The sequence below is a fragment of the Canis lupus genome, chromosome 7 (genome assembly GCF_011100685.1).
Source record: "Canis lupus familiaris isolate Mischka breed German Shepherd chromosome 7, alternate assembly UU_Cfam_GSD_1.0, whole genome shotgun sequence".
NCBI lineage: Eukaryota > Metazoa > Chordata > Mammalia > Carnivora > Canidae > Canis > Canis lupus.
The window spans coordinates 4,134,046-4,278,224 of NC_049228.1; the positions used below are offsets into that span (position 1 = coordinate 4,134,046).

Genomic DNA, 144,179 nt, shown 5'->3' on the forward strand with positions numbered 1-144,179 from the left:
CTAGAAACAAATAAAGAAAAAACACTAAAATCAGAACTGTACGGACAAGGAACAGAGAAATGTCTTGCAGCTTGAAAGAAAAATTTGGTAAACAGGTCAATATTTGCTGGAAGAAGAAGGAACCTAATTTTCCAAAAGGTATCTTACTCATTTTTTATTTATCTCTCTTATTTCATAGCAAAGACTGAAATTGGCTGAAAGGACAAGTTCGTAGCTTCCTCATTTTGACTTAACTTGTTTTTCTGGATTCCGCCCTTGGGCTCTCCTTGGGGCCCAGCTCTCCAGCCCAGTCAGGCCATTTTGAAACAAACACCCATGTTTAGAACTCACCGTTGACACAACAACTGGAATTATGTGGTGATTTCTAAAAGGATAAATAGATCAACCACTTTCCAGATTTCACAGAAGCCACCTAACTCGAAGCAAGCTGCCATGACCAGCCAGTCCCAGGGGATCCACCAGCTTCTTCAGGCAGAAAAAAGGGCCAAGGACAAGCTAGAGGAAGCCAAGAAGAGTAAGTCTCCATGCTGTCTGACCCATGAGGGATTTGTCCCAAAAGGGATGAGGTGGGTGCTGTGAAATGAGCATGGACCTTCGAGGCAGGCCGACTCTGGTTCAAACCCTGGCATTTCCACACTCCCTCAGAAACTTTGGCAAGTTCATTGAAACTATGCAGTTGGGACTTCTGGCGGGGCTCGGTGGTTGAGCCTCTGCCTTCGGCTCAGGTCATGATCCCAGGGTCCTGGGATCGAGTTCCACATTGGGCTCCCCATGGGCAGCCTGCTTCTCCCTCTGCCTGTGTCTCTGACTCTCTCTATCTGTGTCTCTCATGAGTAAATAAATAAAATCTTTTAAAAAGAAAGAAAGAAGCTATGCAGTCATATGTCCCTACGGCCAGAGTAGGCACAAAATTCTCTAACTCAGAGCCTTTGGCGAGGTCATGAGCTAAATGAAATCATAATGGAGATTGAAGTTATAGGGAGATATGACCTTAAACCTTGTCTCTGCAACTTCCTTAATGTTGCCACGCCTCAGTTTCTCAATATTGTGAAATGGTTAAGAGATAGACATCTTTCAGACTGAATCTACTTACTAGTGAGAGAACTTGAGCAAGTTTCTTACCCTCTGTAAACTTTAGTTTCTGTTTCTGTAAAATTGTGATAATTAACAGTTATCGGGCTCATTCCCATCCCTCTCTTCATGGCTTTTAATATCCAATATTTTAATAATGTTTCCACGTTATTCTCATTTTCTAACTTTCTTTGTATTTACTCATGCATCTATATATTAGTACAGAATGTTCTCAATAAATGTCAACCCCTTTCCTACTCCCTTTGATATTCACCACAACCATATGAATGAGATGTTACTATTATTTCCATTTTATGTATGCAGAAACTGAAGTTCATTATTTGTCAAAGGTCATATTTAAAAATAGAAAACACCATGCAGGCACCACATTTAATGCTTATCTTATTTATTCCTCATACCAATTCTTTCTGCAGAGATGAAAAGTGTTGCTTAGATAAATTATGCAATTTGCCCAAGGTCACCCAGAGAGTAAGTGGTATAGACAAGATTTGGACAGAGTCTGACCCTCAAGCAGAGATCTTAACTGTACTGTAAAAAATTTACATAATTTTTGTTATGAATAAACTAACATGTTGTAGATCAACGACTCAAATTCAAGTTCCCTGGGACAAGACCTATGTTTTTTCCACTCTCTCATACCACATCATAACTTAATCTATAATAACTTGTGCCATTTATCTTCCTCCTAATTGTATGTTTTGCATCTGCAATTTATTTATTTATTTATTTTTATTTTATTTTTATAATAAATTTAGTTTTTATTGGTGTTCAATTTGCCAACATACAGAATAACACCCAGTGCTCAACCCGTCAAGTACTCCCCTCAGTGCCCGCCACCCAGTCACCCCCACCCCCCACCCTCCTCCCCTTCCACCACCCCTAGTTCGTTTCCCAGAGTTAGGAGTCTTTATGTTCTGTCTCCCTTTCTGATATTTCCTACCCATTTCTTCTCCCTTCCCTTCTTATTCCCTTTCACTATTATTTATATTCCCCAAATGAATGAGAACATATCTGCAATTTAATTCAAAGTTCAGCAAGATAGCGGCCATGTCTTAAAAACATTGTTTATGTGACTCTTTGGGTGCATATAGTGACAGGAATAGAGTAGGTGGGGACAAAAGCTTGTTCAAATGGATCGGATGAGGTGTGGGAACAGTACATCAGAATGCTCGGGAAGAAGCCAGGAGTGAGGCAGTGCTTAGTCCATGGGGGTTTTTTGACCAGGAGTAAAATCATTTTTCTTTCTTAAGTTGATTTCCCAAGTGGTCAGCAATGTAGGCACCAACAGCAAAAGGAAGACTCCATGTAGAAGGTGCTAGAAGAGAAAAAGGAAGGAGAAAAAAGTTAAGCCAAACTTTACCTACTTCTCCATTTCTTTTTCTATAACAAACCATGCAAATGACTGAAACGGTATGAATGCAGAGTAATTTTATAGAAAAGAAAGCAGTCCGGGACCTGCTGGTTGAAGTAGTGTAGAAAACTTCCTTATCTTTTATTCAAATTTCTTTTACCACATTTAAACCTTCCAGAACAGAAGAGCAACTTATTTGAAGGTGTTTTAATCATATTACCTTTGCTTCCTTGTTATGGAAGAAACACAATGACAATATCGGGCACATTGATCAATACTGTCCTATGATCCATGTGATGTTGACCAACTGTGGGTCTTTTCTCAAAGCCGTTAGAGAAAACAGGCTCTGTGGATCATGCAAGTTGTTTGGAGGAGAAGACCACTCAAAACCATCTAGACACAGATTTCATAGTAAAGAGAAAAGCCAAACTTGTTTTCCTTCTCACAAGCGAAAACACCATCCTTGGACAACCTCTCCTCAGAAGTCAGTATTGGAAAATTTGTATTGTCTTATTTTTATACAAAATGTTCATATTATTTGCCAATGACTTAAAGTCATTGTGGACATTTCCCCTGGTCTTCAGTCATAAATAGTCAAGCAAACATTCGATCAGCAAGCGTAAATACCTAGGCCTTAAAAACATTCCAGAAAATATTTTTCCAAACGTTATTCCCACAACCAACCTCTACTCTCAGTTTTACAGAGCACGTCAGTCTACCTTCTTGGCCTCCCGCAGCACGGGCTTTGAGGACAGTTTTCACCAGATAGAAGCTGTTTCCTTACATAACTATCAGCAGGTAGCAGTTTGGGGTTACAACTTCAACTATTGCACCAATCATATTTACTTCTTAAGCATTCTACAGCGAAACAAAATACTACCTTTGTGCCTGGTATTTTGTAACTTCTCACATTTCGCTAGCTTTGTCCTTTATTAATTTATTTAATTTAGTAAGTATTTACTGAGTGCCTGCTTTTTCCAAGCCACTTCGGTATAGACACCAATGAGTAGACCTAGACTCTTCCTTAAACAGTTCCAGCGTGAGAAATACATAAAGGAGCAGAAAGGGGAGAACAGAATCATGATGTGAGAGGTACATATAGCCATCATTTTTATAGACCCATATATTTCACCTTTTTTTTTCACAAGGTGATTCATTTGAAACTCTGACATACGAAGGCAGAATAATTTCAGATGAGAGCCAATAAATCACAGTACTGAACGCCATCGTGGGAAGTCTGTGTTCACTTTCTCTTTCTTAGATCCATTTACTTGAAAGCACATCAGAAATCTGCACATAAGAGTCCCTGCTAGAGAGGTCTCCTGAATATATATCTAAAAGAAAGGAAGAAAGAGGGAGACGAAGAGAAGGAATGACACGGGGTGGGGGGGGAGGACAGCAATTCACATGGTAATCATTTTAGAAAAATGCAAGATTCATAAGGTGGCATATTTATATATTATGCTGCAAAAATATTAATATATTCCATTAAAGAAGACGGCCTCAGATCTCAGCCAGGTTGTTACATAATACAATATAGGGTATAAATGCTTTGCCTTAAGGGATACAGATAAGGTTTTATAGACCCGACGTATCAGGAATTCTCCTGAAGGCTGCTACGTCTGCAGAAATTAATCATACAAGTCCCTACCCTCACGACACTCAGTCACTCACCTGCTACGAGGGAACATTGTGGCCGGGGTGGGGCGTGGGGAGGTTGTGAACAGACTCAAAAAGTTGGGATGTGAGGCAACAGAGTAGCAGAGCATTGGCTTTTTCTTATATTTCTGTGTGTAAGTCAGTTATCTTCTCTGAGTTTCATACTCTCTTTTTTAAATAAAAATGTAAGATATATATGATATATATAAATATCAGATATATATATATATGTGACCATGATGTTTTAAAGATCAAAAAACTATACCTAAGATAGAATGCAATCAAAATAATAATAAATATTATTATTTAAAAATTTTATTTATACATGAGAGACACAGAGAGAGAGAGAGAGACAGAGAGAGAGAGAGGCAGAGACACAGGCAGAGGGAGAAGCAGGCTCCCTGCAGAGAGCCGGATGCGGGACTTGATCCCAGGACCTGGGATCACACCTTGAGCTGAAGGCAGACACTCAACTGCTGAGCCACCCAGACGTCCCAAAATAATTATTTTTATTTTTAACTCCTTAATATGTATACTTCTATATTACTATAAGCAATACAAATAAAGGAATGGAATAAAAGAACAAGACAAACAAGTTTCATTTCTTTTTACAACAGACTCGAGTTCTGGGTCAGCTTTTCCTGTAAGGAGGAAGACGTGGGCTTCTTCTAGTAGACACCTAGAAAAGCTGGGTTGTCTGCCTCCGTTCACGGATTACAGATTAAATTATGATTATTAATTAAGGCAAAAATGTTTTATGGGCAAAATAGCCTTGCTCTTTGGTTAGATTTAGGTGGAATCACAGTAGCTTGACCCTATTTTAAATTATTTTAGTTGAAGTTAACACTTTTTGCCTTAAAAATTGTTCATTATTCAAAACATAAAAGTGAGTGTGTTGGTCCAAGACAAGTCACATTTTTACAGCAAAACATCAGACCTGCCCTGGAGCTCCAGGTGTGGGGAACTAAACAACTCCCGTCCAAATTAGAATAGAAATTCAAGATTCCATCATCAAGAGGAGGAACGGACACTTGTGTTTCTCTCAAATATATGGTATTTTTACTTGTAGTCATGACCTTTTACGAGATCAGTATTTATTCCACTTAACCCGTTGCAAACTTGGAACACTCAACAGTTCTTTCGAATCAGGGCTCAAATGCGCCTGACTCCACAACACATAAAGAACCCCTTTTCTCCAGTTATTTGCAAAGGTGAACCATAGCCTTTCCCATAAACAGATGCTCCAACTGTCTCCTTTGGCAGCTGCCGAAAATAGTGTTTGTGTTTAACTCAAAATTACAACTTGCATTACAGGATATAGATCAAATGATGGAGTAAACAGTGTAAACATTCAAATCCGAAAATGAGAAAAACTGAACAAGCTGGGATATTTAAATTTTTCTAAAAACAACAATCTTCATAAAAGTGAAGAACACACCCAGAATTTCCTGCTGAGCTAGAAAATGGTCAGGGCTATCTTCCTGGAGCTGCTACGCGTGGTCGCGAATCCAGCTTTTGCCTCCTACTTGGTGGGTGAATTGGCCAGATTACCTTCCAACCTCACTGTGACTCAGTTTCCTCAGCCTCAAAATGGAGATAATAGTATCTACCCGAAGGAGTTGTCATGACTCCTTGAGTTAATACCTCTAAAGGACTTAAAACGCCACTTGGCACATAGCAGGTGCTCGATACATGTGAGCTATGAATACTCTTCCATTACTTACTAAAAAGAATTCTGTTGAAAAGTACAGCAAAATAAGAGTCCTACTGATCTCTTAAGCACAGCCTTCTAGGAGGACCTCATTGAATTATACACAAATGCAAAATAAACGCTTAAGACGCTATTTTGACTACTTCAATAATAGGTCAGCTAATACAGTGGGGCAGATTCGTTTGTGTGGGTCTATAAGATGCCAGCCACCAATATTTTTTAAATCAGCAAGTTGCCTATTTGTTTCCAAATATGCAGATATTCCAAATTGCTTAAACAAGCACCTTGATTTGATTTAATAAATTATCCTCTATGCAAGGGAATGCTTTGGTTCATGAAGACATGACTTTTAATAAACTAATAAAATAAAAGTTGCCATATTAGAATTTCATGGCCCTGTCTTGTGTGTTTTGTAGGCTTGTAAATTTTTTCTCTTTCTTTGCAGTCCGCAGACTAATGGGGTATTTGTAAGTATACTGGACTTTCAATTCTTCAAGTGGGTCGTATTAAAATAATAGCCACAGAACATTTTCATCTCATAATAGCATTTGATTATATCCAATCCAGGACCTACACAAAACTACCTATGTTTTTTTTTGAATAAGGAAAATACAAATACAAAGAATAGCACGGGAAACACCTAGAGAGCAAAGATAGGAAACGAGAGATTAGGGTCAGCAGAGAAGCTCTGTAACAATCACCAAAAGAGAGGTCGCTTTTCTGGTGACATTACTTTTTCCAAGGTTTGTAGTGGGTGAGCAAAACAGTCAATCATTGAACCACATTGGTTTTATCATAGTATTAATAGTTCCCCAAAGCCAAGAAAAGCTATCGTTACTCTTCTGCGTGGTGTAACAGAACAAAAATGAGGGTTAGTCCCAAATAGAAATCTCCAGACACTCCCACAAAGTCTTGTCTTTGTTTTCAAAACCAAGTCAAGGTCTCCTCTGTCCTGGCTATGCCTATTTTTGTCAGGTGGCTCCTGCACTTGGGTCCCCACTCTGCCTCGCACCCTCGGGTATCTGGCTTTGCTTCCAGTGCTCAGGTGACACTGTTGTCAGCCTCAGTCAGCCTCCGTATTGGGTTCAGAAGGCTTCTGTAACAATTATCACAGATACAACAATTATCACAGATTTTAAGATGGCTTAAAATAATGGAAGGGTATTATCTCACAGTTGTGGAGGCCCGAAGTCCCAACCAAGGGGCCGACAGGATTGGTCCCTGGCTGGAGGCACTCAGGGGGAACCTGTCTCATGCCCCTTTCCTGGCTTCCCATGATGGCTAGCAAGCCTTGGCATTCCTTGGTTTGCAGCTGCATCATTGGAATCTTTGTCTCTGTCACTACAGACCTTCTTCCTTACGTGTCTTCTCCATGCCTCTATGTCCAAATCTCCCTCTTGATAAGGACACGAGGCAGCAGATGTAGGCCCCACCTTAATTCAGGGTGACCTCCTCTTAACTGGATTACTCCTCCAAACACCTGATTTCCAAGTAAGGTCACATTCACAGGGACCAGGGGTCAAGACTTAAACAGATCCTTTTGAAGGAGGCAGTTCGACTCACAACATTTTCTACTTGTCAGATCCACGTCACAGTCTTGAAGCTTTACCTTCTCTGTCCCCCTGTATAAGTGAAAACTTCTCACTGAAGTTGCCTGTACTCCCTGTGTTTATGTTTTTTTTATTCCATTTTTCATTGAATTTCTTTTATTTGAGTGTCATTACCACCCAATGTTACATTAGTTTCAGGTGAGAATATAGTGATTCAACTTCTCTATACGTTATGCTGTGCTCACACGTAGAGCTACCGTCTGTCCCCGCACAGTGCTATCACGTATTATTGACTAGATTCTTTACACTGTGCCTTTTATTCTTGGGATATATTCAGTCTGTAACTGGGAACCTGTATGTCTCCTTCCCCTTCACCCATTTTGCCCATCCACCTACCCCACCCACCTCTCTGGCCACCATCATTTTGTTCCTTGTAGGTCTATCTGCTTTTTGTTAATTTATTCATTTATGTGTTTTTTTTTTTAGATTCCATATCTGAGTGAAATCATATGGTTTTTGTCTTTCTCTGTTCGACTGATTTCACTTAGCGTAATACCCTCTTTAATCAGACTTTTGCCCCTATGACTCCACCAAAGCTGCCTTTGCCGAGACCACAAACATTGCTAGTGCTTTTATTAATTGAATATCTCAGTCACAACTGGACCCCTCTTTTATCTTTGAAACTCTTCCTTCATTTGACTTTGGGACACCACTCTCATGGTCGGCTTCCTGTCATCTTTCCAATCTCTACAGTTGAGATCCCAACTCGGACCTGTTTTCTTCTATATCTGGAGATATCTGTGATCACATCTCATCCCACGGCTCAAAACACCAGCTGCATGAATGATGATTCCTAAACATGCTATTTCCAGCCCTCATTGCTTCCTTAATCTCCAGATTCGTGTAAACATCAGCCCCCTCACTGTTGCCACAAGAAGTTCAATAGGCATCTCAGTTAAACTGCATTCTTGACTCTACTCCCAAAATAAGATGTTGGAGTCACCATTTTCTCTGCCTCTCATGTTTATGCATTGATTCTGCCTTCGAAATATATACAAGTTCTCACAAATTCCTCTGCTATTTACTATTTCCAGCAATCATTAACATTTATCTGAACTATTGCAATGGATTTTTTTTTAATTTTTATTTATTTATGATAGTCACACAGGGAGAGAGAGAGGCAGAGACATAGGCAGAGGGAGAAGCAGGCTCCATGCACCGGGAGCCTGACGTGGGATTCGATCCTGGGTCTCCAGGATCGTGCCCTGGGCCAAAGGCAGGCGCCAAACCGCTGCGCCACCCAGGGATCCCTGCAATGGATTTCTAACTGGTGTTCCCTCTCTTTCTCCTTTGCCCTTAACAATCTATTCTCACCATGCCAGTCAAAGAAATCCTTTTCAATCACATAAAGTATCATGCCACAGCTTTGCTAAGACCCTTTCATGAATTTAGCATTTCAAGGAACAAAAGCTTTATCGTGCCCCATGAGCTCTGTTGACCTTGTCCCACTGCTACCCCTCTGATATCATCTCCTAACATTCAATCATCTTGTTCGCTTTGTTCCAGCCACTATAGAGTGTTTCCTGTTTCTTGAGCGTGTCAAAGGTTTTTGCATCTGCTGTTGGCCCTGATTGGAATGTTCCTCCCCTTTAGATACTCGCATGGTTAATTGTCTTATTCCTTCAGGTCTCTGCTCATATATCACTTCATCCAAAAGACATGACTTACCTAGATTAGCACCCACAGTCTATCTCTCCTTCTTTCTTCTTCATAGTACTTGTTATCTATATCATATCATCTACTACTTGTTTCTTATCTCCCTTTAATATGTTCAGAATACAAGCTCCATGAGAAAAGAAAGTTTGCCTGTTTATGGTTTTCACTGATGTATTTATAGATCTAGAAACAGTGTGTGGCACATAGAGGATATTCATAATATTGGTTGTTTAAACGTCTCTTTTTTCCATTCTCTGTAGCATTTGACACTGTTGGCCACATCCTTCTTGAAAACTCTTTTGGTTTCCCCTACTTCTCTGACCACTAACTCTCAGGCTCTTCCTGAGGGTCCTCCTCGACATTCTCATCTCTTGAATGTTGGCATCTCCCCAGATTGAGACCCTAGCTCTTTTTTCCTCTTCCTTCAGTACACTCTCTTTTGGTTTCAGTACAAATCCCACTGATATGACGAGCACATTCACAAACCCAGAGGACTGACATGCAGATCTCTGTCTTGATTTCAGAACTTGCTTCCGAATCCAAACTTGTCTGTCCAGATGCTCTCAATACCTCTATTTAGACGTCCTCAGGGAAGCCTAAAAAGGCTTTTCTAGTGACAGTCTGAGCTCCGTTCCTCCAACTCACGGTGTATTCATTGTCTTTGTCCCTAACAAAGGTCCCTGGAAACTGGGCTTATTTTCCTAATAATGATTAAAAATAATCAAATAGATGTTCCTTGTCAAGCGTTTTATTTACATTTTTTTTCCTAATACGTGTAATGCTTCATTGCAACAGATTATTAAATCTGTTTTATAAATGAGAAAACTCAGGCTCAGAGTTATAAGACTTCTAATGTCTCACTGTAGTTGTGCCTCGTGTATAATTTTGATTCTCTTTTAAAATGAGAGATGAAACTCATCTTTCTTGTCACAAAAAGATTCCAGAACCAGTTGAACAATTCAGTCAACAGAAAAGGGTTCTCTGTGTCTCAAGGGCTCATTTGTATTTGGGACATTCAATTCACTTGGCCTCTCCTAACCAAAAAGCCAAGAAGAGTCCATACTTGTGCATCAACACCTTCTTCCTATTTTCACAGAAAGTTTGGTTTTAACCTGAAATTTTTTCATCCTTTTCCCACAAATCACCTGGAAATCAAACATCTTCCCTTCTCTCTCCTTCCCACAAAGTTTCCTGTAAAATATCTCAATAAGGGTATGCTGAGCATTAGAAATATTTGTATGACAAGATAATGTGTAAAAATGAATGGTGTTATTAAGGTGCAGGTGTTTGCAAAGAGTGTCCAAAATTGTCTTAGAAAGGGTCTCCCTTCCTTGCTTTAATCTCCAAAGTGGACTATTTGTCCTCATTGCTGTCCTGCCTAAAAAGTCCATTCATCTCTATCCTTCCTTCCTTCTTGAGAAGTCTTCCCTGACCTCCCTTGACAGCCTCCTCTGAGCCTCACTCTACATATCTGGTTCCAGTTTGTATTTTTGATTTACCATAAAAACATAAGCCATAACATGACTATTGAGATGAACGGCAAGCACAGGTTGTCTAGAATTTAAGTAATGCAAATTTCCATAAATTTGTGATTTTTAACTGCCATGGAAAAAGTAGAACCAAAATATGTGTTCCATTGTTTTCATACTTGATTAAATGTATTCTTCACAATTTTATGTATTTTATATTTTCCTTTTGGAAAGCCAGAGTATCGTGTACACATTTCCAAATTACACTGTATTTATGCCAACTGGAGGAAAGGACCATATCATATGCATTTCTCTATCCTCTGTTGGTAGCCCCATGCTGAATACAGTAGATGTTCAATAAACATTGAATGAATGATGGATGGACAAATCAAAACTGTCCTTTCCTGCACTGCTCTGGAGCACCTGCTTTAGTAGTATTTAAAATCACGATGCATAAGATAACCGCATTTTCTAAACCAAACATTAGAACATTTGGTCTGATAAACATCTAGGACCTTGTAGGAACTTTGGGACCAAATATTTGATTGTCATATTTAATATCTGGACTGTTCCATATGGTCCCCCCATGTTTGATACAGAAAGTATTGAGAAATAAGAATATAAGCCTAAATGCTTTTTGGGTCACAGCAGCCATATTTTTAATGCTCTTTTAATTTTAAAAGAGGAAAGAGGTATAATATTAAAATTTAGAAATCTTCATACAGAGACAGAGAAGCAAGCTAGAGGTTAATATGAGCCGATTTGATGCATGCATTTTGCTTCACCTCCAGTGAAACAGCAGGCTTTAGGCTCCCGTTTCTTCCACTGGATTAAATCAGGTGTAGCATATGCAGGCTCTCACACAGTGGCAGCTGCTGAGTCTGTCCAGAAAATGGCTGTGCCAGCAGCGATTTCCCTGTGGCTCTCCTATTTAATTGAATGAGAACCAGCAGGTGACTGGTGCCATGACGGGGGAATCACAGACATACTCTGAGCCTGTCACTGTGGGATGGAGCCGATATACAGCCTTTTGAGTGGAGCATGGATTCTGCTCAGGGATGGGGCACACAGAGGTTTTCCTGTTATTATTGTTATTATTTTTAACGTAGTAGAGTTGTGATTTTGAAACCATTATTTTTACATATTATGTAATTAACATGGAGAGTTGTTAAACTAAACTAATTTATAAAGTGATTATGTATCTTACAACCCATTATTACTAGGAAAATGTCAATACATCTTAAGTATATTTTTGTCCGAATGTTAATGACAAGCAGTGGTAAGAGAGAGAGCTGGGGATCAAGGAATAGTTTCCCCTCCTATCATATGATGTATTTGTGTGAATAGAATGTGTTTGGTTGACACAAAATAGTTAGAAATATAGAGCATGAAGGAATCTGTATATATAAAATGCTAATGAGCATTAATTAAGTAGGAAAAAAGTAAGCATTGCTGTTAATGTTCCATTAAGCCTCAAGCACCACAAGAGCACTAATTTTCAGCAGATCTTGGATTTTACGGGGAGTAAATACAAAGCTAAATATCTGTTCTGAATGAGATTTACTCGGTTCTGTTCAAGGACAATAGGTATTAAAAAAGACACATGCCAATTTATAACTCAGTGAATCTATCTTTACTAGATGATAGATGATAGATAATAGATAGATGATAGATGATAGATAGATAGATAGATAGATAGATAGATAGATAGATAGATGATAGATAGATGATAGATACAGCGACTAGCAAAGCAACTCATGCCTAGCAGGAAAAGAAATTTAGGAACCATTTACATTCAAATACTACAAAGATCTATAAAAATAAAGGCATATTAAAACATGTATGTGGAAAACAGAAGTTTATGTTAAGGTTTCCTTTTATGCTACTCAATGAGAACACATTTATTTAGTTCAAAGTCTACACAACATAACAGTTGACCAAAGTTATAAACAAAAGCTTGAGACATTATCAGAGAATGTTAAACAAGCAAAAGAATAAAGGCATTTAACTGAAACTGAAGGACAATAGATTCAGATAAAATTTTTTTTAATACAGTTTAGAGTTTCTTTAAAGTTTTAATGATCACAAAGCATTAGTACCTAACCCCCTGAATGTGGTGGGTGGTGGGGGCATAGCAGCAATTAATATCAGTCTATAAGCCCCCAAATTTATTCTGGTTGTCAGGAAAAAAAAACGTCATGTGCTTAGTTAATGATCCCCTCAGCATTGTATTTGTCTGAAACTTTCATCTGCATTGCTGTCTGCTGGCTTAAGGCTTACACCTTTGCTATTAATAAAAGAAAAGAGAGCTATTTAACTAAATCTCCCAACCATTAAAAACAATTGGTTTTACAGCCACTTTCAAGTCCCCCTCAGAGAAAGCTACTACAAAAAAATGCCTACTTTGATGTGCTGTGGGGCTTAATCAGACATTCTAGAGTCAACAAAATGCTAAGAAAAAAAATCCCAATAAAACGCTTTAAAAAATTGTAAGTCAGTTTGATAGAGTCTGAGTTGCATGTTTGCAGTGCTTTTGGAGATCTGCCAGTGTTAAATAGGATCCAGTTGGTGTGGACTGAAGGATTCCTGGCAGCAAATCAGGACAGAAAATCTGACCAAATAATGTCTTTTCGAATAAGTGACAGCTAAAATCTGTTATCTGGCTGTGACTGCTGTGAGTAAACGCGCAGATATTTTACTTAAACATGCAAGCGCGAAAGAAAGTTGTCAGTTCCACGTTCTAGAAAACCCAATTGACAAACTAAGCTATTTTTCAATATTGTTTTTTAATGAAGTTGGCCATTTTAGAAAAATTTATCAATAATGTACCTCACCTTTTTTTTTTTTTTTTTTTTTTACAAATCAAGTTTGAAATTCGATGTCTATTTTTTAAAAAATACATTCCTTCTATGCCACTGTTAATGTTCAGGAAAAGAGAAGCGACTGAAGCAAGCTAAAGAAGAAGCCATGGCAGAAATCGACCAGTACAGAATGCAGAGAGATAAGGAGTTTAGACTGAAACAATCCAAGGTAAGTAAGAAAGTAAGCACAGCTTTTTTTATGCGGCATAGATTATAATATCAAGGGGGGGGGGGGAATATACTGGATTGAGCAGGTGCAATTCAATGAAGCCTCAACATCAAACTAAATCTAACACATTACAGAATTACTGATTTTACATTTCCATTTTCAAGGCCTTGGGATTTGCATAGAAAGTGTCCATCAACAGTTAATATCTAATATACAACACACATTAAAAATCATATTTTCAAATATCCAAATGGAAGGGCCTACTTAAAGTATTATTCCCGCCACAGATGATTGGCTAACACATTTTATTAAGGAAAACACTTCAGAAAACATATTTTTTGTTGTTGTTTATTAGTGTTTATACTACAATCAATAAAAAGTACTGCTCACCGTTCTAGAATGAGTTCTTCAGGACAGATCTTCGCTGGTGAATCCAAGATTTACACATGACCGAAGTAGTACTGTTGCATGGTGCTGAAAAGTCTTCTGTTATTTTTATTTTATTTTATTTTCAATTGTCTGACTTCTTTCAACAAATCATTCATGAAAATATTTTTAGGGACACCTAAATGGCTCAGTGGCTGAGTGTCTGCCTTCAGCTCAGGGCATGACCCCGGGGTCCTGGGATGGAGTCCCACATCGGGCTTCCTGCATGGAGCCTGCTTCTCCCTCTGCCTGTGTCTCTGCCTCTCTCTCTCTGTGTCTCTCATGAATAAATACATAAAAATCTTTTTTTATTAAAAAAAGAACATATTTTAAAAGGATTTTCCCCCAGTAGCATTTTAAAAATATCTACAGTTTACAGTTAAAAATAATAATAAATGTATGAAATTTTCAGAACCAACATCCTTCTGTGTTGCAACATGCAATGGACTAAAAAAAATTATTAAATTCCATGTGTTACAAACTAAAGGTCATTTGATATGGTTTTTTTTTTTCCCCTCAGTAGAAACATAAATAAAGCCTGACACTGTAAGGTGAACCACGAGCACTTTGGAAATCCCCTTATTTACAACTTTTATTTCAGTGGGAGTGGATCCAGGGCTGGTGGAGGTAAATTGAACCCCACGGCAGGAAAAACTTTTCCTGTGGGCTCTTTCTTAACATAAAAAGTCCTTCCTAGAACAAAGTGGACCACTCAGCTAAAATAAATTCTTCTTATCAGTGTTTTTACAAAGGAATCATAAACTCCTAAGTCTATACATGTGCATTCAGCCCTCCATGATCGGCCCTTGTCACTTCTGGAAATGTCATGCACTTACTTTTTACTATGAACCACAGATATTTTTTAAATGCTAATGTAGGGAAAAGGCATTTCTTTATATTCATATGAAAGATTTATTGAAAGAAGTCAGCCAATTGAAAAGGAAATCATAAGGAAATACAAGAACACTTTTCAGCAATGTGCAACAAGATCTACTTTGGTCATTTGTAACATTTTCTATTACTTTTGTCTCTACCTGCTCTATTCCAGCCATCTCTATCTTCCTTCTTCCTCAAACAGACTGAGCACACCACTGCCAACTGCACCTTTGCACATGTGATATTTGCTCCCTGGAATCATCTTCTTTTAGACATAGTCATCTTTTCATCTCTGTTCCTTTGTTAACTCTCCTTTCTGAACACCTTACTTAAAGCTGTGTCTTTCATTAAGAAAGGAATTCCTCATTATAATCCTATCATGTATCACTACTAGATATATTATATATTTACATTTTTTACTTATTGCCTATCTTTCCTTCTGAACTATAAGCACCAAAATGGCAGGTTCTACGTTTTGTTCTGTTACTTTCCCCAGCTGTGTCTGCTCCATAGTAAATACACAATAAATATTCATTAAGAGTATAGGGTAACTAACATTTCTTCTGTGCCTTTATCTTTCGTATTGAGTCCTGTCATGACCCATGACATATTGGGACCTGAGGAAACAGTCATCCTTAATACCAACCAGCATTTATTTTTCTATGCCAAATATTTCTGATGTACCCATTTCTATTTTTAAGTAATAACAAAACCGATCGTAATTTTAGAAAGTAGCTGGGTCAAATCTCTTGAAATATCATTTCTCCAGAAGGATCTCATAAGATGTAAATCTGGTTCAGGATATTTGTTCTCTGCTTTGGAAAATAATTAAAACTCTTCATTGCTCCCATAATTGGAGCTCTAAGCCAATTTTCCAGCTAGTTGATCAAAAGCTCACATAGAAAGGTCAACATGTTTAGGCCTCTGCTACTTCAAGCATATTGTAAAACCATTAGTACAAGATACTCTTTCCTTGGCATGACCTCCATATGTCAGACATATTGCTGTTCCTGTTAAATCCCATCATCATTAACCCAGGGCAAGGAGGAGGTCTGGGAGGAGACCCAAGAAGCCAGTTTTCTGCCTGCTGTGGGTGAGACACCTCGATGTTACTTTTTTAAGTTGTGTCTTAGCACTTGTTAATGTATGTGTTCTTTCAATTCCCCTGACATATCAACAGAAGCAGGTATCCCAAAGTGGGTTGTATAACAACAAATATTGTTTTAAGGATTTACTTATCACTTGCTTATCATTGCTACCACATATAATTTCTTCTACTAAAGAAGATATTACACTGCTACAAGGAAATCTGGACAACAGTGGAAACACAAAATCTATTGTTAATGTAAGTAGAAGTTAGATGAACCATGAGTCTAAACAGAAGACATGAAAACGGTTGCCTGGGGCATACTGAAGATTTTTGTATCTTTAGTCTTTCTTCCTGAATTCATATCATGAAAACATTTTGTTTCCTCAAAGCAACCATAGACTGAGAATGCAAAACTGTGTTCTGCTTATGATAATTGGACCTGAACCTGAATCTCTGTTTTCTCTTTCTTTAAAAAAAAGGGGGGGTATTTATTTTATTTTAGAGAGAGAAAGAGAATGTATGAGAGAGAGACAGAGAGTGGGGAGAGGGGCAGAGGGAGAGAATCTCTAACCAAACTCCCCACTGAGTGGGAAGCCCAATGTAGGACCCATGAGATCATGACCTGAGCCAAACCAAGGGTCAGAAAGCTTAACCGATTGAGCCACCCAAGTGCCTCTCTCTGTTTTCTCTTGAACAGGAACATTTGAACAATTTGTAAAGTAACATATTGAATGTTGAAAGATTTTGCCAATTCCATAAGTCATTTAGCTTTAAATCTATATGCATCAATCTCAACATTGCAGTTTTGACAATTAACAGGGAGAAGTCCTTAAAGGGTACCCTTTGACAAAATGTACCACCCCGTGTCACACAATTCTCAATTGCTAATTTATTTCATGTCCCAAACATTCAGATAGCAGGCTTCTGCCAACAAGAGCAACAGAACATAGGTAATAAGTTCTCTATGATGCCTAGAGTTTTGATCAGTCTATTCAGTTCTACAAACAAGCATTGAGCATCTATGATGCTTCAGGCAGCATTTGCAACACTTACAACAGTGGACAAGGCGATTGACCCTTTATGCAGGTTATGTTCATTCCTTTACTTTCCTGTATGGCTTAAATCAACGCTATCTACATATATCAAGGTATGGAATTCTTCCTGAGGAACGCCATTTAAAATAGTATATGAAAAAAAATAAATAAAATAAAATAGTATATGGAAAAAAATAAAATAATAAAATAAAATAGTATACGGTACCAGAGGACGGGTGGGTGGATGGATGAGTGAAGTAGTGAAGGGTGTTAAGAGTACAATTATCTTAATGAGCACTGAGTAATATACAGAATTGGAGAATCACTGTAGAGTACACCTGAAATTAATGTTAATTAATATAACACTGTATGTGAACTATACTGGAGCTAAAATTTAAAATTAAAGTAAAAAAATAAAATAAAACTGTATATGGTTGGTCCCTGGTATTGTAATGTCTAGGAAACACTGTAGAAAATCAAATTACTGCGCATCAAATGAACTCAAAAATAATATTATATTTAATTAATCAGGATGAGACATGAACTTTGGGCTACTTTTTCCAGTATTTCTGAAAGTGTAAAATGGATTAAAAATTAAAAAGCAGAAGCAACACAAGCAGTGAAAACTCAAAACAATAATCACTGACATTTACTGATTAGTTGTTCAGTGCCAAGTTCCTCGAAATGTACCATCTTGACTACAATCCTTTCAGAAAATCATCATGTTGTCTTAGAAAAGTAAATGAAGAATACCACTAATAGAAGTAGCTACCATCTTTGCATTAGAGCTATACTGTCAAAAAAGGTGGCCATTTCACATATTGCTGAAGAACTTTCAAAGTGTAGCTAGTCCATGGGGGTGGGATGACTGGGTGATGGGCATCAAGGAGGGCACATGATGTGATGAGAACTGGGTGTCATATATAACTGCTGAATCACTGACCTCTACCCTCTGAAACTAATAATATATGTGAGTTAATTGAATTTAAATTAAATTAAATTTAAAAAAAAGAAATGTAGCTACTCCCCATGAAGATGTTCTGTAAGTGTAAAATCATAACAGATTACAAAAATTTGGAATGAAAAACAATAATGCAATAATTTTATGTTTATTGTACATCAAAATAATAATAGTAAGAATATATCAGGTTAAATAAAATATATTATTAAAATTAATTTACCAACTTCCTTTTACCTTTCTAACGTGGCTGTGTAAAAATTTAAAATTAGTTATATGACCTGTTGGGGCACCTGGGTGACTCAGGAGACTGAGTCTTTGATTTCGACTCAGGTCATGTTCTCAGGATCATGAGGCAGGCTCCTCTATCAGCAGCGCATGCTCTCTTTCTCTCTTTCTCTCTCTCTCTCTCTCTCTCTTTCTCTCAAATAAATAAAATATTTTTTAAAATTACTTCTAGGGCTTGCTTTGTAGGTCATATCACATTTCTAGTGGACAATGCTGAGATAAAGAACCTAAGGCTGAAATGAACTTTTCCAAGGTCCTACAGGATAGTTGCAACAATCTAGCCTAATAATGGCTATTTTTAACACTGCTATAATAACTTCATAATAGCTTGTCTTCTAAATTTTTCAACACTAAAGACATTGGGTTTAAGACTTCTTTTTTTTTTTTTGAGTTTGGTAGAATCTCATTTAAGATAGTGAATTCAGAAGAAAAAAAATAGATTTTGGTAAGATTATTTTGGTAAGTAGTTCTCTTCCATTTTTAAACTTCTTCCTAACGAGGGAAATTCAGTCCATATGTCTCTGCTCCTTGTATTCTCACTTATCAAAATGTTATTTTATAAAAGTTATTTGATGTCTTAGAAGCTCTATTTCCTTAAGTGATTTTCTTTGAACTGGGAAGCCCTTATTGCATGGAGCATAAACAGAAGAGAACTTGAACCTGATGGCCTCAATTGCATTTGATTTCAAGTTTAGGACCCAGAAAGATAATGTGAATTCTAGAATTTAGAATAGTCTAATGACCCTGAAATAGAAGTCAATGTTAGTGGAGTCTCAGGGATTGAACTAAATGCATACCTTCCTTGTGTGTAAACACTCACAGAAGAGAAAAACAAAAACCAGCTGTATCGCCTTAACAATACCATGTTTAAGAAAGGCTGAGTTTACAGAGGAGATAAATTAGGAGCTGATTATTTGCTTTAGCAAAGGATAGCTTTACAAAAGGCTTCACTGCAGAGTCCCTTTAAATTGGTAATCCCCTTTTGAAATTGTATTTTGGGCGAATCTCTTGGAGATAATGGGAAATACTGGGAATCCCTGCTGATGAAAGAGCAACCAGAAAGATATATTAAACTGCACCTAAAAATATAATGTCACCAAATGGACAAGTATATCCTAAGTTGAAAGAAAATCAATTTATATTAAAAATTTCTAAATTATACCTATTGCCCCAAAAGAGATACCTATGCACGTCGAAGTGTCTTCCTGGACATGCTATGACCTTATTTTCCTGAAAGACAATACTCAGTTTAGATGATATATTTTGAAAATTGGCAAACCAGTTATTTGCTCTTTAAAAACCAGCAAAATGGGTTTAATGGTGTCTTTCAACTTTATTTTCCAGACTTTCAATTCAGAAAAATAAGCAATGGGGAACATACAGGAACCAAATTGCAACTATTTCAAATAATGAAAAATGTAATACATGAAAACACTTCCAAGTAGGGTATAATGAATGTGAATGTGCCTTCCATTTGTGCTGTGTGGAGACCAGCCTCAAAGCACAAGGAACTGGGATCCCTGGGTGGCACAGCGGTTTGGTGCCTGCCTTTGGCCCGGGGCGCGATCCTGGAGACCCGGGATCGAATCCCATGTCGGGCTCCCTGCATGGAGCCTGCTTCTCCCTCTGCCTGTGTCTCTGCCTCTCTGTCTCTCTCTGTGTGGCTATCATGAATAAATAAGTAAAATCTTTAAAAAAAAAAAAAAAAAAGCACAAGGAACTGACCATGGTTATCTTTCATTTTTGGGAACGTTTATCCATCCCACTTAGGATATTTGTGACTATATCCATTCTCTAAGAAAGTTCTGGAAAAATAATACACAATGTGTACCCCAAAGAAAAAGCATTAATAAATAAGCCAAAACAAGTTTAGTAAAGCAATTATACTTCAGTACAATGTGTAGTGTGGTGAATTCTGTGTGTTTTATTTTGTTAGATAATGGGCTCTCAAAGTAATGTCTCAGAAGAAATAGAAGAGCAAACACTAGGGAAGATAAAAGAACTGAATGGAAGCTACAACAAATACATGGAAAGTGTGTTGAAACACCTTTTGAACAGTGTTTGTGATGTGAACCCGGAGATCCATGTAAACTACAGAGCCACCAACTAAACATGTGCCCTACTCTTCAATAAAGGGTATATGCATGCCACCTGGTTACTTGTGGTTCCATGTTTATATTAAGAAATTTGAAATGTAAATCTTAAATTTCCATTTACATCTACAGATTTCAGTGTGACATAATTCACACATGAGCACTGAATTTAAAAGCAAACAAACAAAAAGTTGTTATATCTTTCTTGGTAACAGGCATGACTTGTCATTTAACTTGGAGTAAATCAAGCATGCAGAGTAACATATTTTTCTGACACTTGGCAGAAAAACATGAACCTAGCCACTTTTTAGTGAGTATGAGGTTTAAAAAATGCTTCTTTTTAGCAATTTACAGAATGTTTTCTTTGTTGTAGTTGTTAAAAGATCATTTTTAAAAGAAGATTTATATCTCATACAGGTATAAGATGAACAGAGGTCAAAGATTTTATTTAAGTCACTAATCAATAGGAAACCAGCAAGATGCTACCACCAGTTCAAAGAAGAATAGCAAAAATGTCACAGATAAATGATAGATATTAGATAGATGATAGATGATAGATAGATAGATAGATAGATAGATAGATAGATAGATAGATATAGATGATAGAGAAAGATTAATAGGTTGGTTATATAACCATCCTTTCTGCCTACCTTCAATTAATCATATATTCTTCTCTTTCAACTACTATTTTTTAAAAGAAAAAAGTAAATGATAATTAAATGAGCTGCTGGCATAAATGTTTAGGTTTGAAAACAAACAAACAGAAAAAAATTTAAAAACTCCCAGATGGTATGTGTTATGAATAGAACATTTGTGTCTCCCCAAAATTTATATGTTGAAACATAATCCCCAGGGTCACGGTATTTGGAAGTGGGCATTTTGGTAGGTGGTTAAGTCATGAGAGCAGAGCCCTCATGTTTGAAATTAGTGCCTCTATAAGAAGAGGACAGAGAGCTAGTTCACTCACTCTCTATCATGTGAGGATAGGAGAAGCTGGCAGTCTGCAACCTGGAAGAGGGTTCTCACAAGAACCTGACCATTCTCACACCCTGATCTCAGACTTCCAGGCTCTAGAACAAAGAAAAATAATTTTTTTTCTGTTATTTATAAGCTATCCAGTCTGTGTGGTACTTGATTATATCAGCTCCCCAAACTGATGCAGCTGTTTAGATTAGCCTAGCCATCTAAACAGTAATAGCTAAATTCTCATTAAATACCAGGCATTTTAGGTACGATGTCTAATTATCTCGATCCCATTGTGGTGGGTAGTGTTAGCACCCCAGTTTTACAAAATGGGAAATAGAAATTAAGGAACTTGCTTGGATTGCTTGAGTAACAGTGACAGGGGACTTCCTATCAGTCCAATGACTCCAATGTCCCCACCCTTCATTACTTACCATGTTACCTCCCCGAAAAGTTTTACAATATTTACATATTTACATCATTAAGAATCCTGAATACTCTGATCTTCCAATAACATATGCAGATACATTTTATCTCCAGTCTAAATAAAACTTAACTGGCAAATTTTAATTGTTACTAAACTATTCATATATTCAATTCCAAATATAAACTGAAATTATTCTAACTGATCATTGTTTTAGATTTCTCTAAATTGGAGTTAGGTTTCCCTCTCTAGACAAAATTAAAACTTTACTATATAGTTTTGAATCTGAGAAATATTCAATTCCATATTGACATTAGATAAATAGAAGAAAAATTTTATTTCATTGGTTTTTCCCAGCCTTTTGAGCAAGGAAAACCGAACAGGTTAGGTTTTTATTAATTATTATTATTATTATTATTATTATTATTATTTCATGTGATGGATTTCCCTATTTGCCAGAAAGAGAACTGATTCCCCAATAAATGACTAAAAGGTATCAACCTTTCTTAAGAACAATGTCCTTTATTTTGGGGGGGAAAATGGAGGTAAGGCATCAAGTAAAGTTTCCTCCTTAAAATGAGGATAAAAACACTGATTTGAAGAGGTATATGCACCCTGATGTTTATAGCAGCATTATCAACAATAGCCAAATTATGGAACAAACCCAAATGTTTACCAACTGATGAATGGATAAGAAGAGGTGGTGTGTGTGTGTATAAATATATACATATATATACATATAGAGAGAGAGAATATTACTCAGCCATCAAAAGGAATGAAATCTTGCCATTTGCAATGACATGGATGGAGCTAGAGTGTATTATACTAAGTGAAATAAGTCAGAGTTAGACAATGGTTTCACTTACATGTGGAATTTAAGAAACAAAACAGATGAACATTGGGTAAGGGAATAAAAAGAGACAGGGATGCAAACCTTAAGAGACTCTTTACTATAGAGAACAAAGTGAGGGTTGAAGAAGGGAGGCAGGTGGGGCATTGCTAAGTGGGTGATGGGTATTAAGGAGAGCACTTGTGCTGAACACTGGGTATTATATGGAAATGATGAATCACTAAAAGCTACTCTTAAAACCAGTATCACACTATATGTTAACTAAATAGAATTTAAATAAAAAATTGAAAAAGAAGACTAAGGAGGAAATCAAGAGAGCCTCAGATAAAGGAAAACTAGAAGAATTTGCTGCCAATCGATCTACACTAAAAGTCATTTGGTCATTTGGATTTAACTAAGAAATAACTCATTAAACTAAGTTTGTGACAATATCAGGGGAAAATAAATGTTTTCTGGTACACAGGGTGAAAAAAATAAATAATGAAATAAATAAAATAATAAAATAAAATATAAAATAAAAAATAAAGGGCAACCATGAAGGATATCCATTTCAACACAGATTTGGAGAATTTGACTACCCCTACAGAGGTAAGATACATAAAACAATGAGCAAAACTGCACATTTTAGAAATTATCACATGAAAAGATAATTCTAAAACACACAGCCTTGTGATTTGCCTTAAATATCTCATGAAAAATGTCTTAAATATTTTGTCTCATGAAAATAGTCAAGATGTCAATTTTCTGGATAGGAAAAGCTTGAATATACATTTGGAACACATAAGTTAATAATACATTCCTGAGCCTACACAGGAGACAGGATGATAGTTTAGGTATAAATGCAATATAAAAACACTAAAATAGTATAGGATTTCTCTCACCAGTAAAGAGGCTATCACAGCCAGAAGACAGCGATGAAGACTGGGGGGGTCACTATCCTGTATGTCTGGTCCCGGCTGTGTCCCATACTCTCTATTTCCCATTGGCAACTTGCTTCAATCTCTCTTGAGTCTCAGGTTCTTTTTTAATGTTTTAATACACAAAATGGCATTCAACTAAATGATCTGTATTGGGCCTTCAATATTCAATTTTACATACTAAATCAGACCATTTGTAAAAAACAGTATTCATGACTTGTATTTTTCTCATGGACTTCTGTAGTATTTGTTAATTTTTTTCATGACCCCACATCTATTCTGAACACTTGGAGCATTTCAGAACATCTGCCCAAAGTGTGCCTCTCTGGCCTGTGGACTATTTTAAGCTGAGGGCAATCAAGACCCAGCACACTCAAGAAAAACTTTTACCATTCCCTCAAGTCACCTGAAAGAATCTCGATAGGGGACCAAGCCCAGAAAGAGAGCTATTACCAAGAGGTAACTTCTGTACCTGAATGACCTGTGTGACAGGACAAACATCAAATTACTAAACATCTGCTCTTTTTTATTATGCTGTGAGTCAGGGATCCCTGGGTGGCGCAGCGGTTTAGCGCCTGCCTTCAGCCCAGGGCGTGATCCTGGAGACCCGGGATCGAATCCCACGTCGGGCTCCCGGTGCATGGAGCCTGCTTCTCCCTCTGCCTATGTCTCTGCCTCTCTCTCTCTCTGTGACTATCATAAATAAATAAAAATTAAAAAAAAAAAAGAAATATCCTGTGAGTCACTGTCCTTCCTTTTGAAGACCCAGGTTCTTATCTCATTCCTTAGTTCATGATGGCATTTAAAGAGCACCTGGGTGCCTCAGTTGGTTACACATCCAACCGACTCTTGATCTCAGCTCAGGTCTTGATCTCAAGGTCATGAACAGTTCAAGCCTGGCATTGGGCTCCAAACTGGGTGTGGAGCCTACTTTAAAAAAAAAAAAAAAAAAAAAAGATGGCATTTAAGCCTCAAATGTCCCACTGCCCCTGGGTCTTCTATTCTTAAGGGCCTCCTCTATGTGTGTAATTAAATTTGTTTTCCTTCCATTAATCTGTCCTATGTTAATTTGATTACTAGACCAGCCCAAGAATCAAAAACAATGGAAAAACTCAACACATTATGTTGGCAAAAAGATATGCTGATCTTCAGCATTCTAGATTCTCTGTAACTCACATAGTTTTGCATTCAGATACGGTTTCATATCTTTGCCTAACTGAATGAGTCATTTTTCAAGAGCTCTCACACTCACAGATGGCTGAGCTGCCAGGTTTTACTTTACATATGTAGAAGTTTTTACATATTTCAGAGGCAACTCGCTTATCTATGACAGCTCTCTCAGTCACAAAAAAATGTTGATTTTTTTGCATGTGTACTTATCCTAAAATAATTTTCCTGTTCATACAGGTCTTCACACAGAAATGGAATAATGTGGATGTATTTAATCCTCTGCTGTCCTTGTTTTGATCCTTGGCACAATCAGAAAGTACAAAGTGAAAAATGACTCCATTAACTTCTCACTCATTTCTATTGTATCCGAAAACAAAGCCATGCAGTTTACAGAAATGTAGAAGGGAAAAATGTTTCTTATTTTTTTTCTCTATATTAGCACACAAACACACACAAGTTCAAGAACTGCCCCAATAATTCAGCACTATTACTTTCTAGATGAGCAGAACTAGTAGGATAGAGTTGGCAAGAGGATGAAAACCTGCAAATTTTGAAATGTCTGTCCCTAGAATCAGGCAATCCTCATCATCCAGCCTAAATCAACAGAGCCCCATTGCCTGCAGTGGCCCAAAAACACATGAGAAGAGTGAAGACCATATAAACCACCCAGAAGACCCATAGACTCAAGAGTCATAATAAATTATTTTAAGCCACAGAGTTTTAGCGTGATGTGTTACGAAGCAAGAGTTAACTGATACACCCATTAGCTCTTGCTATAAAAAGGAGAGGGTAACAACTGTCTTGAAGGCTGCTGAGAGTTCAAGTGAAATCACGGATATGAGAATGTTTGACTGAGATCTGTGAAGGAGGACTTCGGGGAGGAAATGCATGGTGAGCAAAGGAGAGATACCACTGCAGGTTAACTATAACACTATGAAAGTAGTCAGAAAAATGGGGCTTCCACTCAAGGGAGGTATGCATCAAGCATTTTTTTTTTCTTTCTTGGAATAGGAAGTGTTAGAGCATATTCATAGGCCAACTGAAGTTCTATCAGAGAAGAAAATATTTCTATGAAGAATAGAAGAAAATGATTGCAGAAGCAAAGTCCTCAAGAGGGCAATAAGCAGAGGATTCTCATCCCAAGTAAAAGAGGGCCTTGGATAAAAGTAGGGACACTTACATCAATAGGACAATGACAGTGGGGTTGACCTACAAGTAGGTAGGTAGATTTAGCAGGAGGAAGATGAGACAGTTCCTGTCTGATTTCCTGGGGTTCTCAAAATAAATATGAGGGAATTGATTGGCTGAGAATGAAGAGAAATTTTAGGATTGGCTGAGAGTGAACAGATATTTTAGGAGACTTATCAAGACAAGAGAAGGAGTGCATGACTGTTGTAGAAAGTGAGAAGATGGCTGTGTCGGGGAACTGTAACAAGACTGTCAAGCAGTGTTGCGTGTCCAGCTATGTTGTCACCCTTATAAAATGAAATAAAGTGAGCTGTGTGTTTTTCTCTGGTGTTGGTGAGCTGCTCAGGTGCAGGCTTGGGGAAGGCAGATAATCTGCTTCCACCTCTAACCATAGCAGAGACCTGACATCAGCTGCCTTGTCCTGCTTCTTTCAGCTCTAAAATTGAACTGGGATAAATCTCCTCCAAATGGACACAGCATTCAAAAACTTAAAGAGAGCAAGATTAATGGAAGGAAAGCATGAAAAGAAGAAATATGGGAGCCTAAGCACAGAGGTCACTCAAAATTTAACGATTCTCTTTTATCAAGGGGAAGAAATGTAACCGCTGCTGTTTCTACATGGTTCTCTCGTTTCCCATTTCTCCTCCATCCATCTCTTGGGACTGTTGGATATTGGCACCACAGGGAGTTGCTAGTGTTGTGTGTTTCTTTTCTCACTTCAAGGAGTAGCCTGAAGGAGCTACTTACCAATGACATAACTGCGAGATCTTATATCCTGCACAATAGTAGTCGTTCGTTCACTCTTTCATTTATTCAACTAAAATTGTTGAATCCTACTATATATCACACTTTGAGATTGGTACTGGAAATCCATCCATGGATGTTAGTTAGCAGGTTTGACAAGTCCCATATTCTTACTCCTACTTGCTCCTCTTGTGACTCAAGTCCTTACTTCCAGTTTAAGACTAGGTAAACGTTGAGTGCACGAGTTTCCCTGTGTCTAATTGTTTCAACCAATCAACCCCCTCCATGACATTGTGAATAAAAGCATATTTATTATGACTACCATAAAAAGAGGTAGCGTCCTTAAGCGCACCATCCCTGGGACGAGGCTGTCTGGATTCATATCCCAGCCCCATCAGTTACTAACTCTGTGACCCTGAGCATATTACTAACCTGTCCTGGTTAATTTTCTCATCTGTAAAATGGAATCGTAATAGGGTCACCAGAGAGTTACCCTAAGTATGAAGAATTAGATACCCACAAAATGCTCCGAATGTTACCTGGCGCATAATGAGTGATACATGTGTTCATAATAATAATGTTAGTTATTATTGCTGCAGTTGAAAAAGAACTGCACCAATAAGCTTATTTAAGGATCGAATGCACGAGGAAAGAGGTAGTGAGGTGAGGAATGGCAGAAAATTGCCTTAACTTACTTTTACAGCCACTTTACTCAGACCATTGCCTCATTTTTAAAGTAGAGCAAGTCTAAACCATTTCTATTTGGGTAAGTAGAGTTCAATGGAACAGAAGTTTAACAAAGCCTGTTTTATCATGCTAGCATTTCCATTGAAAAATCATCTACAACTGTTAATTTGCTATCATTTTTATTAATGTGTAATCAATTAATAAGAACATATGTGCCACAGACAAACCCCGAGGATATTCAAATAGAGCTTACAGTGAACATGAGAACCTTGCCAATATTATAAAGATCTGTTGCCTAGTGGTATTCACAGTTTCTAGTCACAGTTCAGAAAGATGCTTTCCTAAGCAAAAATGTAAATATGTCTAAACACCCCAAATAAACCACCAGCACCGAATATAATATACATTTCAGTCTACACAGGAGGCAAAAAGTTTCCCACGGTGACAATATAGGAGTCAGCAAGCTTTGAAAGAGCTGTGATTTTGCTGATTAAAACTTGCATAGGCCACCATCTATGAAACGACTTCCAAAAGTGTCTGTGACCACACAGAAAGGAACAAGGAACTCTCAGGCAGTGAATATCCACCAACACAAGACCACTCCCTACCCTAGCTGTGAAGTAGGTAAATGTGTCGAGGAAAAATTAAACAGTGCCACTCTGTAACTCAAGTGAAGGCCTTGCAAATGGTGAGAAAGCCAAGGCAGCAGTGGCAGCAGCAGTGTTAGCAAGTGAAATAAAAATGTTAAGGCCAGTTACTATAATAATATGATATTCCCTTTACCTAGTTTCTCCTCTTTCCTTCTCTGCCTGGCCAATCCTGCTACTTTTGTCTTCTTTTGTTTTTTAAGTAGGGCTTAAGATTTGTGTGATTTGTGAAGTCTCACCCAGCTTCCCTAGGAAAGGGGGCTGTGACTTTCTCAGTGATGTTATAGTTCTATTAGAACACTTTCCGTATTGTGATATAGTCACGTTTGTCCTCCCTGAACTGTGCAGGGGCTATGTCTTATTCATCTGATCTCCTAAGGCCTAACTCAGTGCTTGGCACATTGTCTGTTAACAAGTTAAATTCTCGTAGTAATCGTATTATTAAGACAGGAGAGCCCCTCGTGAACATTACAACAGGGATCTCACAGACTTAGAAGAGTTTTCAGAATCTCTTATTGGTCTGCCAAAAACATGAGGTTGCTTATGAGCTACCCTGGTGAAAGTGGGGAGGTGCGGGGGGTAGGGGTGCTACAACGGGGGAGCAGAACATGAGCCAAAGCCCAGAGGTGGAGAGAATGTGATGCAGGTGTAGAAAGCTAGCGTTTAGGGAGAAGGAGACTTAAATTGCGCTTGAAGAGGTTACAGGAGTGACTTTTGAAGGGTCTTTAAGGCCACATGGAAGTTTGTTCTTTACCTGAAATGGATGGGGAGACTTCAGGCAGCTGTAAACAGCAGAGTAACATGATGAGAATTGGCTGTGCATTGAGCAGAGTGCATCCGGTGGATTGGAAACAGGGACAAGCCTGGAGACCAAGGCTATTGTAGGGATCCAAGTGGGTGATAAGTAGTTGGTCCTTATCTACAGCAGGAATGGACATAAGAGGATAAAGAGGTAATAAAGAGGTAGGATCAACCTGATGAGAAATGGCTGGATATGGAAAAAAAAAAAAAAGAGAGAGAGAAAGAGAGAGAACATGACAGAAAGCTAAAGACTATAAAATATTTTTTAATTCAATTAATTAACATATAGTCTATTATTAGTTTCAGAGGTAGAGGTCGGTGACTCATCAGTTACATATAATTCCCAGTGCTCATCACATCACGTGTCCTCTTTAATGCCCATCACCCAGTTACCCCATCCCCCCACTCCCCTCCCTTCCAGCAACCCTCAGTTTGTTTCCTATGATAAAGAGTCTCTTATGGTTTGTCTCCTTCTCTAATTTCATCTTATTTTATTTTTCCCTCCCTTCCTCTATGCTTCTCTGTTTCCTTAATTCCACATGAGTGAGATCATGTCTTTCTCTAATTGACTTATTTCATTTAGCCTAATACCCTCTAGTTCTATCCACACCATTGCAAATGACAAGATTTCAATTTTTTGATGGCTGAGTAGTATTCCATTGTGTATATAGACCACATCTTCTTTATCCATTCATCTGTCATTGGACATTTGGGCTCTTTTCATAGTTTGGCTATTGTGGACGTTGCTGCTATAAGCATTGGGGTACAGGTGTCCTTTTGGATCAGCACTTTTGTATCTTTGGGGTAAATATCTGGTAATGCAATTGCTGGGTCACAGGGTAGCTCTATTTTTAACTTTTGAGGAACCTCCACACAGTTTTCCAGAGTGGCTGCACCAGCTTGCATTCCCACCAACAGTGTAAGAGGGTTCCCCTTTCTCCACATCCTCACCAACATCTGTCATTTCCTGATTTGTTCATTTTAGCCATTCTGACTGGTGTGAGGTGGGATCTCATTGTGGTTTTGATTTGTATTTCCCTGATGCCGAGTGATGTGGAGCATTTCTTCACATGTCTGTTGGCCATTTCTTCACATGTCTTCTTTGGAGAAATGTCTGTTCATGTCTTCCGCCCATTTCTTGATTGAATTATTTGTTCTTTGGATGTTGGTCTTGGTTTCTGCACAGGATGAAAAAAAAAGTTCTTTATAGATTTTGGATACTAGCCCTAAAATATCTATGCCACATAGAGCGATCTATATATTCAATACAATCCCTAACAAGATACCATCAGCATTTTCACAAAGCTGGAACACATAATCCTAAAATTTGTATGGATTCAGAAAAAAACCCGAATAGCCAAAGGAATGTTGAAAAACAAAACCAAAGCTGGTGGCACCACCATTCCAGACTTCAAGCTATATTGCAAAGCTGTGATCATCAAGATAGTATGGTACTGGCACCGAAACAGACACATAGATCAATGGTACAGAATAGAGAACCCAGAAATGGACTGTCAATTCTATGGTCAACTAATCTTCGACAAAGCAGGAAAGAATATCCGATGGAAAAAAGACAGTTTCTTCAACAAATGGTGTTTGGAAATTGGACAGCTACACACAGAAGAATGGAACTGGACCATTTTCTTACACTATCCACAAAATAGACTCAAAATGGATGAAAGACCTAAATGTGAGACAGGAATCCATCAAAATCCTAGAGGAGAACATATGCAGTAACCTCTTTGACCTCAGCCGCAGCAACTTCTTGCTGGACACATCTCCAAAGGCAAGGGAAATAAAAGCAAAAATGAACTATGAGGACATCATCAAGATAAAAAGCTTTTGCACAACAAAGGAAACAATCGACAGACCAAAGGACAACCTATGGAATGGGAGAAGATATTTGCAATGATCTTCTAAGACCATGAAATTTTAAGAATTCAAGGGTTAAAAAACTGTGAGCATTGACAAGAGACAGTCCCTGAGGACAAAGGGGACTAAACTATTAACAGCCCCCTCTTCCACTCAGGGATGTCACCCTGCAAAGAAACCGAGACTAAGTGGAGATGTCACTAATTTACTGTATACGAAATCCTATTGAATTTAAAATGGTCTGCTCTTACCCACCACAGCTGTCACCCCATCTTCCACCAGAATCTCGACTCCTAGTTTTTTCTAAGCTCTCTTCATCTCAATCCCTGTTCACCTCCCAGTCTAGGCCATTACCTCTTTCCCCAGCCCCCAAACGATACAAAACAACACAGGTGGCCTGGAGACCTGGGAGGGTTGGTGGATGTACCAAATAGCTTTGCAGGTACTATCCACACATCATTCCACAGGACGTCTAGCTGCCTTCTCGCATATGTGGGTGGACTCTGCTCTGACCTGTGATAACCTGGAGGCAACTCACACCATCATCAGCTTTCTCAAGAGATCCCACAGCTCCAAGCATCTTATGGTTTTTATACTTTTCCTGATGATTGATGGAGTCAAAGAGATCCTTCATGCCCTTAAATGCAATATTTCCTTTGAAAAATTCCCTTTGCACATGCCTCTCCCCCCAGGTCTCTCTAGCCATTCCTTCAAGCTGTCATAGTTGGCCATCCTCAGTAGCACAGAGACCAGCCACCTAGCTTTCCTTCTTGTATTTCCTTTCTTCAATTGTCTTCCTTTCCTTGCCTCTTGCATATTCCTTGCCTCGCCCTTGTATATTCCCTGTACAACAAGGATAACTAAACATAGCATCAGCTTTTATTTCCAAAAAGCTTTTATTTCCAAAAGTAATATTCCCACATCCATCACTTCGCTTAGCAAAGAATCATCCAGCTACCAGGAACCAATCTCCACTAAGGCAGTGAGGAGATTTCAAATGACAAAACCCCTAACCTTCAAATGGTTACAATATACAAGTTCCCAGGATCATCCATAAAACGCTCTTTCTGCAGGATGCAATAAATCTTAAATTCCAGGAAGGAATGGTAACACTGGGTTTTAAATTTTTCTTCTTAAAAATGTGGATTTGGGGACACCATCATAGAGATTTTGATTCAGTAGGTCTGAGGGGAGGTCCATGAATCTCCTTAACAGGTACTGTTGGTGATTCTGATGCAGGACTCTCTGCGTTGAGAAATGCTTGCAAGACTCAATAATTTAGCAATCATGTAAGTGAAAAGTTTGATTTCCAACTCCAGATGCTAGGAACAATCTGAGGAAATTCAACCCCCAGGTGTGTCAATGGCTTTTTCCCTTTTCTTTCCCTATGATGACGGCAGGACTTCTGAGCATTGGAGGGAGGAAGGAGAGAAAGGAAAAAGCTAGAAACATTTCTAATCTCATTGGGGTGGACATAGAGTTAAAAGCGTGGGCGGTAGAAAGGAACAATGGAAAGGGAATAAACAGCTTCAGTCAAAAAGCATAGAGGAGGAAATTTCCACACATAGGGTTTACATACACCGAGCATTCTTAATTCAGAGAATATGTATATTGGAATTAATTTTTTACTTCACCACACTAGAAGTTGTCATTTTAAGAAGATGAATAGAATTCAAGTCAAAATAGAGAGCACATGATGATGGCAGAGTAAAAATCAGATGCAAAATCTTATGAAAATGCACTGGAAAAGACATCAAGTTTGTTGAGTTTGTCTAAGCAGGGGAAGAAAAATTCTCCGTAATATCTAAATACACGATATCTAAATAAAGGCAGTATGAGACAGTGCTGGGCATGTAGACTCGAGCTGGACAGTCTGAGTCAACTCCCAGATTCAATACTTGTATCTGTGAGAATGTAATACTTTGGATTTCTTTTTTTTTTATTTCTTTCTTTATAAAATAAGGCTCGTGATAATGTATCTTATAAGACTGTTGCAATGAGTTGATACATGTAAAATGCTTAGATAGTGCCTGAAACACAAAAATGCACTTTAATACAATACGTGAAAGATATTGCTATTAAACAGTTTCATATTTGGCAGGATTTTATTTCCTTTGAATTTCTCCAAGCATGAGCTTGTGATGCCAGGGAAAAGAGTAGACAGAAAGAAGGAAGGAAGAAAGAGAAAAGGTTAAAGATAAGTTTGAGATTATGAAAATGAGGTTTAAAAACATGAATAATCTGAATCTGGTGTTAACTATGGTGAGAAGTGGCTAAAGATGTTTCATATAGTGTCCCTGTGTAGCATGAAATCTTCATTCACCAGGGACTTCCAGAGTCAGAAGTCTGATAGTTTATCTGATTAGCAGAAGCATGAAAAAAAATTTTTTTTTTAAGATTTTGAAGTGGGTTGTGCCCCGTAGCTGAGTAAAGGGCCCTTTCAACAGGATGGGAGGAGAATGCTTTAGAATTTGGAAAACTAAGAAGAGCTGCTTTTCCTCCAACTTTTTTTTAAAAACCAAATATCATCATCTTGGAATTGTCAAGAAAATAATAAGAGAAAAAGGATAGAAAAGAAGAAGAAGAAATGAGGGGTCCCTAGTGGCTCAGTCAGTCAAGCATCCAGTTTTGGCTCAGGTCATGGTCTCAGGGTCATAAGTTCAAGCCCTGTGTCGAGCCCTATGTCCAGTATGCTGGGCATGGAGCCTGCTTGAGATTCTCTCTCTCCCTCTCCCTCTGCCCCTCCCCACCCTGCTCTTGCTCTGTCTTGAAGAAGAAGAAGAAGAAGAAGAAGAAGAAGAAGAAGAAGAAGAAGAAGAAGAGATAAAATAAAACTTAGATAGTAGCATAATCTGTGTTTCTCTATTCTTGCTCACCTCCTAGTGGGCTACTTCACTGGACAACTATTTGGACTTATATTTTAGATGTGCTATCATATCTTGCTCTTTCCCAGTCCTAGTCTTCAGTATAATTCCTTTTCTCTTATTTACTTGTCTGTTTTTCTTCAACATACTACAAGCTCTGTGAGGACAAGAACCATGTTGAGTTTGGTGATAATTATGCAGTAGAATACGGTCCTGATTATAGTGACAGAGTTGAAGACTATTGGTTATCATGCTTTTGCTTTGGGCTGCAGTAAATTCCATTCAAACTGGTTCAAATAAAAAAGGAGATTTTTTTTTTTTTTGGCTTAAGACAACTAAAACTTCCAATGACAGAACTTAATTCAGATAAGTCTTGATCAAATGAGGACATAAGGGCCTGGTTTCGTCATGGCATGATGATTTTCATTTTCCTCTGCTTGAACTGTTGTAGGGAGGGTTTCATCCTAGGGGTGAGTGCTGTCTGTTTACAGATGATGTGATCTTATATGTAAAAAACCCAAGGATTACCCGCAAAATAACTTAGATCTAATAAATGAATTCAGTAAAGTTGCAGGACACAACATCAACTGTATTTCTCCATTAATAATGAGCAATCCAAAAAGGAAATTAAGAAAACAATCCCAGTTATAATAGCATCAAAAATAATAAAATACTTAGGGATTAACTAATGAGGTGAAAGGCGTGTACAATGGAAACAAGAAACATTTATGAAAGCAATTTAAAAAGACAAATGAATGAAAAGACATTCTGTGTTTATAAAGTAGAAGACCATATTGTTAAAATGTTAAAGTAACCAAGGTGATCTGCAGATTTCATGAAATTCCTATCCAAATTCAAATGAAATCTTTTGCAAAAATAGAAAAATCCATCCTAAAATTTGTAGGAAATCTCATGGGACCTTGAATAGCCAAATCAAAACTGAAAAAGAAGAACAATGTTGGAGGACTTACAATTCCTAATTTTAAAACTACTGATTTCAAAACAACACAGTAATCAAAACAATGCGGAACTGGCAAAAGAAACATACGTATACACCAGTGAAATATATGGACACTCTCTAATATATGGATTCTCTCTATTTAAAAAAAGAAGAAAATAGACAAATTGATCTTCATTAAAATTTTAGAAACTTGTGCATCAAAAGACACTAGCCATGAAGTGAAAAGGCAACCTGCAGAATGGGAGAAAATATTTGCAAATCATATATGTAATAGAAAAAAAAAGTAATACCCAGAATATGTAGAAAACTTCTAAACCCCAAAAGCAAAAAAAAATAAATAAATAAATAAACCTAACAACTCAATCTAAAAATGGGCAAAGGACTTGAATAGACATTCCTCTTAAGAAAACCTACAAATGGCCAACGGGAATATGCAAAGACATTCTACGTCACCCATCAGGAAAATGCAAAATAAAACCACAGCGCGTTTTCACCTCACACCTGTTAGTATGGCCATTATCAAAAATCAAACAAAAAACATCAGAAAAGGCAGTAACAAGTGTTGACAAGGTCTGTGGAGAAATTAGAATCTTTAGGCACTGTTAGTAGAAATGCAAAGTGGTGCCGGTAACATGAAAAACAGCATGGAGTTCCCTCAAAGCATTAAAAATAGGACTACTATATAATCAGCAACCCCATTTTCTGAGTATTTATCCCAAAGAGTTGGAAATGGGATTTCAAAAAGATATTTGCACTCCCATGTTCATTGCAGCATTATTCAAATAGCCAAGAGGTAGAAATCACCTCCATGTCCTCTGAGAGATAAATGGGTGGAGAAAGTGTGGTGCCCACCACAGTGAAATACTGCTCAGCCTTTAAAAAAGAAGGAAATTCTGTCATGGGCTACAACATAGATAAATCTTGAGGAAATTATGTTAAGTGAAATAAGCCAGTCGTGGAAAAACAAATAACCGCCTGATTTCCCTTATATAAGATATCTAAAGTGTCAAACTCCTAGAAGCAGAGAGTAGAAAGCATTTGCCAGGGGCCACCGATTGGAGAATGGAGAACTGCTCTCCAATGGCTGTGGGGTTTTAGTCTCTAAAATTAAATGAAAAAGTTCTAGAAATCTGGCATACAACAATATATGTATAGGTAATAATACCGTACCGTACGCTTAAAATTCATTGAGGGTAGATTTTATCTTACATGTATGTTTACCAGAGGGGGAAAAAAAAAAAAACAAGCAAAAAAAAACCTAAGACACTTTGTGAAGAATAATCTTTTTGTAAATTTAGAGACAGAAAAAAAAATGCGTGAGATGCAAGCCCCGTGTGAATGTGTTCAATGTGAGACACTGAGAAGAGAAAGTTAAATAAGAAAGAAATTAAGAAAATTTATATTCTGCTGAATTATTCCTTATAAAATAGATAGCACATGTTTTACATTTTAGAGCTTGAACTTTTGTTTAAAAAAAAATCCTACCAGGATTTATACTTATTCGTATGAACAAAAGCAATTGGTACAAATGAAACCATCAAACAAAACCCATAAAGTGGTCATGGGACTTGCCTACTATTTAATTCTTCTTCTTCCACAATAAGTTTTTATCTTTTGGCCTGTTATCCCTGTGTGTGTGCATGTGTGTGAGCACATGTGTGTGAGTGCGACTAATTTCTTTATTCTTATTCTTCTTATTATTATTATTTATTCTTATTCTTAAGATTCCATCTTGGTCACTTTCTCCCCCTTCACATCCTTTCCTTGTGCTATGGTGGCCAACTCCTCTTCTTTCCAGCCTCAGTGGTTCCCAAAGCCTCTGCCAGAGACCCTTATGGGGTCATGGTGGGGTCGGGGGAGGCAAAGCTATGGTTAAGGTGGACACCTCGTAGTTGAAACCCTGGCTCTTCAACCCGCACAGGTTCACCCCCAGCAACCCACAGCACCTCTCCAAGGCTTGGTCTGTCCATTTTGAAAAACAAACCACATAACACCCAACTTACAAATCTGTTGGGACCATCAGACAAGGTACAAAATAAGTATCCTTTCCTTGATTTCACCTTCTGCTGAGAAGACAGCACCTCTCCGACCGCAGAGCTTAGATGGTCCACAAGACACCTCTGACTTCCATTTCCTTTCAAATACCTTCTAAGTGCCCTTATTGAGTCCTACATACATTAATTTTTAAAGTACCGAGTTCCTCGGTCACCCTTTGTAGCCTTCCAGAGTTTCCTTCTCCAGGTAAGTTGGTAACTTACCCTGCACCCTGCCTCCCTCTTCGCCGTGTCCTGGGTCACCAGATGCCCCCTTCTTTTCAAAACTTCCTTTTCAACAAAGTTCTCCATTTCTCCTGGTCTTGTTACCTGGGACAGGGAATGCAAAATTTGACCGTGGGTTGTTGGAAGCCTCTCCTTTTTGCAAAGGTGAATCACATCATATTATGAAGCCATTGTTAGTTAGGCTTAGTATTCCCACCAGGTGTGTCCTCCGACCAAGACGTGCTTACACCTGGGCAGGACAACCGAATTGTCTCCTGTACCCCCTCCCTCACACAGAATTATCGTAGAAGCCAGCCTCCGAGGAACGTACAGGAAAATTAGCTTGATTTTTCTTTTTTTTTTTTTAAGAAGAGCAGTCTTTTTATTTTCTCTAATGACAAATGAAATTCTTTTCCTTTTTCTTCCTTTTTTTTACTGTAGTCATTTGAACATTGTTTTTCAATCTCTGTTTGCAGAAGTAATGTTCTTCCTTTATTCTAATTTACTAACTTCCTTTTGCATGGCATTGCTCCTTAATTCAAAGAGTAAAATGTCTCATTAAAAAACCTTCCACCGGGCAGCCCCAGTGGCGCAGCGGTTTAGCGCCGCCTGCAGACCAGATCGTGATCCTGGAGACCCTGGATCGAGTCCCACGTCAGGCTCTTTGTATGATGCCTGCTTCTTCCTCTGCCTGTGTCTCTCCCTCTCCCTCTCTCTGTCTCTATGAATAAATAAATAAAATCTTAAAAAAAAAAGCTTCCACTGATCTCTTTAATAGCATCACATTTTCATTTCTTCCCATCTCTGTGGCTTTAAGAGCGTAATCTATAACTTTACTAGCCAACTATTGCTGAATAATGTTTTCATTTTTTATCATTCACTTTAGCTTTATGCTTTTACTACATTGTATTTATTCCCCAGAATGGTTTTACATGTTTGCTCTTCATTTCCTATTCTAATGAAGAAATGCTATTCTTTATTCGGGAGATTATTATTCTCTCTATTTCACAGGTGAAAAAAAAAGGCTCCAAAAAGTTAAATATTTTGCAGAAGATGACCTAGCTATTCAACTTGCCGAGCTAAGATTTAAACTCATGCCTACTGAAATGTAGGCCAAACTGGAGGCATAATGCTACAGCAGAGGACAGGTGGTGACACCCCCCGCAAGGAAGGAAAGACACTTCAGGGAAGGTAGCGTTAATCCTCAAAGATTAAGAAGGAATTTGCTGCTGTAAGTGGGAAAGGTATGTCCAACAGAGAAGGTAGGCCTTGTCATCACAGTAGCTCTACTTCGTACAGATTTTATAAGCAGGATCCAACAGAAAATCAAAAAATGAATACTTTGTCATCTCATCAACATTCAATCTTTCTATTCTCTATATTTCCTTTTAATTAAGAGCATCGTTGTCCATCAATTGTGCCAATCGTGTTTCACCTTTTCCTCACTTACCTGCCACTGGAAAATGGAACGGAGAAAGATTTCCCCACTGGAGCTCCACCGTGCAGGGAACCCATTGTGATAACTTTGGACCAGAGAACCTCCCATCTCCACCAGTCCCATCGCAGCGCTGGCGTCCCGACCTGTGCCTTCTGTCCGCTCATCTGCTCCTCCCTGCTTTGATGTGACATTAATCCACATTTCCCCCTCTCTCTGAGTGCTTGTTTCTTGCTTTTGAGCAAGGCTCTAAAGAACTTCTCCATTATTCCCAGTTTCTCTTTCTCAGCCTATCCATTTTAATCCCCTAGACCAATCGCTCCAAATATTCCCAGGATGCCTACAGTCTGGGCCTCTATCCTTGCTGGAACTCTATCTCCGTATGTCACGTTAACCTTGTCTTCCAAGTAGTTATCTCATTTTGCTGTTTCTGATACAATCCATGCATTGAGTATGCATCAACCTGTGCATTCTATTAATCACTCTGGCAGCTCTTCAAGTTGATTTTGCTGGTCGTAGTCATGAGCTTGCCTCCTTTCTAGAATGCCCCCATCTTCATCGCTTATAGCCTAGAGTTCTCCACCACTATTCTCTGGTATGAAAGCATGAGCAAGACTTCTCATCTCTGGATTATTTATTTATTTATTTATTTATTTATTTATTTTTAATAATAAATTTATTTTTTATTGGTGTTCATTTTTCTGGATTATTTATTTTTTGATGTCTTCACCTTCTAGCAGTAATTTGCTCACCTTTCATAACTATCTGCTATGTTTCCAAGTTTTTGAAACATTACTTTAGGGAAGGAAGACTATTCCACTATTTTTATCCTCTCTCTACCTCTGGCCTCCTACTGCTATTAATTACCTGGCCTCCTTTTCCTTTGGTAAGAATATGTTTCAGCCTTGCATCGTAAAATTCATTGTTAGTATCATTTTCTTTGGGGCTCCTGTCGTATTAAGTTTGTCTTTACTCAGTGCCTTTTACCTTAATGCAATGTTTTGTTCAAAATGTTCTGAAAATATTAAGCTTCATTTTTGTGCAACAGCTCAACCTAAACATTCCCTTACTGTCTCTAGCAGATTATCGTGAAACTAGTAGCATGGACAGCACTGTGCATATCTAATGAATCATAGATTTGACTCCTGGTGTTCAACTCTGATTTATATGGTCTGGGATACCTGGGATGTCAGTGCTTATCTTATCTTTTATATATCTTTCTACAGACACAACTAAAAGAGATGAATTAGGGATGATTGGATTCAGGATTAAAAAGCACATTTTGAAAATGTGAAGCTTGTCAAGACAAACGTTGAGACGAATTTGGTGGAGGCTCCAAGTGTTAAAATGAAATGAATGTGATTAACTCTCTGATAAGTTGAGGTACTTAGCTATTAAAAATTTGCATTTATCCTGTAATAACTGCTCAGATTTTATTTTTAAAAATTTTTTAAAGATTTTAATTTTTTTAAAAGATTTCTGTATTTATTTGAGAGAGAAAGTGTGAGTGGGGGTAGGGGCAGAGGAAGAGAGAGAATCTCAAACAGATTCCTTGCTGAGCACAGTGTGACACAGGGCTGGATCTCACCACCCAGAGATCATGACCTGAGCCGAAATCAAGAGTCAGACATCCAACCAACTGAACCATCCAGGCACCTCTTTAAGATTTTAAGTAGTCTCTCCACCCAGGGTAGGATTTAAACTCACCATTCTGAGATCAAGAGTCACATTCTCTACTGACTGAACCAGCCAGGTGAACTGCAGCTTCTCACATTTTAAATAGTAATTGTTTGTTTTCTGCTTTGTCTTTAAAAATTTGGCAATTTGGGACACCTGGGTGGCTCAGTGGTTGAGCCTCTGCCTTTGGCTAGGGGTGTAGTCCTAGAGTCCCAGGATTAGGTCCCACATTGGGTTTCCTACATGGAGCTCGCTTCTCCCTCTGCCTGTCTCTCTCTGTGTCTTTCAGGAATAAATAAATAAAATCTTTAAAAAAAATTGGCAATTTGTGCAAAATTATGTTGCGTATTTATAACGAGTATGTTGTATTTTGCAATGTACCCACTAGCACATGAACACACACACACACACATACACACTACTTCCCAAACCTTTGTCTTATTTTAACAAAAACCAAATATTAAATAAGTTGAGCAATCTGGAGTAATTATTGCACCCAGCTTTTAACATAGGCATGTAAATAAGTAGCGATCAACCCTGAAAACTGTTAAATCCACAGATAACATTGTGAACACTTTTATCACTATTATTATTTCTATCACTTTTTCTTGGGCCCAGTGAAATATGTTCCCATCTCTTTCAAAAAAACTCCTTCTCACATTCCAGAGTCTAACACTCTCTCATTTTTAAGTCATATATATATATATATTTTTTTTTTTTCAATCCAGGTCTCATACTTTACGGTTTGATAGAAAGAACCCTGGAGTCGAAGTCTGTTCGAATCCTGGTCTGACTCACATTTTCAACAATACTCATTAACAATTGCATCATCCTCGGGTCTACAACTTACCATCTGCCAGTCACAGAATCAAGTTCTTCCTATGCACTATTTTTTTTCAATCTTCATATCAACCTAGGGGGTTGATGTCAAATTTTGCTGTTTCCAGACAGACGTCATAGTCATAGATGTTGATCCTTCGCTGTGCAGCCAGCTGCCACTCTTTCTCAAGTGCTCTGTGAGTGGCTGGAGAGAAGTCCTCAGCTTGCCTCTGCTCTGGGGTTTGGTATGAATGCTCTCCGTTGTCAACTGCTGGACGATGAGAAGGTTGGCAACTGGCCTACAACCTTCATATTACAGACCAGATCTGTTGAGATTGCCTTTCTCCTCGTTTTGCAGATGACAAAGCTAAAGCCCAGAGAGGTTAAATAATGTATGCAAGGTCACAGAGCTAGTAAACTAGTAAAATAGGGACTTAAACCCAAGTGTGTGTAATTCCAAAGAACATCACTTGAATGGTTTCATTAGCTAATATGACTTTGCCGTTTCAATTCTCTCACTCGGAAAAGGGGTACCCCTAACAAAGCTTCCCTCCTCCAACCTACAGTTGAGAAGATCATTGCTTGAATATGCTGGGATCTAGGATATCCATCCTACTATTCCTTAAATGCCTTATGTACGCACCTTATTCTGGCGGTAACTTCCCAAGAAGGGGCTTTTTATTTGGGATCATTTAGAAATCTTAAATCCAGAACCTAGGTCTAAAAGAAATTTTATCCCTTGTATCAATCCTTTGAGTCATGTTATATGAAGACCATGCTTTTCTGCTTTCAGAGTTTCAGAGACCGTATTGTGAGTTGTCATATTCTTAAGTATTAGGATAGATTTCTACTTTAAGCTGCATTAGCTCCATCTTTGTAAAATTTTAGGTTCAATTGTCTGAAGTTTCATTTTCTTTCCACTCCTCAGGCATGAAGCTTCACCCTCCGCTCGGGCTGGGTGGCCGCACCCGCCCCCCTCCTGTCCCGGGCCTGGGTCCCATCTACAGAAGACCTATTATTCTCATTTCCTTTGCTTTTCCCAGCATTCAATTCTGTGATGCTTTCCCTCCTCTGCTTTTCATCCTAGGACTCAGACAAAGCCCTCTCTCATGAAGTGCTCTCTATCTTCATGAGCCATCTTCTTCCTGCTGCTCTCCTGGAACAATCTCTTATTTACCCTCAGCTATTGTGTCCATTTTCCTTTGTTTTCCCACCACAGCCAGAATCCTATATTCTTTCTTTTTTTTTTCTCTAACTTCAAGAAGCCTCTTTCCCATGGGCCCTTCCCCCTGACAGCCCCAAAGGCTCCCCCACCCCCATTCAGGTGAGTTAATGTGACTTGCTCCAGTGTTTTCTATCAGACCCTTTCATCCCAGAGCCTGAAGAGGGCACAGCTGCTTCTGAATCTCTTTTATTATAACAAGCTATGGGGATATTTGTCCTTCTTCACCGTGAAGGTTACAAACAGTATTACTGTGACAAGCGACTCTACAATGTCCTTGCTTCTCACACCCAAATCACTTAACAGCCTAGTGACCCAATGATGATAACCTCTTTCACCCTATGAAAGGCAGAGCCCTTCCCTTGACTTACCTGAAAAGTTACTCGCAATTAGCTGCTTGGTGCTTGTACCAATTCCTGCCTCTTGGCTCTTGATATTTATTTACTCCTCTCTTTCTGAAGATCTCCTGCTATTTTGATGCTTTCTCTTCCAGGTCCTCAACAAACCAAGTACCCCAGGTTGTAGAAATTTTTCTATATCCTTAGACTTGCACTCCTACTGTAATTTTTCCCCCACATTCCTAGGATATAGCTGTTATCAGCTGCATATTAACGGATTTAATCAATCTTATGGCTTAAAAGTCTAAAAGAGGAACTGGTTAGCTAAATCATCCAGAACAAGAACTGTTGAGTATTGCTTTGCCATCTTCCAGAGACCCTGCTTTCTATTTCTTTCGTATTCTGCTGGGCAGTGATGCTGCCCCAGCCATAGGCTCCCCTCTTCTGTTTGTCTGCTCTCTCATATTCCTCAGGACATGGTTGGCAAAATAATTAAGGACTATCTGAACCAATAATTATGACTCTTTGCTTATGGAGTCTCTAGTACCATGCTAATGGAAGGAGGGGGGAAAAGAGAGAAGATAAGAGCAAAGAAATTGAAAGATAGAAATTGAATTTTTTTTCCAGTTAAGAAGGATCTTTATTGTTTCCAAGAGAGAATTTCTTTTCTAATAAGCTGGATTTGATATGTCATCCCAAATGTTTCCTGATTTTGCAGTGAATTGCAAAGATGTAAATGTGACCCCAAAGTACAGCATTATACTGTGACAACTGTAAGTGATAATACAATATTTTTTTTAAAAACTAGCTTATTAAGGAGACTACAAAGAAAGCAAAAACTGAACATAAATTGGTTTCTAGTGCTTGCTGTGATTCTAGGTGCTATGTCTGCTGCAACATGCACTGTTTAACCATCCCCAGATTGACTCTGATGGGGGAGGATTGGGTCACGTGACTATCTGGGCCCCAATATCTCTGACCAAGGACTAACAGCACTGGTTGGCTGACTTGTGTCAATTTTGTCATCCTTTGAGTTGTGTCTGGAAGGTCTTTCATCAACCACATAGATCTACAGAAATCTGGGGATGATGGGGAGGCAAAGAGTGTTAGATAAGTTCCACTCCGGCAGGTATCCTATAAACACTGGCTGTTCAAACTATATAGTGTGCCTGAAAACTTGGTTAATGCTATCAATTAATCTCTGCATGTTGCCACAAAATTCAATCAAAATGTGTCATTAACTCAAGGAAAGCTTTAAAGGACGGAAATGTTTCACATATCAAAGTGCATAATCGAATATGTTTTCAGGACATTTGCTTCAACAGGAGTTTCAGAACGAGATTGACTGAACAATTATTTGCTAAACCAACTGACTACTTTCAGAGAATCAGCCCACTGATGTATTGCACATGAGATTATCATGACTTGTGAATTTTTGTTCACTACAACTTGACATACTGAGAAACAATCCCATGCTCAGGACTGTTGCAAACCAATGATTTTCCAGAATCTCATCTTAAAAATTTAATAAAGACTTTGTATTTTTAAAAAAAAGCTGCAAAAGCAACATGTAAAATAATTGTCAAATCCTGGTTCAAATTAGGTATAGTTTAAATTTTATACAGTTCCACTATATTCAATTCTGGTTCTCGTGGTTTAGATAAGCTTCATCATTGCTGCCAAATTCAAAGGAACTTTGAAATGATAGATATTAGAAAATTTTTTATGTCCAATTTTATTACATACTATGAATAACCATTAAATATGTGCCTTAAATTTATAATAGGCCTACTTCTAATCATAAAACTTTACACACCCACTGCAGAGAAGTCAGAGGGAAAATAACAAGGAAATCAAATTAATTGATCTTAGTGAAAGATAACTGTTATTTTCATTTGAACATATTTCATTGGCCTTTTCCTAGATGAGTGCCAGGACTTAACAAAATTGAGATCATATTCCCAACACAGTTTTGTACCTTCTGTTTTTACCTCATATATATCCACACATTGTCAATAACTACAAATGGTCCACTATATAACTGTTAGATCCATTATTTTGTCATGTACTGTTAGATAAGTGGAATTATTATTTTTAGTAGAAAAATATCATGAATGAAAATACTATTTAATAAAGAATTCTCTTCAGGAGTCTGAAGAGAGTGGGAAATAAAGCATGGGGAAAAATCTTTCATTCAGCTAAATATTTATCTTAATCTCACTACAAAAGATTGGAAATCAGAACTAGACTGAGTATTAAGAGAAAAAAAGGAAAGATGTTGAAGAATTTTGAGTAATATTGTGTGGCCTTAATACGTTATTAGTCATGACAGATAGAAATAAGTTAAAGATGGCTAAAAGAGAACTTGAAGAAGAAAAAAATTAATGTAATTATCAGGAAAGGAGAATCTAAAAATAGAGCTTTTGAGGAAGATAGCTGTACTTCACACGTACTGAGAGTGAAACCATCTCAAAACAGCCAAGTGGAAATATCTAATAAGCAATTTAAAAACTAGACTCAAAATTAGCTAGAGAGCAAGACCAGAAATAATATTAATAGCTTTTATTTTACCTAGCTCTGACCATGTGGCACTCGCTGCGTACATACTTTCCAGTAACTACCTATATATACCGCACACAAGTTTAACTTGAGAGAAAAAGTCTATGTCTGGTGCAACTCAGCAAATGGAGTAAAAGTCAAGAGATGAGATATCTTGAGGTGTGATGGCAAGAGAAAATGAAGTCACTTTAGGACATGTAGGTGAACTGGTATCAATCATTTTGTGTCCATGTATCATTCATTCAAGATGAAAAATCAGTAGTTCCCCCAAAAGAAAGTCAAGGTGATGTTAAGAAGTTAGAAGAATGAGTGCCAGGCACGAAAAACAACAGACCTCACTACAGAAAATGATTGTTCCAATAACAATGACAGTCAAATTGAACTCAATGAGTTCAGGCATTGTACCATGGTTTATATCCTCACAGCAAATTTCTTCTTTTTTTTAAGATTTTATTTATTTATTCATGAGAGACACACAGAGAGAGAGAGGCAGAGACACAGGCAGAGGGAGAAGCAGGCTCCATGCAGAGAGCCCAACGTGGGACTCGATCCCAGGTATCCAGGATCACGCCTCAGGTGCCAACCGCTGAGCCACCCAAGGATCCCCACAATAAATTTCTGATGCAGGTACTCATAGAAGTTTCCTGAGTCTGAGCAACAAATGGTCACAAGCCACATGGCTTAAACACCCAGAAATTTATTTTCTTACAATTCTGGAGCGCAGGAATATGCAGTCAAGATTTCCATAGGCTGTACTCCCAGCAGGACGGGAGACTCCAGGGAGATCCTCCCTGCCTCTTTCAGCTCCTGCTGGCTGGCACTTTCCATGGCTGCCATGGGTTGTGGCCACCTTACTGCTACCTCTGCCTCTTTCTTCGCATCACTTTCTCCTCTACTGTTTGGATCTTTCTTCCATGTTTTATAAGCACACCATTGGATTGAGGGTCCAACCCAAGATGATCCATCTCAAGATCCTTAGTTTAATTACATCTGCAAGGATCCTTTTTTCCAAATAAAGTAATATTCATAGGTTCCAGAGATTAGGATGTGGAAGTATTTTTTTTTGGAGACCACCATTCATCCCACTACAGTATAATAAGCAACTTTATTGTAATGTTAACTACGTGGAATGTGTGTAAACGAAAGCTTATAGGTTTAGCAACAGTCTCACAACTACACAGTGAGGACAGCCGTATTCAAACCCAGCTGATCTAACTCCCATGTCTATGGTCTTACCCACCACGCTGTGTGTGATACACAGAGCACAGGAGATGAAATAATGTAGAATAATAGTCAGAATCAAAGATCTAAAAGAAAATGCTTCTACCAATATCAGAACAGAGAAAATGACCACCATGAACTATGGACGTCACCAAGTTGGGGTGAGGATGTATTGTTTGTTACCATCAAGACCACACTGCCTATACATATTTGTTGCCTAAGTGAGTTGTTTGGTAAACTGTATAAATTTGATTTCACACTATGAGAGTCATAATTAATCTTTTTAAATTAATTTGTTTATTAATTTATTTGTTAATCTTTATGTTAACTTATAGATCCATCCCTGAAATAGATGGGCCTCAGTTGCTACAATTTTAGACAAAAGTTTAGTCCATAGAATAGGAAAACCAGAAAAGGAATTCTCCATGAGAATGGTGCTTGGACAATATAAATCTGTGTCTAAATTAAATTACTTGTTATATCTATACATTTTCTAGAGACATTGCTGGTGCGTTATTAATTACACACAATTACGTTGCAAGGTATGTGTGTGTGCATGTGCATGTGCGCATTCGCTGCTCCAAGTAGACTGTAAGACGGTTGAAGGCGGGCTTCTACTCTCAGTATGTAGGATAGCACCTTGCCTGTAAAATAAAACCAGTAAACATTTTTTGAGAAACTAATTTCTTGACCTATGCAAGTATCTGACCTATCAACATCAGACACACATATATTATTTAGTTAGTATAAAGCTGCCTTGCTTTCTTCTTTTATTGTCCATCATTTTGCTAATAGAATATGACAATTCAAACCCTAGGAAATTTCCCCCAAGGGATGGTAACGCTGGTTATGATACACGATCCAAACACCATTACTGTAAAATTCTAGTAAATACAACTTTGAAATATTGTTAATAATCAGTGTAGCACTTATAAGAATTGATCACATGAGGAATTCCAGGGCAATTGTTAGCTTACTATATTTGGGGCAGTGCCATTCTTCCTTGTTAAAGATGTGCTAAGACTGTTAGGGAGATCTATGCTGACCTTTTCTTACATAAACATACCACTACCATAGGTAGCCCATTCTTACACACATATTGATTTTTCTCCTATTTCCCTAACTTTTCAAATACACAGACTATTCCTTTCTTAAATCTCCATGTCAAGGAGATGTTCTTGACCATCCCATCTGAAGTAGCTCCCATCTCCTACCACCTTGTTTTATTTTCCAATATTGTTTTATTATTTAAAATTGTCTTTATCAAAAAAAATTGTCTTTATCAAAAAAAATAAAAAATAAAAAATAAAATAAAATTGTCTTTATCACTTCTATGCTCACTGGCATTGTCTGCCTTCCTTCCACTGTTTCTGTTATTCCTAGAGTGTAGAATAGTGTCAGGCACAAAGTAGGTCTTCAGTAAATATTTGTTAAATGAATTCACGAATAATCAAATTCAAACTCTTATGTATAATTAAAGCCCTGTGTTAGACTAATAGGGTGGTCTGCTTCTTGGCAAATACAGGAAAGACGTATAAGAGAAGAGGAGAGCTCTAGGTAGCTCTCAAATGACACTGCAGTTTTGGCTTTTCTTTCTGGTATTATTTTTTCTATGGGCCACATCTTTCCCTGGAGGTATTTAGAACCTTCTGCTATTTCAGAAAACAGCAGCAGAATTTTTATACTTCGAGAAAATAATTTTCTGATAACATTAGTCATATTGCTTCGTTTGACACTATACATTTAGCTGTAAGAGGTGTCACACTATAACTTAAAATTCCTACTTGATAGCTAGGGTTAACCAAAATCTGTTAGAAATGATTGTCTCGTCCAGGATAATGTCGGTCTCTGCAATCAGACAGAGGCCCTTCTTCTCACTCTCCTCCAGCTCCTTTGCCAGACTACTTATTGCTAATCTAACAGTCGGAGATGACCTGTGACTTTGTCCATGTTATCACTATCACTGTTAAACAAATTTAGCCTGTGTTCAGGACGCACTCTCGTCATCCCGTGGGTATAGGAACCACGGCCTCTCTTCTTTGCAGGGTTATTCTCTGCAATTGCCACAGTCCCTCACGCACAGACGGTCCTTTTTCTGTTGCACAAAGGAATTGTCAGGAAACAACTGCCAGTTCTCTGCTTTGCTCAGGCCTCATGTTTGACTCTAGGAAAGCAAATGTGTATAAGAGACAGGGCTGGGTGTCTAGGACAGATGCAGGAGAGAACAGGACTCCCGGGTTATGCGCTACAGACAGAGTAACCGTGAAAATATTCCCATCCATTGTGTTAGGACAGATGAGGAGCATTAACCCAACCCACCCGGGTTGGGAAGTGGGGGAAGGGTAGGTATCAGATAGGTTTGAGGTACCACCTCTGGCTTCTTCACTTCTCCTGAAGAACAAAGTTTTGTCTATTTAAAAATACATACCAAAAATAAATAAATAAATAAATAAATTAATTAATTAATAATAAATAATAAATAAAATAAAATAATAAAATAAAATAAAAATACATACCAAAAAAATTTAAAAATAAATAAAAATACCTACCAAACAAATCACGTCAGTGGATGTTTGGTGTTGCTTCCTCTCGCCCAGTATGCAACCAGGATCTTTTTCCTGCCGGTTCCTGTAGGTATAGATAGTGTTTTTACTTATCTCCTTGTCAGAGAAGTAAATGTTCTCTTATTCTCCAAAATTCCCTGGAGAAAGGCAGGTTATATTTTCATTTACCTCTGATATTGGTAATGATTTTGTTGAAGGATGATGGACACTAAATGTGTATCATTTCTCATCCCCTCTGCCGTTCAGCCAGGATGAAGACTTGAGGCAGGCACTGCTTAAGACAGGGAGATAGCCAAGTCCCTGATCTCCAGAGACTAACATCCTGGGGATGCCCAGGGGGTAGGAGGAGGCTGAACAAATAGGGTAATTTCAGCTAGTAATAAGAACTACACGGACTATAAGACAGGAAACAGTGTAAGTGGGAGGTTGAGAAGAGCTACTTAGCTAGAGTGGTAAGGAAAGGCAAAGACCTGGGAACAACAAGCAAGTGCAAAGGTCCTGGGGTCAGGGGTAAGAATACCTTGATTGAGTGATTGAAATAAGACTAGTGTGGCTGGACTGTGAGAGAGACAGAGAGACAAGACAGAGACAAAGAGGGATATGACAGGATAGTGCGAAGGTGGACTGACACCAGTTCTACTTTTTATCCCAAATCCCATAATGCATTACAATCACTTTTTCACGTGTGCATCCTGAAATTCTAGCTGCTGAGAACATATTGACACTTTTTTAAAATTTTCTATTAATGCACACAAAAAGTATTGAAAATATTGAACTGTGCATGAAAAAGAAGCTGTGAATATTGATTGACGATATGCAAAATGTTGGAAAAGCATCAGAGATGAGAGAGAATACTATAAATATTTGATGTAACCGTACACATATGACTCTCGTTCATGTTAGGTACTATGGGCCTTGCAAAAGCACCAACGTTATTAAATGCATCCATAGATCCTAAGTCAACTTCATGAGGTTTTAACTTTAAACCCTAAGTATCTTTCTTCATAGGCACCTCTTCTCAAAAATCACATTCTTAAAATCACATTTAAGGTATTTATTTTGGCTAACTTTTAGTGAGCTCTTAAAATATCCTAGTCACTATGCACACTCTTTATATGATAGCTAATTTAATCTTCCCCACAATCTTATGAACTAGAAATCATTGATATTCCCATTTTGTAGATTATTAGGGAACCAATAATAAGGTTAGGAAACTTGCCCAAGGTTACACAGAACAACACTACGCCTGCTTACACCTTTTAAATCTGTGGTGAGGTCACTCCAATTCAACCTGCAATGTCCAGAAATAAAGTCAGCCATCAAATGAACCTAATGCTTATATTTATAAAAGGAATATTTTCCAGATCTTTCTTCTTTTATAGAGGTTATACAGAATTGCAGGTAACTATTTCAGCTCTCAACGTGTGCAAAGAAAAAAAAAACACTTCTATTTTTCTCCAATCCAATGTAAATTTAATGTAAACCACCTGTCTTCCTCTATCTATCTATCTATCTATCTATCTATCTATCTATCTATCATCTATCTATCTATTTATCTAATAGGGACAGAGCACAAGCAGGGGGAGTGGCAGGCAGAGGGAGGGAAGAACAGACCCCCTGCTGAGCAGGGAGCCAGATGTGGGGCTCCATCCCAGGGCCCTGGGATCATGACCTGAGCTGAAGGCAGACGCTTAACTGACTGAGCCCCCCAGGTGCCCCTAGTCACCTGTCTTCCTAACAGCATCTGAATCTCAGTCAACCTGGGGTGCTCCCTTTTCCCTGAAGTTAAAGCTAAGTTTTCTCCAGTGTCCAGGCAGTGGGGGGAAGAACATCCCTCAAATTGATTGCATTTGCATCTGTTCCTCAGGAACCCACAAGAGTTCCTACTGAGTCATTTCTTGTTTATGCTCCCCTTGGTGGCTCTAGAGCCTACTCTGCCTGCTGCTCTAATCTTCTGCATGAAAGCATGAAAATCGTCTGCTCCCGCATGCCCTAAGAGGCATGGTAAGCTTGGGTATGGTGCTACCCAAGGCCATTGTTCATACACATTTTATTTCACTGATCTTTAACACTCAGGACACTGGGAACTCCATGAGGTGATCAAGACCCTGGACACATCCTGGAGCCACTTCCTGCCCAGGGTCTTCCTGTACACAGAGCCACTCCTGTCCTGGGTCTTCCTGTACACAGAGCCATTTCCTGTCCAGAGTCTTCTTGTGCACAGAGCTCCACCTGGGAAGGGAGCAACCAAAGTCTCTACAGTTAGACTCCTCCAGACCCCTTCTGGGATATTTTTGCCCTGATCTGGGAAATCAGCCAACACTTGCACGAGGTACAGGGCACTCCTCCTTTCTCAAAGACCCACAGTATCAATGTCCGCCTCTTAGTTTCTCTTTGTCCCTCCCTGAGGCACCCTGTCCATACCTGGTGATACGCGCGGAACTTACATCATGTACTCTCCAGAGTCTATTGTATATTTGGTTTCTCGAGTCCCATCAGTTTCTGTCTACGGTCTCTGCTTTGTAAACTCAACAGCCAGCCAAAAAATTCAATGTTAAGATCTTTCTGTTGCTTTACTTTTTCCTTGAGGCAATGCATATCTAGCTATTGAGTCCATGAAAGGCCAAAAAGTAAAAGAAAATATTGGAGAAATTTATCTTTATATTTCAAATATTATATTATGGCATAGATGCAGTTGGTTAGCTCTCCAAGAAAAACCCTTAGTGAATATAATGTGAGAGGATATATTAGTGTTTACCAATATCTCATCTTTGGAGAAATAGCAATATTTTTGTTTTATTTTGTTCTAGACAGAAATACTAAATGCCTTGCTTCAATTCCAAAGTGTGTGTGTGTGTGTGTGTGTGTGTGTAGGTGGGATGGTTTCCTATATCCCATACCACCAAACAATTGTTGAACACCAGTAAAGTGTCTTACAATTCAACTCAATTACAACACTATCTTGGCAAATTGAACACCAATAAAACATAAATTTATTAAAAAAAATAAAAAATAAAAATAAAAAAATTACAACAGTATCTACCTGTAGATAGCATCGGGGCCCACAGGTTCGGGGCTCAGTCCTACAAGTCTGCTCCCCCATCCTTCACCTTCTCACACACACTTCAGACCACCAGTCACAATTCCAGGTCATCACCTGTGCTTCTGAGCAACCATCTATAGGCTAGAGGTTCCTACAACCCCCTTCTTGGGTTCAATTCCTCTGCTAGAGCAGCTCACAGAACTCAGTAAAACATTTTACTTACCAGATTCCAGGTTTATTATAAAAGGATATAACTCAAGAACATCCAGACAGAAAAGATGCAAAGGGCACCATATAGGAAACTTCCATGCCCTCTCTGACTATGCTGTTCTCCCAGCACCCCTCACCAACCCCAGAAGCTCCAAACCTCGTCTTTTAGGGTTTTTTTTATCACAACATTGTTTATTATGTGAATTTTTTACAATACAAACAAAAAAAATACAGAAATTCAAAATATGTATATAGCTAAATGCAGAATGGTGACTTTTTTTTTCTTTTCAAGAGGCCATGATTCCCATTTCTAGTGAAATAAAGAGACGGCACATAGGTAGAAATAGGTTGGTCGTTAGCTTCACAATTTTGCCTAGAAATGAGCTATAAATGCATTTTTTCCCCCTGCTACTTACCATAAAGTAAGTAAAAAGGGAATTAAAGGAAAGTTTCCTTTTTGGTTCCTACCATATGAAAGATGCTACATTCTATTTTAATGATGGATTTAACAGCATGACAAAAATCATTATTATTTTTTTGTTCTTGATGGAGATTAAGATGCCTTGTCTAGGTTGTTGTGTACTTAGAAACTAACAGCTCTAAGTACCTTTCCTACATTTTCTTTCTTTCTTTCTTTCTTTCTTTCTTTCTTTCTTTCTTTCTTTCTTTCTTTCTTTCTTTCTTTCTCTCTTTTTTTTATTAAACAGATGTCTTCATTTTTTTTTTTTTTAGATGTCTTCAATTTAATGCAAGAGAACATTTTACTGTTGTCTTTTAGGTTTTTATGGAAGCTTCCTTACAAAGGCATGATTGATTAAATCACTGGCTACTGGAGATTGATTGAACTTCCAGCGCCTCTCACCTTCCCAAAGCAGGGGGAGACCTGAAAGTCCAATCCTCTAATTATATGGTTGGCTTTTCTGGCGACCATCCCCCTACCTTTAGGTGACCCAGGCACATTCCAAAAGTCACATTAACATAACCAAGGGCACATTTGTCACTCTCATCACTTAGGAAATTTCAAGGGTTTCAGGGGCCCTGTGCCAGAAAGGAAAATGAAGACCAAACATATATTTCTAGTTTATAAATCACAATATCACAGATATAAAAGAGGACAGGTGACAGTAATACCAATCTCTAAAACAATTTATAAAAATGTATTCTTGTGCTATATTACTTTTAAACTATCCACTGCCTGCTTCTCATCTAACCCAGAGAGTATTTTAAGGAATAGAATATGATCTTCCTATATAGAGTTAAGAATTTACCAATGTTCTCTTGAGTCTATTTCCTTGGTTACAATTCTTCTTAATGCCAAGGTAAATTCATCCTTTGCAAGAATTCCCTAATTCTTCCGTAATCACAATATTCCCTGAAGTCTCCTCTCAGAGTTGATCTACAGCACACAGTCCTCCTTTGTTGTTGTATCAAAGGATGACCACCAACGTAGTTGACAAACCATACTCCTGTGTTTTGGGTCTTTTTTCCTTTCTCTCACAATGAGTAATGAATGGGATTCATGTAACTAATTCAGCCCAGGGTCAACAAAATATCATGTGGGTAGGATGCTTCTGCTATAAAGAAACTAGCATTTACTTGGAAATTTCTCTCTGTCCAGTACCAGCACAGGACCACTGTATAATCCGCTTTCTAATTTAATTTTGAAACCAGATTGTAGCATAGGTATTAGTATCTTCATTTTACCTGTAAGAAAACTGAAGAAGCATATCATAGTTTCATAGTAAGGAGAAAAGTTAGTATTCAAACTCATGTATTTTTTAATATGCATTCATGTTTCTTCCTCTTCACTGAAAAGCTGAATATCTGTTAGAAGAAATAACAAGAAGATATGAAAGAGTGGCTCTTGAGTGATGAAGAGAAATGTCCATAATGAGCAAAAATATGGGAGACTGTAAGGGAACATGAGAAAGGAACTTAAGCATAAATTTGAGTTGGAGGTACCACAGATCTTCAAGCTTATGGGAATTCCTATTATATTATAACAAATGAAAGACAAGAAGACCTGAGCCCAAGGCAGGGCAATGATCGAGAGCCAGGAGAAGGAGGAAAATCCTAGGGATGTCAGTGATGTAGATGGATGTATACTGCTTTGCAAAAAATGGCACATACAGAGCCACCAGCGGGCACTGGTTAACTGGCTTTCCCACGTTGGGTGCAAGAGTCTTGACTAAAGTTTCAGTTGGATCCTACTAGAATGGGTATCCTTTTTTAACCGTACACCTAGACTTTAGTTTTTATTCTTTATCAGATTTGGAAATTTTATAACAGTTTTGTACAGAACAACTAAATTCACGTTTACTAAAGGATAAGTTTAAATGTATGTTCAAAGACCAACAAAAAGTCATTGTTTTTTATTTAACTGTCCAGCTAGAACTCCAAGGTGGTGCTAGTCGCAGATGCCAATCCTTCCTCAATGAGGTGAGGCTCTTAGCCACGTGTATTTACAAAAAGTGCTTTGGTCTCGGTCCTATCCAGGTGCTTCCATTGCCTCTGCGTGTGCATGTGTGCAGGATTGTGTACACGTTCTGTTCTTCTGTGTTTTATGCCAAAGAACTCGTTTCGTCTCAACTGGATGCCTTGCCCTGTCTATTTGGATGTGCTATCAGTCTTGCCATCTGCAATCATCAGCATTCTTCAGCCATGGTATTTCCATAACTTTAGCTTTTTATCTTTGTTTTTCTACATTCTACTGCAGGGATCTACACACATGTGGAAACCTGAAAGGATGACACACTCTTCCAAACACGCACTGGGAATGATCTCTCCACAAACTACTATTTTAAGCAGGATTTTATATGTTGCCATGAATTACAATAGGAAGAGAACAACTTCTGGATTAATGTTCCCTCCGTAAATCCCTCAGTACAAAACAGAAAGAAAGAGAAGGAAGAAAGAGAGATAGAGAGAGGAAGGAAGGGAGGGAGAGAGGGAGGGATGGAGGAGGAGGGAGGAAAACATGATTATTTTTGTACCACTGAAGGTTTCTTACACCTGCAGCAGTTATAGTTAAGGCAGTCTGCATTAATTCATCTGAATTTGCTATTTTACCATCGCACGCTAACTTATTTATAAGCTATAGAAGCACACACAAAAATAAGTTTCTTGAACACAGCCATAAACCAATGTTGATTTTTAATTTCCTTTGAAAAAGATATATTTTATTGCCTACTTTTAAAATAAAATTCTGTTCTGTAATAAAATGAACAGTGAAGTACCATCTTCTAAAAAAAATGCAGAGAGCTGGCCATTTCTGATTTTTTTTTCATTTCTGATTGTTTATAGAAAAACTAAAATGATTGAGGAAGAACAGATAGCCAGGTAGGTACAGGCATAAAACTTGGTTGGGTGCTCATGATGATACTTACACAAATCACACTTAACTATGTTATGCTAATTCTAAAATGAATTTGATCAATATTAACCTTACTGTCTTCACTTTAATCTTGAAATGTCTCTTTACTATATTGCTAGAGTATTTTGTAAATTCATTCATTCAACAAATAAACCTTTCAACAGAGACTGCATCCAAGGCTCTGTGCTAACTTCCAGGTGATGCAAAGATAAATGATTTCCAGAATCTACGCACAAAGGCTAAAATCACATAAATATCATAGTTTCCTTTATTTATTTATTTATTTATTTATTTATTTATTTATTTATTTATAACATTTTTGAAAAGATTTATTTATTTGGAAGAGAAAGCCAGTGAGCTTCAGCGGTGGGAGGGGCAGAGGAAGAGAACCTTCAAGCAGACTGCCCACTAACGGGGAGCTCCAGAAAGGGGCTCAGTGTCGCAACCCAGGGGATCACGGCCCGAGAGATCATGACTGGAGCGGAAACCAAGAGTCTCACGCTCAACCGAGTGAGCCACCCTTGTGCCCCTATAATAGAGTTTTACATCTTCAGTGCCAAGGTTGGGTTTCATAATGCACTGCTAAAGGTTAGATGAAAAGGAATGTTGATATTTTCAGGAAAGCAGGAAAATGCAATTTCAAATAACTCTTGCTCTTTGTTCCAGAGATATACAGAAATGGTCACCGTATTACCCCAGGGTGGATGGCAAGTTCTTTCTGTCTAATTTCTTGTGGTTGGAACTCATTTGACACCAGCTCATTTTTCCTGCCAGCACAGTCAAGGTGTTCCGTGGGTTGCACTGTGAATGCAAGTTTATGCTGTGCTGGTGGAGTGAGGCTCCGGGCAGGAGGGCTGGCCCACAGAGTGTGGACAGACCTTGCTTTGTGCCACAAAACACAACCGCTAAATCAAACAGGGGCTTTTGGTGGATGATAAAACCTCAATGCAGTCAAACAAATGTGTTCTAACTGCAGTGGCAAATATTTTCTTCCTCCTGGCTGCCAGCTTCTTTCAAAGAGGATTCCCAAAGGCTTTTTGTCTTTGGTTTAGGTTTTGTGGGGGGCAAATTAATTCATGATTTGTTGTTATTAAAAAAGAAGGAAAAAAAAAAAAAACAAGGCAAATCAAAACAAAACAAAACCCCTCTTTCTCCAACCTTCCTTAAAATACCCACAGGAGCCCACCCAATGGAATGGCCTGAAACAAAACACTTTTGTTCAAAGCCAGTAAGGCTGGCGACCTGCAAGGTCTGCCCATAGCTACCTGTATCATGGGTAGCTGCAGAGAATTATGCAAACTGGCAAACTGGGTACATTTCACTGTTTTTACAACAATATGTTTTATTGTTCTCTCGCTAAGTTCTTTGCCGAGGGCAAGGAGCACTGAAGTAGCTGGCGGTGGCCCAGACACAGCTGTCAGCGGGAGCCTTACCACTTCTGGCATCACTTTTTTAGCCAAGAGGCACTGCGATTGCTTACCAACAAGTCACGATGAGTTGATAATGCAGGTGGACTAACTCATAAATATTTCAGCATTTGAGCATCTTTTTCCATCCATAGCGACCTAATATTACAACGGGTCCTCTCCTATGATGGGCAATTAGAGACAGGTAGGAGCAACTCTTAGAAAATCCAGGAAAATAGAGCTACTCTTCACTAAGCACACTGAATGGCTGATCGACCGGGGCTGGAACAGAACACTACTGAAAATTAAGCTTCGTTTAAACACTTTTCTTAAGTCTATACTATTTGAGTATTTTTTGATTGTGAACTAGTTATTTAAAAACATGGATTTGCTTCTCTAATGATGTTAAACCCCCAAAGTGAATTACCTGAAATGAATCTCAATAGGTAAGAAAGAGGGAAAAAATGGATTGTGTGTGACTAGAGGCAATCCATAGGATGGTACTTGGTATGTTGAAAGAAGTCCCCCCTTGAATTTTCATCAACTCTTCACCATTTGAATTAAGTGTTTGACAATTACTAATATTTTACTTAGGGGTATCCCATTAAAATGGATTCTTTACCATCTTCATAATGCTTTTTCCATTCTTTAAAAACTATATGGGCTACAAAGCCTCGTGTAACATGTTGCATGAAGAAGGTTCCACAGCCTCTCTGGCACGCAGCTTCGGCCACCTTCTTTCCCTGCCCAGGGCACTTAATTCTTCCCCCCTTCCCTACTCTTTTTCTTAATGTTTCATCCAAGCTTTCAGAACACACTAAGAGAAAGGATCTAGGGCACTTGCAGCTATGGCAATGCCGTGGAGTATGTGAGCCAGATTGTGGATGCCAACCCTGCAGCTCACCGTACATGGGGCTGATCCTACTTCACGGTGCTGCTTGGGGATGAAATAACACATACAAGGCTTCAAAAATTTTAAGGTGGAGAGAAGTAGGTGTTATTGTATTTCAGTGACAGAGAAAATAATGTAAATATGTCACATTTTGTGCTTTGATCGGAAATGCTTCCAAATCCAGAGTCTTCCTTCATTCAATTTTAAATCAAGTGCTGAAAATACCAGAATAATTTCATGCGGGAAGGGAGGGCAACCAAGGCAAAAACTTTTTGGTAAATTGAGGTTGGTTTATGTTCCCGAAGCAGAAGCAAAGTAATTTGCTTTTTCTCTCCAGTGAACATTTTCCTCTCTGGATTTTCATCCCAAACACACTCGGAGACTAGATATTTTCAGAAGTATATAGAATAAAATAATAACTGTCTTCAAAAAAATAAATAAATAAAAGTAACTGTCTTCAGGTCCTTCTATTTTACCACCCTGTTTAGGTGGGACAAGACTTAATTTGTCTAAGGTGGCAACTTTCCTCATTTAGCTTATGCAACACTGTTTGGTTTTATTTGTGGGTTCATTTCAGGCTTAATACTTTTAAAAGGAAAGGGACACATGTGTTTCTGGTTATGTTTGGGGGTTTCTTTTCAAGCTGTACATGAATCAATGATCTCTCACACAAATAAGTGTCATAAAAAAGCAAATACCCGATAAACTGTGAATAATAATCCAAAAACAGAAAATGCTAGCCTGAATCAGCCAAGTAACTGGTTTAAACAGAGAACTGGGGGTATTGTGTTCACAGCCAAAGCCGGATTTGAAATTTCTCTCCCAGTTGCACTGACGATTCTTTCTTGAAGCACTAGATGGCACTATGAATTCACTTAATTTAGACCCAAAAAAGCCCATCAGTAATTTCAAACAGAAAAAAAGATGAGAATTTTCCTTAACTGATGTGATAGTCTGACACATATTCTTAAGGAGATGAATTTATATGATGTAACAGTTATTACATTAAGTTTCAGTGAAAAAAAAAGCAGCATCTTCTTTCGGCAAAGGAAATGTGACTGTTTCTACGAACACACCCCAGTCAAATCAATGCTCAAGAGTCGAGTCAGAGAAGAGTCAGACATGCATGTTGGCTAACTTGACTACTTTTTGACTTTCTTGACTACTTGACAGTCAAAACAATCAGGCCAGTTTGTGTGTCAATACAGCCTGCAGTTTTCATGTTATAAAGTGAACTTCTGTGTTTGGTAGATTTCTTTGCGGCTGCCTTTGTAGTCTGGCTGGTTAGTTCAGTTGGTTAGGGCACTCTACTAATGAGGCCAAGGTCACCCCAGTTTCCATCCTTGCCCGGGGGGTACGTTCTCCTCACAGAGAGGAAAGGCTGTTTCTGGACTGAAAACTATGACCTTAACTCTGACCAGCCATCTCATGAATGCCTGATCTTCAAAGATGACTGCATACGAAATTCCGGATGATCAGAATAAACACATCATTACAAGGAGATAAAAGCAACTCAAAGTGTATATCCTATTAACAAGAGATCTGCAGTGCCATTTTTTTTCTCTAGAAAGGACCCCGAGAGTGCTTCTACAATCAACTCTGTTAACTAGCAAAGTTGTATTCCTTGTCCATCCATTCGAACAGTGTTAAGAACCCTCTCTATGCCAGGCAGGGCACTAGATATTGAAGGACAGGGAAGGAAGAAGTGGCCAGTACCACAATGACTTAGCAATCTCATTAGGAAGATAAATAGGTAAGCAAATGTTAGATAATGTGACAAATACCATAATAGATATTTACATAAACTGTCAGGAAGCAAAAAGAAAATCTGACTTCCAGGCAGTCATATGAACTAGATGGTAAGGGATTGATGTGGACAAGAGCCAAACGTGTACAAAAGCATTCAGATGAAAAAAAACAGCATGTGGGAACGGAGGTGTGTGACACAGAGAAGCATGTTGGAGGACACAGAAGTGTTTCTTGTGCCTAGAATTTTGGGTATGTGTTGGGGAGTGGCAGTAGTTGAGCTGGCAAGGAGTCCAAATTAAATCAGATAAGCTTTACATGATCTTAAATTTAAAAATCGATGAAACCAAAAATATAAATATCCATGAATCCTCATGAACATGAATAAACAGCTGAGTAAATAAGTAAATGGGGGAGATGGGATAAATCTCTCATCCAGAAGAATCCTGAATAATGTATGCAGAGACTACCCCTTCAAGGAGGTGGAACATAATTTCCCTCTCCTTCAGTGTGGTCTGAATATAGTAACCTTCCTTCAGAGAGTACAGTATGGAAAGAGGGATAAAAGAGTGAGTGACCATGGAAAAACCTGGCGAACACCCCTCAGCCAGGTTGATTAAGGTCAACAATGACAGTGAAAAGTCATGTTCGTGGTACTTTAGCACCATGGCCTTCTTCCCCAAAACCCACACCTTCAATTTAACCATGATATCAGAAAAACCCCCATGGAAGAGCATTGTGTAAAATATCTGACCAGTGCTCCTCAAAATTGCCATAGTCATCAAAAATGAGGAAAGTGTCACAGCCAAGAGGAGCCTAAAAAGACATGACAGCTAAGTGTTACGTGACATCCTAGATGGAACCCTGGAGCAGGAAAAGGACAGCAGGCTAAGACCAAGGAAACATGAAGTGTGGACTTCACTTAATAGTGTACCAATATCAGTGCATTAATTTTGATAAACATCATACTATTATATGACATTAATAAGAAACATTGGGTGCAGGATACAGGAGAACCCTCTACACTATCTTTGCAATATTTTTTTTTTGTCAATCCAAAGCTATTCTAAAGGAAAAAGTTTAAAAATCTGAGTAGCAAATTATCATTTTGAATAAAACTAAGGTATTATTTTTTTTCAAGAGCTATTTGTAAATGTGGGAGCATTCTCTACTTATACCTCTCCTCTAAAAGGAAGGAAGGAAAGAAAGGAAGGAAGGAAGGAAGGAAGGAAGGAAGGAAGGAAGGGAGGGAGGGAGGGAGGGAGGGAGGGAGGGAGGGAGGGAGGGAGGGAGGAAGGAAGGAAGGAAGGAAGAAAGGAAGGAAAATTGAACTGGACTTTGGCTTCAAAAATATCTACACATTTTGAGAGCCACGTAACATACCCATGTAACACAATAAAGTGATTATAAAATAACTGATGGAAAAGCCATTGTCAATCCCATCCATGATCAATGGGCAAGGATGGGGAATAGATACACAAAATACTCACCAGAGATTATGAATTGTATTCCCATATTTTTCCCCAGTGGGATGATTGAAAACACACCAGTAAAATTCATATTAGACATTTCAGTTCTCCAAAGTCTTGTTAAAAGAAAAACAATCAAAGGATACCACTTTAAGTTAGTATTACACGGCATACAAAGCCTGGGCTTCTTCAGGCACCAGACACAGGGAAGAGACACGATGGAAAGCATTTAGAAGGAACCAAGAGAGACTCCTTCTTCTTTATGAGCAAACATGGCTCATAATGTTTAAAGAATAAAGACTGTGAACAGGATAAACTTGCTGCTCCCATTTCCAGCTGAGGAAACGAAGGCTCAGAAAACTTGCTCCCACGACAGCAGCAGTGGCAAAAGAATGGCAGTCTCAGGCTTGTTTTGCAAAATGTATTCTCTGTACATTGTGTTCTATGTAAGTGGTATCCCCTGGAATTGTCAGGCCTGGCGGAGCTGTAGAAGTCAGAGCAAATCCAGGTCTTCCGAGCTCTAATATTGTGTACTTGTTTCTCATTAGGGACAGTTGAATAGGGACTATTTACCCAGTGATATTTTTGTTATTGCAGAAAAGCAATTGTTTTGTTCTAGATTCTTTTTTGCTCACTCTGCAGCTTGCATTGGCAATGAGAAATACCATCAGTGCACCAATCCAAGGGCAAAAACATGATGTGTCCCTTAGTCAGCAATTGAGGGGAAAGAGCATTTATTTCCAGTAATACTTAATAAGCAATGCTTAATAAGGTTCATTAATACTGAGGAAAAAAAATTTTTGACTATCTCTTATTATAACTCTCAGTAGATTTGTGATATTGAATTTGTCTTCCTACTTGATAGTTACTCACTTACATGCTGAGAAGTTTCTTTCATCTAAGATACTTTATGGAAAATTTTATCTTTTGAATTATTTCTTTGAATTATTTTGTGACTTTGAATCATTTTGATGATTAACAACAGTAAGAAACACATTATGTAGTGATACAATAGACTCACACAGGCATACACATACATTTAGCTCAACTCACAAGGCAATATATATGCTTCATTTGTACAATCGCTCATATTCTTTTTTATTTTATTCTCATCCATTTATTAAATTTAATTTATTATTCACTAAATAATGAGACCCTTTAATTTCATATCATGACTTACAGTTTAAAGAATATTACCTTGAATATTAATTCACAAAATATATCCATAATATTACTAAACAAAAAATCTTTTTAGACTCCTTTATATTTTAGGTGTTATACTGAAACAATGCCAGGTATATATTTAGACTCAATGAGTTTTTTCAAAATTAAATAAATTAATTAACTTTCTAACTAAAACATGTTGGTCATTTGCTGTAATTGCTAACCAAATGATTTTAACATGCCTTGGACACTGACTTTTTATTTAAAAAGCACATTAAATATGCTATCAGTAAAGCTGATAAATATAGACATAATTAACAGAGATATATATCATAGACTAGATGTAATACATATCTATTAAACTTCACTTCTGGAAAATTGCCTAAATGGCATGAATCCTAAGTGTTTAGCATCCTTTTTCAAAAGTAAATGAAGTAGTTGAGGAAATTTTCAGTGCTGATAAACAGGTATAATATACATAGAATCTAAATTAAAATTATATGAAATCTTTTCTTAAACATAAACTTGAATCTTGATTTACTTTTTATGGAAATTCCAGAAATGAATGCTTCTTAGATTCAAGATGAAAATATCTGAATTTCTCTCTTCTCCTTCCATCCTATCTTCTCCCATATTTTCCCCTCTCCTTTTTCCTTTTACCTTTTCTTTTTATTATATGTGGCCAGATATAGAAATAAGTATAGATATAGATGTGTGCAAATATATGACCAGTTGTATATACATACTTAACATATGTTCCCTTACTTTTTCCACTGAGATGGCCATGGGAACCGCGGTGTCTATGCTACAATGAGCACACGAGCAGCCAGACGTTGGTTTCTGAATACTATATGCTCCTGAGCTTCCCACAGAAATGACTTATTCCAGGGTTTGGGCAATGAAAATATCAGATGAGCCTGAACATCTGGTTTTACCAGAAAGTAAGAAAGAGCTCCAAGAATGGTGGGAATGGTGGGGACATGCTGTAAGAACCCAAGAATCAGCTTGAAGAGATTTCCACTGGCAAAATCTGAGATAATTTGACCATGAAGACCTGAGAGTAAGAGGTAACTCAACCCATTAAATAAAATAGGAACTCAGGAACTCATATTGGCACTAATTCATCAAATTGAGAGACTGATAAGGAATGGGATATTGCCAGAGTCTGAACATACCACACCACCAAATCCTAATTAAGTTACAAAGAAAGGAATATAGCTTCACTGTGAAGAAGCCTGAAAGTCCTTCTTTAATCAAGTGAGCAATGTGAACATGCCCATTAGTGACATGAACTGAGGTTGTAAGCCCCAGACAGATAGAATGAGGGAAACTCAGTGTCATTTCTGTTCTATTCCTACCAAAGATGCAAAAGTTGAATATCATCAGTTAGAAAGACCTGATATATTTCCTTATTTGCTCAACCCCTCTGTATATAAGCCAATCTCCTAACCAAGCCAAGATAGTTCTTGGGCTCAGCCCCGCCACTGGCTCATCAGCTCCGCAGCCACGTTAGCCCTTAACCTCGCTGCTTCCTTCAAGCAATGGGATGGATGCTCTCTCCACTATCTCATGTTAATATTCACTTGGGAGATTTTTACTGCAATTTTAGTTTTATAAAGTGTTTCTATTAAGAGATGGAGATGGTGTTTATTGTATAAACTTGGCAAAATTTAGAAAGCACCGTCTAGAATTACCGGTTGCATTTTACAGGTAATACAGACTAAATATATATACTAAACATATAGATATATGTACTACACTTATACACTATATAAGTCTATATACTAAATATATAAATATATATAAATATAATACTTCCAACTTTTTTCTATATAATTCTTGTTAGGTAGAGAGGTGTTATAAGGTATTTCATATTATCAAATAACATCTCATAATTTTCCCCTTAATACTTCTTAAATTTTTATACTAATAAATATTCTTTTACAATACTACTTTGATGACTGCATATTATTTCTCATATTAATTTAATCAAAGTTTTGGACATTGGGGGTGTGTCCAAAGTTCTTCTATTATAAATAGTTCTATATGTGTATACTTTGCATGTTCATGATTATTTCCTTATGAAATAAAATTTCTGAAACAAAAAATTCACATTCATAGCATTTTGATATTTATTACCAAAATGCCCTCCAGAAGCATTATAGCCATTTTTATTCCTACTGAGAAGGTATGAGAGATCCTATTTCCCACAGCTTTGCCACATAAGCTACTATATATATTTTTTAAAGATTGTATTTATTTATTCATGAGAAAGAGAGAGGCAGAGATACAGACAGAGGGAGAAGCAGGCTCCATGCAGGGAGCCTGATGCGGGACTTGATCCCAGGACCCCAGGATCGCGCCCTGGGCCAAAGGCAGGCGCTAAACCGCTGAGCCACCCAGGGATCCCCAAGCTACTATATTTTTTTAAGGATCTTTAATTTGTAACTTTATTTCTTATAATAATTTGATTTTTGTGAGATTAACCATTTAAAAATGTTTATTGGCTTCTTGTGTTTCTTTTTTATGAGTTATTTTAACCTTTTTAAGCAATCTTTGGAAATTGTCTTTGTTGAAAATTTATATTCATTTTCTGAGTTCAGTAATCCTAATCAGATGCTATAATCCTCTATTTCAACTTAGATTTCCATCCCTGTCCTTGAGAAATTTGTAGAGCAGTGAGAGATGCAGACATGTAACAGAAACTACAACACAAAGTGAAAAGTATTTTATCAGATACTTTTAAATTTTGATATTGGAATACACTCGAAGAAAGCATTAATTCTCTATTGGGGGTCAGAAAAGTCTTCAGAAAAGAAATGACATTTGAGCTGGACTTTGAGGAGAAATGAGAGCTTTCCAGCTAGATAATTGGAGAAAAATATCTAGTGCTGAGGAAGAACCATGATCAGACACTTGAAGCCATGAAAATGAATGGCTTGTTTAGGAAACAATGAAAAATCTGATATAACTAGAATTTGAAATATATATACCTGACTCAACATACTCACACACACACACACAAGCACACACACACACACACACACACACGCACAGTATATATGTACATAGTTTATATACTCAAAAATTTCCATTTTAACAATATATAATTGTAAAACTCACATTCTACTTTAATTATCAAATGCCATATACAATTAATGAATGTAAGAGATATGTTCCTTTCTAATTTCCACTGAGGTAAACATTTTGAACTGAGTGGTTGCTTTCACTTAGTAGCCAAAACCTTATAATTGGGAATCATTTACTCAAAAAGATTTTTGATGTTGATCCATTCATCCCTTTATTTGTTTTTTAGTTGTTTATAGACCATCTATATGTGAGTAAGCAATTTTGAAATTCAGAGAGCCCCTTTACATTGTTTTTAACAAATGTGTGAAATTCTTATGAATCTGCCACAAATTCATTGATATTAAGATATAGTTATCCAAACAAAACAATAAGTAGTCTTATACTTCTAACAAAAATTTCACCCAAAACAAAAATAATTCTGCAAATTGTGGTGCCTTGGTGACTCAGTTGGTCATGTGTCTGCCTTCGCCTCAGGTCATGATCCCAGGGTCCAGAGATCGAGCCCCACATGGAGGCCCAGGTCGGGCTCCCTGCTCAGCAGGGAGTCTGCTTCTCCCTCTCCTTCCATGCTCTCTTTTGCTGTCTCTCAAATGAACAAATAAAAAATCTCCAAAAAAAAAATAATGATTCTGTCAATGATATTTAACATGTAATGGCCCAAATCTTTTCCTTATGTTTCTACTTTTAAGCATATTTTATTTGTCGTGTCTTTTAAATATCTATTAAGAAACTTAAGTAGAAAAAAAAAAAAGAAAGAAACTTAAGTAGAATTTTAATTAAAAATTAAATTATTTTCCTATACATAAAGATCTCAAGCACCTTGTCTTGTGTGTGTTCCTTACACAGGTAATCTCAAACATGTATGAAACATGCTAGCTTCAATAACAAACTATGTGAAACTTGACAAATATATCTTAAACTCTTAAGTTTATATAAAAACACTAAATCATAAATTAAAAAGTACTTAACTGAATTCCTCTTCTGTGAAGGCAGTTGGAAAATGCTGCTGGGAGTGAAATTGGGACACAGCCCCCGTAAGTACAAAAATTTGCAATCCAATTAAAGAGACAAAGTGGATACCAATGACAAAAACGTAAATAACAACACAACAGTTAAATAGTTAATTATGAGAACTACTCGAGGCTTGTAACAAAGCAATATGTTATTAATTGCCAAGTGTGATACATATCCATGATGTATTAAAATTTCAAACAGGAAGAATTCAGAGTGGAGCCAGAATGACTTTGGAAGGTTCTTTCTCCCTAATTTCCAGAAAATGAAACCAATAGCATACATCAACATCTGTTAAATCTTTTTCCCCATCCTGTAGAAGATATTTCATCTACTTACTTTTTCTTTGTTCTCTTTTCCACTGCCATTTCTATATAAAATGTGGCAGTTTAAATGACTGTGAAGTCTATAATGTCCTTTGAAACATAAATCTCTGCCAAGTTGTTCAGATTTTGCTGACCACACAACTGACTCCACCATTTTGGCTGAGTCAACAGTTTCCTATCAATTTATTCAGATGGATGAATTACTTGCATGTGTCACTACCCTGATGTATACTCAGGTGAGATCCTCTGAATTTCCCCATCCAAGCCCACCCACTGGCCATAACATCAGCATACATCCATTTCCCCTGGCTCCCTGACACAAATACTGGCAGGGTCAGGAGGCTAAGGTGAGTTGTAGGTTTCCAATTTGCACACCACCATTGCTGGATATTTTCTCCAACGTGATTCCTTCTCAATGTGAACCCAAACTTGACGTTCATTAATATAACTATAACTGCATTCATTTCCACACCTAGATTAGTCATAAGAGTCTCTCACATTTGTAAAAAAAAAAAAAAAAAAAAAAAACAACAATGTAAAAGAACTCTGAATTTCAAACTGCTTGTTCACACATAGGTGATCTATAAACATTTAAAAAATAAATGAAGGGATGAATGGATCAGTATCAAAAACCTTCTTGAATAAATGATCCCCAATAATAAGGCTTTGGCTGATAAGTAAAAAGTAACATCCAGGGTTTGAAAACATCATGTTGTGCAGTCTAAATATACACAATTTTTTAAATAAATAATAAAAAAATTGGGGAATTCTAGTTTGATATATTTCTCTATTTTTTTCACGTATATGCTTGTGTGTATAACAAACATTTTCCATGTAAGGAAAAGCCCCAAGACCACAATCCAGAACTGAATACTAAATAAAGTCTTAACAAAATTGCACTGGATGCTGGCATAAAGGTCCTAAGCAGTATTTTGAAATCAGGGAAGCTGTTATTTCAGAGTTTTAAGTAGCTGCAGCTAGTGGACATCATTCAATTAGATTTAGGTGCCAGGAAAAACTATGACTCTTAATGTAGGCAAATATTTTACAGGACAGTTTGTCTTCTGTTTGCAAACCAGAAAAATGTCTTTCAATCTATGAAGTAATACATGTATCATACAGGAAGGAATTTTATAGCTAAGCAGATTATTCCTTCTCACACCACATAACAATGCATCTAGCTAGGCCAAGTTTTAGATATAATGTAATTATGGGGAATTTTCCTACAGACCACATGGAAGGTTTTTTTTAAAAAAAAAAAAAACAATTAGCAAAGGTCAGAATAGAGACACCTAAATATTCTGGGAATGTGCAATCATGAATTTAGTGACTACATACAGAAAGTAAAAGTAAATATCAGCCTACTTGTCTCTCTTATCTACTCTCAGCTGCAGTGCTGGTGCTTGATTGCTGAAGCCATTGGCTACTACGTGCAAGTTTCATTTTTATGGAGGCGGCCTAGTCTAACAAGGGCAGACCTTCTAGCAGTTGGTCAGGGAAACCATGATTCATTTTTTGTTTTACTTACTCAGTAAGACACTGTAGAGGGACAAAAAAAATGAGATTTTTGAGCATCTACACCCAGGAGAAGTAATCTGTTCTTCCCATCTAGCAGTACCCAAAATGACACCGAATTTTAACAAAATGTATTATCAGTTAATGAGATAATAACAGTATGCCTTGCTTCTAATGCAGTTCTCTAGGCTTTGGCTTTTCTTTGTTCTGTTTTGGATGGAGAGTCTTGTTTTGAGTTTTATTTGTGTTCTCTTCTTGTTGTATTCAGAAGCTCACCACCAACAATGTCCAAGTTTGAAGGAGAACTATTATGCCGTGGCATGTAATTGTTGGTCGGCTTCCATAGAGACAAGGTGGGAGGCCATAGAAAAGTCACCACACCTCAATTCACTAGGAACATATTCTCCCTAGTAACATAATGGGAATAAATGCAGACCCCCACATCATTATAATAAACTCAGAAATGTCCGATTCTTTTGTTGTTCTGAAACCATCAAGTAGTAAATGACACTTCTAAAAAATGTGTCATGGATAGAGATTGAAAATGTTACATTCTAAATGTTACAAAATAAAGAAATGAAATATTTTTCGTAATTAGATATGATCTTTTAATTTCGTCAGATTGTTCTTTAGTGAAGCTCAATTAATTTCAGATCTATTATCTCAGTTCCCTTTACAACTTTCCTGTGTAATCAATCCTAAAGATTTTCACACCATTATTTTAAATGAAATGTGTCAGAATTCAGTATATAAATCCATTTGGATTTGTTAAAAATGGTTGAGAGAGACAACAATATATTTCAATGTCATTTTGATTGTGTTTTACATGGTTTGTTATTGATAGGGGTTTTCTCATATCATCCAATTTCTTTCAAAATAATTTATACGTACCATAACATCTGGAAAGTGAAGATTCCTCTTTTTTTCTTCCAACTCTGTTTCTTTGCTAAACCTTTCAACCCCACAAAAAATCCTATCTTAAACATTGATTTGGCTATATTATTTCAACTTACATAGATATGATTTCAATTCCAAGTTCTACTTCCCAAATATGGATTTAACTGCTGATCATTTATATGTTGATCCAATTAAAGATACAATGAATCTGGTTGCATTATCTTCTCTAGACACCTGCAGTCACTCAGTAATACCGCAAAGCCGTCCAAAGCTCTAGAGGGTCCTCTGCTACTAAAAGCAAGACTAAAATGAGCGTCCAAATATCTCCATGGGAACAACAAAGCATACCAGGATACTGAGCAATATGCTTGGAAGACTAAGTGCATTTTGCTGAAAGCCTCCATAACAAAGTACAGCCTTTGGAAAAAAGAGATTCTAACAGGGGCCATATATATAAAATCAAATCAACTGCTTATTTGGAAAAAATCTTTGCTGTACAAAACACTGATCTACTCTGTCTTAAATATGTATATTACGTTGATTCAATTTCTCATAATAAATGGAATATGGTTATTTGTTCTGTTAATAAATGAATTGGTAACTTCATATTTAGAGCATAAACCTTGGCATCAGAGAAATTTGGGTTTGTATCCTGGTACAATTACTAATTGTGTGATTTGGGGCAATGGTCTTAAACTCTCTAAATCTGTCTCCTTTTTAAATCGATAATAGTAACTACTTCATAGGATTACTCTAATGATTCAGTGAGATAATCCATAGAAAGTATTTAGCACTTTTTAAACCTTGGTAAGTACTCAATAGATAACAGCTACATTAGGAAACCTATGCCAATCCCCCCTAGAAAGACTTCTTTCACACATTACTTCTGCTTCGGACCCTTAAATTAACATATAACAGTACGTGGTTTAAGTTTCTGCAGTTTTTGTGGATAGGTGATCACTACCACAATCTTTTCCACTGTAATAGTCCAGTCACCATCCAAGAAGTCAAATTAGCAGCTAGAACTAGCTAGAACGTTCCCAGAGTTACCTACAATGTTTTATTTGTAAACACAATGTTCACCCAGAGCCCTTTGGTTTTATGTGATTAAGTCTTAATACTTTCCAAGCAATACCTGGAAAAGTTGTGAGCAACAAACCAAGAAATTACACAAGTCGCTATTGGATAGGCCCACTACTCATCACCAGCTACTATCAGAGTTGTCTTTTACTCTATTAGCAGAGCTGGTTCTGGCCCAGAGTGATTCCTGGGTAATCACTAAAGGTGTGGTTAGGTAACATCTGCCATAAAATGCTCCCCAGAGAGTCAAACAGAAAAAAGCATAAAATGCCATAATGCAGATCTTTGGTTCCTACAAACCTATGATTCAAGGCTTTAATTCTCAAGAAACCTCGGATGTCATTGACATGAAGCAATTTGTGATTGTTCCGTGGCACAAATTTGAGAACTGATACTCATTGAGAATGAGTTACTAACTAACCAGTAAGCCCAGTGGCAGCTTCAGCATCTCTTGGCTTTATGGTTCTCCCTCCATCCTCATGTATACATTTATCCTTATTAAGGAATAAAGAATAAATAATTTAATAAATTATAAATAAGTAAAAATACTATTTAACATTTTTGGCTATTCTAGTTTCTATATCTTATATAGAAATTACACCACTACATTAGATTTAGTAAGGCTGGGGGTAATTTCCTCGGTAATATTGAATGTTATATCTTATCCTCCAAAAAGTGAGGAACCTTATGAGACACTACAAAATCACTGTTTCAAAAACACTTCTGATTTCTAATATTGAAATACATGATTCTCATGTATGTAAGTGCTGTTACACAGATCATTTTTTCTTTTCATGCATTGATTCCAATACATTGCTAATTCTGTACTATACAATGCAAACTTATGGATAAACGTAGCTAAGACAAGACATTTCTCTCTCATCTGAATAGAAATGCATCTCCCATGTGTAACAAAATCAGCATATCTTAAACTGGGAGTATTCACAATAATGGATGAGACTGAATTCAGCATTTTATAGTTAATTTTAACATAATTTCAAAACCAGATTTGAATTTTATACTGTTTATATATTATATATTATTATATTATATATTATATATGGGATTATGTTGTGTATATTATGTATGTCATATATTTTTTTGCTATTATATTTATATAGGCTGTCTTAGTTGGATTGTAGACTGATCTGTATGCAACAAAGACACAGGATGGATTATTTATCCCTCTTATGAGTCTGAGTTACCTTATGGCTCTGTTCCCAAAGTCATGAGAGGCTCATACCCTTTTCCTTCATGATACTTTGCCACTCCTAGGGAGATGACTCCATCCACATGGTCCAAGATGGCTCACTACTAGGTCCACATTTCTTTCATCAGAAAGGGGTAAAGAAGAAGGGACAACATACCCCAGCTCCTTAAAGCATGGCCTTGAAGTTGTTCACACTACACCTGTTGCATCTCATTGACCGGAACTTAGTCACATTGTCGCTAGATCCATACAGCAAGCTGGAAATGTGATCTCTACTATTACCGCAGAAGATATTAAGGGACAATCACAGAGTCTATCACTCTGCATCATTGACTTCTTAAATGTTAAAAGATAAATGGCAGTCAAATTGAACAAATTCGTAAATATTTTATGTTGATAGTTTTTCACTTTATCTTAATTTCAAGCATAAGAGAATAGAAAGCACAGAGATAATGAGTGACTATATTGAGCATTACTGGTTTCAGAATCAGAAATTGTTGGCCCAATTACCTCTATAGCCGTTGGTTAACTTGTTAGTGTCACTTAAGCCTCGCAGCCTCCTCACCCATATGAGTATCATTTACTCTATTGGTCCAGTTTCCTTTTATAATAGTGAAGATCAGGGAAATAGTTCATTGGAGTTAGGAATATGAAAAGGAAGGCATTAGACATATTCAGCAGATAAATAAATAAATAAATAAATAAATAAATAAATAAATAAATAAAATGATGGAATGATCCATTGGGTACACATCTTGAATGTAGAGCAATTTGCTGCTCACGTATAACCTAATGATCCATCCACACTCAGCCCTGAAGAAATGACATGAACTCCAGGCTGCATATCACCAGCCGGAGGTCTCAATATCTGATTCATAAAAGAGAAAGCAAGCATATTAAAGTGGCAATTTTTATCTATACTTCTACCATGAAGGAAATCTTTCCCTTCAGCCCACTCCTCTGACCCAAATACATTTCTGGAAAAGATTTGAGAAGGCTTGAAAACAGGTAAATATATAAAGAATATTTAAAAGTAAAGTATGAAAAAGGAAAAATGAATACAGCAGAAATTAAATATGTAAGTTTTCAAGGCAAGAGGAAAGAAAGAACAATCACTTAGATAAGGGGAATGAATGTGAGTAATAGCTCTACAATTCTCTGGCAAAATACCAGGAACAAAACTTGAACACTGATGGAAATATTCTTAATAAGTAAATTCAGCAAAAGGCCTTTTATTGATTTTAGAACAGACTTAAAATTTGACATTTTTGGTTGTTAATCCACATTATTATGTGTTGATGCTCATGCTCAATAAGGAAGTTTAAACCCTATCCATTGTGCTAATAAAAATAATAGGAGCCATTATTGGAACACAAGAAAAGGCCTTTATATAAAAATATGAACACACGCTCGTGCACAAATTGTAAATAAGATGAGGCAAAATCAGAGGATTCTTAATAATTGCTTTCAGGTTCTTATGCTTTTGCCCAGTTTCTTCATACCAGAAGTCAAATTTATTTTTTATATATTTCACTTTAAAGTGGAAAGGAAAGAGTTCAGGGCGTGGAGAAGGGCTGGTCTCTTCATAGCATTCCATTCACATGAGCAACGCAGATTTGACAAGATGTGACTTCTTACTTACCAGGTGGGAAAAGGTGTGGTAAACTGATCCATTGGACTTGCCTTTAATTATGGCTTTGCTTTTCCTTTTTTTTTTTTTTTTTTTTTTTGAAGCCTACCCAAATGATTCTAAGAAGAAATCTCACAACTATCATTTATTTTCTGAATACAAGTTGCTTCTTGAATGGTACAATGATGTAGGTTTTACCATTAATTCTGATCCTGAGGATATTTATTTTTATTGATTATTTAAAATAGTAGCCGTGTTTCACATTAGATTGTATTTTTTTTTTTTTGTCACAGTGAGATATTCATTGAGTATCCACCAATCAAGCAGTTTAAATTCTCAACCTTCCTTTATTCTTTCTAAAAACATGTTTGGAGAATATTCCATGTACCTGGGCTATTCAATGATTTCATCTTGTATTATTTTTTTCTCTCTTCCCCTATGACCCTCTGTTTTGTTTCTTAAATTCCATGTATGAGTGAGATCATATGACAATTGTCTTTCTCTGATTGACTTATTTCATTTATCAGAGAGAGAGAGACAAATCATAAGAGACTCTTAATCACAGGAAACAAACTGAGGGTCCCTGGAGGAGAGGGCGTGGGGGATGGGGTAATTGGGTGACGGACATTAAGAAGGGCACATGATGTCATGAGCACTGGGTGTTATATAAGACTGCTGAATCACTGACCTCTACCTCCAAAACCAATAATACATTCCATGTTAATTAACTAAATTTAAATATATTTTTTTAAAAAACATTATCTTACTATGTCCCTCAAATTGATCATACATCCTTGAACCTGATGACTTCCCATCCTCTCCGCTGCTGAAACTCTGATCTCTTGTCTGGAACTGTTAGAACAGTCTCCTAGCAGGGCCCCTTACTCCTACTCTTGCTCCCTGTGATGTTATTATTCTCTCAGCAATCTTTTATAGTATAGTCCATCCCCACTTAACACTCTGGCGTTGCTTCCCACTGGAAATGGCATACAACCCTAATTCCTTACGTGCCTATAAGATCTTACAAAAACTAAAATAAAAAACTCCTATCTTTCCGACATCAACTTCCACCATCCCTTTACTTGAATCAGTTTGCTCCAGGTACTTATCATATATATTCCTCAAACACACATATCTTATTGATTTTCATGGCCTTTGAACCTCTTCCTTCTACCTGAATTCTTTTTCTCCAAGATGGCAGCTTAGTTGGCCCCTTTTCCTTCTTCAGGTGTCAGCCCTAAGCTCACCACCTCTGGAAGCCTTCCCTGACTACTCCAGCCAAAGCCAGATGGTTAAGAGTTGGAAGAGTCACCGTTGATAATGTTGCCCATACTATGATACAGATGATCAGAATTCTATCAGAATGCTAAAGAGAATTGATGTTCAGTTGTGTGGACTTGCATGTTAAAAAGATGAGGAGACCGTAATTGGAAATTGTAATGAAGCAAGGTATTGTGAAAAGAGCGTAGGTTTGGAGTAGAATCCTTTGGGTTTAAATCTTGGCTCTTTCACTTATTAACTGTATGATGTAATTACTTACATGTTCTGAAACTTGGTTTTCTCATCTGTAAAATGTGTATAAAATATCAAACAAGAGATGTGTTTTAAGAATGATATAATGTGTGTACCTGGACTATAATAGCTGCTCCACCTAATGGGGACAGTATTGTGTTTTCCTTTGTTTCCCTTATTCTCATATGTTAGGCTTACTATGCATGTTGCTTGAGGTATGTTATAATTGCTTCTCTAAAGGAAAAAGTAACTAGTCTATAACATATGGCCAAGTAAATTAGGATAACAATGATTCCCAGTTATTCTAGTAATAGATGTTTGTCAAAAATCACCACGCCCAATTTAACTTCCAGACTGAGTCACGCCTAACATGAACAAAGAAGAAAAGTGTGGAAAATTATCTAATTGGATGGACGAGCATTTTAAATATGGAAACTAATTTGAAATATTCAAGTCCTGTAAGAATGTGGCCATTCATTTATCCTTTCAACAAATATATATGAAGTATTGGACACTAATCCAAGTGCTGCAGAGGCTGCATTATGACAAAAGAGGGGACAAAGTCCTCTGACCTGTGGATCTGGAACTATACACCACCTCATCTTAGAATCAAATAAGATTTCATCTATTGCCTTGTATTCTTGGCTTCAAATGATAAACTTGAGCCCAAGGGACTCAAATTCTATTGTCAGCTCCATCCATCATTCATTATGGGATAGGGGGCTAGTGACAGTTTCTTTGAACCACAGTTTCCAAATTATACCTGGCTCTATCTACCTAAAGTGCCTATAGTTCCAAAACACTATGATTCCATAATCATATGAAAATCGGAAGTTAGAAAGCTTGCCATCAAGAACTACTTCATTCCTTAATGTGTATGAATTTGCTATAATATTTTTGCATCTATTTCCCACATTAATATTTAGTACTGAGTTAAGAGGAGATGAAATGTATTTAATTATCTTAATTTTTTTACTCTAAATTATGGCCTAAGATTCTATCCACTAAATCTTACATTTTCCTTTCAGTGCTCTAAATGCCAGTATACATGTTTGTCTAAGCTTGGGGGATATTGCAATATCAAGAACTTTCTTTTCTCCAAAAAAATAACCAAGAAACATTTGTGTAAGGGCCAATTGTCTGGGTTCAAATACTACCTTCATGTAAATAAAAGACTATTTTCCCCCAAACATAGACTTATTATCACCATTATGACTACCTGCATTGATTTGCCAGATGATTCATTTTTATACAGTTCAAACGTATTAGCCATCATAGTGATCATTGTCAAGCAGATGCTATGGCTTATTATTTTATGGCTAAAGAAAACTTTTTTTTCTTTTTTTACCCAAGTAACAACGTGGTATCCAGGTTACATCTTGATAATCACTTTAGAACTGAGAGTAAAAAATGGCAGATGGAATTTTGTTTTTCTTTTTCCTCCCCATCTTCCTTTATTCCCTCACATTGTCAGGACGGCTCCCTCCATTCAGATGGCAAGACTGTTGTGAATGAAGGCAGACCTGCACCTCCGGCAGTCTCTCTCCAGTTCAATTATGGTGCTTTTGCGGGACTAATTAGCATTCCTCAGAGCTGGAGCTCTTTGAGTGACAGGTAACCATGGAGAGTCACACTCCTGTAGGTGATCAGCAAGAGTCTAGCTCTTCTTTTTAATTAAAAATTAGAAAAGCCTTAAAGAAAAAGCATAGCATTTACTGATGTATGCCGTTAGCCCAAGGTTGCCATGCTAGAAAAAGAAAAACAGTAGTGTCAGAAGAAAAACTGATGCCATTTCAAAAGGAATAGAGGAAAATAACCATGATAGATAGATACAAGAAATATGTTTATTGTCTTCCCCGAGAATGGATACCCAAAAGGAAAACACAAAAAGGCAAAAGCTCATCTCTTCCTGACAGTCCATTTAGATAATAATGCTCTCCCCTTCAACACTGGAAAAATAATACTATATTTATTAACAATAGGAGATTTTTTTGGTCATTTACAAAGTATTAGAATGGGGACTTTGGAGTAACATAAGCAGTTCATGCTGGATAATTTATATTTGATATCTGGATATATTGATCCAAATGTGGATTGCTGCTGATGAGAAATATAATAACAAAATAAGAAGGTATTGGTAGCCTATTTCAAACCTAAGAAATATTGGAAAAATTCCCTAAGTACACAAATATTGGATCTGATCTTGAGAATTGATGTCAACGTACAATGGTGGATCTTTCCAACAAAGTGAATATTCTAAGTAGGGCAGAGGAGGGAATTAAATATTGTCACCTTGGCTTGGCAGCCTAGGCTTAGAGAAGGGAAAAAAAAAGAAAGAAGGAATAGAAATTTTATAATATGCTAAGGGAATATTGGTATAAATTGCTTATTCAAAAATAAGTAAGTTAATAATTTATATAATCAGAGTCAATTTTAATTTCCCCTGAACTAAAAGGAAACTTCTCTGTTTTTCTTCTGGTTCATCTTATAAAATATTTAATTTTAATAGGCCTCTCCCTTTCCTGTTTTTACCCAAAAGCAGGATTATTGTAAAAACACTCTGTGCTGTTATTTCTGGCCAGCATAAAGCCAGGAAGCTCTTACAGTCTTGTGGGAGTACCTAATCTCATGAGTTTACCAGTTTTATTTCAACTATGGAAGTAGGGAAGGTTACAAAGCCACAGTGAATTCTTCAAGAATTCTTTTATAATAATTTCTACTATGAGAAGAATTCACTAAAAAAAAGAATGATAAAAATCAGTTTTGTTGTAGTCATAACTTTTCTTTGATTCACATTCCAAAAATTGGGAATTTTCTTCTAAATTGTGGGTTGAATGAAAAAAACAAATTTTAATCCCAAAGACTTTCCACAATATGTGAGCAATGGTCAGTGTTCATTGTCCATCAAATCACTCATAATTTTCTATTTATTTGAATGCTATTTCTTAATAAGCACTTTTTCTCAACTTTCAAATTTTCACAAGAATTTTTCAGAAAACAGATTCCTACCTCAAGTTTCATAAATCTGGCCTCAATAAATTCAGTGTGTTAATTACTCTTTAATTTGAAAATACAAAGAAAGATTTATGTCTCAAGAGTCTCAAAGTTTGTTTTATTTTTTTCTGAAATTCTTTTATACCCAGAAGGATTATGCTACAAGAGTAAGAAATTTTTAGCATTTTGTTTTGAAGTATATTATATTTGAACCATAATGGAGGAAGTAGCTGTTGGTTCCATAGTCACCTTCTTTGATATTTACTTCTTCCATGCATAATGTGTATAAACGTTCCTTTTAACAATGAAATCGAATCTGTAGAAATACTGAGTTGAACAGTTGAAGAAATCATTGCACATTTGAAAGCAGTCTCTTAACAATCAATGCCCAATAATACTGCATGGATTTGGAATGTTAACTGAGATTCATGACAATTTCCAACTATTATTAAAACAAATAGATAGAGTTATAGATATTTAGAACTGTTTTCATCTATATTCAATCACGGATTTTCACAGGCTGATCATTTTTAGCTCTCTCTCTACATTTTTATGTAGATACTGAATGGAAAAAGAAATTTTGCAAGTATGGACCCCTTTATATAAGAGATTTATAATAATGAGAGGGAGCCAGAAATGCTCTCATGCTCAGAACTGTTGGCATAGTTGATCTCTTATCTAATTGCTTTGCATCTTGCTTCATGACTGAGTCTTCCTTACTACAAAAGAGAGAAGAAATCAGCTGCTAACAAAGGTTATTAACATTTTTAAGAAAGTGCTGGTGACCCAGAAGCTTGCTATTGTCCCATCATGGAATATTTCTGTTTGGTTTTCCTTCTGAATGTAGTCTTTCAGATTTCCCTAGAATCACAAAAGGTCAGAAGCATAAAGCTGCCTATTGATGTAGTTTAATCTTCTCATTTAATAGACAAAGAAACGGACACAGAGAGATTAACTGGCACCCAGCTAATTGGTTTCAGTACTAGAACTGCCACTGAAACTCAAGGTTCAGATTTCTCTCACCAACAGACTTCTCCAAGGCTAATTCCATTCCACTAGACAGACTTTCTCATTAGATTCCACATATACTTGTCATGAGTTGACTCATGAAATTGAGTCACAGAATCAACAAATAGCATAAAAGCCATGGCTTGCAACATCTTACTTACTATATTGCACCCTTCACTAGGTCCAAGACTTTGCTTATTTCAATGTCATTAACCCATGAAGATGTTGAATCCATAACTTCAGCTGGTATGGTGATATTCTTTACCTTTGTGAAAACCATGACATTTTCATATGGCTTTTAAATATATGGTACATTCACTATTACTTCACCATAAAACATTGGTCTTGGAATGCCTGGGTGGCTCAGTGGTTGAGCGTCTGCCTTCGACTCAGGGCATGATCCCTGTGAGGAGCCTGCTTCTCCCTCTGCTTGTGTCTCTGCCTCTCTCTGTGTGTCTCTCTAAATAAATAAATATTATAAATAAATAAATAAATAAATAAATAAATAAATAAATAAATAAATAAGTTTAAAAAAAACATTGGTCTTTTGGGTGGAAAGGAAGAAAAAAAGAAACCACTTTTTTGACCATCTAAGATGCTATTATTTTAGATGTCTCTACATTACTGAAAAGAAAATTTTTTGATTAATTAAATTAAAAAATAAAATAGGCTAGATATTTCTTAAGAAAAGTAGATTTTTCATTACAAATCAATATGAAAAATGTGCATTTGAAAAATAATAAATATCCTTAAAAACATATTTTATTTTTGTGTGTATGTTATGTTTAGAAGAATAATATGCTAGATTTTCTTTTTCTCCACTCAGTTAACACAGTTAGGTCAGAAAACCCACAATATAAAAATTGAGATCCCATTCCCATTCTGTGTAGAAAACAATTATATTTTTATTTAAGCCATTTTTTCTATTAAAATCTCTTTGGTTCAATTTTTAGTAACTATCATTTCTTCTATTAAGAATAGAATTTCTTCCATTAAGATTGGATTGCTGTATTGTACCATGGATAAGGATTGTATGCTAAATGCTATCTAATTTGAACATATGATACAAATTCGGAGAAGTCAGTACACATACAACTGAATCACCATCAAATAAATTTATCATTTTGTTTCCATTCTAGCTGCCACACTCAAATAACTTTCAAAAGACAGTAAAAGCATTAGCAAAGAAAATAAGAAGCAGGGCCTAAAAATAATTATTATATGAGAAAAAGGTTGAAAAAACATGTATCTACATTTTTTAAAAGGGACTGGAAAGAACTTAAGGTCTTCTAAAATAATAATAATGATTACAATATTGAATCAAATTAATATATAAATATGTATGCTTTAAATCCAGTGAGTCATAATTTTTAGAATTTTCTCCCTCATCTTCCAGTCTTAGTTCCATTACACAAAAGTAGTCATTTTTAGTGGTTTTCATGTACCCTTCTAGGATATTTTATGATAACATATTTAAAACATGAAGTGCTTTACTACTGAAAAAAAAAAGTTGACTTTTCTAAATGGCTGCAAAGGGGAAAAGTGGGAAAAGTAGGAAAGGTAGAATGGGGAGCAGAAGACAAATGTAAATGAAAATTGAGCCTTAATACAAGAATGGAGGGTTTTTGAGGAGAAATATGGGGAGAAATCCCCATCACATTGGAGATACTCAGGAGTCAGCTGGATTATCAACCCATGGTAGCAAGGAGAAAATTTTGCACAAAAGGACTCAAACATTGTATGAAAGCTTTTATGTTCTCTCTGACCACACTGTCCTATGGAAATTAAAATAACACATACATACACACACATTCACCATAAATAATGTTATAGAAGAAAATGGTGATCTATACCATTTTAATGGGATTAAATCAAAAGTTTCTTTTGTCTTAAAACAAATGTTTTTAATATAGTAAATTACCTGAAAGCCTAAAGAAATCAAAGCTATAAAGAACATTTCCAGATTTCCTTAAAAATAAAGAAAGAAGGAAGAAAGGAAAGAAGAATAGAAAAAGAGAAGGAAACAGGAAAAAGAGAAAGGGGAAAAAGATTGAAATGTCAAAACAACTGCTTTGCATTTCAGTATTTCTGACATTAATATTAAGTAACATTTAAGTGTCACTGGTTTGGGGGAGAGTAGGATAAACTGAAGAGAAAAATGAGTTTAATGAGAAAGAAAAGGAGGATAGAGTAAGAAGATAAAGGGATAACTAGAAAGCAGAGAGGGAAGGAAGACAAAGAAAAAGCAAAAGAGAGGTGGTATGTTCTGGAAAACTCCCATGGCCACTGATGTCAGTATCCCTCGGCAGGACCAGTAATCTTTCTTAAAGATAAAACAGGTCTTTGATACTTTTTCATTAAGAGTCATCCAAAAACGTTTCTTTTCGAAAATCAGCTCAAGTAAAAGCAAATATTTTCAAAAGTAAAGTAGCAAATGTGCTGTTCTCTTTCAGACTGTAATTTATTAAATTTATAATATTGTTCTGTGAGGTGAAAATAGCTCAACATACTGAATCATGTTTTTCTTCCGATAAATTTTTCCAAGTAGTCAAAGAATAAGATTATGATTATACAGAAGTGCTGTCACTTAAGATACTTAAATTACTGTACATGGCTAAATGTGGAGCCGACCTGCAACCTATGCAATGCTTTTTACCAGAAGTCGAATAACGTCAGCGTCTATGAAACTACTGAGTTCAGCTCCTTAATCTCCCTGCTGCCGAACAGCCCACTAAATCTGTCTGTAAAATTCACACGTGCCCTGCGTGTCAGCTGCGTCCTAGTGTATCCGAGGATGGATTTTCCATTGAATGTTACTGCCAAAGCACTTTTTCTTCTGGCACCAGTAGAGAGACTGAAATACACCTAGAAGCTTAGAAAATAAAATATATGATGAACTCCAGTAATCCAGGATTATGTGGCAAAGTGTAAAAAAAAAAAAAATTGAGATGTATGGACGTTTGAGGAGATCAAATTCTATTAATTTATCCGGAAACAATTATATGAGATTCATCAGGCTTTTCAAAGGTGAGGTAATAGTTACTGAAGATTGTTAGATCTATTAGAGCCCTTTTTTTCCACCACGTTTGCCCAAACTCTTACTCAAGTAGGACCTTTTCTTTAAAGCAAACTCTTAAGTGTTGGCAATTTGAAAAGTGGTTTATGAAGGTCCATGGTTTTGTTCTGACCATAATTCAATTGGAAAAGTAGCTTACTAATTTCTCTATTTCACACGTGACGTATCAAGTGAGATGGTTCAAGGTGATGCGCTCCCTAAAAAAAAAAAAAAAAATCTATTTACAATGATATAGTACTCTCTCTCTCTCTCTCTCTCTCTCCCTTTCCTTTCTCTTTCTCTCTTTCTGTTTCTCTCAACTAGAGCAACACTCAGTTCAAAGCACTAAGCTACATTCTCCCAGGAGGAGAGATTAATCAAATATATTTAGATAATTCCCGTTGTCTAAGATCTTAAAATTTAGTAATGAGATTTAAGTACATATATACATATGTGCCTACACACACACACACACACACACACACACACACATACATACACACATATATTTAAATATATATATACACACACACGCGAAAATATAATCTAAATTCAAGAGAGAAGTGAGGAATGGTATAAAGAAAGCTAGAAAAAAAGAAAGTATTTTAAAATCACAACTGGGAAAGAATATGTTTTCCCTGAAAGCAAAACAGAGAAGTAGCTGGAATTAGCAAAACCTTTATGGAAAGGTGGCATTTGAAATGAGGAGGTGGAAATTCTAGGCAAAGGGCACAGCGCAATAAACAATATAGTGTCATCTGGGAAACAGTGACTTTAAGAATACAATACGCCCAAGGGAACAAAAAGGGGACGACAAGCTATTCGCTTTGAGCTAAGGGGTTAGACTTGATTTTGTTCAAAGAATAAGCCTCAATGAAGTCTTTAGAAAGGAGCAGTGAGATATCATATAAGTCAAAGATTTATAGTCAACACACCCCCTTTATTATTCATCTCTGTAAGAAAAAGGGAATGGGTTACAACATGGTCTCCAAGGTTTTCTGTGAGTCCGGGTCCTGCCCACCTCAGCCATCAGCAGCACTATCTTCAAATGATCCTCCCCAGTTACCCATTCTACTTCCCAGCTCTACAGATTCTAGAAGTTCTCAAGGCATCTAAGACTGGGAATTTAACGTCTATGATATCCCTTCTTTCTGGAACACCCTTCTTCCTTCTTCCTTCCCTTCTCCCCCATCTTCTTGTCCATCTGGCTTATTCCAATGTACTCTTTGAGCTCCACTTTGACTGGACCCTCTTGCTCTCTTCCACCACTTTGATTATACCTTGACTATAACCCTACTGTGGCACTTAGTCCAACTCTACTAAAAATATATTAGTCCAACAAATACATTCTCGTTATAGCCAGTGTCCTAATTCAACAGCAGGGGCCAAAATTCTTTCTAAAACCTTAGGTTTCTGTGTTTATTTCTGTAAACTCATGTGTGTTGTAAACAGAAAAACTAAAATCTCTTTGTAACACATTGAAGTGTACCTTTAGAAACGATAATTATTATTTATCTCATTAAAATATCAGCTGTACCCAGGATGTTCACCACACAAGTTCTTATTCCATATAAAATTTCTGAAATCGGTCCTTACACAGTGAAAATATACAACTTATGCTGAATAATTAAAATGCTTCTTTTTGGTTGAAGGGAGGGAGCTGAAACATCGAAAAACTTTTTACTTCAGTTTATTTCTAATTCTCTTCATAATCCTCAAGTTCATACAAACAGCCAGTGGCAAACTGGAGCTAGCACATCTTTTAATTATTTCAGAGAAGACACAAGATTCAGCTTAAATGATTCAAAACTATTACTGGCTTCAAAAACAAGCCTGTCTTCAGCAGTCATTAAAATAAGCACTATCTTATGTTCACGAGGACTAACAGACATCAAGGCAGGCTAATGAATATCAGAGTGTGAGTTTGATAAAAACCAGGTGGCAGCTCAAAAATCTATTTAAAATTCCCTACTTCTCCTTCCTATTTCCCTTTTTATTAGGTGTTTGTGGAGAAATACTGTCTACACAAAATTCTCAAGGATTGGGAAGTGGGGGGAAAAAAAAAGAAGTCAATGATTAGGTGCTCAGAGTTTCTCAAAAAACATTCTGTTTCAACCTGGATCCAAGCTGCCAACACTACTATTTCTCGTATTCAATAAAACTCCAACCAATTTGAAGAGTCTTTCCTCTTTTTTTTTTCTTCTGATACTCCTACCTGGTTGGAAACGAAATTTTAAACAAAACTGATGACCACTTAAATGGAGCACACTTGTACACTTGTGCAGTGTCCACAACTTAGGAAAGCAAGACCAATGAATCATACGTTTTAACGTAAACGAGAGTGCATAACTATAAAGCTACAGCAATTCTGCTGTTGCCTACAAATGAGTTCTCTAGTATACAATGTTGTTCTCTTCCTGCCCTAATCTCTCCTTTTAAATAATTGCATCCAGATTTGCCATCCGGAAATTCCTGTCTTCTAACTTTGGCCCACGAGACTCAGGCAGGATTTGAACCCAGTCACCTGGCTTCAGAGATGGGCTTATAATCAGGTCTAGCTGATGAGAACATTCTATCACCTGGCCATAGTGGTTGGTTCATGGATAAGTACATGACCTGGGCCCTAGAATCAAGATCATTCCTAAGACTTCTGTTAACTATTTGGAAAGTTAACAGAACTTTCTAATCAGACTGCCAAACTTAGCATGGGATAAGCCTAGAACTTTTAAACTTCTTGTAGTCACCACACAGAAGGAATCATGAAGGAAGCCAGTGAGAAGGAAAGAGAAGATAAATAACGGGGAGGACAGCTGCCTAGAAGGGGACGGAGGAAGTAAGAAAAAGAGAAAGATGATTATGTCATTTTAGCTTCTGGATCAAGCCCTATCTGAATCTATCCTTGTATTTTTAAATTACAGGTCTTAAAAAGTTACCTTTTCTTTCAACGATTATCTGAATTGGTTTACTATCCCTAGGAACTGAAAAATTACTATGAATACAAGCACTAGAAACAGAAACAGAGGAGAAAATAAGCCTGACCGTTAAATCAATGAACAATGTAGACTTATTCTGACAGATGCTTATCTCTTCCAGACCTAATTGCATAGATGGCCATAAGGAAATGAGTATAATTTGGTAGACTTATTAGGACTTCAGCCAATCAGATTTTATAAGTCACATAACATTTTTGTGGATTATTTGAGTGTACTTAATCACTTGCAAAACTAGTCTACATTTACATTTATTTATCTATGTCAGTTTTAAGCTAGAAAATAAAAATACAAACTCAGTCAATGAAAAACACACAAGCTTTGATGCAAATATCTGGCAACCCAGGTGACAGCATATCATATTCATATTTTGTTTGTAAGAAACCAAGTTATGGCATTTTCTCTACATTTGTATTATGTTAATTTGGTCCTTGTCTGGCTGTGATGCTGCTACGCATATTAAAATTCAACACAGATAAAGTAAAATAAGAAAGAGTATCTTCAGTGGGGAGAGGAAGGAACAGAAAGTGAACTAATGGAGGTAGAATGATAGGCAATGAACCTGTTTTGACTCTCACACTTTTCTTCCACCAAGAACATTAAACTTTATTATCTTATATTTTGATGGGGATTGATGAGAAATTTTATTTTGCAAAATTTAAAGTAAATTTTTAAGTACTAACTTTTTAACATATTGAAGTCTGTACTTTTCTGACTATGAAAACAGTGAGATTCCATTAATTACATATTATGGTATTTTCTGGCAATTCTTAGTACCGGAAATACTATTTTCAAATGAGAAACTGCATTGTGATGACACCAGCTTCCTTTTAAATAGGATTCACAATAACAGCAAAAAGATGACTTTCTCTTTCTCTCTTTCTCTCTCTCTCTCTGTGTATATATATATATATATATATATATATATATATATATATACTTTAAAATATATTTTATAGCAATTATATATATAATCTCAGTGTTTTGAATTGAGAAGAATAAAACATATGCAGAACATAAGGATGAGTTCATAAAGAAAATGTTGTCATATTTTTCTCAGGCATTTTTGGTTACCTATCTGTCCAATGGGGGAGGTCTGGGATGTAAAAAGAAAAAAATAACAAAAAAGCAGAAAATGGGAAACTTTCTTCCCTGACAAGAATCAATTTCAGATCTATTTAAGCAGAGGACTTGGGAAAGCTGGTGAGTAATATAAATAAGGCCTTCCTTGTGTTTAAATATCAAAGATCATTTCTGGGTTTGGTCCTGGCTTGGTGTCCAGGGACTCCGCCCCAAAAATGACACAAATTTTCCCATTTGTGTATTAAATATTTTTAAATGAACTAGAGTAAAAGGTGGTAATCAAAAAACCAAATGTTTGAAATCAGTTTTGTGGAGGAAACAATCGCTACTGATTACAGGGCCCAAGATTTGGTCACAGACGTTGGAAACTAAAATGCACAGGAGAGAAAGAACTTTGAAGGGGAGATTAAGGAATTGGGAAACCAGTTAAATTTATTTCCTATGCAGAAGTTGACATTTCTAAGAATGATGATGGCAACAGAACAGAAAAATAAGGCAGTGAGTGAGAGGTGAAAGTCAGGAGGAAGGAGGACGAGTGGCTTATAGTAGATAGATGAAAACAAGAAGAGATGGTGGAAAAGAATGTTGTGGCCTCCAAAGAGCCAGGATGTTGAAAGAGGAAGGAGATAGCTATAAAACAGCAATGAGGAACCAAAGGCCATGCCTCTTCCACCCCTAACCTTGAAGTAAAGAGGCAGGAGATGCCAATTCACCCCTCTTTGGTAGATTCTCCAAGGAAGAAGATGCTCAGGCTACAAAGTTTCAGTTGATGAGTGAAATGATATTCAGAAGAAGAGGCCGATGGTATAGACGAGTTTGCTAATCCCAGAGTTGGAGTTCCAGAAGGTTTGGGAAGGAGGGAGGACAAGTGGAGGATTGGTTAGATTACCGAGTGGTTCAGAGCTGCAGTGAAAATGAGCAGCCCGTTGGAAATGGACCCGTGGGCTTCTGATCAGAGATGTGAGACATGGTAACTCAACTGGCAGCAGGAGGCTGAGGAGGTGGTTCGAGAGATGAGTTCTTGTCAACAAGAATTCTAACTGAATCAGGGACGCCTGGGTGGCTCAGTGGTTGAGCCTCTGCCTTCGGCTCAGGGTGTGATTCCTGGGGTCCTGGGATGAGTCCCACATCGGGCTCCCTGCATGGAGCCTGCTTCTTCCCTCTGCCTGTGTCTCTGCCTCTCTCTGTGTGTCTCTCATGAGTAAATAAATAAAATCTTAAAAAAAAAAAGAATTCTAACTGAATCAATATCCAACAGGTCATTATAATTTAGTTGCAACTGACATGAGCTTCTGAAATCTTATAATGACAATCTCTCTTTCATTCTCTTCAAGTTTCCTGAATTCACAATATGCCTTCCATTCTGGCTTATTCCAACTAGAGTTTATAGCCTTGATCTTTAATCCTACAAAGGTTTGTAAAGTATAATGTCAAAGAATTTCTGGCAATCCAATTGCCTCTGTCCCTTAAAGGCATCTAGAGATCATATAAAGCTTACATATCAGCATCAGCATGAAAATTTTCCTTAGCATCTTTACGGGAGAAGAAGATGATGACACAACTAATGCCTGAGTTTTAGTATTAAATCCACAGAGATAAAATTTCCACCAAAAGTGAGGAGGATATTTCATGACAGGACTAAAGGAATGGAGTGAAATTACCAGTGTTGGCACAGGCTCCTGGTAATAAGATAGGCAAAAATCTTGGCTCACAGCACACGTGTTTGCCTCAGCCACCCAAATTAATCAGGAGCGTAAACCAAACATCAAGTACCTTCAGTAGCAACAGCTCTAAGCTACCAGCAACCAAGGAGGGACTGAACGAGAAGAAAATTCTGTCCAAGATTCACATTCCACACTTAATTGGCTTTCCTTTTACAAAAGGAAAAAAGCAATACCTTCTACGAGAACACACGTGCACACACACACACACACATACACACACATACACACCCCCAAGATGCCACCATTACCTCCAAGTTGCACCACAAAGTGTTATTCTCAGTTGGATCTGTGATTTGTACTGTCCCCTCTGGGTTATCTGGAGGATAGAAACACAATCCCTGGAAATGAAGATGAGAATGTATGAGTTAGTCTTTATTAGTATATTTGAAATTAGTTACGGGCGTGTCTGGGTGGCTCAGTCAGTCAAGTGTCTGACTCTTGATATCAGCTCAGTTCATGATTGCAGGGTCGTGAGGCTGAGCCCAATGCTGGGCTCTGCACTGGGCATGGAGGCTGCTTGAGATTTTCTCTCTCTTCCTCTCCCTCTACTCCCCACCCCCAGGCCCTCTCTCTCTTTCTCTCTAAAATAAACAAATATAGATAAGTAAATAAATTCAGTTGGAGAAAGGAAGTCCTAGAAATAAGGTAATATTATACCTGGAATATAGTTATTATCTTGTGAAGGTAATTTTCTAGGAAGAATTTGTGGGATTGGAAACATAAGAAATTTAAAATCAGCCTTTAGGGCTTTTTTCATCTAAATATATTTACATTTTTCTTGAGTAACTGACCAAAGAGGTGGGCTTTTTCTAGTTTCTTTCCATGCTTCAGATATAGTTTATAGTAATAATGGAAGTAAGAGGTTTGATGTTAATGGGCTTTGAGAGAGGGCAAGGCTTTTGCTTGCCCAATGCTTAGACAGTTTTAACCTTTTGTTGTAAATCTAAGAACCTCACTAAATGAAGTGCATTTTAAACAGAAGCTATTTAGAAATTACAATGTCAGGCCTAGGGTCTGTTTTTATTTCTCGTTATTTTGATATTAAAAACTGTCATAAGGGGATCCCTGGGTGGCGCAGGGGTTTGGCACCTGTCTTTGGCCCAGGGCGCGATCCTGGAGACCTGGGATCGAGTCCCACGTCGGGCTCCCGGTGCATGGAGCCTGCTTCTCCCTCTGCCTGTGTCTCTGCCTCTCTCTCTCTCTCTCCCTGTGTGACTATCATAAATAAAAATAAATAAATAAATAAATAAATAAATAAATAAATAAATAAATATTAAAAAATAAATAAAAACTGTCATAATTAAAATCTCATTTATCTGCCCTATTATTAATTTCAAAGCACCTTGTATCAGTAACTTCATTTGATTCATAAAGCAATCCTCCAGGTTGGCAGGGGAGGCTTTATTATAATTTTCTTTGTATAAATGAGGAAACTGATTTTTTAAAATGATATAACTACTTCAAAAAGTTTAACCTGGAATGCAGATCATCCGAATTCAAATCTAGGACTTGTAATACTAGGTCTTGTGACTTTGTCATCATGATAGTGCCTGATTCACTCTTCACTGTTTCTTTAGTCCGGTAAGTATAATAGTCAAGAATATGTATTCATTGCATCTGTTATTTTTAAAAGCCTAAAGGTCACATGCACATGATATTCATTTCTCAGGGCTGTGGTAACAAATTCCCACAAATCTGATGGCTTAAGAGGACATCAATTCATTCTCGTGCAGTTCTGGAGGCCAGAAGTCCAAAAGCAATGTTACCAGGGCTGCCCTCCTTCTGAAGGCCCTAAAGGAGAGCCCTCCCTTCCCTCAGCTCCTGGCGGCTGTCAACCAGCCTCACAACTGCCTGCCCCAGGCTCTGATTCTCTCTTCACGTGGCCTTCTGCTCTAGAGACCTTCTCGACAACTCTTTTTATAAGGACATTTGCCACTGGATTTATGAGCTATCCTAGTGCAGATGATCTCTCGTCTCCAGATCTTTAATTACATCTACAAAAACTACTTTTCCAAATAAGGTCACATTCACAGGTTCCAAGACATGGACATATCTTTTTGCAGCACCACCATTCAACTCACTCCAGACGCTTATCCACAAATACTACTAAATTAAGATGAGACAGATAGGGTTACTATAAAATACCTGATAATTATAATTGAAAAACTTTGAGTAATATTTTATAGTGTCTATTTTTTTTTTCTTAAAGAGAGAAAAGAGACACAGAGAGAGAGAGAGAGAGGCAGAGACACAGGCAGAGGGAGAAACAGGCTCCATGCAGGGAGCCTGATGTGGGACTTGATCCCAGGACTCCAGGATCATGTCCTGGGCTGAAGGCAGGCACTCAACTGCTGAGGCACCCAGGTGTCCCTATAGTGTCCATTAATTTTTATTTATTTATTTATTTATTTATTTATTTACTTATTTACTTATTTACTTACTTACTTACTTACTTATTTATTTGACACAGAGAGAGAGAGCACCAGTAAGCAGAGTGGCAGACAGAGGGAGAGGGAGAAGCGGGCCCCCACACTGAGCAGAGAGCCTGATGCAGGGCTCAATCCCAGGACCCTGGGATCATGACCCGAGCCAAAGGCACATGCTTAACCGACTAGTGTCCATCTAGTAAGGAAGTCAGAATCTGAATAACTAAAAGATAGAAGCCATTCATGGAAGTTATATCAAAACTTTTAAATACTTAAAAATTTTAAGACATATATAAAATTTGTCAGCTAGGTTTATAATAATGATTCTAATAAAGTAGAAATAAAATGCCTATAGTGGTAAGGGTTCAGAAACTATTGAACTGATGAATGGTGTTCCCATTCATCAAGTCACAAAGTCAGGGGACTCGGCAGACATGACCTCTAATCCCTGACATCCAATTCTCCTTACCTTCCAGACACATAAGATAAATATATATCCCTGCCTCTTAGGTGTTAGGAATGACAGAAATTATAATTGTCACTTCCGGGGAAAACCATTTAATTACTGGCACTTAATTCTGTACTTCACTTTGTCTCTGCGATAGCTATTGAAAAACCACATTGCTAAAGAAGGGCAACATAGAGCCATGCCATGGAGAGTAGTTCAGCTGCCCTGAGAATTCTCTGGGTTCATAGTACACCTGGCATGAAAGAGAAATAAATCTTTGTGTTTTAAGCTACTGAAATTTTGAGTTGTTTGTTGGTGTAGCCCACCCTAATCCATGTTGACTAAAACAGTTATTTATACTAGGAATAGATGCTGCCATTGCAAGAAATCTAAAATATGTGACATAGGTTTAGTGTTGATCCTACAGGGGTAGCAGTTGTGAATGGCCACCTTCTGTGAAGGCTAGGAGATGGAAATCAATCATATGCAGGGGCACAAAATAGCAGGTCTCAAACACTGAGAGCTATGATGCATGCAACACCTTAGAGCAACCCCCTGTGCATGCTTTCTGAGCATCAGAAGCAAGAAGCAAGGGGATACAAGCGAATGAGTCACTGCAGGGTCACCAGTTAGAAGTTATTCACCAATCCCAGTTCAGTGAGGCTGTTTGGGAGCCTCAAGAAGTTGCAAACTCTACATACTAATGAAAACCCAAAATGAGTGCTCCTGATCTCCATCCAAGAAGCCCTGAGCCAGTCTACAAAGGCTGTCCCTTTTGCGCTTTCTGGCTGCCTTTGATACTGTAGTGTCAGGCCCAACCAACCATTTCAAAGGGAGTATTTCTCTAGTGAAATGCACCCATAAAATCTTGCTGCTGATTCCAAATTAATTACAATTTCTGGCTAAGTCATCCAGATCTCAGGTCCATTTCCCATGGAATTCCTAGGAATTAGGATCTCCCCACTGGGGGAACAGCCCTAAGCCAATGGCCAACTGTTTCAAGGAGACAAAAGTTGGTTGCCCTGTCTCAGAGTAGGACAGCTTTTGATGTGATTTATCCTCCAGAGCTCCCCATGGGATCAAGCTGAGGCTAGACCTCAGTTAAAACCACATCTTGGGCCTAGATTCATCCTGAATTTTCTCATTTCCTTGAAGATTTCACCTGTGAGTGGTCCCTTACTAAATACTTGTACCAGAGTCCCTCTCTCAGGCTCTGCTTCTAGAGAACCTGACCTAAGTTACCCCCAATAAAAACTTCAAAAAAAAAATCATATACAGGGGCAGATCATTTGGTAATATTATCACCTATGATAATTTATAGGATAGATCTTATGCCAAAAAAAACTTGTTGCTCTAGAAGAAAGATTAAATATAAAATTAGAGTGTCTGCAGATTGATGTCAGCTGCAATTGGCAAGGTATCACAAAAAGAAAAATAGATCATCTCATAAAATAATAGACGATTGCAATTAGAAGCAAAAATAAATATAAGAATAAAGAATTTTGGGGATTAGTAGGGTTAGAAAACGCTACTGCTTCTCAAAACCTACTTTGTGCAAAACAGAGCAATGAAATCTAAATATTAAGGGAAGGATCAAATCAGGGATGGCTACTGCATCATATTTAAATCTGGGAATGGATTAGGTCATCTCAGAATAAAGATATGATTAAAAGTGGGACACCCCATCTAACCTTTCAATTGATTAAAAATCTCTAAGAAAAGGAGACTGAAAGTATGACTCTCCCCTGAACCACAACATACTTAATGGAATTGCAAATATGAAAGGGGATGGGGAGGCGGGGGGGGGGGGGGGGAGTTGAAAAAAAGAGAAGAAGAGGAATGGGGAGAAAATAAGAAAGCAAATATTCCAGGAACCAAATCTCAAAAAAACCTTATGGGTGTGGAACTGGTACATGAAACTGTGTAGAATCAAATAGATAAGAAACCTATACAAGTTTTGAGAGAATTTCACTGCCAAAGGAATCCCATGACTGGACTCAAAGAGACTGTAGCTGTTTATAAGTTAAAATCACCCTTGGTACCTAACCCAAGGTAATGGGCCCAGAGAATTGCTTATTTCTCAATTTCTTATTCCTTATTTTCCCCAATGCCTGTTATTGATGTGACAAACAGGAATAAAGAAAGAATGAGCTTTCTTTAAAAAAAAAAAAAAGATTTTATTTATTTATTCATGAGAGGCTCAGAGAGAGAGAGGCAGAGACACAGGCAGAGGGAGAAACAAGCTCCCTGCAGGGAGCCCAACATGGGACTCGATCCTGGGTCTCCAGGATCACACCCTGGGCTGAAGGCAGTGCTAAATCGCTGGGCCACCCGGGCTGCCCCAAGAATGAGCTCTCAAGTGTGAAGTCACGTATCAGCAAGAACAATAGACTGGGATCCCCGTCAGAGAAGCTGGGATCCCGAGGAACATTCCCCACCTCCCAGTCTAGAGGGTCCTCACAGTGACTGTCCATCCGCTTCTCTAAATTCCCATGTTGAAGTTCAGTATCATCCTTACTCCTTCCCAGTCTGTGGATTGTGAAGGGAGAAAACAACTTTTCCTTTTTAAGTTTCTGTGTCTCCATATCAACAAGAGCCACATTCTTCTCTGGGATCATGGACTCCATGCTGGCCGAAGAGCTTTTGGATCATCTCGCTCATGGAGGGCTTGAGTGTAGGACTGGGCCAGAAGAGAGGAAAGAATACTTGGGTATCAAGAGAGCAGTTGGGCTATGGCTGATTTCACAACTGTTCACTAACACCAACTCCCACTTCCAGGCTCACGAGAATTGTATTCACCCCTACAAGTTGGGGATAGCCCCGTGACTTGCTTTGGCTAATTAAATATGAGCAGAAATGAGGTTCATCAGGTCCAAGTAGGAGCATTTAATTGCAGGTACTTGACCATCTAACTCCTGTTCCCTGTCATGACAATTTGGAAGCACAGGGTGATAAAGTGTTGCCATATTACAGAGCAAGTGGAGGAGTACTGCTCTTTGGGGTGTCCCAGACCCATAGAAAACTTATGGGAGAAAGTATTTCTGTTTTCAGCTACTAAGGTTTCTTTCTTTGTCACTATAGCATTATCTAACCCATCTTGACTCAGTATCAATACTAAAATTTGAATAAATGTGTTCCTTACTGTTATTGAACCGATTTTTTCAACAGCTGTTATATATGCTTTTGTAAAGATTTTATTTTATTCATGAGAGACACAGAGAAAGAGCCAGAGGCAGAGGGAGAAGCAGGCTCCCTGTGGGGAGCCCCTTGTGGGACTCCATCCCAGGACCCCGGGATCACGACCTGAGCTGAAGGCAGACGCTCAACCATGCGCCCCAACAGCTATTATATTATAAAATAAAGTATCTAATAGATGATCTAACAAACTAGAGCTTCAAAGTGATACTCGATAATACACTGCATTATGTTATGCTTTGTTTATCTTTCCTTCAAAACAAAAGAATAATTTTAATTATGTCAAGAGCATTTAAATAGTTTGATTTTTTAAAAAGATTGCATTCTAAATCCTTATGTTAAGTGGCACTCCCTCTCAAAAATCCAGGTAAGAATAATCTTTTTGAGTTTTGTGTTTTTGTTTTTGTTATGTTTTTAAGACTGACCGTGCTTGGAACTTTAATGTCATTAGAGTCTACTTTTCAGCATGAATCAACCTACCTCAAACCCCAGGCATTTCACTTGATTTGGTGAGTAAAAAAGTGAAAAAGTTTCAGAGACCAAAAAAATTACTTAGCAATAAAATATGTGAGAAACACGTTGACAGTTTCTCCTCTCTCTTTTCCCCTAGCTATAAAATGCATTTCTTCTCCTCCCCAACTCTGCTATCACTTTGAAAGCCATCCAATAAATTGGTCATACCTACCATAGTTACCTGGAGGCACAAAGGAGAGGGAGACATCGTTTCATGAATTGAGATTAGGGTATCTTTGCCAAAAACCAATACGTTCTTTAAAGCCACATTAACACTTTCCAAAGCCAAATAAAAAATGCAAAGAAAATGCAAAGTTACCTTCTTATTGGTGTCAGCTATTTGAAACAAAATCTGTTACCGTCAAAATGTCCCCTGGCCTGCAAGAGTAGATTCCATGGAGCCTTTGCTGACAAAGAAAACCCTCTGTAATGTCATTTGTCACATTTGCTTTCCTGCCTCTGTGTCGCTCAAGCCAAGAGTCTAGGCAATTATCCCTTAGCTGATCTATGGGCATAATCTGTGGTACATGTCTTAGTTAGAGTTATATTTTCGGGCAATTTACCTATGGGAGCCACCAGTCACACCTGCTAATAAAGGTTTTCAAGATGCCCCAGCTTGAGCCTGGCCAGCTCCCAAAGGAAGGGTATTTCCACCTCTAAGGACAGCCTTACCCGGAAGGCTCACATACGGGTCACACATTGCCAGGCGTGCATGTGTACACCAGGTCTAGTGTAGACCATACAAAATCATAGCCCAGCCCTTTGATTCTGTGCTGTCTTGTCCGTGTCTGGATGACTTTTCAGAAGCTGACAGAGCTTTTACAATTTAATTGGCGTTGACACCCTTTGAAGCCATGCCTTGAGGCACTAAGGGTCATTGTATGCTTTCTCTGTTTCTCTCCAATGGCTCCACTTGGCTACCTCACAGCCTGTGGTGCCTGGCTGGCCCCTGCACTTTTTATTCATGTTCATACTTGTTCGGGGTCCTGTTACAAGAGCCCTTGTTAAATGCCCAGCAGGCAGCAGTGAATGGAGATTTTGACTATGTGGGATTTGAGGCCTCTGGCAATAATGGAGAATAAACTATAAATATGAAAGTATCCCTGTTGTGGACTGTGTTGTTATCACCAAAGATTTATTCCAGAGGACCTCAGACCTAAGGGACTTTCTGTGCCTGCTCGTGGCTGTAGGTCTTACAATTAGGTTTCTGCCTTCCATGCTGGGGATTCTCTAACTATGACTTTTCCTCTATCATCATTTCCAATTTGGTGCCTTCCTTCTCTTAGCAACACTCCCTCCTAACAGTTGTTGGAATAGCATTATGATTCTGACTCGCCTTCTGACTCCGTTCCCTCCAAGTTTAAGGAAGAGACAAAAAGATTGAATCCTGCATTGTTTTCAGGCTCAATTCTGCAAAAGCGTCTTTTTGTCCCTTAAGGGTCATGTTTAACTTTGTTCTTAGTTCCCAAGAGTGACAAGTGGAGTAACTGTCATCTTTTATGGAGTTTTGCTCAATTTGCTGTATTTAAAAAAAAAAATCAAGACTTCCAGAGTTATCAACTGCCTATAAACTTACAGGCTATCAAAAAATTTTTCTTGTTCACAAACCCCATTAAAAAATATTCTTATGTATGGAAGTGTTAAGATCTCTGGAAAAGCTTTTGTTTCTCCCAACTATCAAATTTATGTGGTCTACAGTGACTATATTAAACAAGACAGATGTTTGAATTTTTTGAGTAAACTACAAAAAAATAAAGAAAAGACTATCAATTTTCATATTAGGCTGCTGTTCTACAGATAAAATATATCAGAGACAAAGGGCATTCTGAAAATATTTGTATGGATGATTTACAGGAAATAACACGGATTAAATAAAGGACTGCCTTAAATGTTCCTTTTTTTACATAATATAATTCTACTGAATTTCAGGTCATTATAAAATCAATAAAGAAGAAAATAAAAATAGTAATACCATCAGTCATAATTTTCTAGTGAACTGTGTAACTAATTTCCTCCAAATATGAACACATTTGAGGAAATCTCACAACAGATATGATTTCTATTTAAAACCATATTTCTAGCACAAGATTTAGGTAAAGATCCTTTGTTTCAGCAAGAAATAATTAAACTTCTTCAAAACTAAAGAGACAGCTTTTTAAAAATGAGCTCAAAACATCAAAAAGGATTATTTAACTGGGTAAGGAGACATTTGAAGGACAAGTTCATATTTCCACCTGTGAAATTCTTCCAAATGAAAGATGACCTGCTGTTCTTCCAATACACCAAAGCTGGGAAAAGATAAAACTATTTCCAGTTTTAGGTAGCAACAAGGAGCAAAATTAAAAACAATTATGAACTTGCCAGTAATGAGAGATAGATGGTATTAGAATGTACAAGCAGGACTGAGATAGGACTCAGGTTTTCAATTTTTTGCAAAATGTCAGATGTAGAGGAGACAAGCAAGAATCATCTCTGTTCACCTGCCTCAAGGGCCAGTGTTTCCATTGCCACACTCTGACAGTTGTAAATCCCGTGATTTAGGGAAATCACTCAATTTTGTGGAGGTGAGAGGTAAAGTGGGTAATATATGTGCCAAAATCTATGACAGAACAATGAAACAACAATTAGAATTTTATTAGATTTTGTTTTGTTTTTGTGATCTTTGTTGGTATTTTGAGACATGGTACCCCCATATTTTATCTTCTGTATTACTGAAAGGAATCTCCAGAGAAAGAAAAGTGTTTAAAAATGCCAGGTATGGGATTATAAATAATAAAATACAGATTGATATCGAGAGAAATACACCATGTCGGGAACAGTAGAATAATGGATAAAGTAAATCAGTAGGACTCTACTCTCAACTCACTAGCATAAATAGCAAGTGTGACGTCTTTCATATATCCAGTCATCGCTTTCCTTTGAGTACCTATTTGCAGGTCCTGTGCTGGGGATATTAAGAGGAATAAGATCTATATAATGTTCTTAAGCTTATACTTGAGTAAGCTCCTTCATCCTGTTTATCCCCTACTGAGACCCATATAGGTATCGACTGAGATAAATTACAATACTAGGGGCACCTGCGTGGCTCAGAAGTGTAAGTCTCCAACTCTTGATTTGAACTCCAGTCATGATCTCAGGGTCATGAGATGGAGCCTTGCATTGGGCTGCATGCTGAGTGTAGAGTCTGCTTACGATTCTCTCTCTCCCTCTGCCCACGATTCTCTCTCTCCCTCTGCCCTTGTGCGCATACACTTTCAAATAAACAAATAACACTTTATTGAGCTTATTTGCTTATTGATCTAGCTCTTCACTAGACTGTAACACCTGGGGACAACAGAGGATGTGTTTTATTCATCTTCGCATCTCAAGCTTTCTCATACTGACTAGTATTTAGTGGGCATTCAGTAAATGCATTCAAAATGAGTACTAAGGAATGACAGAATGGATGAAAATGAGTACTAAGTACTCATTTGTACTAAGTGAGTGTACTAAGGAATGACATGAGTACTAAGGAATGAGTACTAAGGAATGACAGAGTGGATGAAAAAAATGAAAAGTACGGATGACTATAGTTACTCCTTTTTCAGATCTCAGAGAGCCATTCTCTGACAGCAGTAAAGTGACCTCTGGTTACACGCCACCACGTAATTACTTTATGTATTTTTTACATTCACTTGTTTATTCTTTGCCCGAAAGTTGCATACCATCAGGAACCTTGCCACTCTTGTCCCAGCACCCAGCCCAAGTGCCTGTCACAATAGGTGTTAAGTGAGTTAATGGGTTTATTATGAAATAAAGCAACTATATGGGAGCACCTTTCAGAAGAATTAGAAAGGACTCAGTTGGAAGTATATAGACTTTGATATAAAACCAGCACAACAAGGTGGAGATATATCATGCAATTTGCTGTAACATTTGTTTGGGAACCAAATAAAGGTCAGGGTTGGGAGTCACAGATACAGATCTGGGAGTCAACTCCGTTAGGTTCAAGACTTGACTCAGAGCAAACATTAAATAAATGTTTGTTGAAAAATTGCTGACGGCAGAAATCCTTGAGAGAAAGGGATCAGGAGAGCAAGTGAAGGAAAATGTTTTATTCCTCATTGTCACATTTCCTTTTATTACTGTAAAAAAAAAAAACAAAAGTCCAGATTAATAAGAATCCAGAGAAAACTAAATATACAGAAAACGTGAAACTTTGCTTCCATAATCACTGAGTCAAGCTCTGTGTATGTATATAGGATATGCAACCAATCTTCCATTTACCAAAAAGCTTGGTCAAACTACTGGTTATTTTTAAATAATCACTGGTATAGTAAAAGCCTTGATGAAATTTATTAAAACCACTATTTTTTTGTGATTGTTTAACCTGTATTAATTTAGAGACCAACAGAATTCAGAGCATCTGGGCTAGCTTATATTATTCCTTCAGAGAAAGACCTTCACTCTGCCCTGTCCTATGTCTTTATAGATGATTACAGTAAGAAATACCTTTCTATTTTATTTTATTTTATTATTTTATTTTTGTAATATTATAGTTGAAGCTTATAAAATCATAGAGCAAAAAAGGAAACTAAGAGACTACCTTGCATAATGTCTTTATTTTGAAAGAGAGACATTTAAGTCAAGGAAGGAAAATAACCAATTTTACAAGCTTTTCAATATATTTTTTTCCTGTTGTTAAAAAATAAAAATCAAATGATTTGATAGATTTTCCTTTTTGCCTCAGTTGCTAAAAACCTTAGAGCCACATTGTCCACTCATGGTTCTTAAAATACTCTAAGCATTGTGCTTTCCTGGTGATCTTTGTCCTATTTTTTAATAAAAACAATCATCCTAAATTATAACTTAATCCATAAACCACTCCAATCTATTTCAAAGAAAAGGCAAGGCACTTAAAATAGTAATTATTTGTAGAATAAAAATTTTATTCATAAGTGAATTATTATCATGTGCTCAGCTAATAGGGGCCATACTCTTAAAAAAACTTTTTTCTTGTGATGCCTGGGTAGCTCAGCAGTCGAGCATCTGCCTTCCACCCAGGGCATGATCCTGAGGTCCGGGATCGAGTCCCACGTCGGGCTCCCTGCACGGAGCCTGCTTCTCCCTCTGCCTGTGTTTCTGCTTCTCTGTGTGTCTCTCATGAATAAATAAATAAAATCTTTTTAAGAAAATTTTTAAAAATAAATAAAAAATAAAATTTTTTTTTTTTTTTCTCTCAGGGCACCTGGGTGGCTCAAAGTTTGAGCATCTGCCTTCGGCTCAGGGCATGATCCTGGTCCTGGGATCGAGTCCCACATCGGGCACCCTGCATGGAACCTGCTTCTTCCTCTGCCTGTGTCTCTGCCTCTGTCTGTTGTGTCTCTCATGAATAAATAAATAAAATCTTTAAAACAATATTTCTCTCCAAAATAATTAAGAATTATTCCAAATCAAAGGCATCAGCCAGAGAACAGTGAACCTATTGTTAATGTCATAATTGAAAATATTTTGGCTTAAAAGTTGTTGTAAACAGTATGTTAGGAGAGAGGACACAGGCACATTCCTTTCTGACAAATGAGCATCATCCAACGGACCTCAAACATTCTGGATATCAACTGAAAGGTTGGAAGAGAGTTCAATGTCCAGCTTTGGCCCTTTTACCCAACTTCTCTAGCCCAGTTTTCTTATCTTTAAAGTGAGAATAAAACAGAACTTATTCATAGGGTTTTCATGAAAATTCATAGCCTTTTAAACAGTGTCAATAATGATATTGTTATTCTTATTCTGTATAAGCATCAATTATGTACGAGGCATTGAGGTTTAATAGCCAGAAATAGTGTAAGTCCTTGACTTGAAAAGATAACACCTCCCAAAAAACCCATTAAGTTTATCTAAGAAGATGAGACTTTTGATTTTTTTAAATTTAATTCAGTGCTATTTTATCTCAATGAAATCTAACTTTCAATTTAAAGAGTGACATCACCAAGATGGCAACGTAGATTATTCCTGACTTCACACTCCCTCACAAGAAAAATAACTTACAGCTCTTCAAGAACAAGACATTACTGAGAAAATCCTAGAGCATGGTGCTGAGGCTGAAGCACTCCTCTTATACCACAGAGACCAAAACAGATTGCATTAGAAGAGTGAGTGCAGGGACTCCTGGGTGGCTCAGTAGGTTAAGTGTCAGATTCTTCATTTTGGCTCCAGTCATGATCTCAGGGTCATGGGATTGAGCTCCTGAGTTGGGTTCCACACTCAGTGGGGAGTTTACATGGTATTTTCTCTCTCTCTCTCCCTCTGCCCCTCCCCACTCCAGCCCCCACTCTCATTCTCTCTTTCTAAAATAAATAAGTCTTTAAAAGAAGAAGAAGAAAAAGAAGATGATGATGATGAAAGGTTAGAACAGCAACTGCCCATTGACCAGGTCCCAGGACAGGACAGTACTACTTGGAGAGGTCTCCCCTGAGCTGCCAGTTACTCCAGGGGAAAAAGAGAACAAGGTTGGGGTGGTAGGCAACGAGCCTCCCCCAGCCCTATGGGTCACTTTGTGGGAGCCCCTACTTTGATTCTGCATTATGGGAATTGCAGGAACCTGTGGGGCTCAACCACTGGGAATCTATGACAGAAAAGTGGGGTGGGGCAACCAGCACCAGGGTCTTGGCGGACTGAATTCACACCTGTGCTGGCCACGTGGCCATCTTAGCCAGCAGTCTTGCTCATCTGCCAAACTAAAATGAGGATGTCCTCACACCAGGGAACTGGGAGGGATACAGATCTCCCTGATTCGGACCCTTAAATGAGACTGTTTGCCAGCCCTATAGCCTCATTTGCTCCCACCCAGGCAAGGTGCTAAATCACAGCCCCAGCCACCATCAGGGATGCCTTCCAGCTCCTCTGACCAGAAGGGCTGGAGACAACTCCTGGAAGCCCTGCCTGCAGCCTGGCAGAGAGGTGGGTGAGCCGAGCTGATTGCCCCAAAGCACAACCAGTACCAGGCATGGAGGCATCCATGCTACGCACAGGTGGGAGAGTAACTGCTGGCAAGAGCTGAGGTAGGAGCTCAGTCCTGGTTCAGCCAAATGGAGAGCCCGCTTGGGAAACTGAGAGCAGCTGGGAGCATTTCCTCCTCCTTTCCACCCAGGCAAGGGGGCTGAGCCGTAGCTCCACCCACTGTGGAGAGTGTCTTCCTGCCCACAAGCACAAAAGCTGGCAACAATCCCTGGAAACTATGAAGCCCAACCGTGCTCAAGTAGGGAAAGGGCAGACAGGACTTTTCTGTCAAAAAAGATAAAAGATAACAAATGTACATGGGTGTGGAAAAAGAGTACCCTTATACACTGTTGGTGGGATTATAAATTGGCATAGCCACTATGGAAAACAGTGTGGAGGAGCCTTGAAAAATTAAAACTGGTACTACTATATGATCCAGCAATCCCACTTCTGGGAATATATTCAACCATAATGAAAACACTAACTTGGAAAAATATCTGCACCCTCATGGCCACAGCAGCATTATCTACAATAGCCAAGACATGGAAAAAACCTAAGCGTCCATCAACGGATGAATGGGTAAGGAAGTGGTGGCATAGACTGTAATGGACTATTATTCAGCCATAGAAAAACAACAAACAAGGAAATCCTACCACTTGCAACATGAATGGGGCTCGAAGATATTATGCTGAGTGAAATAAGTCAGACACAAAAGACAAATGCTGTATAATCTCACTTATATGTGGAATCTAACAAAACAACAACCGCCACCACAATAATAAAAATACCAAACGAAAAAGAGATCAGATCTGTGTTTACCAGAGGTGAGGGGTGGGGGATAGAGGAATTGGAGAAATGTGGTCAAAAGATAGAAATTTCCAGGTACAAGATAAATTAGTATTAGGAATCTAATGTACAACACAATGACAAACACACACACACACACACACACACACACACACAATGACTATGCTTAATATGGCTGTGTGATGCATAAGAAAGTGAAGAGAGTAAATCCTACAAATTCTGATCATGAGAAAATTATTTTCCTTTCTTCTTTTTTCTTTTATTTTATTGTATCTATATGAGAAGGTGAATGTTAGCTGAACCTATTATGGTGATTATTTCACAATATATGCAAAGAAACCGTCATGCTATATACCTATGACCTTATACAGTGATGCATGTCAATTATATCTTAATAAAACTGGGAAGAATAAATTTAAACTTATAAGAGTAATGCCTACCCTCTACTAGAGTAGTTACAGTAGTTTCTTAAGAGAAATAGAACTTAATATGAATGTGATAGAGAATATTGAGCTATTGTTTCATGACTCATTCATTATTTGCTGATTTTCCTTTATTTTAGATTTTCAAGAAGACCATTTATTCAAACTGAAGCTTTATTAATACTAAGGTAAACAAGTATTTGTTTCACATAGTAAACATGAAATCAATGATGTTTTATTCTCTTTAATACAAGTTTAAATTTTTGAAGTTTCATGATTAAAGATGTACTACTAGTTTACATTTCTAACCTTTAATCCTAATATGTTTCTTTAAATAGTAAACACATCAGATGGTAAATACTGGGTTTTTTCTTTCTCATTAAAAGAGGTCAGGTTAAAAAAAAAAAAAAAAAAAAAAAAAAAAAGAGGTCAGGTTAGAATATGAAAGACTCCTAACTCTGGGAAAGGAACTAGGGGTGGTGGAGGGGGAGGTGGGTGTGGTGTGGGAGTGACTGGGTGATGGGCACTGAGGTGGGCACTTGACAGGATGAGCCCTGGGTGTTATTCTATATGTTGGCAAATTGAACACCAATAAAAAATAAATTTATAAAAAAAAAAAAAAGAAAGAGGTCAGGTTCTGTAGTATCAGGCTTCCCGTGATGAAGTTCAGACAACCTATGTCACTACAGCAGGTAGGGGAAGGGGCCTTGCCCATAGAAATTACCTCCAGACAATGAGGTCGGAGATGGGTTCATGATATTATTAAAATATGTCATATTAGTTAATTTAAAAAATTATTATTGAGTCCCTGATATGCCAAGCCACCACTGTAAATAAAATTATCTTTTTTTTAAAGATTTTATTTATTTATTCACGAGAGACACAGAGAGAGAGAGGCAGAGACATAGGAAGAGGGAGGAGAAGCAAGCTCCATGCAGGGAGCCCGATGTGGGACTCGATCCCGGGACTCCGGGATCATGGCCCGAGGTGGAGGCAGATGCTCAACCACTGAGCACCTAGGTGGCCCTGTAAATAAAATTAAAAACTCGATCTCATGGGGCTATTTTCCATCAGAGAGCAAAAGTGAATGAATGAATGAAATGCCAAGTAAAGATAACTGCTAGAAAGAGGAAATAAGTAAAGTGAGGGGACAGAGAGCCATGAGGAAAAAGGGGAGTAGGTGATAGAGAGAGAGAGAGACTTTAATTCCAGTAGTGTGGGGACACGAGCCTGTAGACACACGGGCAGGAGGCAGGAAGCAAAACCTAACAGAGGGTAAGTTAGAATAAGCAAAAGTTACAAAGCAGTGGAAACAATGACTAAACAAAAATAGAAGAGAGGACTCTTCTACTTTTCTATTTTATGTCACTGTGGATGGTGAGCAGTGACAGAGAGGTTCTCAGTCCCTATAATGATGGGGATCCCTTACCCCTCGATGCTTAGAGATGCTAAGATTAGATCATAACATTATGGTGTAGCCAGAACAGTTTCAATTCTCCAACCTTGACTATGCAACTGTAATGGGAATGTTCTCCCATTACTTGCGAGGCATAAATTCTGTGCTTATTAAGACTGTTAACTGGGACGCCTGGGTGGCTCAGTCAGTTAAGTGTCTGCCTTTGGCCCAGGTCGTGACCCCGGGCTCCTGGGATGAAGCCCCACGTAGGGTTTCATGCTCGGTGGGGCTTCATGCTTCTCCCTCTCCCTCTGGCAGTTTCCTCTGCTCCTTCTTTCTCTCTCTCTCTCCCTCTCTCTCTCTTTCTCTATTTCCTTCAAATAAATAAATAAAAACTTAAAAAAAAAAAAACCTTTCCGAGTCTTATGAATCTATCTCATGAATCATCAACCAGGTCCTATAGAAATGTTAACACTCTCTTTTCCATCTTAAATATCCACATACCCCCAATGTCTTTATTTACAGAATCTTCACAACTTTTTATACTCGAATGTGTGTCATTTTTAAAAGATAGAATATGATGGTGATATATATATATGTGTGTATATATTTTTAATATTTATTGAGTACACCCTTCTTCTAACTCTTCTTCCTTAGGTTCTAAGGTAGCCAACCTCCAAGACGGCCCCCAATGATCAGTGCCTTCTGGTATTCAAACCCTTATTGAGACTCACTCCACATTGAACCAGGGTTAGTTTGTGTGATGAATAATAGTATATGGAAGAAGTAATTAATTACTATGGATGTTGGGCTTGAAGACTCCACTTTCAGTCTTGTGCTGTCTCACTTGGGCATTTTCTCTTTCACTCTCTCATCCTCTCTCTCCCTATCTCTAACTCTCTTCCATCACAAACCATGGGGGAAATCCAGCTGCCAGGTTGTGAGATCATTCAGACCACCCCTGGAGAGGTTCACACAACAAGGATCAAAGGCCTCCAGGGAACAACCATTGAGGAACTGGGGCCGCCCTCTGAGATGATTGCAACCCTGGCCAACATCTTGACTACCACCTTGTGAGAGACACAGAGCCAAAACCACCCAGAGAAGCATCACCCAGATTCCTGATTCTCAGAAACTCTGTTGAATGTTTATTGTTTTAAGCTGCTACGTTTTGGCTGTAATTTTCATACAGCATTAGATAAGCAATAGATAACTAATGCATCAACTATGGCCTGTCATCTTCTTGACTTGCCTCTCTAAATTCCATCTTTCCACTTGCCTCTCTAAATTCCATCTCCATCTTCTGTAAGTGTCCTTTTCCTTTGGGCATTATTGAAATGTTGATATTCAGCAGAAATATTGTCTCTGACTTCTCCTTTTCTTACTATTTCTGAAAGTCCCTATTTATACACAAGACTTAGGGTCATCGATTCACTGATGGTTCCCAAACTTCTATTTCTGGTGCTGATCTGTTTCCTAACAACAGTCAACCAAGCATCTCCTCTTGAATGTCTTTAAGACACATCAAACTCCGGGGACCCTAAAACTAAACCTATTATTCTCTTCAGACCTTTTCTATTTTTTTTTTCTTACATCAGATCTTAAAGACCATTCATGCAATGGCCCAAGTAGAAAAATTCCTCTTCCTCAGCATTCACTTTGACTCACTTTCTAAGTCACATAATTTCTAGTTTTATCCTTTCACAATTCTATCTCTTCATTTTCATCCTTATTACATTGGTTCAGACATTCTCTCTCTCTTTTACTTCTCTAGCTCTTTTCTTTACCCTAAAGCACTGAATAGTTTTTCAAAAACACAAACTAGAGAAGTCACTGTAAGAAAGAAAAAAAAAAAGAACAATTTATGTATCAACAAAAAGCTAAGAATTGCCTAGAGGACACTAGTCAAGATTAACCAATTCTAATTTTCCATTATCTTGAAATTACTTCTAAGTATTGTAAGTTTGAGATGGCTAATAGATATACAAATGATGGCCTGTCTGATAGTAACTCAATCTATTTCCCCTGTTCAGTGTGGAAAAGCCAGTTTTAACTCTGTTACACATTGATTTCGACATTCCTTTACTCCATATAAATTTGTGCTTCTTCATTTATGAATCAGTTTTAACATCTGCCTGGTTCCCTCATGAGTTAAATACTTAACATGTGTTCATTTTTATACCTGTACAAGAATAATGATTTTACTTTTTTTTTTTTTTGAAAAGTATCTTTTAACACCTCTTCTTAGATAATGTCCCTAGTACATATGGGGTCAAGTCCTAACTCCTAACTGTAACATCCATGGCCACTGACAAGCTGCCTCCTATTGAAATCCCCAGTCTTCTCTGTGGCTACTGCTATATGCAGCCTATGCTCCAGCAAGAACACTTGCTACATCTTGAATATTGTACTGTTTTACTGGTTTGACTTTTCCCCACAGTTTTCCCTGCTTCTTGGTCTGGAGAATCCTGTAGAGGAGGAAAACATTTTCCTCTAACTTCTTAGGGTCCCAGGCTGGGTCTGAAAATTAAGCTGACAAAGACAGATTGACAAGAGAAAAGCATACCCATTTTAGGGCATTTTTACAAGTACATGGGAGACTTTACAAGAGAATAAAAACCCAAAGAAGTGGGATGCCTGGGTGGCTCAGTGGTTGAGCATCTGCCTCCAGCTCAGGGCATGATCCCGGGGTCCTGGGATCGAGTTCTGCATCAGGGTCCCCACAGGGAGCCTGCTTCTCCTTCTGCCTGTGTCTCTGCCTCTCTCTGACTCTAATGAATAAATAAATAAAATCTTAAAAAAAAAAAGAAGTGATCAAGCAGGAAGCTTTTATAACTCTTAGACAAAGAAATAATACTTTTGTGAAAAATTGACAAGAAAGAGGTTTGGGCTAGGGATAGTTGATGGTGAAGAGGTAACTAGGAAGATAAGAGTTAGTTTGACAAGATGTGTTTATCAGATTTCCTCATCCCAAACTCCCTGTCTCTGGTGATAAAAATATCTTCCTTCCTCTCGATACAGGAATGGTCCTTTCACATGAGAGCTTTATGACCTGCTTCAGGGAAGAAGGGGGAGGAGGACAGATTGATGTCCTTGCTTCTACTGTTCTCTCAAATTCTTTCAGCTTAAGATATTCAATATGCCAAAATGCCATATTTTCAAGTAGTGTTTGCTGAACCCCATCAATGCCTACTGCTCTGTCAAGCCCTGCCCACCTCTAAGCAGAGATTAACCGCTTCCTATTTCATGCACCAGGCACTCATTCTTTCTGTTGCTGTTTACAAATTTCTCAGTCTCAATAGAATACTTATAGTCAGAGAAATTATGCTCAGTTTACCACAATAACCTCAGTTACCACAGTTTCAATCAACCAAAGACCATTTATTGAACATCTGAGATATGTAACGCCTGTACAAGATACGGTCACAGTATAATAAGTGAGAAATAGCCCTTGTCCCCAAGGAGCTCAGAGTTTAATTGAAGGCAGGACCCAAATTTCGTGTTTGTAGTTAAATAATAATCAATGGCTGTCAAATATAAAAACATATCCTGCATTGTCTTATTCTTTCCTTTAATTTCCCATTATCACTACGGTACCTTTCTAGCCTACACTAGGTAGCCATTTTTAATTGTTCCCCCAAGAAAGAAAAGACATCCTTTGCCTGAAGTAGAGCATAGAAGCCCCAAGGCAATTACTTCTAAATTGGGTTGAGCCACACATGTCTTTTGACAAACAAAAGAATGGGACTGCTTTTTGAAGATTCAAGGAAATGGAACTACATTGGCTCTCCCATTCTCACATCTAGTTCCAGAGAACTATAGATCCTCAGGAAACACAGTTTGCTCAAATAATTAATCAATTAATTATTGGATGGATGAATGGATGGATGGATGAATTAATAATGAGCCAGTTGAGTGCTGGGCTATTACTTTGCATACTCTACGATATACTTCATTAGCCCAACTCAAAATATATTAGTTTCTATTGAACCATCACACATTGCTGCTTTCATGAGTTACAATCAAATGAAGTATCAAGATTTGGACATGGCTTCTCCCCTCTCCAGCCTCAACAGATGAATTAGCATTAAGTCAGATCATCTTTATTCTATACTTGTACGGTTCACTTAACTTTGCGTTTGACTGGTTCGATTTCACTTTATAACTTTCAATCAAGCCTAAAACTCCTTTAAAATATCTTCATTCCTTCATTTAATATAGCATAGGAGGTTGAGCTTCAGAATAAAGGCCATCTATAATCTTACTCTCTGTATCAGCGTGACTTGACTATCCCACTGTCTGCATCAACATAATTTTAAGATTCCAGGGATCTCTTGCTGAGAAAGAAAAGTTGCAGGTAACTCCTTTGCTAATGCCACAGACTTCCTAAAAATTCAGCAAGTTTTGAAAAGAAAGCATCAATGACAGTTTCTATCCCAAAGCTCTTTGCCTCAAAATCCCTATCCAGCCACGTCCACTAATCACAAGCTATTATGTTCCCTGCAGAGGTCTAACTAAGCCTCTGCACAGAAGACCTGCCTCAACCAGACTTCAACATCTCCACAAATGCCCCAATTTTATCCTCCCCGCTCTGAGAGAGTACCGATGTTCTAGCTGTTCAGGTAGTATTCTCTCCTACTGAACAAAAAATAAATTCAGTTTTGCCTCATCACAGACTGTTTTGGTGATATTTTTGTAGAACAAGCTTTTGACACTCGAATCATGCATAGAGCTCCTACGGACACATATGGAACAAAAGAGAATATGTTCGCATGCATAGATAGCCAGGTGAGCTGCATTATTTCTAATAGAAAGGAAAGTCCTGCCAAGTCCCCCTGCCAAGTCTCCTTCACACCCACAAACCACCAGCAGGGACTCTTGAGTTGTTCATTTTCTTCACAGTTGACAATCATGATTTCTTTTCTCTCTCTCTCTCTCTTTTATTTTTATTTTTTTGAGAAAGAGAGAGAAAGAAAGAAGGCATGCACACAAGTGGAGGGGGGTGAGGTCAAGGGAGAGGGGGAGAGAATCCTACCCATGTTCAGCTGGGAGCCCATGTGGGGCTTGATCTCACAATCCTGAGATCATGCATGACCTGAGCCAAAATCAATATTGGAGGCTTAACCAATGGAGACACCCAGACACTCGATAATCATGATTTCTAAATGATGCTCTAGTTGTGATTAAAAGCATCTACAAACGGTAGAATTTATCTATACATGGATGAAATAATAATGTCTAATAATAATATCTATTTCTTAGGGTTGAACCAGGATTAATTAATAGATGGCAAGTGCTTAGAACAAGACTAACACATAGCAGGTGCTTAATATATTATGTAAGAAGTACTTTATCTTTATTTAACTCATTAATAAAAATATTGACTAGGACTACATGAATACAGGATTTTAGCAATGTTAGGAAAGACTTCCCATAGTTTTATATAGATCTGTTAATCAACACTCTTTCTGTTACAGTATTCAACAAATTGCAAATTTAACTATCACATAGTTTAATTGCTCTAATTTATCTGCCAAAATATCTAAACATAGAAATTAAATTATCTAAGCATAGAAACATAATATTTAAAGTATTTTCCTTTTTCTTTTCTTCTCTTTTTTTGTTTCATTTGTTTGTTCATGAGAGACACAGAGAGAGAAGGGGGAAGAGACACAGGCAGAGGGAGAAGAGGCTCGATCCCAGGACCCCCAGATCACAACCTGAGCCAAAGGCAGATGCTCAACCACTGAGCTACCCAGGTATCCCTAAAGTATTTTCCTTTTCTTAAGTGTAACAACCCTATCCAAAAAGAAAAAAAAAAAGGAAACATGATTTGTGTTTAATTGAATTATTTTTATGTCTGCTTTCACCTTGGAAGATTTTCAGGAAGACTGGAATGCACTGTTAGCAAAAGAAAAAACTCAAGCAGTGGGAGAGAAGGTGGGCAGAACAAGGAATCAGGGGCCTTGAGGCATGAGGACTGAGTAGAGTCTCCTTCTGGGGGTGTGAGGGGGTCTTCATTTACCTAAACTTGGGTAAATTAGGTAACTTAGCTTCTTGGCAAACACTGGAGATAGCCTTTAGTTTGCCACTTTTTTTCTTTTGTAAAATTTGGAGTTGGGAGAGAGACACTAGATCAGCATTCCTCAGGGTTCTCATGTTTCTAAATCTGTCTGAACAACCCAAAGGCAAGAGATCACCAGCCTGACCTATGGATTTATGAGACTCACCTCACCATCTTGTGGCTGGGACTTCAGAACAGGCTTAATTTCCTCCTGGCTCCAGCGACCTTCACACAATCTCTGAAATTTACTTCCTTCAGGCTTCGTTTCCATAAAGGATATTGAAGGAAAAATATGGGGGGAAAAATGCATGCAAAAAGTTCCAGGAAGTTCACAGTGCCTGCAGGAGGCAGCTGCGTTAGACATGCAAACCTGCAGTCTTTGCTGTGTATCGCCACCAAATTTGGTGACATTTCTAGTGGGATGTCGCTACAATGATGACCTGCTTTTTTCCATTTCCTTATTGAGGTCTCAGCTGGAGCATAATGTTATTGCTTATGTTTAATATTATTCCTAGGCCTTAAGAAAAAGGAACTATTTTCTTTTTATAGAAAAGCTGTCTCTAGAGTAGCTATATGAATATTGTGTTGCCTCTTCATGATGCTTTTTTAAAATACTGTAAGTATGAGCATAACACACTCAATCCATGGGAATCTTTCAGTCTTGAGCGTGGAAATGTTGGTTAAGGCTATAATGGGTCCCACGAATATTTTTTTTATTACAAATACTCATTTTCATGCAATTCTACAGCCCTTAAAAATTAGGGAAATGAGTCTTTTAGTTAGGAAATTATTCAAAGCTTTACATTTAAAACACATGTGAGGTCATGGGGTTCGATTTTCATTTACGCAAGGCAGACTGAAATTTTCTTGTCTGAAACATAAAGAAAACCTTTTCTCTCCCTGTTTTGGAAGTTACTTAATGAACAGAATAACTTCTCTCCCTTGTGAACCATTTCCTGCTACCACTGAGGAAAATGTAAGATAAAGAAAGAAGAGCAAGAAGAGAAAATGCAATAGAGAGAGGAGAAGGACCCCAAATACAAGTATAATAAAAGGACTTTGAAGACAGCAGGGATACAGAATTCAAATCACAATGTGAAACAAATAAAGTTACCTGTTTATGTTACACTAGGTGGAGGATGGGAAGAATTTTTTTTAACAACGCCGCTGCAAAGCTATCATTTCTTATCGCAATTAGATAAATAAATGCAATAAAGCTTTCTCTTCTGCCTCAGTTTATACAAAATCCTAATACAAGAATAACTGAATCTGACTACCAGAATGCCAGGTAAAAAATATAGAACAGTGGATAAGTGTACCAAGCAGTACCCTCCTACCCAACATTCCTTTTAAGACAAGCAAATTTTCCTCAGAAAATTAAATTGTTTCTAATTGTGCATTACGAGTGTTTGAAAAGATACAAATAAAATGCCCTAGTTCCAAATACATTTGTTCCAACAGCAAAAATAGAATGAGTTAAAATATTATAGTATTAAATTATAAGTGTGTAAGAGAGAATCATTTGATGTTAACATTTTAGCTTTAAAAAAAAAGGAAACAGTTTGTTTAAGCTTATTTGCCATTAAAATTAAGCCTTGTCATCTTATTTAGACCATATATTAATTTATTAAATCTGTATAAGCAGAGGAACAGTGCATCTGAGTCTGGCATATTTGAAATATTGCATATTTTAGATTAATGGAATTTGATTCAATAAAGTGCTACTTTAATCCTACATGTGACCATGTGGAATTAACTAAATTAGTAACTAGTAAAAGCATGTAATAGCATTTATTCACAGAGAGAAAGTATGAATTTTTTTAAAGACTTGCATTTCCCAATTGCTTTCAGAAATTTTGCTTGTCTACAATTAAATTCGAATTTTACCAACAGCATGAGAGAATGTCCATCTTGCAACATACTTATCAACACTGAACATTATTGTTTTATGAATCCTTACCAGTTTAAATCCTTCCAATGATACTGTTGTAACTTTAATCTATAATGCTCCAATAAATACAAATATAGACATATACAACTATTTTCTATTTATTTTTAGACTTTTATTATGGCACATTTAAAAATATGGAAAAGTAGGAAGTCCAGTGTGTTGAACACTGTATATTCCAAATTCTCATCACATGAATTTAACAACTGTTAAGTTTGCCTTATTTTTCCATATACTTGTTTCATCTTCAAAAGATAAAATCCTTTTTCCTCAATGCCATTTTCAACACCTCCCCATAAATTACAGTCATTTTAATGCAATCTAATGCACATACTCCATTGTCCCCAGTTTCTCAAAAATGTCTCTTAATACTTGGTTTGTTCAGATCAGAATCCAAAGTCCACACATTCTGTTGATATGCCTCTTAAGCCTGTAACAGACCATTTGAATTAATGCTTATTTGTTGAAAAAAACTGGTTCATTTGTCCCATAGTAATTCCACGTTCTTGAATTTGGCCGATTATGTCCTCATGGTATTGTTTAACGTGTTTCATTAGTTCCTGTGTTGCTCGTAAACCACTCATTATATTTAAAATCTTGATTAGATTCAGGCTGAACTTGGCAAAAATGACTTCAAAGATTGTGCTGTGTAGTGTACATATTGCATCGCATCAGGATGTTTCTGTTGTGAGTGCTCCATCTTGAGTGCTTTATTTTATTTTAGCTGCAATTCTTTTATAAATAAGAACGTTCTCTTCTTAGCTATTGCTTACACTGAAAAACAGTCCAAGGGAAAGGTAATACCAATGCTTGAAACTTTCCCTTTATTTATTATGTTTATAACTTTATTATCTCACCAAACACTAAACTTGACCACTTAGATTTTGTTTTGGTTTTGAGGGTTATTATAAATTCATACACTTCTATATATTTGATTTGGTCAATCCTCTACAGGTAATTTTCTTCTTGGTGATGACATTGCCCATCTTTGGCAAGTGAGAGTCCCTTCGAGTTGGCTGTGTGTCCTTTGTTTTGTATTGTCCTTTGTTTTGTGTGTCCTTTGCTTTCCGTTATCGCAATAGTTGTTCATAGCTTCTTTGCTATCAAGCAGGCTTGTTTTGTGTACTTCCTGTTCCTGGTTTAGAATCAGCCATTTTCCCAGGAATCCTTGGTTTCCTTTCATGTGAAATCATATTAAGGGATCATAATCTCTGCATTAGAGCTATTTACTGCTATGATTTTGTTACTAATTATAGGTCTTTCAATGTACAGAAATAAGAAGTACATACTTTTGATAAAGACCAAAATAAATTCTAAGTTCATTCTAGTATTTTCAATTTATATCAAGTATCATATTTTACTTAAAAACTGCATTTTATAATTGATCTTGTTTCTCTTATTCTGAAAACCATGATTCCTAAAAATATCACAGTAATTATTTATCACGATACATAGTTTTCCAAAATCATAGTATCAACACCACTACTAATAACCCCTCTGAGTGCAATTTAAGAGTTATTGTTTTTTTTATTTTTGTCTTAGATTTGTACAGTTAAAATACTGTTTTAAAATAACTTGAAGCAATCATTCTACGTGTAGTTATTTTAGCAACTTGCTATACAGTTAGGTTCATTTGCTACAATGGATTTTTGATTTGGAGGAAATTTTTTTATATGATTTGATTTGATTTTAACTCCATAAAACATTAAATGGTCCCATTCCCAAAGCTACAAAACAAAGTACAGAGAACTCTAGCTTTCTACTTTCTGTCTCTACATTCATATCAGTTTTATTACTATTTGGTTTATCATTTCATTGTTCCTTTTGAAAGGCAGACAAAGATATATGTATGTTCATATTTGCTCCCTCTGTTTACACAGACTACAGTATTCCATACAGTCTCTTCTGCTTCTAATAAATGTCTTTTTATAGTTGCACTGGTTGAGTTACAAAGTCAGTGATCTCATTCCTAGGTATTTATTCAAAGAATTATAAACATATGCTCACATAAAGATTTCTACACAAATGTTCTAGGCAAAGTCATTCATAATAGTCAGAAGCTACAAACAACCCATATGTCCATCAACTAGTGAAGGGATAAAGTAACTGTGGCATATACAAGTGATGGTCTGCTACTCAGCAGGAAAAGGAACAAATATTGGTACATCCAATAATATGGTGGATCTCAAAAATATTTTTGCTAAGTGAAATTTAAAAAACAGGACACATCATATATATATGATCTCATATACATAAAATTACAGAAAAGACAAAACTCACCTGTAATATCAAGGCAGCAGATCAGGGCTGGGAGCAGAAGGAAATGACTGCAAAGAGACATGGAGAGCTTTTGGGGGCAACATAAATGTTCTCTTGACTTCAGTGTTAGTTATATAAGTTTATACATGTGTCAAAACTCATCAAACTGTATGATTAGAATGTGTACATTTTATGTAAATCACACCCCAACCAAGTTAATTTTTATTTATTTACTCTTAAAGATTGTATTTATTTATTCATGAGAGACATGGAGAGAGAGGCAGAGACATGGAGAGGGAGGCAGAGACACAGGCAGAAGGAAAAGCAGGCCAAAGGCAGACGCTCAACCACTGAGCCACCCAGGTGTCCCCAAAGTTAATTTTTAAAAAATGATTTTTACTCTGCTGTTATTTGTGTCATTCTCAAATATAAGCTGAAGGAAACAAAACAAAACAAAACAAAACAAAGATACTTTAATTCTATAAGGACACACCCAAGATGGTTGAAGAGTGTGGATCTCCGATTATCTAGCTTAAGGTATGAGATAACCTTTTTTGGAATAACTGCGGAATTTTTCTTGTAGGCAATGCCCCGAAGTATTTTTTTTTTTTTTATAACTGAGCTTTGGAGCTTCTGGAACCATTGTCTGATGGTCACACAAGAGCATGGATACGTTGATGATTAAGCACAAACTCATTTTCTTTAGCATTCAGCAGAGCTAAGGGTAAAATCAATATCTACTTATAAGAAGATATCAATAAAATGCACTAACTTCCCAAGTTAATCATATGTTGCTATTTTTGTGTAGTTTATAATCCCTTAGGTCTTTTTTTATGGAAAGAGAGAAAGAAGACATAGTTTTTGAACATCTATTATGGAACAGATGCTCGGTTAACCATTGTCATACTATGTGTTCACACAACAACCCAGCATCGTGCATGATACTAGCCTCATTGTATGTAAATGCAGCACGATTATTTTATCTGACAACTTCAAAGGTCCTAATAGCTTATTTTTTTCTCACAGTACCTAATGCCCATTCCTATAAAATCAACTTTAATGAAAGTTTTGGGTAAGGGCCAGACCTAGGCCTAGACCATGAGTGGTGGCCTAGTGCTGTGGTTAGAAGGATAGGTTCACCTTCAGAGAGTAGCTCCACCACTCACGAACCGGCCGCATCGCCCTGGGCAAGTCACTCAACATCCCCGTGCCTCCGTTTCCTCATCTATAAAATGGGGAATATTTCATTTCAAAGATGCCTACCTTCTGAGGCTTTTGTGAGGAGCAAGAAAGTTCATACGTGGAGTGCTTGAAATGACACCATAACAAACAGAAAACTCTGCAATCGTGAAAACAGACTGTGACACAGAGCCACGATGGAGAGAACACATGTGGCCGCTGCAATGTGCACCTAAAGTGAGAACATAGTGTTTTGTTTTGTTTTGTTTTAATATTTTATTTAAATTCTTTTTTTTTTTTTTTTCAAAAAAAGTGATGGAAGGCGGTAAATGACAACAAGAAGCTAAGCCTTCAGCCCACGTGCCTGAGGATTGGCTGTTTCTTTCCAACTTTTTGCCTGACCCCAGTGTAGAAGGTTACAGCATTTTTATCACAAAAAATCTTATCACTGTGCTTTGGGAGCATAAGGTGGTGCTGTTAGGTTGATTCCAGTTTTCTCCCCTTTTTCTGCCCTGTAAAAATGTTCTGCTAGCACTGCTAGTTCTGGAGCACTGCTACCTTGGCCTGGAGAAACTGCATTTTCAGATCTACTTCAAAGCTAAAGCTCATCAGAACCATTGGCACAGAAGTGAAGAGCCTGAATCTGGGCAGCAGTTCTGAGAGCTTTGGCATAGTTGGGTGGTGGACAAACCAGACAGCATTTCACAGTTGTTGTGACAGGTGACACAAAGGAAGAGCTAAACACAAGCTTTGCCAAGAGCAACTTCCAGCTGAGACACACTTTACAGAGTATCTACCAGCCTCACAGAGGAAGGACGCCGTTTTGCCAAATAATGATAAGGACTTGTTCACTCCAAATTATAAGGGTCTCAACAGAAGGCTTTAGTTGGGGTGAACAGTTGTGTGTGTGTATGTTTGCAGGCTTGCTTAGCAAGATCAAGAACCATGTGGGATAATTTGAACGTAAATTAAGTAAAATAGTCTGATTATCTGACCAGATTGTAGATGAGAGAATGAGGCAAAAATCATATCCAAATATAATTATTCAAAAGATCAGGTCCTAGAACTCTGTACATGCTTCCATCTCACTAAATAACTAACCTTTGTATACATTGAATTGATGGAAGTGATCTCCACTGAGCAACCCCAATGTCGTGTTGTTGCTTTCCCAACTCTCGAACCCCTGGTTCGTAACATTATGGTTGACAATCTGACTAGTGATACTAGCAGCTGCTACTAGTACGGGTGAAAATCCAGGCAAGCCCAAAAGTTCTTTATTCAAGTCCCAGAAAGGCAGGGACTATTTTTACAAATGTTGGTGTTAGCTATGACAACTGAGAATTTATTCAGATCAAAGCTGTGTGAAATAGGCAGAGTTTTCTGTTTTGAGATCATTCTCGTTCAAGGATTTTGTTCTTCCTCCTGTGGAATCATTACCCACTCATTTAATGCCTTTATGCTACATCACCCATGTGCTGAGTCTCTGGGGCTCTCTCCATGCCCCACTGGAGGCTACAGGCATATCCCGCCTATTTCTCCCACTATTAAAACTTAACAACCATAATTTGTATTCTATCACAATCCTGAAATGCATTTGCTGACATGTAGAAAGAAATGTCATCCATTATATCGTTCCATGGCTGATAATATTTAATTTGCCGCCTCTCAGGAATAGTTGTGATTATACAAGGAGCTCTGGATGCTGGAAAATGCAATGTCTTCATTATTATCAACTTTGGTAGGAACTTACTGTATGCCGGCCATGAAAAGATTTGAATGCATTTTCTCCATTTCTGAACGATTTAGAAAATAGGATTTTGTAGGACCAAGAGTTTGAGGACAAAGATGGGCAAGAGACTGGAGACCATTCATCTGCGGGCATGGGGCCAGAATTGGAATTAATAGGCTGTGCTCTGGCATCAGAGAAACATGGCATGGTGCCACCTACTGGAAGTCCACACAAGTGCCTCAGGACTCTTGTCATCTCAAGAAGGTCTTGTGTGACCACCCTGCTCAAAAAGTATAACCCCTACCGACCTAGTCTCTCCTTCCTTGCTCTAGTATTTTTCATAGTTTGCCAATATCAATTACAAAAGTGAGAAGGATCTGAGATGTTAACCTCTTTTCACAGTATGGATGTGTATATACACAGTATGCGTGTAATTGTGTGTGTGTGTACAGATTTATAAACACACACTAACAGAATAATGACGTTCTAGATTCAAGACAAACTTTTACTTACTATATGTGTTGCCTTGCATTTCCCATAACAAATTATGCTAAACTTGTTAATCTAAAATGATGGAATTTTACTCGCTCACAGTTTGGAGGTGTTGGCTGGGCCATGATCCCTCTGAAAGCTCTAGGGGGGGAATGTGTTATCTGCCTCTTTCAGCTTCTGATGGTTCCAGGCATTCTTATCTAATGACCAGAGGACTCTAATCTCTGCCTTCAGGTCACGTTGCCTCCTCCTCTTCTCTGTGTGTCTGTCTCTAAACTCCCTCTGCCTCTGTCTTGTAAGGATACAGGTGACTGCATTTGGGGCCCATTCAGGCAATCCAGGATAAATTCCTCCTGTCAAGATCCTTAACTGAATCACATCTCTTCCCCACACAAGGTAATATTCATGGATCCTAGGATTAGGATGTGGACATAGAGTTTTAGGCCATAGTACTCTACCCACTACGCTCACAGAAGATGTTGTGTATGCGCCCCACAGGGGGACCTGATCAGTCTTCATGTTCTCTCATGCAAATCGGGAAATATAAAAATGGCAGCTCCTCTAGGGCAGCAGGCACAACTGCCTCCTCTTTCCCTTCAGAAATGGAGAGACAGCAATCTCTGCCCTGGAGTGCAAACAAGTCCTCTCTGGAGAGTAAGAGGGAAGATTCCTAGGCTTATACTACCCTAAAGTATAAGTGAGTGGGTCCAGGTTGGTTTCATTGTCCAAAGAATATAAATCAGTGGCTTCAAGGAGACAAGATAAGGAGTTCTATATCTCTCCAGAAGTCTCCATCTCCATACTTGCTTTTCCACTATGATTATTTTTTTTAAGATTTTGTTTATTTGTTCATGAGAGACAAGGAGAAAGAGGCAGAGACATAGGCAGAGGGAGAGGCAGGCTCCCTTCAGGGAGCCTGATGTGGGACTCGATCCCGGAGTCCCTGAGACAAAGGCAGACAGCCGCTCGACCACTGAGCCACCCAGGCATCCCTCCACCATGCTTTTAAGCCAGGTTACCAGTAATTTTTGCTAAGAATGCCCTGAGAGTACAGAAATGTGAAAATACTCACAGAGCATTGTTTCCTGAGAGTCGACATTTAACACATTAGATATATTCCTGCTTTGGTTTATAGTCTAACTAGAATATAACTACATGAGGGCAGGGGTCATGTCTGTTTTGTTCACTTCTGTGTTTCCAGAATCTAGGACTGTACTCAGCACATACAAGATGCTCAATAATTTGTTCAATGAATGACAAAAGTTTTGCAAATGCCCAAGGGAGTACCCTGAGTCTAAGTCACAAGCCAGCAGGTCCCCTGAAAGCTCCACCTGCCCACACAGAGCCTCCAGGAGACGGCAACCTGCCCACCCCCAGGTGTATTCATGTAAGGAAGCAATATGACGAGGGTAATGCTTACCACAGCTGTCATATGAAAAAAAAAAAATTTTCTTCTCCTTTCTCTCCTAACCTGGGTTATGAAAGAATCATTAATATACTTCCTAAAGCTACTAACAGCCTCTTGGGATTATGCTCACTAAACCAGAAATATAGAAGAAAATTGAGATTAGCTGAATAAATTGAGTTTTCCAAGGCCCTATTTTGTCATAATCTATAACTATTATTAGCCCCTACAACTTATGTCTGTTCTTTACCACTGGTTACATTTACCAAATAATTATTATCTCCCAATTATGTTGCACTGAAAAGGCATGATCTCCAGGGATGATTTTTTTTTTAATGACATTTCTTTTGAACGTATTGAGATTAGGGATCAAATGTCAGGCAGAAAGTGCGTCAAGATTCCATGAAAGCAACGGAAACCCTCCCAGTAGGTCTTTTTCTACTCCGAGTTTTACCGGTGAACACACAATCTTCTCTACTAAATCCCACTTCAAGGCATGACTTTGAGATTCTAAAAGACTGGACACCTACAGGTGGGCCCAGGTGACAGTTCTCAGGAGCTAGTAGGTCACTTCTCTGATTATATAGCACCATGTTCTGTTCCTCTCCTCACAACACGTACCACAGTAATAGTTCTATGTGTATTTGTGAATATTTTCTTAAATATGTCTTCCCAACTCAAATGTAAGTGCCATGAAGGCAAGGGTCATCTCTATTTTCCTATTACAGGACCACATACCTAGTCCTATGCCTGGCGCATAACAGATGTTGAGGAAATCTGTATCAGACAGAAGGAAAGATGGAAAGAAAGAAGGAAGGGAGGAAGGGAGGAAGGGAGGGAGGGAGGAAGAGAGGGAATGAGGGATGGAGGGATGGAGGGAGGGAAATCTTGTATGCCCCTGTTGTCTTCTGGTCAGAGACAACTATAGCTAATTCCTTTAAGTCCCAGAGATCTGCACCATTGCATTCTTTCTGTGGATATTTGCTTCCTCGCCGTGGCAAAATCTGGGTTGAAGTTGGATATCTACCTAAGACTCTAACAGGCCCTCCTTCCCCCAATCCTATTGCATTGGTCTTCCTTTAAATCCAGGTATCCCAGCCTACAAGGTGAAGGAGGAGAAAAAGGCCATCTGCTCTATAAATTAGAAGTTCATAGCTTTTAACACTCGTGATTGATATAAGTGCTGCGGTGAACAGACTGAGGAATGTGGAAACATGGTTCAATTTCTTTTGCTACTCAGCAGCCAGGTCTTGCTATATTGTTCTTCCAGAAGTGTTCTTTGACGAATAGTACCCCAGTGATACTAAGGAGGCAATGGTAGCCAGAGCTGTAGAGGCAGTAGCCTGCCCTTCTAACTGGTTGATGGATCTACGAAGTCTGAGTGAGAGGGACCCAGGGTGGTAACTGCAGCCATCTTTCTCTTTTATGATTCCTCTTTCTTTTCATTAGGTTTGACATTTTTGAGATTGAGCTTTGTAACTAACTATTAGCCCAAGGCAAGGACTGGGAAAATGAGAATTTGCTGAGAAAGTGACCCCCATCGACAAACACGAAGTGTGAACAACTATACTTATGACCTGCCATGAAAGGAACTCAAGCTTGGATTTATGGGCAGATATTGCAGTTGATTTGATAAAGTAAAATGAAACCAGCACCTTCTGCATCTGCAGGCCGGCTGGGGACTTTCAAAAAGAAATATTTCTATTATTTTTATCTTTTTGTGTTACAGGATTTGAAATGAAAGTCCGTGTCCAGTGAGTATCCACAGAAGACTATCAATGATGAGCTGGGAAAGTTGGATCATAATAAACAAGACAAGAAGAAAAGCCAGCAAACTAAAGTTATCTGTGATGAGGCCGGGCTATGTATCACCCAGTATCCCCGTGCCACTTGCAACCCCGAGTCAGGCGTAAGAACCCACCAAAGCATCATTCTGTCAGGGACAGATGTCTAGAAAGCAACCGATTTGCCACTCAAGTGTCTGTTTGTTTGGAGTCCTCATTCGTTTTTTTTTTTAATTTATTTTTTATTGGTGTTCAATTTACTAACATACAGAATAACCCCCAGTGCCCATCACCCATTCACTCCCACCCCCCGCCCTCCTCCCCTCCCACCACCCCTAGTTCGTTTCCCAGAGTTAGCAGTCTTTACGTTCTGTCTCCCTTTCTGATATTTCCCACACATTTCTTCCCCCTTCCCTTATATTCCCTTTCACTATTATTTATATTCCCCAAATGAATGAGAACATATAATGTTTGTCCTTCTCCGACTGACTTACTTCACTCAGCATAATACCCTCCAGTTCCATCCACGTTGAAGCAAATGGTGGGTATTTGTCATTTCTAATAGCTGAGTAATATTCCATTGTATACATAAACCACATCTTCTTTATCCATTCATCTTTCGTTGGACACCGAGGTTCCTTCCACAGTTTGGCTATCGTGGCCATTGCTGCTATAAACATCGGGGTGCAGGTGTCCCGGCGTTTCACTGCATCTGTATCTTTGGGGTAAATCCCCAGCAGTGCAATTGCTGGGTCGTAGGGCAGGTATATTTTTAACTGTTTGAGGAACCTCCACACAGTTTTCCAGAGTGGCTGCACCTCATTCGTAATTGTTACCCTTCAAGGTTGAGAAAGAATGACCCTGCTTCAGTGCTTCAGCTTCAGCTCAGAGGGTGTTGTCTCCCAACTACAGCAACTGCTACACCCAGGACTAACTCCGAGGTCGGGAGAGCAACACCTTCTCTCAAGAAATCCCCAGGAAAATTTCTTACTGGAACATTTTTAGTCGTCACTTCCAGAGTAGGGGTATTTTTTTTCCTACTTACTTTGTGAAGGGATAGAATTTCTGCACATGAGACACTTTTCTCTCCTGCTCAGAAAAAAAAAAGGGGGGGGGGTTGCTGCTGCCACACCAGAAAAATCTAAAGGAAACAGCTGAAAACAAGAATTCCCAGCCCTGAAGGTCTGGGGCTCCAACTGAACAAGAATGCAGTTTTCTTTATTAAAATAAATTAATTAGCCTAATAAATGAAGGAAGAGGACAGAATGAGAAAGAGAATTTTCCCTGTTTAATGTGTCTATTCAGGCCCTGCGGGACATGGAGTCTATAAAAATTCTTAAGGGAATTAAAACACATGTGCACCAATGATGTGTTGTTTCCTTCTTCCACCAAAGGACCAGAAATCTCCAGAATTTCATTCAAAACATTAATCTACAGAGAATCTCTGAGAAGAAATCAGTGATTTCTCTATTGTAGTGTTTCATTGTTTATCTTTCTAAAAAAACAATAAAATATCCTTGTCAAGAATATTACTCTAGACTTTAAATAGACTCTTTCTCTCTAGAGAATTCAGTTTTGTCCTTTTTTGGAATTAAAAAAAAACAACAAGTCGACATAAAAGTCTCAGATGAAATCTTTGAAAATGATTAAGGATGAGTGTGTATTGAAACTAAGATCTGAGTGAGCTCAAAAACGTTTTTAATTGAACGTGCTAATATCTTGGAAGCTCGGGTTATTGGGGAAGAAAGGAGGTGGTAAGATTATTTATTGTCACTTTTCTTAATAATTATGCCAGTCAATGAGCTCCTTATTATTTTATTTTTAAAGGTTTAATTAATTTATTTGAGAGAGAGAGACAGCATCCATGCTCGCATGGGTAGGGAGAGGGGTCAAGGAGAGAAAATTTCAAGCAGACTCCTCACTGAGCATGGAGTCCAATGAGGGGCTCAATCTCACAACCCTGAGATCATTACCTGAGCCAAAGTCAAGAGTCAGATGCTCAATTCACCGAGCCACTCAGGTGCTCCAATGAGATCCTTTTTAGATGAAAAAATTATAAAATACTCTCAGTAATCAATGATTGATAAGAAATATATACTGAATATCTACATTACACCAGCTCCTGGCCAGGCTTTAAAGAGTGAATAAAGAGGGGCACAATGAGCGCTTGCCTTTAACAAGTGTATCAACTAGTAGTGGCTTAAAATTTCAACACATTGAAAAGTAACTTAACCTTTGTAGCAAGTCATGTCGAATAAGACATATTAACAGTAAGATGGATGGCATGTCAAGAAGCACGCCTTCATGTGGACTGATCAACTGATCAAGGAAATGTTTTGTGTAGCAGTTGGAACTAAAGTTTGGTTTTAAAGGCAGAGTAGGCATCTAGGGGGTGCTCTAGCTCTCTCTTTCTGTGTGAAAAAAAATCCTATAACTTAGTAGATTAGAATAATAATGATCAGTAAAAATAGCCCGTAACTCCAAGGGTTGACTGGCTGGGCTCACATAGAAAGTTCTTCTGCTCCATTTCACGTCAGCTGGAATTATGTACTCAGTTGCATTCCGTTGGTCAACAGACCAGGTTGAAAAATCCAAGAAGGCTTCCTTCACATGGCAAATATCTCAGTGTTTCCTCATACGACCTCCCCACAGGGCTAGCTTGGACTTCCTCACAATATGGTAGCCTTGGACTCTTTACAGTACTTACACAGATGGCTTGTAAGAGTGAAGAGGTGAAGGCTGCCAATCTGCTTCAAGGCTAGTCCCAGAACAGGCACAGTCCTACTTCTGCTACATCCTAATGACAAAGAAAGACACAGACCCTCCCAGACTCCAAGGGGAAGGAAATAGATTCTACTTCTTTATTGTTGGAGTGGATAAGAAGAACGTACTGACAACTCCAGGTAGCTTTGAGGAGACTCTATTAAGCAAAGAGAAAAAGAGAAGATAGAATATAGATCCTCCTTTACAAAGTGACCTCCAAAACTAAAAAAAAAAAAAAAAAAAAAAAATTTTTAATTTTTAAGAGGTTTCCTATGTCTAGTAGTGCTACATGCGGACCATAGAGACAAAAAGAAATCTATTGCTTGGCACTAGAATTCAAAGAGCTTTCAACCATTTTGCTGTTTTTGTGGTTTGGGGGTATTTTTCACACTGGTTCTTGTTTCCAATAAGAGACAGTACAAGAATAACCAGAAAATAAGCCTTCACTACTCAAGTAGAATCAAGAATACAATGGAAATTGTGTCTGAAACATGAAGAGTATAGAAAAGTAGAAAAAAAAAAAAAAACGATATTCAGAACCCTATGCAGAAGCCTAAAGATATATTTTATTCTTAAGGTAAGAACTTTTCTTTGAAGTCCAGGTGCTTTCTGGGTGTGTTCCAGTTACCCTAATTTAAGTAACATTTAAATCCAAGTGCATGTGCCTACCCATTATCAGGAAAATGCTGCCATGGTGATAAATCCAGATTATCAGCTGAATGGACAGAATTATGTCCATTCTGCCCTGAGCCTCACCAATTCTCTGTAAATGGCCATTATTAATATAGATGCTGTTGGGGTTTGAAGGAAAAACAATAAATAACTTTACTGTTTCCCCCACTTGAATTCTAAGTCAGCTCAACAGTGGACCAAGAGTAATGCACAAAGAAATAAAAATGGAAGTGTTACTATCAATGGAAAAAGAGGCAGAAGGCACTGGCTCCCCCGTACAGAGCGAGCTTGCCTGCCTGGGATCGGGCCTCCCTCGGGTGCAAGGCCTGCATTCTGCAAGACATTCTGCGCCAAAGATCAGAGCAGAGCAGGCAGCAGCTTGCTGGGAAAGGTGGCCTCGTGGAAGGAGAGAAGAAGGCCGGGCTGAGGAATCATGGCTACTGGCATACCCACCTTGACTAATTTGCTCTCTTCTCCAGAGAGAAGTGGGTGAGAAGGCAGGGCAGGGTATTGAGAGAAACACCCTTCACAGAAGTGCGGTAAATAGAGCTGAATTGTTCCCATGAACAGTTCCTTTGAAATTTATTTATTTATTTATTTATTTATGTATTTATAATATACAATTTATATATATTAGCATATTAGAAATTTCTAATGTGTGTATATCATATACACACATCTTGACCAGCCAAAATCAAAGAGAGGCATATTGAGGCCCCAACTTTCCATAGGGCACTTTCTTCCATTACTTTTGTTGAGCCAAGAAAAATCTCCAGAAGTTATAAAATTTAGAGATAGCGCCAAACACATGCACATAATGTAAAAATTAAAAGAAAACAAGAAAGCGTGAATTAAGAGAAACTTCCCAGGGGTCAGCACTCAGTACAAAGAGCTGAGAGAAGAGGCTAATTTCCCTCAATCCCACCTCGGCCTAATCAGAATTTGCAACATGGAGAGGAAGATAATATATGTGTGCTTTTAAGAGAGTAGGACCGGTTTGTGTAAAAAAAAAAAAAAAAAGAAAGAAAGAAAAGAAGAGAAGAAGGGAAGGGAAGGGAAGGGAAGGGAAGGAAGGAAGGAGGAAGGAAGGTAAGGGAAGGTGTAAGCGAGGGAAATGCCGGGACCTTGCCGGGCACCTTCTTCACTTTCCCGCAGCCACTCCTGCCCATGCGCAGTTCCCTTCCCCTCCCTCCTTCCTTCCCCTCCCTGCCTTCCCTTTCCCTCTCCCCCCCCCCCCCCCCCCCCCTCCCCCAGAAAAGAAAAGAAAAAGAAGAAAGAAAAGAAAAAAAGAAAGAAAGCAAAAAAAAAGCTCTTCTCTTTCGCATCCTGTGATAGCAAATGTGGCTTTTAAAACTAACAAAATATTCCAAAATGTTTATCCTTAATGAAGATGGCAATGAATGTTCTTCAAAATCTCATTATTGGTTTCTATAAACCCGTTTATCAGATCTTAAAAATCATGATTCTTCAGCCCTCTGGATGCCACAAAGTAGAGTTTACGGGATTGATAATCTCCGCCAGTCGAGCCCACTGACACAATCCCAAATTTACACCAATTCCATTGTGGGATTTGAGCTGCTGGTTTTTCTTCTTTTCTTCTCGGGCTGAAGGCTTCTGTTCCCACTCCCAGAATTAACCTGTTAATGCCCAAGAATATGCCGCACCGGGGTCTGCTCCTGCGTTTTACAGGCTGACAGATATTCATCTCCGGCTCACAGCTTGCAGGTGGGAGCCTCAGCCGAGGAGCCTTGGTGTCAAGAAATCAGCAGCTGCTCGTATATCACACTGGTCATTAGTGGAGGATCATTCTGGACCTTTGCCCACAGCACCTTGCTATGGCAGGAGAAGGGCTATAAAACCCTAGGCCCTGTCAGCCGTTGTCACTTAGGTGAGAATTTATCAGGTCTCCGAGTGCCCTCTGACTGGATTATTATGAATAATGAATGAAGCTTTATGCTACACTGAAGCATTAATAAGATGGGAACGGCTGGAGAAAGCCCGCGCACCCCGCTCACGGGCGCTCCCCGGGTTAGCACATGGGCCGCTGCTGGGCCTGCCCGGTGGCCGCTGAAGCTGGGACCCAAGTGGGGGCCTCCTTTCCTGACACAGCCAAGCTTCCCGGCCCCACATGTAGCCTGTGGGTGGTCATAGAGACCTGGGACTGAAGCTGGGTGTCCACGCCAGTAAAAGCAGAAGCAACAAATTTTAGATTCTTTGATGAAAACGGTTAGAATGTTTGATGTCAACCATACATTTTACTATCACCTTACAGCAAGATTCTGCTGTTGAAACAGAAGCCCTGTAGGAAATTTCTAGCATATACATGCAAGTGCCTTCCCTAAGATACTTGGGGTTTGGAGAGGTGAGTGTTGCCACTTTTCTCCATGTGGCTGCTCCTGTGCAAGTCTCAGAAAGAACGTGGACTGAAACGAAGGAATATTCAGGAAACAGAGAGGCAAAGTGAGCCACTGATGGGATGGAGAACAGTGTGTCTCGGATACATCCGAACAGAAATCATTTCCCAAAACCCTTGGAGGGTTAAGGGCTCTTCCAGCAGAGCCAGCCTCAGAGCTGGCTGTCCAGCCTGCTCCAGGCTGTCATCGTGGCAGATATTGCAAGACACTCCATTTACTTCCTTTCGGCCTTCCCAATTTTTACTAAAAAATAAGGCCATCTGAGTAGCTTTCTCAGAAAACGTTGTCTGATCGGATGTGGTGAAGAACAATCTATGCAGTGTTGATTTTCCTTTTGAATCTCTTCCTGGGCTTCAAGGGCCAAGGACTAGACAATGTGTTTGTTGGTCCATCTTCTTCAAGAGACTCACTGACCAGCTCCCTCTTGATTCATTTCCATTCTTCAAACATTTTCTGAGACCCTAAATTTTTTAGTACTGTAGGTAGTTATTTTCTAAGATTTTATTAATTTGTTCATGAGAGACAGAGAGAGAGAGAGGCAGAGACACAGGCAGAGGGAGAAGCAGGCTTCCTGCAGGGAGCCCGATGCGGGATCAATCCCAGGACCCCGGGATCACAACCTGAGCCAAAGGCAGATGCCTAACCACTGAGCCACCCAGATGCCCTGGAAATTATTTGTTTTAAAGACATTCCTTCTACATAAGTGTATCGATACTTGAGATTAAAATCACTTTCTTAATGTACCAGTGGTAACCTGGACATCATACTTCAGGTCTCTAAGAAATCCTGTGATGATGTTCCTCTTCCAGGTGACAAGAATAGGAGTTGCAAAAAGTGGGTCTGTCTCAGGCCATGTAGGTACAGGGTGATCTGGAACAGCCCCTTCCCTTCTCCTGTCCTCAGCTACCCCATCTGTAAAGTGAGAGAGGTAGAGGCTACTTCTTAAGCTCTAGCCAGGCTAGAATTCTAGGACCCATTATTGACTTAGAGAGACTCAGAATACAGGCACTCCACTGCTGTTGCAACCATGAGAAGGAAGAAGTCAGAGCCTAAAAAACATCAAAAAAGTGGATCCCGAGGGAATCTTCGCCTGCTCTTGGTACAAAGGAAGAAATCTATTCCCAGTCATCCAACTGAACAGAAGTTATCAAGTATAATCAGCTAACAACGTGACAACTTACACTTGCCTTTCGATGTGCTTTTATCCATTCTCTTCCCATCTAGATGGTGTGTTTTGTCCCCTCTTTTATTTCTAGACATTTTTTGTAGCATAGAATTATAGAATTTTTAAGACTGGAATGGAATTTCTAGTTGGCCAAGTTTAATTTCCTCAAATTCTCTTCCTCTGAAAGCCTGCCTGGCACTCTAATCACCGCCAAATGCTCGGTCTCTCTTGCTCAACCTCTCTCTCCATTAATTGTATTACCTGCGTCATGTGTTCGGTACTTAAATGGTAGCTTAGAGAATGCAATATTCATGCATGAGACTTACCTTCCTTGGATTCCTTAAGCAGATGTTGTGTCTTAAATTTCTTTGAATTCTTCAAAGGTTCTAGCAGTGTCTCTTTCATCATAGTTATTGAATGATAATTTATTAAGTATCTACTTCGTGTGTCAGGAAACACTCTGGTTCTTATGTAGACAAAGATGATTAGCACATATTTCTTGCCCTCACCCACTTCAGAGTTGGGTAGACATTTCATAGTGAAGCAGTGCATTTGTTAGGGTTTAGATGGTCTTTAGGGAAAGATGAAACAATACGGATTGGATGCAGGAAGCATTAGTTAAGGAGCAAACAGGTTAAACTATCATATACAAGCAGTACTGAATAGTTACTGTGCCAATGTCAGCCTTAAAGTAGGTCCCCAGTGTCGTGGTATTCTTGTCTCTGCTTTGCTCATCATCATCTTTGTTGATTTGGATGAAGACCCGGAGGGCGTGCCTGCCGAATGTGTGGCTAATTGTCAGTTCCTTGAATTATTAAATTATGGTTCAAAAGGAACTTCCCAAGTCGAAATGATGGTCTGCATCTAGGAAAGTGAAATTTCCCAGCAGGATAGAGGATCCTGGGCTTGAATACCCTAAACCACGTTTATGGGGAGAGAATAGGGCAGTATGTTATGTGTGTCCTCAATGATAGCATGTTCATATGAAGCAGTAGATTGTTTTTAAGCCAACCCAGTAACTACAAGAGGCGACATCCTGCAATAGGAAACATCTATAATGCTAACTGAGGTGTGGGTGCCACAACTGATAAGGAGAAATATAGTCAAACAAGAGTACACAGGGCGAAGGGGAACTCAATAGTCAAAGTGACTCAAGATTAAGCCAAAGGAGGATGGAAGGAACTCTAAGGTTGTTTTACATGAAAAAGAATCAAAGTTAAAAAAAAAAAAAAAAGAATCGATGTCGAGAACACACCCATTGTCTTCAATTGTTTGTAAGGCTTTGCCAAAAGGAATAAAGTTACTCTGTATAAACCTAAATAGGTGTTGGAAAATTCACAAAGGTAAATTTCAGCTCAACGTAGGAATGAATTTTCAACCAGCTCTCTGAAAGGTAGACTTGAGAGATGGTAAATGTGGAAGAGAGAAGTGAGGGCAACCCCAGGTCACCAGAGCCTCCGGTCCCCAAACTTCTAACCACTTATTACACACTGAAACCACCCTGACTCTGTTTCAGGAGTGCTGTGGATATTTTGCCTACGAGTATGGGTTTTGTGTACCAGTTGCATATTAAGAAGTTGTTTGCATTATTCAGAATACATGACACTACATATGTAAAAATCTCACCACCCTACACCCCCTTTGGAAGATGGCATTAGAAGGGCCATTAGCTAAATATATTCTGAAGGTGAAGCCTAAATTAAGAGTTGAGCCAGTGCCAGAAGGGAAGTTTTCTATAATTCTCCACAGAGAAGCAGAGAACGAGGGAGGAAGAGCAGAGGCCCCATGGAGCCGAGGAGAAAGCAGATCCCTCCCCCAAGAAGACTTTGTGATCCCCATACAAAAGGAATTGTCTTCACCAACACACCAAACTGACAGAGGCACTAGGGAGGCAGTTCTTTATTTTTTTTCTTCCAGTCCTACCAAGAAATAACCGCCATTTGATACTGTATATGTGTAAGGTGGACAGCATGATGGTTTCACTCACCCCTAAATGTGAAGCGATTATCACATGGGTTTAGTTCTCATCCATCCTTTCATACACACACAATAAAAAATTTTGTGATGAGAACTCTCCAGGTTAATTCTCCGAACACCTTCCCGATCCAGCACACAGCAGAGTTAGCTACGATCATCACAGGGTACCTTCCCTCCTAGTACTTACTTATCTTACAACTGGAAGTTTGTACCTTTTGGCCACTTGCTCTAATTCCCTCTCTTCCCAACCCCCTGGGCTCTGGTCACCACAAGTCAGATCTCTTTTTCCATGAATCTAGTATGTTTTGGGGTTGTTTTTAGATTCCACACACAAGTGAGGTAGTACAGTATTTGCCTTTCTCTGTCTGGCTTATTTCACTAGCCCTATGCCTTCACAGCCCATCCGTGTTGTTGCAAATGGTAGGATTTCCTTGTTTTTATGGCTAAATAATATTTTACTGTGGATATACTCCTTATATCCACCACGTCCTTATCCATTCATCCATCAGCGGCACAGGTTTTTCCATATCTTGGCTATTATAAATAATGCTGCTGTGAGTTATGGGGTGCACATATCTTCTTGAGCTAGTGTTTTTATTTCCTTTAGATTTATTTCCAGAAGTGGAATTGCTGGATTATAGCAGTTCTATTTTTATTTATTTTTTTTTTTAGGAACTTCCCTACTGTTTTTCACAGTGGCTGCACAAGATAGCCAAGTCTATTCCTTCCCCCTTATCACCACACACTTAGAATCTAGAGGAACACAAAGGAGGAGGAGAAACAAAAACAGCGTGCCTGGAGAACTTCAAACCCTGGTCTCTTCTCTCCAGAGAAAGCCTAAGGATAAAAAAAAAAAGTGAGCTGCTCCCAAAGAAAAGTTTAGGAACCGACTAGTGGATTGAAACTGTACCCAAATTGTAATTCAGTGAGTTTCTCACTCACTGGCAGCGTCCACAGCATCAGGAGGGCTTCCCTGAGACCTTGAAGTGGGGAGGGGACTCCAGCACCAGACAGGGGCGAACCAGGGCAATCTTTAAGCCTCTTTCCAATTCTGAGATTCTGGGTTTGAAATGCACCCTGCCGTTCTGGCTGACAAGTTTCTGTTCTTCGTGCTTAGGTCTATATTCATGTCTCTAGGTCTAGGTGGCAAGTTTTAACTGCTCAGCTAAGTAAAAAAGGTCCTTTTATTCACTCACTCAAGCCTCATCATCAGAATGAATTATATCTCAGTGAGCAGAATTTTCTGATAATTGGGAAGAACTTCTGCAGAGTAGAAGCTCCATGTGTGCATGTGTGTACATGTATGCAAGCCCATGCACTCAGGCACATATATTCTATGGAAACATTGTCTGCTTGAGGGGGAGGGGGTCCTCCCAATGAGCCAACACAAGTTTGTTATGCAAAACATTGGCATTGGCACAGTTTCATACCACCACTAAGCCATAATCTGCTTGGCAGGCATGAGGGATGCCACAAAATCCCAAGGTTAATTGGGAACAAGGCAGTAAACACTAGCCTCTCCCAGAGTGAGCTTCACCCTGAAAAGCTGGCCCAGGACATAGTCGACTTCAACTTTAATGGACACAACAGCTATTTGAACTCTCAAAGGTAAGACAAGCAATGTGCAAGTTTATCAAGGTCTTAAGAAAATCGTGCAGCCTTTTATGTTTAAAATGTTGAAAAGAACATAGGGATTTAGATGACAAATCACCTAGAATTCACAAACACGGAGGAAACATCTAGTCATGGAGCCCCACACAGGCATTTCAGACCACCCTGAAATAGTTTTACATTCTGACATTTATAGGGTCTCCTTGCTCCTGAGGCTTGTTACACCCTTAATATGCAAACTTATGCTACTCCTGGGTGTAGGGCTGACATCTTCATACTATGTTAGAGAGACAGCTCACAAACAGGAGTCAGGGAATAAAGAATGGGTATTGTACATCCAACATCTTTTCAATTTAGTACACGAATCTTACTTCAATAAGAGAGTGTCAAAATGGAAAATAAAAGGGAAGGGAGGAACGTATAATTTGAGGTCAGAAAAGCATTAAACACAAGGAACATTTGGTGTCACAATAAGGACGAAGGGCAATGATGATGACAAAGCTAAACCAGTGAATACTCTGATAAACAGAGTGAAACTTTACTCAGGACCAAAGGAAAATGTTTGAACAGGAGAAAATGAACAACAGAGATAAAAATGGGGATATTAAAAACAATGGAACCATGAGAAGATAAAAAAATAGGTAATAAATGAAAGAAGTGAAAAAGAAGTAGAACAAAATCATTTTAAAAAGTAAAAGAAATGTAAAATCCACTGCAATCAATGCTGCTGTCTTTGCCCCTTAGAGCTCAAACAAAGGAAGAAGAGATGCCCATAGTTATTATTTATTCATGCCTCTTGCTTCAGTGGGGTTCTCCTGGCAAATTTCCAGCAGCTTTGCCATTTTGCAGACTAGGGACTTCAGAGTGTAGCTGCTCTGAGGATTTGGCCCTATAATCTCCTTTAATGTTTCTGCTGCACCAAAAGGTCACTCTCAACTCAGATGTTCATAAAATTGACATGAGTTTGAAGTCCCTTGGAGATCTGGAGCCATGGCAGACAGGGGGATGCCTGTGATGGAGATCATACCTTGGACGAAAAGAACCCCCTCAAGGGTTTGTCATCTCCTAAGGTTTAATAATCGTGCTGCTATGCCAGACCAACCTCTTCCACCTGACGCTCTGTGTCCTGCCACAAACCACAATTTCAGTAGCAGGCCATAATGATTGATTTAGATAAAGCAGCACTCCACCAGTCGTGGTAAGGGAGGGTGCCAGCAGAAGTGTCAAGGCCTGCATTAGGAACTTGAGGTATATTGTAATTTCATCAATAACTTGTGATGTCTCTCTGTCCCACAACTCAGTGCCCCGTGATGATTTCCATTTATTAAGCCTCTAGTAGGCCCCAGGCCCTTTATATGTATTATCTCTGAGAGTTAGCCCAGCCCTATGAGTTACTATTATCCTCACCTTACATCTGAGGAAATTGTCTCAGAGGGCTTGATGCGTCCAAGAACACACAGCTAGTGAACATCATACGTAGGCTCTGAACTTAGCTCTGACAGAGGGCAAGGCATTCACACTTTCAACTTTAACACATTAGCCAGATTGGTAAAAGCTATTTCTTTTTTTTTAACATTTTATTTATTTATTCATGAGAGACACAGAGAGAGAGGCAGAGACACAGACAGAGAGAGAAGCAGGCTCCATGCAGGACGCCCAATGTGGGACTCGATCCTGGGACCCCAGGATCATGCCCTGGGCCAAAGGGAGGTGCTCAACCACTGAGCCACCCAAGCATCCCAGTAAAAGCTATTTCACCCATATTTCCAATCTTCTTTAGGCTAAGTTAGAGTAGGTGATTTTAATAAGTTCAGGGTATTTTATTGCATATTGTGGTGTGTCAGGAATAGAGACCAAAAGGAGAATGCAGAATTTTCTCCCTTTAAGAAGCTTACCATGAGGTGAAAGAGGCAGACACAAACAAAACTAAGGGTCCTGGCCCACTGGGGCTCTAGGAGGGACCTCCCAGTCCTCCCGAAACTAACTCACACTCGTCCACTTAAAACCAAGAAGAATCGGGTTTTTTGTTTTAATAAAAATTAAACAATTAGTAAAATAAAAAAATTAATAAAAATAGCAAATTTTTCTCAAGGAAATATTAAGGCTGAATCATTCTACCCAGGACTAGCCCTCTCTCAAATAACACAGTTCCCTCTGCGGCCCCTTTTCCCAGGGCCACTGAGCCAAGTTTCATGTGGTTCACCAAATAAAGAATCTAAAATCTTACTCGCCTGCATTTCAGGATAGAAATCCATAGAGACTGGTCTTATTTCTCACACACAGAGACACAGGCAAGGCCATTAGGTGGAGTCTTTGTCTACGCAGCCATAATTTCAACACCACCGGTGAGTCTTATGGAGTATTTCACTCCCATTTCTATCTTTCCCCATGTATTGTCACTGGCAAAGGACAGCCTTATACATGCGTAAAGGAGGTGACTGCCCCATCAGGTAAGACACGGGGTGCCTGGGAAGGCCCTTACTCCAAATATACCTCTCTCGCTGGCTTACCTCAATGCCTACAATGTCACCATTTTGGAGGAACAAGCAGATCTTTTTATTGACTTCTGTTGTAAAACTAACGCATGCCCACTTGAAAGAAAATCAAACACATAACTATGGTATAAAACACGAAAGTCCCCTTTTGCCATCTCTTCAACTCAAAACCCACAAGCATTTCCAGGGAAAATTATGAATGCAGATAAGCAGTTAGATATCTGTAAAAATGTACTCAGTCCCTTGCTATTAGACATTTCATGTGTTTGTGATGTTAACAATTACAAAAAAAAAAAAGGTTGCAATTAATATCTCAACATACATATCCTTGGGCATATGTGGGAGTGTTTTTGAAAGATAATTCTTAAAAAATGGAATTGCTGGGAGAATCATGCATTTTAAATATTCACAGATACTCAGAAATTCTAGGGATGCCTGGGTGGCTCAGCAGTTAAGTGTCAGCTCAGGGTGTGATCCTGGAGTCCGGGATCTAGTCCCACGTCGGGCTCTCTGCATGGAGCCTGCTTCTCCCTCTGCCTCTGTCTCTGCCTCTCTCTCTCTCTCTGTGTGTCTCTCATGAATAAGTAAATAAAATCTTAAAAAAAAAGAAAGAAATTCTATAAACCAGGGAACTAATTTATAGTGAGTACACTGGAAACTGACTATACCACAAAGCCTTCCTCACTTGTGCTACATCCCAGAAAGAAAACCACCTAGAGACATATCCATGAGCCTACATCATGCATTCAATTTACACCCACTAAATATGTCTTGGAGGCAAACAATAGTTGATCGCTGTTGCTTTAAGTCATTCTCAACCATTTGAGACAACCCATTTGACCCAACCAAGACAGTGGGTCACAGAAAGTGTACCTGGGAGGGAATGTGAGGCCAGGATGCATAATAGAGAGATGGTGGCACTGGAGGGCCCCGCACTAGAAAGCAGAAGTGGGCACGGAGAAAGGAGAGGGGAGTCATGAGAGGAAAGTGTGAAGGGAAGAGAGGTGAGTACAATCCATTCACAACATTACCTAGAACTGTTCAAAGCCACCTTCTTTGCATCTTCTTCGTAACAGAGACTTCTTAGAAGACAGTGGACTAGGGAGAAAGAGGATTAGACTGGAGGGGTTTGAAACCCACTGCCAGAGAAGGAGAAAGTGAACCCTCCAGAATAGTTGTCTCTGCCTTGTGAAAGAAGAGACACAAAGTGGCCCAAGTGTAAGTTTCCTTCCTTTCCTCTCTCCCCCCAGCTCCAAGTTCTCTGAGAGCCCCGGTGAGAAATACAGTGACCACACACTGAAGTTGGTGTCATGTCTTGTCCTTCTGACAGATGGTGTAAGCAACAGGCCACTCTCAAGTTTCTTGGCTTCATCTACAGCCACCCTCCCCACTCTGGCATTTCTATACAGTGACTGCTAATCTCCTTTCCATTTTTAGACCTTTGCATATACTGTTCCCTGTGCCAGAATGTTCTTCTACTAATCCATCATCCCCCTTCTCTGGGCCAACAACTATCATCCTTCAAGTTTGAACTTAAATGCCAGTCTTCTGGGAGGCTGTCCTGACCCCACCCATACATTTTCCCCGAGCCTGGGCAGGTCCTCCCATTAAATATTTTCGGACCTCTCTGTCCTTTCTATCCCAATGAGATTGAATAATCATTTGTGAAATGGCTTGTTTATGTCTAGATGAAAAATCCATGAGAGAAGAAATATGTTTGTCTTGAGCATGAAGCTGTCTACAGGGTGGCATAGTACCCAGCACACAGTAGAAACAGTGTGAACACTGTCGAATGATGATTGAATGAATGGATGGATAGACAGAGACCTAAAAAGCACAGTAATCAAAAGAGATAAGGTGTTTGTGCCAGAGAAGTTGAATAATCCAGAACCTGGAAAATCCGTTTCTGAATATTAGGAGTTAGCTATAGACCTGAACTAGTCTGACAAAAATTTAAACATAACAACATTGAGAAATCACCATGAAAATAAGTAAATCTCACTAGTAACAAGAAAACAGTTTGTATAACCACTTAAAATATTTTTTAAATAAATATATCATTGTTCTGACACACATCGACCGAGAGAGATTAAATGCATTTAAATATAAACACATTTAATAAAATTTAATGGAATTCACAACGAAAACTGAAGAATGTATTTCATGACAGTGAAAGGCTGAAAGGATTTTTGTATTGATGTATTAGAGCAAAAAAACTATTTCAAACAAATTAGTTCATAGCTTTCCAATTATAAGAGAGTTAACAAATATTTATGGAATAATGGTATTTATTTGATATGTGTTATTCAAGTTAAGATTTATCATCATTATCAACTCTTTTTTTTTAATTTTTTTTATTTATTTATGATAGTCACTGAGATAGAGAGAGAGAGAGAGAGAGGCAGAGACACAGGCAGAGGGAGAAGCAGGCTCCATGCACCGGGAGCCCGACGTGGGATTCGATCCCGGGTCTCCAGGATCGCGCCCTGGGCCAAAGGCAGGCGCCAAACTGCTGCGCCACCCAGGGATCCCCATTATCAACTCTTGAAGCTTATTTAACAAAAGACATTTTATCAAAGGTGCTCAGATATATTAATTGTAAATAAAGCATTGGCTCTCCGATAAATATGTAATTAGCCCTTCCACCCTTGTTAAACATGTATACTATATTTTTCACCTGAAAAGTTGGAATGACTTAAAACTCTCCATGTAATTACGTAATTAGGTGTTTTCTTTAAATGAGGATCATGGGGCAGCCTAGGTGGCTCAGCGGTTTAGTGCCACCTTCAGCCAGGGCGTGTTCCTGGAGACCGGGGATCGAGTCCCAAGTCAGGCTCCCTGCGTGGAGCCTGCTTCTTCCTCTGCCTGTGTCTCTGACTCTCTCTCTCTGTGTCTTCCATGAATAAATAAATAAGAATCTTAAAAAAATAAAATAAACAAATAAATGAGGATCATGTGCTCAAACAAAAAATGTCTGTTTTATCATGCCAATATATAATCAAGCCGTAGACATTCCAGTAAAAATGTTCAGGCCAAAACTCACAGTAAATATACTGAAAACACACAGAAGATGGCATTTAGGTTTTAGGCTAATAAGAATTTGGTAAACACTATATCAACTAACTTTACTAGCAAAAGACTCACCTAATATTGCATAAATCCTAAGGATTATATAGTTGGTAATGAAATAAAAATAAGCCTCAAAAGTGTAAAAAAATCAGATCAACCTAAAACATTTAAATTTATTATAGATTTGGGTCTAACTTTTGAAATTATATCCTAATCAACATTAAAGTAGTCATTCTCTTGATTTCAATCTAAAGTTATGGAATTACTCTTATGCATTAAGGACTGAATTATTCACAATATTTTTGTATGAGTGGATTTCATAATATTACAGCCAGAGATTTCTTTGTGGATAAAAATTTACTTATGCTACCATTCATCCTCTTTTCAAAAAACATTTACCTTTGACTTAAAATTATTGATGGATACAAGTTTCATTAATTTTGCAAGAACTAAACCAAAAAGCAACTCCGGGTTTTTAAATTTATCTTTTTAAAAATCAGGTCAAGTGTTTACTCTTATAAGCCGCAAAAAGAATGACTGAACCTTCAGAATTAAAATCTATTGTATATGTCCTATTGAGAAATCCATTTGTTTTCATAAAGAGTAGAAACAGAGCACCAGGCTAACAATAGGTATCTCTTGCACCAAACCACAGACAATCCATATGCTGTTGTCTTCCCTGGTTTAAATATGTTCCATGTTCTTTTTCCCCTAAACTCATTTGGCTTGAGTTGTTGATCAAAGAAAGTTATGCATGAGAGACCATTCTGTTCAGGAATGAGGGTCTGTCGTGCCCTGAAACATCCCTATGATTTATAATATATGAACTCCGTGTGAAAGAGGTAAATAAATTAAGGCAATCTGAAAACAGAGGGAAAACATGCTGTGTATACAATTTATTGGTCACACAATGGGTATTATATTCTAATCCAATTTTAATTTCTAAAAATGCTTGGATGGCATGAGCAGAAACTGTCCTAAATATAACACACACATACACACACGTCAAATATGATAAGATCATGCTGGAAAAATAACTTTTCTGCTTGTGTACCTTTTAAAAATGAATTTAATTCTTTCAGGTTCTTGTTGGTGTAGTTAGGTAGCTTATCCTTTGTTAATACTTTTCAGTTTTGCTTTTATTCCTGCAAGCAATTTGCAGTTTTATCAATAACTTGAAGCCAAAATATTCTCTCTGCTAAACTAGGAAAAGTTTAAACCACCCCAGTGAAAAGCAAAGAGAGAGATAAAAAGAGATGTCTGTTCAGTTCAGGCTGTTATTGTGCATCAGATTAAAAGAACGGGCCATTTCCCTCCTTTGCAGAAAAAAGAAAGATGATGTGCTGAGCAGAAGGCAATAGAAATTACTGGGATAATTCCGTGGGTCCTCCTAAATTAGGATTATATAATGACTTACAGTTTGTTTCCTGAAAAATTTTGAATGAGAAGTCAGATCAACTCCATGTCACAAGCAAATGGCAGTTTATTTCAAGCCATATAACAATATATTATTTGGGGGCTGCCCATAATTTAAGGTAACTTTGTACATTCTTCCTCTCCATCACTATGGAAAATCACATCAATTTGGGGTAGTAATATTAAAAAATCTTTAGAGATGCTTGTCTTGCACACATTGTTAAAGTAGAAAATTGTCCTAGGGATCCCTGGGTGGCACAGCGGTTTGGCGCCTGCCTTTGGCCCAGGGCACGATCCTGGAGACCCAGGATCGAATCCCACATCGGGCTCCCGGTGCATGGAGCCTGCTTCTCCCTCTGCCTGTGTCTCTGCGCCTCTCTCTCTTTCTCTCTGTGACTATCATAAATAAATAAAAATTAAAAAAAAAAAGAAAAAGAAAATTGTCCTAAAAACTTAAATCCTCAATCATTCTCATGAGTTGGCTCACCTTTTCCCAAATAGAATCTGAAAGAGTTAATTAAAGAATATAATCAAGCTAATAATAATAATAATAATTAATAATAAACAGTTGAAAAAAGCTGTTTGAAGAGAAAATGAGATAGAGAAATAAGGAAATTGGTATCATGAGTAATACACACTGTTGTGAAGCATGTATGTTCATATACAGTTTCCAGAACCACATTGGGAATTTGAATTCTGAGCTTCCTGGCATCCAAAGCAAAGCTACGGCAGCTAACATCTACCCAGCCATGCAGCAGGATTGATCTTCCAGGGACTAAGAAAAATTCCTTCCCTGAATCTCCGTAGAAGGGCCCCCAGGTACATGGTAACGTCTTGCACTTTTTGGTATAATGCCAAGTTCCACTCGGTGAAAGGACTCTTCCTAAGGGCAAGTTCATGTCATCCCGCTTGTAGCTTTCTAAGAAGGTAGATGGATTCAAGGATGAATTGTTTTTGTTTTGTTTTTAAGATTTTATTTATTTATTATCAGAGACACAGAGGAGAGAGAGAGAGGCAGAGACCCAGGCAGAGGGAGAAGCAGGCTCCATGCGGGGAGCCCGACGTGGGACTCGATCCCGGGTCTCCAGGATCCCGCCCTGGGCAGAAGGCAGGTGCTAAACCGCTGAGCCCCCCAGGGATCCCTCAAGGATGAATTTTTAACTACCATGAATTAATAGACTGCACAGCCTTTAGGCAAGCCACACAACATCACAACTAAACTTCTTAAGAATGGAACAGAGTCAGCTCAAGGGTTTTTTGGTTTTGTTTCGTTTTGTTTCCAAGCTGACACCTGAATGCAGGCATTCCCTTTGCCAATTAAGAGGAAATCCATAGGCTTTGATGGTCATCCAAAGAGAGGGCCGGATTTTCGGCATCTTCTTTTAAAAAATTCAGGCTCCTGACCCAGATATGGGGAAGAAATGGCCACTCAATTTCCACAGGTACCATCTGGCCTAACTGGAGCAATTCTTGGCGATTTGCATGATGCATCCCTGGCTGCGACATTACAACTGGCTGTGGGTACCCACATGCAAAGGACACCACGTCAGGTAACTTAAATCTGCAGATATGAGAAACAAAAATATGGTATTTTTAATGGTCTTTTCTGACCTCTCAGCACTTGAGATTTTTCCTCTCGTGCCCACAAGGCATTTGAGCCTTGCCTACTACAGCACTTACTACACAGTATGATAAGCGCCTGTTCACTCGTCTGTCTGCATCCCAGACCGGAACTCTGTGGGCCTTATTCACCTGCGTGTGTCCCCAGGGCTTTGTCCCAGTGCCTGGCTCACCGTGGGTGCCCCTTAAGTATCTGCCAAATGAATGAATAAATATCTCTTAAGTTAATGACAAAGATTAGAGTGAAATCATGTGAAGATGCATGACACAGAGTAGGCATTAAATAAATATTTCTTTTCATCAGGTTTTCAGCAAAGGAAACTCAGGCGATTTTCCAACAAAAAAAAGTTCTCTAAAGAGTCTATGGGAAGGAGAGGCAGGGTTGCCATCAAACATCTCTCCCATTTCACTATGTTTTGCTTAAAGGTCATCATTCCAGTATCATATACAGTTTTAGGTTTAGACCTTGGTTTCCAAACCTGGCTCAGCCAACAATCAGCAAAGAACTTAACTGCCAAAGTCTGCATTTTGTCAACTGTAAAATGTGAATAATATAGATACCTACTTATTTGAGTGGTTACCTGGGAAATTAGTGAGATAATGCATTTACAGTGCTTGGCACACAGCATGTCCTAAGTGAATATTTATCATCATTGTCTCTGTTCCTAATTGGCACAACAGCCACTACTTCTGTGGTCTTTCAGGCTGGTCCTTCTCTCTCCATCAGCCCCCGTACCATAGCAATTCCATCACGAGTGCAGAGATAGTCCAAAGATCTAACCCATAGTTCCCAGAGGTGGGAGCTTGTATGTTTAGGAGGCGGGGTGGCGAAGGCTGAAGAGATGAAAATGTCTGGGCTTCTACTCATAAAGACAGGGTAAGAGCAAGCAAAAGATACAAGAATTACAAAAAGGATAGCTCCAGTGAATTTCCTCGACACATCGGAGCCTCCCACAGCCTCATTTTGGACTTTATTCTTTGCCCCCTCCTTTAAGAATACACAAAGAATGAAAACCCTCTTGTTTTTCCTAAAAACCACACACCCACACGCAAGTGGTATTTCTATACCCAATCAATGCCATGGATTTATTCAACCTTTTTTTCGTTTCAAGAAGAAAGAATATACGTTAGAACATAGCATTTGCAGTACTTAAAATTCTGGCTTGAATAATGGATTTCAAGTCTAGTATTTTCAGAAATATATCGATTCCACAGAGCAAGGTACACTGAACCATCTGATCCCTGTTGCATCCATCTCCTATCAGCTATGAAATCCGTCTCAGAGAGCGGCAACACAATATTTCCGAATGAAACAGCATGTTCTGGGGCCTACGCTGGATGCAGAGCCTGGAGGGCCGCTATGCTCACCACTGTACCACCAACTCCAGCCAGATGAATTCATCCTCAGGTTTAAAAGACGGAGTCCAAGTCCCCAGGAGTATAGGGCAGGTACCATGCACGTACTTGAGGACGAGAGCAGTGCCTCATAGGATCCAGCACCATGCGTGCCACGGAATTGGTCCTCCCCATCTATTTGGTATTTAACTCAACTGGTAATGAGGGACAAATGGACCTAAAAAACTGGAAATACATGGAGGCATCAAGTCCAAACTCCTCGTTTGCCGCATGAGGAAGCTAAAATTTTTTTTTAGATGTCTTACCTGAGATCATGTTGTTAGGGAAGGCAGTCTTGTGCATACGTTCTTTCAACCCCCACTCAGTGGAATAAAAATGGACCTTACACCTGGAACACTTTCTCACCAAGTGATAGAGTCCTCCTAGCCTGTGCTGGGCTCATCATCCTGTGTAAGAAAGTCTTTCTCTGTCTCAAACTCAACGCGTGCTCCTTTATTCTACCTAAGTGTGTGCCTCTTATGGCATCTGGCCAACCCCACTGCTGTATTTCCTAGTGAGGGGGTGAGGTGCTTTTGCTGCAGCACAGGAGGGATGTGAGCGGGCCAACTGCCTTACATTGGCTGCTGGGAGGGACCCAGTGGTCATGGGCAATCAACGCCGACTACTGATGTTGCTCTGTCTCTTCTCTCTGTGAATAAAGTATTGTTCTTTCTAGTGCTTGACTGCACTGTATTTTCCTTGGCAATGGTGATTCCAAGGTATAGTGAGCAGAAGTGCTCAGACTTCTACTTTGGATAACAGACAACAGATGCCACTTGCTCCACACACATAACTCATTGGTTTGCAGATTCTGATATGCTAGGTAGCGCCCTGTGGCCCTTTCCTCCTGGTATTCATGCCTCTGTGTAGTCTCTTCCTTACTAGTACGGGCTGGACCCAGTAACTTGTTTCTAACTCATAAAATACTGAGATCTGTTTGCAAAAAGACTCTGGCTTCTGTTTTACTCACCTTGCTCTCGCTGTCTTGTTCTCTCACTTGACTCTGATAGAAGCCAACTGGATGTTGTGAGTTCCCAATGGAGAGATCTACATGGCAACAGCCGGAGAGAACAGCCAGGGAGAAACTGAAGCCCTCAGTTCAACAATTAAGAGGAATTGAATCTTGCTAACAACACAGGAGTGATGGTAGAAGCAGATCGTCCCTAAGTCAGGACTTCAGATGAGACCACTGCCCGGGTCAGCACTTCGATGACAGCTATGGGACTACAAGAATGAGAAGCCAGGTAAGATATGTGTGGACTCCTGACTGGAAGAAATGATGAAATCATAAATGTTTATTCCTTTAAGTCAGTAAGTTTTGGAGGAATTTATGCCACCACCGATGACTAAAACATCAGGATTAGGAATGGACCTGAAGGTTTTTCTGCTTCAACGTAGACAAATTTGCTGATAATGTTTAGAAAAACTATCTTCTGAGCATTATTTTTCCCAGTTACTTCTATTTTCCTGCCTATTTTCCATTTATTTTAAAACTTCCTCTTTATGAAGTCAATCTGTCTGTTTTACTACCAAGAGAGTTTTTTATTTCTTTTACTTCTGTTGGCAAAGTTCAGGACCGGTCCTGTACTCTCAATTATAGACAACGGAAGCAAGGCACAGCAGGCCAAAATGTGTATCCAGGGACTATTTTGTTAGATACATATCAGATATATCTAGCTTAGGACTCCAGAAAGACTCAAACAAGCTGAAAAACAAGAAATAGAAAAGATCTAACAGTTCGCCCATCAGGTATATGTCCCCTTCCTCATTTCCCATTGAAGCTGTGCTCTTCCCTATGTTTTCAACAGATCTCACATTTAGTTTGGTAGTTTGAGGCTTCCAGGTAGGGGTTCTGGGTTCCCTCTCATCGGTTTGGTATCTAAACCTGGGCAAGTCCTTAGCTTTGCTGTAACTCTTTTTTCCTTCTCACAGGTAAAAATAATATACCTTGGGAGAAAATTTAGAAATCTTTGGAGAAAAATGATTGCTGAAAAATATCTGTTCAGTCATCCTGCTAATTACATTATTATATTATATTAGTACAGAAAATGTGTGCATTCATGTCATTGCACTACTATGGTTATAGTCATAATTAATTGCAGTATCTATTGACAGCCCCTACTAAATTTTTTGACAGGTGAGAAGCTTCTTTTCCCTCTATAGTGTTCTATATACCATTTACTCCATTTTAACCCAAAGTGCATAGAAGCTGATCTTACCACTGGCAATAATATACCCATAAATTACATTAGTTAAGAGTTAGTATCTGTAATCATGATACACTTTTGACCAAGTTAGCCCAACAAAAAAAAAATATATTAGCATATTATTTTAGTATTAATAAATAATAGTTGTTTTTAAATAAATAAATAAATAAATAAATAAATAATATGACTAAATAAAAATATAAATAAATAAATAAATAAATAAATAAATAAATAAATAATAGTTGGTTTTAGAATACTTATTGTTCGGATAATTCCCAAGTGACCCACTCGCTGCATTTATTAATTTTTTTTGAAAAGTAAAGATGCATGTGATAAATTAAGTTTATTGCTGTAAAAGGATATAAGAATAGATTTTAACTTGACTTTAAATACTTCGAAAAAGCAATCCTTGAAAGAGATCGCCTCAGTTCATATAACCCATGTATTAAACTACAATATATCTGATTACATGGAATGTAATCACAATGCAATTTTGTTTTCTCTTCCCTCGCCCCTTCAGAATGTATTCAGTGGAAATAGTTTTTTCTTTATTCTTATTCATGACTCTCCTGGTTCATTTTGAGAAACAGAACATCCTACAATCACAAGTCAAAAGCACAGTTGTGATTAAGTCACAAGTGTCCAGGCTCTGGTGATAATGATAACATCATACTTGTTATAAAGGAAAACTTTCCCCTTTCCAGAATCCTAGATGTGGGTTTGGGTCCTACTGTGAGCCCGCCATTACCATAGAGGAAGGACCTATGATCCTTCCCTCTTTCCTTCTACTTCATTTCTACTAGAAGTTGTTCCTGACCCAGCCGGGGGCCGACAAAGGGGAAGAAGCAATAAGGGGAAGCAGGATGTTCTGACCTGACTGGGATTGTTAGAAGCTGCCTGGTGCGCCCTGGGCTGCAGGTGTCCAAGCCGACTTTCTCTCACATGTTCCTCTGAGTCTCTCACAAAGTGATCCTTCTGACTGGCTGCTCCTGACATTCACTCTGTCTCCTCCCTGCTGGAGTCCCACACGGGGAAGTCCCTTTAGGTGGGATCCCCTGCAAAAGGAACTAACAATCAGATTAAGAGCTCCCCATCTACTCCCTGATATTCTCTCAGATTTAACCTGCTACTGGAAGGTCATTTATGGACTCCCAGAACAGCCCTCAAGTCTGTGGTCACAGGTCCTTACCAAGAGTCGGGCACCACTGTGCCCCATGACTGCAAACACCCGTCTCCCACTCCCCAAGTGGCCCCTGGCAGTCCCCTCGCTCAGCTTGGTAAGCAGAGGGAAATGTCTTCTACTTTCCCCTTTATCAGAAGACCTCAGAGCTCACTTCCCTCTGAACAAGGTCTCTTCATAAAATCTTCATCAGCCAAAACC

At 38.3% G+C, this 144,179-nt stretch overlaps 1 protein-coding gene and 2 long non-coding RNA genes across 3 annotated transcripts in view; 1 reads left to right on the forward strand and 2 right to left on the reverse strand.

Moving 5' to 3' along the window:
- Positions 1-289: 289 nt before the first annotated feature.
- Positions 290-20,408, forward strand: ATP6V1G3 (ATPase H+ transporting V1 subunit G3). Its single transcript, XM_038541753.1, has 3 exons — positions 290-514; positions 13,478-13,578; positions 20,187-20,408. The coding sequence occupies exons 1-3, from the start codon at positions 433-435 to the stop codon at positions 20,358-20,360; spliced, it is 357 nt and encodes a 118-aa protein (XP_038397681.1). The 5' UTR covers positions 290-432; the 3' UTR covers positions 20,361-20,408.
- A 25,085-nt stretch (positions 20,409-45,493) lies between these two features.
- On the reverse strand, positions 45,494-109,615 carry LOC119872654. The gene is made up of 4 exons (XR_005361565.1): positions 109,365-109,615; positions 87,201-87,290; positions 48,510-48,588; positions 45,494-46,604 (listed from the first exon to the last, which is right to left on the reverse strand). It is a non-coding gene; the product is annotated as an uncharacterized LOC119872654 (long non-coding RNA).
- A 28,994-nt stretch (positions 109,616-138,609) lies between these two features.
- Positions 138,610-144,179, reverse strand: part of LOC111096857 — a 6,020-nt gene continuing 450 nt past the window's right edge. Inside the window, exons 2-5 of the long non-coding RNA XR_005361566.1 lie at positions 143,672-143,853; positions 141,562-141,815; positions 139,257-139,389; positions 138,610-139,137 (exon numbers count right to left, since the gene is read on the reverse strand). This is a non-coding gene — a long non-coding RNA (uncharacterized LOC111096857). The remainder of the gene's footprint in view (positions 139,138-139,256; positions 139,390-141,561; positions 141,816-143,671; positions 143,854-144,179) is intronic.

Bases quoted from the DNA above. Each gene is read 5' to 3' on its own strand.
- ATP6V1G3 (XM_038541753.1), top strand. From the start codon at position 433: ATGACCAGCCAGTCCCAGGGGATCCACCAGCTTCTTCAGGCAGAAAAA. The intron at 515-13,477 runs GTAAGTCTCCAT...GTTAATGTTCAG, and splicing joins GCTAGAGGAAGCCAAGAAGA to GAAAAGAGAAGCGACTGAAG. The intron at 13,579-20,186 runs GTAAGTAAGAAA...TTATTTTGTTAG, and splicing joins TTAGACTGAAACAATCCAAG to ATAATGGGCTCTCAAAGTAA.